At 36.0% G+C, this 144,179-nt stretch overlaps 6 protein-coding genes across 7 annotated transcripts; 3 read left to right on the top strand and 3 right to left on the bottom strand.

Moving 5' to 3' along the window:
• Positions 1-6,877: 6,877 nt before the first annotated feature.
• On the bottom strand, positions 6,878-13,529 carry spring1 (SREBF pathway regulator in golgi 1). Its single transcript, XM_084113360.1, has 5 exons — positions 12,885-13,529; positions 11,254-11,410; positions 8,629-8,780; positions 7,514-7,627; positions 6,878-7,409 (listed from the first exon to the last, which is right to left on the bottom strand). The coding sequence occupies exons 1-5, from the start codon at positions 12,975-12,977 to the stop codon at positions 7,326-7,328; spliced, it is 600 nt and encodes a 199-aa protein (XP_083969486.1). The 5' UTR covers positions 12,978-13,529; the 3' UTR covers positions 6,878-7,325.
• Positions 13,530-13,543: 14 nt separating this feature from the next.
• rnft2 (ring finger protein, transmembrane 2) lies at positions 13,544-34,050 on the top strand. Its single transcript, XM_084113359.1, has 11 exons — positions 13,544-13,682; positions 16,120-16,197; positions 17,548-17,924; positions 21,525-21,647; positions 21,873-21,949; positions 22,711-22,811; positions 23,321-23,474; positions 31,188-31,337; positions 31,614-31,679; positions 32,634-32,735; positions 33,572-34,050. The coding sequence occupies exons 2-11, from the start codon at positions 16,151-16,153 to the stop codon at positions 33,704-33,706; spliced, it is 1,332 nt and encodes a 443-aa protein (XP_083969485.1). The 5' UTR covers positions 13,544-13,682; positions 16,120-16,150; the 3' UTR covers positions 33,707-34,050.
• A 4,851-nt stretch (positions 34,051-38,901) lies between these two features.
• fbxw8 (F-box and WD repeat domain containing 8) lies at positions 38,902-63,195 on the top strand. Its single transcript, XM_084113492.1, has 11 exons — positions 38,902-39,388; positions 39,472-39,576; positions 40,411-40,575; positions 40,685-40,773; positions 40,873-41,024; positions 42,110-42,306; positions 42,502-42,726; positions 53,177-53,304; positions 60,248-60,421; positions 62,095-62,211; positions 62,296-63,195. The coding sequence occupies exons 1-11, from the start codon at positions 39,020-39,022 to the stop codon at positions 62,447-62,449; spliced, it is 1,875 nt and encodes a 624-aa protein (XP_083969618.1). The 5' UTR covers positions 38,902-39,019; the 3' UTR covers positions 62,450-63,195.
• A 286-nt stretch (positions 63,196-63,481) lies between these two features.
• On the bottom strand, positions 63,482-73,272 carry tesca (tescalcin a). The gene is made up of 8 exons (XM_084113493.1): positions 73,128-73,272; positions 70,677-70,746; positions 70,264-70,344; positions 65,821-65,960; positions 65,229-65,290; positions 65,042-65,149; positions 64,644-64,691; positions 63,482-64,328 (listed from the first exon to the last, which is right to left on the bottom strand). Exons 1-8 carry the CDS (start codon positions 73,186-73,188, stop codon positions 64,251-64,253), a joined length of 648 nt encoding a protein of 215 aa, XP_083969619.1. The 5' UTR covers positions 73,189-73,272; the 3' UTR covers positions 63,482-64,250.
• A 1,013-nt stretch (positions 73,273-74,285) lies between these two features.
• fbxo21 (F-box protein 21) lies at positions 74,286-89,347 on the bottom strand. Of its 2 annotated transcripts, none has more exons than XM_084113490.1 (12): positions 89,083-89,347; positions 88,237-88,372; positions 87,978-88,087; positions 87,753-87,874; positions 86,478-86,624; positions 86,089-86,225; positions 83,976-84,112; positions 83,657-83,836; positions 80,482-80,614; positions 78,435-78,625; positions 76,831-76,988; positions 74,286-75,146 (listed from the first exon to the last, which is right to left on the bottom strand). In XM_084113490.1, the coding sequence occupies exons 1-12, from the start codon at positions 89,304-89,306 to the stop codon at positions 74,908-74,910; spliced, it is 1,914 nt and encodes a 637-aa protein (XP_083969616.1). In that variant the 5' UTR covers positions 89,307-89,347; the 3' UTR covers positions 74,286-74,907. The 2 variants fall into 2 exon arrangements, with proteins under 2 accessions (XP_083969616.1, XP_083969617.1); XM_084113491.1 differs by having other exon boundaries at positions 87,978-88,072.
• A 696-nt stretch (positions 89,348-90,043) lies between these two features.
• On the top strand, positions 90,044-131,861 carry nf2a (NF2, moesin-ezrin-radixin like (MERLIN) tumor suppressor a). Its single transcript, XM_084115573.1, has 19 exons — positions 90,044-90,183; positions 90,538-90,606; positions 90,775-90,911; positions 94,612-94,737; positions 95,582-95,704; positions 101,755-101,838; positions 104,972-105,040; positions 106,258-106,340; positions 110,781-110,856; positions 111,199-111,333; positions 111,433-111,507; positions 111,879-111,992; positions 113,737-113,859; positions 115,053-115,169; positions 115,264-115,364; positions 117,342-117,447; positions 125,559-125,686; positions 126,305-126,464; positions 131,055-131,861. The coding sequence occupies exons 3-19, from the start codon at positions 90,798-90,800 to the stop codon at positions 131,103-131,105; spliced, it is 1,785 nt and encodes a 594-aa protein (XP_083971699.1). The 5' UTR covers positions 90,044-90,183; positions 90,538-90,606; positions 90,775-90,797; the 3' UTR covers positions 131,106-131,861.
• Positions 131,862-144,179: the final 12,318 nt, after the last annotated feature.

Here is a 144,179-nt window from a genome sequence, read left to right as displayed (position 1 = left end):
TAATACAATACTTACTGTATTGTACAGTGTGTCTCGTCTCAAGAGCATGGATGGAAATCTCCAATTAGCCATCTAACTTTGAATAGGAAGTGACTATATAAGGAATAGATACAAACTGTGTAGGCTATCTCCCACTTGATATTCACAGGAACAAATTCTTGTGACATCACATCTAGGTTATGACAAACACAGTCACAACAATTCAGCAGAAAGCATGTGACACTATGTATATTACATATACAGGCATATATATACCTGTATATTATGCCATAATATATGTATTTTAATGTGTACATATGCATGGGATGATAAAACGGACACAACATACTATGTTTGTAACAAATGACCCAAAGAGACCAAACTAGTTTGCAGCGACAAAGTCACAAAGCATCACATTACATTGACATTCGAGGCAGCGTATATGCAACACAACACTTAAATTTTCACAGACTCTCGTCTAAAAGTAAAATCAGGGATTTCTTAGGATTTAATCACACATCACATGATCAGAACATTGCATGAGATATGTTGTCATCAACAGTGATTATGAAGACTGGCATCCCAAACACTTCAGATTTACCTACAGCCAATTAAGAGTCTAAGCATGTATCACATGTTCATTCGAACTCAGGATAGCATCCCCAAGCATGACACGATGTCAGCCTTATCAGAGCATAATCACCCACAAAGAAGATAAGCATTTTACGTCTTTGGTTTAATTGAAAGTGTTTGTAGATTCGTGTGTAATAATCTTAGAAACATTTCCTTTCTCATGACTAAGCAGTCACAGGCGTATAAAAGATGGAAAGTTGACAGATTTGACATTGAAAACGTATCATACTCTGAAGACTTTGCTCTAGCACTGAGAGTTACTGTGAATACTGTGAATTTTCATCATGGAGCCAAAAACAGGTCAGTTAAATCTGTAATTCTTTTGTAAGAACTAGTTTACTTACATGACAGTTTAAGCCTGACATTAACCAATGTACTTTTCTTATTAGGATTTCTGATTTGGTGGATTTTAATGACAATCCCGGCGATTACAGGACAAGGGTGTCGTGTTGAAAAACGCATAAACCACACCAAGTTACTAATGGAAAAGATATTGTACGATTTTGTAAGTATCAATCTTTTCCTGTATTTAATGAAAAAATGAGATAGAAATGCTGATGAGTTTGCTTAAGAGATACTTTACATTAGAACACTGCATTTATGCCACACTTTACAATGTCTGAATGTCATTGCTTTGCGTATGCAATATCAAACCAAGAAATTATGCAAAAGTTTTGCTCAGTGACCTTTTACCAATTTTTACTGGATATGTATGAAGTTCTCACAGTGCGCAGAGATTGCAACTTGGGAATCTAATCATTTTAAGTCAAGTTAAAGTCAACTTCAGTGTTCAAATGCTTTATGGTGCCACTGTTATGTTTTACACATGCATTTGTATATTTGGTATTATTCATCTACACTGAAAACAAATTGGTGTAGGATTTACTTTGAAACCGTTTTCCCTCCGAAATTGCTAGTAGAAATTGAAATTGAAATAGAAAGCTTGACATACTCCAATAATCTTTGTTTTATTTACAACTTCGAAAACTCATTTTTTACAGTATATTATGACTGTTGAATTACAACCATATGGATTTAGATACTCTGTAATTCTTTTTAAAGTGATAAGACATTTTTATGTGATTAGTGATAACATATTTAAGTGATAAGACATTTATTTTTATGACACTTTATGTATTTACATTCCATCTACACTATGATGATGATGATAATGATAATGATGATGATGAACACCATGTAGCTGTCCGAAAGATTCTGAGAGATTTCTTTCTGGAGTTCAGAATTATTTCTCTATAATTACATTACATGACATTCAGTTTCATAAGATGGGTAACATTTTACAATAAGGTTTCATTTGTTAACATTATTTAATGTATTTGTTAATCGATCTATCTTTGTTAATGTTCGTTAATTAAAATCCATCTGTTCATTGTTTGTTCATGTTACTTCACAGTGCATTAACTAATGTTAACAAATACAACTTGATTTTAATAATGTATTAATTAATGTTAAAATTCACATTATAAAGATTAATAAATGCTGTAGAAGTGCAGTTTATTATTAGTTCATGTTAACCAATGAAACCTTATTGTAAAGTGTTGCCATACGATGGTTTAACAGGACACAGCAGAGTTTGTTAATGATAGTTCAAAGGCTTTTCTAACTATTTAAAACCATCTCTTTCTCTTTCTCTTCAGCGCTCAGTAAACGGAAATGACATTAAACTATTGCCAAAACCAATTTCAGAACTTGACTTGAAGAACTTGACCACTGAAGTGAAAAGGCACAGAGCTCAATGCGGACTTCACTATATGCAAGAGGCAGTTAAGTGGATACGTCAACACCAAAGAATCCTAAGTAGTAATAGTTCTGCGAATCCCGGACTTGAGAAAATCGATGATGAATTAAAGTATACCGATGACTGTGTTAACGAAACAATAGGTCCATGCACAAACAGGACAATGAATTTTGACTTCTTGCATACAAAGACATATAAAAAAAAACTGTGGGGACACACTGTTCTTAATAACTCTGTAGTCTTTCTGGATGAGTTGATGAGCTTCATCAATATTAACGCCAAAAAAACAACAACTCATGGCTAGTCCATATTATTTGTAAACTGCACTTATTAATTTATGAAAGATTGTATCACTTTTACAGTATGTCTCAGTATTGTAGCATCTTTTTAAGACCCTGTTATTAACAGAATTTCCAGATATGTTCTCATGATAACTTTTCCAACCATATTTATTTATAATATTTCTTTGCACTTTTCAATATTTTGTATTTTAAGTAAAAAATTTAAATATTTAAATTATTGTTACTTTATCTTTATTGTTTTGCATTATAATTCAATACAATGAATTGTTTATTTATATTTTTTTTGTTGCAATTTTCATTATTTTTGTTGTTGTTGTAACACATATTGTCACTATTTAACATAAAATATTTGTTATTGTTACTTCATCTATTTTGTTTTGCATCATAATTCAATACAATAAATTGTTATTTATTATATATTTTTGCACTTTTCAATATTTTGTATTTTGAGTAAAAAATATTGTCACTCTATTTAACTATTAACATATTCTTGTTGCTTCATATATTGTCAATACAATACGACAATAAACTTTTTGTTACAAATTCTGTGTGTTAAATCCTCAGAATGTTAATTGCACAAGCGGGAAGCAGGTGGTCGACTCAATCTTATTGCTAAGTCTGCAGTGCAATAATACTATAGTCTCAAGTGACCGTCATTAATCAAACTGTCATATGCGGCCATGAAAAACTTGAGCTTGTTAATTTTCTAATTTCACTGCAGATGTTTTTTTTTGGAATAATCAGGATGATTAATTGTTTAATAGTAGGCATGTATCCCCAAATGATTTCTTTATTTTGGCCGTTGGCAATTTTTGAAAACTGTATTTACTGAACAGTAGGCTACACCAGTATTTGGAGGTAAATATCCACATTATTTTAAGGTAAGAGCGGGTGCGGCCATTTGTAATTTGAATGTGTAAAGGCTTCTGGTCTCATTCGTTTCCAGTTATTTTACTTGTACAAAAACTGTTTGTTATGCGGCTTTATATTGCAGATTTCATATTATTTCAATTTATTACCGTAATCATAAACACACTGGCTTGTAGCGCAAATTATTTTACCATTAACAGCATTTTAATATTCTTCTGGTCGCACATTCATAGAAAATAGCTTACTTCTGAGTCGCAAAATAAGACAGATATAGGGGAGACCGGGGATGGTTGTTCCATTTGTCACATTTCTGTCTGTATCTTGGAGTTCTTTTAAGCCAGTGAATTCAAAATGTGATTAAAATTATTTACAAGTGTCAGCTATTAAATGGCAGCTGTAATATTTGCAGCACAAACACAGTGGTTTAGTTTCAAACACGAAGAGTGAAATGTTACAATTCACTCCGTTGTCCGGGTTAGTTGTAAGTAACATGCCCTGGGGTGAGATGTAACATTATGATATTCACCGGGGTGATATGTAACATTATGAAATAAGGATTATGACAAAAATTGATTTTGAAAGCTTTTTATTCAACGCGTTACAACTAACCCAAAGTCTTGTAGCCATGAACTAGCTCACCTTACAGCTAAAAGCCAAAACAACTTGCATGAAAAATATCTTCACAAAAACGCAATAAACAATTTAACTTGATAAGTTTAACTACAATGCAGGAATTGCCATAACAAAAAGTAAAAAAAAGTTACCTTCTTACATCAAAATTAGTTTTTCTGCTGTGTCTGCCACATGACTTTACTTTCTCACATGTGGAATAAGGACTAAACCGAGCATGTGTGAAGTGAATCAGGTGATTTGTAACTTGTTCCTGATTGGAGAAATTGAAAGTGTTAAAATTAACCCATGTTACAACCATCCCTGGTCTCCCTCAAATGATTTATTGACATTTTCTCACACATTGGCTTTTTGAAAAAAAGTAAAAGAAACTTAAACAGTGCTTATTCTTGTTCTGAAAGAAATTCAGTAGACATCTTATCCTTTAATCTAAACAAAGTTAAGCATAAAGCCAAATTTGGCAGCATTCAGGGACTAGAAACTGATTTTGATGTAATGTAAGCCAAAATATATTTAATTTTTATGCTCATAAGATGTCACAAAAGATCCCCCTCCACAAGTCATCTTTTAAATTATACGACTGAAACTTGACAAAGATACGTGAGCAATGGACCATATTCTAGCAGTGAATTTATACTTCCACTTTCACAATGAGTTAAAATTGCTCAGATTAGACCTTGACAATCATCAGCTACAAAAGGGAGTACAAATGACCTTAAGTAAATTTGAGGAAGAAGAAAGAAATGCTTGAGAAATTTTAGGTGGTTTAAAATGGAAATCCATGAATTACATGTTGAATTGCAGCATTTGTGGCATAATGTCAACTATCACAAATGGTGCAGAAAAGTTGTTAAAGTAATGCTTGATCTGTAAAGTAAATTGCGTGATGGGACTGCTGTTTTAAATAGATTTATCACCAGTAGCCTACATCTGTGTTTGGTGTTTGGATGTGAAACATCCTTCTTTGTATTCGTTTAATGAGTTTACATGGGGTGCGTCTCAATCAGCCCCCTAGTTCAATAGTTAGGGCACTGGTCAAAGAGTCGGACGATTTAAGGACTATCTCAACAGAGGTGGACGAAGTACACAACTTCCTTACTTGAGTGAAAGTATAGATACTACTGGTCAAATATTACTCCGTTACAAGTAAAAGTTGTAAAGACCTATTTTTACTTAAGTAAAAGTACAGAAGTACTTGATTTTAAAAGTACTTAAGTATCAAAAGTAAAAAGTAAATGTCAATGCATTGTTTTGTTGCATTGTTGTATGCAAGTAGGCTACCGTATGCCTCTGAATCTATGCCTGCATACCTACCCTCATATCAATATCAAATTTATTTCTAGAACACAGTTCCAGTAGTGGGATTAAATGTGAGATTGAATAAGTGCACTCAATAACGTCCACAATGGTTTCGGACACCCAAATGGCTGTTCCCTCAAATATTGCCCTATTTAAAGTTTTTTGGCTTTTAGTATGAATATGTTAGCTTTACTGTTATCTATAAGCAAGGGTGCTCCAAAAAAGTGACAAAATTCGCATTTAGAAGACCAAACCCAACGTTGAAAATGAAAATCAGGTTTATGTCAGAATCCAATGTCAGATTGACGTTGATCTCCAACGTTGGACAGACGTTGTATTGTGGTTGAAAATGAAAATCGGGTTGACGTCAGAAACCAACATCAGTCGGGTTCTGACGTCAACCCGACTTTTATTTTCAAACAATATCCAACGTCAATCTGACGTCGGGTTCTGATGTCAATCAGATGCAGGGTTCTGACGTCAACCCGACTTTTATTTCCAACCAAAATGCAACCCCTGCAACCAAAATCATCCACTGACTGATGTTACTTTCTACTCAAGGACCTTGACAGAATTGTAGTGGAGTAAAAAGTACGATATTTATCTTTCAAATGTAGTGAAGTTAAAGTAAAAAGTTTCCAGAAAAAATAATACTCAAGTAAATATACTCAAAAAGTGTACTTAAGTACAGTACTCAAGTAAATGTACTTTGTTACTGTCCACCTCTGTATCTCAATTGCAAAATCCTACCAGTGCACTGAAACGTTTACTCTCGGAAAAGTCCCACAATGCACACTGAAAACTAGGGAGCATCGATGCTCACTATGGCTGAATCTGAAATCGCCCCCTAAACCCTCAATCAATATTTTACGTTAGTTTACTACAGTTCACTTGAATGAGTGAATGAAAACCAGTACATCGGCTTGATATCATTCATCGGATTGAATGAGTGCACTCGATAATGTCCACTTTGGTTTCGGACACCACTGCAAATGGCTGTTCCCTAATAATGCCCTATTTGAGGGTAAAGGGAGCGATTTTGGATTCAGTCTATAAGTTTCCTTAGTGGAAGTTATGAAGCGCGAAACGTACGCCAACTCACTACACATAATGACACGTTTTTTTTAATAGTTTTTTTTTAAACAAACCATTATTTAATTACATTTCAGCATAAACATACATTGCTAGACAGGAAATTAACATAATCTAGCAAACATTTATAATTTATTTACGGCTGAAATGTTGCATGTATACGTAATGAGCAAAGTATTTATCATAATGCACTTTAAATAACATAAAAACAATACTGTCAGAAAGATAGCAGTTCTGATGTTGTTTTTAAATACCAGTAGTGATGTTGTACAATGAGGATGTTGTCATGTCGGCGGAAATAGAGTCATCAGTGTCCCAATCACATTTACTTTATTAAAGTAACATAGTAGTTCACATGCAAGTCATACACATAAATCTGAGCTCACACAGACCCTGGGTGTGAGGGGTGCTGTCGAATCATCTGAGGTGCTTTCACTGTTTCCATGAGTGTTTTAACATGAAGCAACAACACGATGACTCTTTCTGGAATCCCACTCAAAGATAAAATTAGCCAGGCTACCCATATGTGGCCTAATCTTAGCATAAAAGAGAAATGGGCGGACTCTTTGATGATATGTTCATCACTGATGAGGTAAACATAGATACTACGCACATATGCAGTGTAAAGTCTGTATTAAGTCTTTATGATTGTGCAGTCAGATTATTGTTCATTTTGGCCCATCGGGACCCCTGAGAAGACCTCCAAGAAATCTCCTTCATTATTCGAAGTTGGTTCGCTGGCAAACAATTCGAAAACAGAGTCATATTGGCAGAAGTTCTGGTGGACTCTCGCCGTAGCAGTATTTCGCCTGCGGGTTCCTGTAGGTGTTTTCATGTTGGACGCTCTGAAACAAGACAATAGCAGGGTATTTTCATGTATTCTGTTCTGGAACGCCACAAACATGCTTGAAGCCGCAATAAACCGACATAGATAGTGTGTGACGCTCACCAGTGAGGAAGTACGACACTTGGCAAGACACAACTCAAAATGATCTTCCACTGCAGTGAAGAGGTTCTGGAACCCTTCTGCGGCTCGGTTTAGAAAACGCTCCAAAAGAGGTTGCTGATGGGAAGAGAGCAGGAGACAGAGAGTTTTTGTCATAGGGGAGTTTCCAACGAAGGTGGCCTGATTTTCGTATTCCGGTTAGGTGACGCACATCTAGTGATCATGAACTTAAAATTGTTTTTAGATCTTACATGTTTTTCCAGGATAGTGTCATCAACATACCAATGCAACATTCATTAATAGCAGCAGAGTTGTCCACCATACATTTTTACAGACTGATTACAGATTTTTAGCTGCAACCAATGTTTCCAAAAAACAAACAAAAAACAAATTTGTTTATATATATATATAGCATTATGCAATGTATATTTTCTAGTAATTGCGTAATAATGCAATCATAATGAGCAAAAATGAGCAACTTCAGAACATGTTGCAACGCATTTCTGCTGTTGTGCTCACTAAATGGAAAATACAAACCACAATGTATCTCAATAATTTTTGAAGTGGCATTTTACAGTAAGACTGGATACTGTCTGACACTGCAAGTATGACACTGCAAGTGACCTAGTGGCGTGTGCTGTTTGCCACAAGTGTAAGATAGGAAAAAAAAATTAGTACCACTTTCACTGTGTATACACACACACACACACACACACACACACACACACACCATGAAATAAGTTATAAATAATAATAATTATAAATAAATACAAATAACGTCAGTCAATTTAAATATATAATAAATCAATAATATAATATCTAAATAATACTAATACATCATATACACTAAATCACATATTCGATATGTGATGAGAAAAGCCCCCTAAGATAACCCAAGTACATTATATTATTGTGGCAGATGAAAGCATTTAATAGACACAAAAAAATTCCTTATTATTACAAAATTAATGTACACTTTCTCGCTCGACATAAAGTTCATTTTGGACCCTGATTACAACCATTCAAGTCAAAAGATTTTCATCCATTACTGGACTGTTTAAAAGTAATTCAGACACTATGAATAAGTAATAAAAATGAAGATTTGTTGTTTGAAGTACCTTATCAGGCTGGAGGCAGCAGGAAACGCAGAACTCATAGATGCTACAGCATCCATTGGCCAGACAGCTTTTACAGACATACTGGCTTGAGCTGGGAGCATTAACGTTGCAACATCCATTCACCAGTAAATCCTTCCTCTCACACACATAACCTGAAGAGAAAGAAAAAGGAAAGTCAGTGTTAAACGGAACATTGGTCATACATGTGAATACACATAAGCCCAGAGACGTGTTAACAGTTTGAAAAAAGGAGACACATCAAACATGGCGTGGTTAGTGGATGTGAGTGTCATTATAAAGCCTGCATCAATTCACACTCTCCCCTCTCTGTCCCAATACTTTACAGTCACGCTCCTCATCTATTTTTAAATGCAATCCCATAAAAAAGCAAAATGCTCTCCAAAAGCAATAATAATCCAGTTAAAATTGCTACGACCCTGTATTTCCCTCAACTAATATTGTAAAAGTGCCACTCGGAAGTTCTACCTATTAACAAATGCAATGATGCGATCACCTTATAAAACTGTAGGCCAAAATCAGGTGAATCTCACAACTAAAGAACATGTCCAAATCATACCTCAACTCAAAACCAAACGAAAAACTCAATTAGCATGATTTTCTTTTCTTTTTTTACCATTAAGTTTTTAGAATTTTGACACAATTTTCATGACAATTAAAGGGATGGTTCGGAGTAAAATCAACCTAGGGTCCTTTGCACCATGACATCGAGCCAAACACTCCCCCCAGAAGCCTTTTTTTCCCTTGGTTGAACATTATTAAAGTTAGAGCTTATTTAGAGATATTAGCCGGATGGCTTAGTGCAGGCGCTAATGGCTCCAAATTTGTATCCTGTAAATGACCCCACTAATAATGCCCAGAATTGTACCAAACGTCTACAGTAGTACAAATAGGTTCTTTACTCATAAAATGAGGCATTGGAAAGTTTGTAAGTACATCAGGAGTTTATTTAAATAACACTTGCCTGACGGCTCATGCTACCGCTAACCCGGATGTCGACGTCACTTCACTGAGTTGAGAAAAGCACATAAAAGTCCTGACAGAAAGCGATGCATAAGGATGTAGTGTATGTTTTGGTGGGTGTTTGGCTCCATGTCATGGTGCGAAGGACCCTAGGTTGATTTTACTCCGAACCATCCCTTCAACCACATTTTCGGACAAATTTTAATTTCCCGCAGAATGGACAAATTATATATTTATTTATGTATTTAATACTGTACTATCTTAACACTGATTTGAAAAAATAAGGAGAAAAAATAAGGGGTGAAATATGACTCGGACGTTGCTTCTTGAGATTCACCCCAATATTTAACAATTTGCACAGCACAAGTTTCAAGGATGGAAACGACACCATTTATTACAACAGAGCACACTCTTTAAAAGGTAGGGTAGGCAATTTTGTGATACTGGTTGAAACTCTTTTCACATCCTGATAGCAATCAATAGAAGTGGTCTAAATATTAAAACATGTACTTATATCTTCTGTGTCCCAGGACCAAAAAAGTAGGGCTGGGACAATAAACTGATTCATCGCGATTCGTAGATCGATTCCAATTTTTCCCGAATGCATCGCGATTCTCTCTCGAATTGATTCTGAGCTTAGTTTTCAACAGCAGATGGCGCTCTAGGCTAGTTTTTAATGACACACTCAAATGCTCACGAAGAAGAGCGCTCGTGCGTTCCGTTGAGTCTGATAATATACTTGCACCTCAGAATGCTTTTATGACGTGAGATTAATCTAAACAGCCTACTGCAAACACCCTTGTAATTCGCTTTAACCTTTTTTAACTTTATGAATGATTATTTTATAGAAGGTTCAAGTGGTGTGTAAGGAACTGGAAGCCAGCAGATTACGGCTGTTTCCAAAGCACGCAGTGCCATCTGCTGTTAAAAAATAAGCTCAGAATCGATTCAAGAGAGAATCGCAATGCATTCGGAAAAAATTGGAATCGATCCAGAATCATTTCTCGATTCACAATGCATCAATTTATTGTCCCAGCCCTACAAAAAAGGTTCGTCCAATCATTGCATTCGGTCCGAATAATCCTAGCTGTCAACATATGTATTTCAATACCTCCATGCACCCTGCTCGCACAGACAGGGTTGTAGACAGTCACCGAGCGCCACAAACAAACAGCAGCCGCCTTTTACACTTCCTCCTGGACCAAAACAACGAGCTTATGCTGCGTTCACGCCATGTTGTAATCGTAATTACTAGATGGCAACCCGTGGCGTTCTACCCGGAGCTGTTCACGTCTTCGGATTATGCGTTTCTAGGTCAACTCTATCAGCGCTGAAATTAACTGCAGCAGTCAGGTGGTACAGCTAGAGCTCTGCAAGTTGTTTACGTTCAATATTATTGTAATGTTATGTTCCTTGAGACATGAGGTAATTTAATGACGTCTCTCGTGATGCTGTGCAGACTCTGCTGTGTGCGTTCATGTGTTTTGAAGGAGGCATGGCTTTGGATTGAAGGGAGGGTGGGATCTCATGCTTTCAAAGCTAGCTTGCTATTGCTCGCCTCTGCGAAATTGCCTACCCTACCTTTAATGCATATCGGCTTTGTTGTGAATATTTGGCCAAGGTGGTGAGGGGATGATCACTTACCCAGTTCATCAGTGAGAAGGCTCTTTCCCTGAATTGAGTTTCTGCACTGTGAGATCTGCCTGCTGCTGTTGCCCAGGATGAACTTGACCTTCCACTGGATGGGGTGATCTGAGTCCCTCGCCTCCAGGAGGGTCCGGTCCCGGATGGTTCGCTCCTCCTGTACACATCACGTCACACACAGAACATCATTCCTTTTCCAATACATGGTTCGTCTCCTCTCAGGTGTTGAGAAGAGCAAGGGCCTATTGCTCGTCAAGCTAGCTAAAAGACCCCCTGTAGTGAAAAATCAAGTTTTAAAAGTTGTTAATATGCTTTAAGACAAACCATGTGCAAATTCACCATTGCTAAATATTTTCTCCTTACAACTGCAGTGTACCAAAGACGGTCAAATAGGAAAATGTGGTTTCCTATCATCACAAACATGTAACCAATCCAATCCAATCCAATATATATATATATATATATATATATTCTTCAATTTTTTCCACCAAGCTGCTTGGCAATTTCCCCGTAGCCCTTTCCAGCCTTGTGGAGGTGTACAATTTTGTCTCTAGTGTCTTTAGACAGCTCTTTGGTCTTGGCCATGTTAGTAGTTGGATTCTTACTGATTGTATGGGGTGGACAGGTGTCTTTATGCAGCTAACGACCTCAAACAGGTGCATCTAATTTAGGATAATAAATGGAGTGGAGGTGGACATTTTAAAGGCAGACTAACAGGTCTTTGAGGGTCAGAATTCTAGCTGATAGACAGGTGTTTAAATACTTATTTGCAGCTGTATCATACAAATAAATAGTTAAAAAATCATACATTGTGATTTCTGGATTTTTTTTTTTTAGATTATGTCTCTCACAGTGGACATGCACCTACGATGACAATTTCAGACCCCTCCATGATTTCTCAGTGGGAGAACTTGCAAAATAGCAGGGTGTTCAAATACTTATTTTCCTCACTGTATATATATATATATATATATATATATATACACACACTGCATGCAGAATTATTAGGCACGTTGATTTTCTGATCAGGCTGGAAATGAAAAACGCCTTATATTCAGGTGTGCATAATTATTAGGCACGTTTTCCTTTACAGATAAAATAAGCCAAAAAAGAGATTTAACTCAGACTGAAAAGTCAAACATGATTAAATGCCCATGAGAAGGATGCAATACTAATGCAATTCTAGAAATTTCCATTAAGGCATAATCATTGGACAGTGAAATGCTCATTTTGGTCAGCAGGGTCAAATACAGGTGGAGAAGAAAAGACACATGTTAACTACAACAGAATTAAGAAGAATAATTAAGTGTGAAACCATCAGGAACCCTTTAGTTTCCAGCGCCACCAGTTTCCAGACCTGCAACCTACCTGGAGTCTCCAGAAGTGCAAGGTGTATATTAGGTATATTTTTAGTCATTCTCCTACCCTGAAGTACGTTTTGCAGAGATGGACTAAAAATTATTTATTTGACAGCATTATATAGGTTTTTATCACAAAAAAAAAAAAAAAAAAAAAAAAAAAAAAGGAATCGACTTTTGGTATCGGACATACTATCTATCTTGGTTCCTCCCTAGTGGGGACACAGCAACACAACAGCATCAACGACCCCACTACACTACAACACTACATACCTGTTTGAGGGTGCTGGTGAGAAAGTAGATGAGCGACAATCCGAACACGACACCCAGGACCCAACGCTTGCGCAAGAGCCGGCGGAACACCATGGAGGCGTTCTTCTGGATGTGCACCAGGTCCAGGTAGATGTGATGGAGCTAAATAAACAGCACTAGTGATCTCAGGCAGAGAGATCCAGCTGATTCATCTAACACATCTAATGCATCTCTGGCATCAAATACACTCACTGTCACTCTCAGCGATCGCCTGAAGAATATTATATGACACAGGCCGCCAGTAGAGATCGATTGCCGTCGTTAGTTGGACAAACAGTGAGTTTGTAGACATTTAACCCATTTTATGCATGAAATGTTCTGGACGGAGACTTATACATTGATATATCTCATTCTGAGAGATGTAACTTAGCTGCAAAATCACAAACAAAACCAGATTGTTGTCAACCCGATTGAAACGTGCGCGGCTTTAATCTAATCTTTAATCTAATCTAATATGCACGATCACAGGATTGTGATGAGATTATTTGTTTAGATCGTAAATTGTTTAAATACTTATAGTTGCAGAAATCAGGCTGTACAACAACAGCTCTCTCCGTGCGGAAATGCGGGGCAACCCGGCGTCGTGATTGGCTGCCCACCGTGTGTACTTCCGGAAACAAATCGTTTCACATCCGCTCTGCAGTCTACATCACTGACTGATGTTTTCACATTTTTAGGGTTTATGTTTAAAAAAAAAAAATCACGCAAAACAGTGGTTAAAGATTCATTTTGGCGTTTCTGTTGCAAGCTACGATGAAGGTAAGATAATTCTGCTCGTTTCTAAGACATTAGATGGGCGTTTAAACCGAATAAAATCAGTATTCATCACTGACAGGCTCATGTTCATTCATGGCTTGTTCCAAAGTGTAGAAATATTAGTTCGCCCTAAAATACTATAGTAACTATAGATATTACTACACAACTGTCATAAACAATTAACAACACAGAAAATGTAATCTATCTATCTATCTATCTATCTATCTATCTATCTATCTATCTATCTATCTATCTATCTATCTCAAATGTTTATCATAGTGTCTGTCTGTCACAAATGCTTACCATAGTATCTATCTATCTATCTATCTATCTATCTATCTATCTATCTATCTGTCTGTCTGTCTGTCTGTTACAATAAATGAGATCTATCTATCTACATACATCTGTTCATACACACACATACATTCATGTAATGTAATTCATGAAATGGTTTATCTTTCCTTCACCCAATAATGAAATTTCTGTCATTGTTTACTCACCCTTGTATTTTGCGAAATGCATATGACTTTCTTTGTTCTGTGGAACATAATAGGAGTTATTCATAGTTATATGTTTAAGCTGCATTCCATAAAATAAAAGTGAAAGGTTACTTTTGCTGTCAAGCAAGATTTTCAGCGAAAAATTAAATTTCAGCCTGTTCCTCGCATAACGATACATTGCTTATAGTGCGACGTAGGAATATAGTGCAAAACCTGCTACTGTTTTTTTTCTTAAAATGTCATTCATGGAGTATGGAGTTATTTATTTATTTATTTTGTATGGAAGAAAGCGGCTCATTATTAGCTGTTAAACTCAGTTTCCACAGTGTGAAGTTTCCACAGAAGAAATTACAGTTTTTCTCAGTCGCTTTGGTGCATTTCTCACATCACTATTTACATTTGCACAACAGTTGATGCAGTTCTCAAAACAATTAGTACAAACTGCAAAACCTAGTTGATAACCTGCAAAAGCGTGTCACTTGCTCAAAATGGATAGCTCATTCCTCAAAAGCAAGTATTCATGTCAATGAAAGTGTCAGTGTCATCAAGATGAAAAGTCCTGACACCATTGTTTATGAACAAGATAGTCAAATGGCTTTGTCATGTTTTCATTATGACAGTTTACTCTGTAAATGTTTTCCAATGCAAAAAAAGTCAGATCTTGGTGACACTACCTGAAAATGCTCAAGACAGCACTATATACTATTTGCACAGCCATTTGAAAAATACAGTAAAGTTACACATTACTGTATTTAGTAAGGTAACTGAGTACAAGACACTGAATATGTATGTTTCACATTTTTACTGCATATGCTCTTTGCAATTCTAATTTGTTCACAGCATTGTGCAAAAGAAAAAATACACCCTTATTTACAACAAACATAAAATCCCTTTGGGTAGAGCTGTGCACAACTGTAAACAATATTGCAGTACATATTGGAACTGAACATACAACATACATAGTACTGTAATCATTCATGCACATCCAGACGTTCCTCATCAGTGAAAGCTGAGATTCACCTGAGAGAAATTGTTCAATTTAGGAGACATTTTCAGGAAAAAAAAAAAGATTTAAAAAAAATGTGTAAAATTTGCTTGACAGATTTTGACAACTAGTTCAACATTTTTGTATGTAATGAATCAAGCAATGAAATGAGGACTATTAGTTTTATATGGAATGACTATTCAGCATTCACAAGTATAGTTAATTTTGACTGACATGACATAAGCAAATGATAATGTTATAAAACAGCAGATAGTTGTATGAAAGCAATTGATGCATGTCCAAAAGCATTTGCAATTTGTTGGAAGGAATGAGAAACTGCTACTATGATGTGCACAAATGACTAAATGTTGTGGAGGTTGAACTAACTGTTGTGCAAATGTAAATAGTGATGTGAGAAATGCACCAAAGCGACTGAGAAAAACTGTAAGTCCTCTCTGAACTGTCTCTTATATACAGTTGTAAACGAAATTATTCAAACCCCATTGCAAATCAGGTTAATTAGCAAAATTTACAGACTTTCCGCTGTTTGCAATAAACAAATCAAACAAAAGTAATCGAAATAGATCAACACAACTAATGTTTCAAGTGGTTTCCCCAAATTCAACTGAAAATGCAACTTTTAATGACTTCTGCAGTCTCAAAATTATTCAACCCCTTCATGGCAAGCATCTTTGGTGCTTTTTGCAAACCTGATTTGCAATGAGGGTTGAATAATTTCGATTACAACTGTATATCACAATTTAATCATCTACACATTTCCTATTCTATAGTGTGTATACTGTTCATGCTCTTATATGTCACAATATCATGTTATGTTCTGAATTATTCTATACAATGTCATTTTGCACAATTTTATTTTAATTGTTTTATGTACATTTTTCTTAAATCGTAACTTTGTGTTTCTTTTACAAACGTACTTTCTGTTTCACCCTAGTTTTGGAGCTCCTGGTGATAAAGCGGGTGCCATGCAGAGACGCCACAGCAGCAACACCGAGGGCATGCCACCAGAAAGGTTGGGTTTTACTCATATACTCTAAATATCTTTACAGTTTTAAGTATAATTTTAAAACATCATTTTATCAGGATACCAGCATTTGTGTTTGATGTTGGTTGTCCCTCCAGGGTTTCTAGCCTGAACCATCCTTAGTCAGCAAGCTTTACCTGTTAAGTCTCTGTAACTTGACAAGTAAGTTCAGGTATTGTTACTGAATTAAATCACTGAGCATTAATTTGACAACAATTGTTAACTGCATTAATTAAAGCTATAAAGCACATTTCTAAGGCCTCTAAATTAACATAATAAAAACTTTGCTGAAAAACCTGTTGTACACAATCTCCTACATCCCTTCTGTCATCTGATTGATAATCTATACTGTTTTAGCAAGGAAATGTCTGTTTAGAAGTATAATTGTAAATATGTCCACCTTGAGGTCTTTTTGCTGTGAATTTAGGAATAGCTTTAATGTTGTTAGTAATATTTGAAGATGAACACATGATGGACTGAATCAACTTAGGGTTACTTGATTATCCATACCTTGTTTTTTTCTAGGAAATATTTTTTTCTAAGAATTTAAAAATGATCTTACTAAGAAATATTATTGGCGGATATAGAGTGACAACTGATATTTATGTGTATTTTATGTAAGAAGTCTGCTATACTGTTATAAAAATCTTATTTATTTTCATGAGAAGCTATCAGATTTTCATCTTACTGTTTGGCCATATAAATATCAGCAACCGTACCAAATTGTATATTCTGCTCCGATTGGGCCTCTGAATTAACTTTTTTTTTTTTTTATTCATGTATATTCTCCTATATCATACTACATAAGCCATAAAAGCCAGATGTATCAAATATGTATCAAATATTTTGTCTAAAGGTTCAATGAACTGTTCCACTTAATTTTTTATTTTACTTTTTCATTATTTCATGTCAAGCTTTACAGAGTTAACATAAATTAACAATAAACAACACTTTTACAGCATTTATTATTCTCAGTTAATGTAAATTTCATCAATAATACACATTTAAAATTGTTGTATAAAAAGCTGTATCTGTTAACATCAGTTGATTCATTAATTAATTAATAAATGCTATAAAATAAATTGCCCATTGTTAGTTTTTGTTAGCTAATGCTTTATTTAACAACTATATATTAATATTTACATTTACATTTACACACAGTATAATTATCTATTACAATAACACTTCCATGTAACGACACTGAATTTTTTATGTAGTTGTGTTGAAGCCCATTAGCCCAGTGGCCAAAAAAACAAACAAACTCTGCTAATGATTTAGTCGAATACGTGCATTAGGTCTTTCAGTGCAAATGCAGTCTGCTTTCTTGTCTTGCTGCAGGAACAGGAGTCAAACTCTCGGTTCAGAGAGTAGTCTTGATGAAGGAGGAGTGTTTGACTGTCTGAAGCCAGACTCTCCTACATCGCCCCAGCAGCTTTTCTCTGGTCTGGTGGGCGTCTCTGCAGGGAACGTGTCCTCAGCTCCCTTCCAGTCTGCTGGAATGGTTCTGGGTTCTCCACCGGACGTCTTCATTCAGATGGCGTCCTCTTCACGGGACGAAAGCTCTCACCGGACAGAGAGCCCAACTTATCTTCCTCGCCCTCCTCCGCACCATCATCATCATCACCACCATCTTCATCATCACTCCGGCCAGCACCGCTCTTCTCTCCTGCATGCGGCCACCTCCGCTGAGAGGCACGGGAGCAGAGATGATGGAGGTGAGAGATGTGTTCACAACACCACAAATCACATGATCCATTGAACCAAACTGAATCAACACTGAACTGATTTCAACTGAATAATGTCTGTTTACTATTGTGTTTTTAGAGCTGCTTTACAGCAGAATTGAAATCTTTTTGCAACACTGAATCATATTTTTCCTATTTATCACTGTAAAGCTGCTTTGAAACCATCTGTATTGTATAAAGCACTATATATATAAAGGTGACTTGACTTGTCATGAACAATTATAGTGTAATATTACATACTCTACCGTTTTATTATTAGAATTTAAAATAACTGTTTTATATTTTAAAAGAAACTTTCAGCATCATTACTCCAGTTGTCAGCATCACATGATCTTATAGAAATCATTCTAATATCCTGATTTGCTGCTCAATAAGCATTTTGTATTATTATCAAAGTTGAAAACAGTTGTGCTGCTTAATATTTTTGTGAAAACCATGATACTTTTTTCATGATTCCTTGATTAATAGAAAGTTCTAAATAACAGCATTTATTTGACATTATGAATGTCAATTTAAAAGGATAGTTCACCCAAAAATAAAAATTCTGTCATCATTTACTCCCCCTCCACTTGTTCCAAACCGGTATAAATGTCTTTGTTCAGCTGAACACAAAGGAAGGTATTTAAAGGTGAACTAAGTAACTTTTTTTACCTTAAAGGCACACTGTGAAACTTTTCAACCTTCATAATATATTTCCAAGACCCTTGTGATGGTACATCGACTTACAATAGGTTGAATGACACGTCTGCCATAGCCTGACGGGGTCTGTATCGCTTTTACTGGCACTACGTAACTTCGGGGTTCGGGTAGTAACCCAAGCACAAAAAGAACTACAAAATTCGACTGCTTTACGGCATACGTCACTTCCCCCACCACTTCGTCAAATTTGGACGTGAGAGGCCAACCAGCGTTTGTTTTCGGCTTTCGTGCGTATGTTTTTGTCATGGGGCTGTTTACACCTGGTCACTTCATGCGTTTTCTCAGATCGGATAGCTATCTGATCGTGAAAAGACCAGGTGTAAATGCCCTCCGAAACGCATTCAAGACGGATTTGAATCCGATCGCTCAAACCACTTCAGGAGGAGGTCTGTGCCGCATTCCAGACGAAACTGGACAAGTGTAAATGCATCTGGTTGTTGAAACCACATGTAAATTATACTCCTCTCAAAAATGCTAAAAATAAAAACGTGTGAGAGCGTGTTATAGGCTATATGTTATAGACAGATATGACGACGTTACTGGAACACACATCACCGCAGATGAGCAACTGAGCATAGTCATAAAGAGAACGTGCAAACTATCGCAAATCAAAGTGAAAGTAAGTCGCAGACGCTTATCACACAATCATCATCATTAAAAGTAAAGACATGAAATGATCTTACCAGGGCTGTTACTGCTCTCTCTTATTGCAGTCTTTGATTTTGAAATTTTAGCTGATGATCAATAAAATGCTGTTCATATCTGTTGCTTTCGGTGACGTGCACTCCATTAAATCTGCATACAGCGCGGGAATTGAAGATCGGATTTAAATCCGTTTCGCAAAAACACATTTATGTGACCAGGTGTAAATAGAATCGTTTTGATAAATCTGATAGCTATCCGATCTGAGAAAAGGCACGAAGTGGCCAGTAAATAAATCTCTTATTTGTAAACTTGTTTGCATTCTATGTTGTATGTTGTTGCGCTTGCTTGTAGTATGTTTTTTTTATAAGCTGTTCATTCATTTATTGCTGATAATTAGACCAGTCCAATAATTTCCACATATGTCTAGCTAGCTTTCGATTATCAGAGCTGTTAACAGACGGGGGTATTTACGACAGTGCAAGTATTCCATAGCGACTCTAGGGGTCGCTGTTTGACAAAAACACAATTCCTTCACAGTGTGCCTTTAACCGAACAGCTTCGGAGTCATTGGAATAGTTATATGACTTTTTTCGGGTTGAATGGTGGTCGTCTCGCACCCCCCAAGTGCCTGTGAGCCGAAAAACCACCCTTGCAACTTTGAGCCGGTCAGGTCTCACGGTGTAACGAATTGCTTTACGTTATTTAGTCAGACTCTAATAAATATCGTTCTTGTTGATGGACTAGTAGACATCTTCAGAGGTTATCTGTGCCTGTTCGATGTCCAACGCTTTGTAACGCGTTGTGTCAGGAGGAGAAATAGGAATAGCTCACAGATGAAGTTATTACAGAGACCAGACAGACTCACGGAGGCGATTGGCATCTCACAACTTGCACTTTATTCCCCAATCGAACTCATGTAACTGTCTGTCACCCATTCTACCATCCACAGCTTTACTTGATAAACAAAAGTAGGATAAGAATGAGCATCAAACTGAAATAACCCGCATACATGGGGTGTTCGAGATGCACATACAATACAGACTGCCGACAGTTCAACAGGGCGCGCGCAGCTCTTAAAGGGGCCACACCTTATTTCCACTCATTACAGCTTCCATCCTACTGAACAGGTACCGGTATAGAGGCAGGGGGGTAATCGAGCACTCGATTTCCGTACCACCCCCGGGAGCCGCCATTGGCTAACAAGCCTTCACCTGCTGTTAGCATCCCATTGACTCCCATTCATTTCGTCGTCACTTTGACAGCGAAAAACTTTACATCTGAGGCGTTTAAAGACTCCATTTGTCCATTATTTCTAAAGAAACACGACAATGTATAAAAGGCTCCATTACCTTGTCTCTTACGTTATGGCCCCGTAGAAGCAGTTTTTGTAAAAGTAGGCTAACGATTGCGTCATAACCACGTGACTCTCTGGAAATTACCGTAGAGACAGGAAGAGAAGCTCGCAGTCAATCGGGGGGACGTGGAGGCATAAAGTCCGATAAAGAGAGAAGCCCATAGAGAGTCATGACGTTGCTCCTGCTCCTAGCTCATGGACAGCTCCTACTCACACTCTCCGTCTCTGCGGGATTTGGAAGAGAATGGTTCAGATTTCGCTTGGCACAGCTACTAGAAGACTTACAACTGTCAGACAGGTTGCTCACGTCACATCCACGTCGTCAAGCTCAGTTTGAGTCTGCGCAGTACGCTCAGCCATCAGGAAGTGAGGGCTTCTAATTTGCTTCACTTCTCTCCGTTGAAACCTATGGGGTCGCTGTGTCCAGTTTATATACTGTCTATGTATAGAGGGCGGAAGGGATCAGGCTGTGAGTGCAGAGACGGCTCTGCGCGAGTGGTATTTACGACAGTAATGTTAAATACAAGTACTCCACAGTGACTCTAGGGGTCGCTGTTTGACGAAAACGGAAAGCTGCATAGTGTGCCTTTAAAAAAAATGTTGGTAACCAAACAGATCTTGGGCCCCATTGACTACCATAGTAGGAAAAAAAATACTATGGTAGTCAGTGGGTTTCAAACATTCTCCCAAATATCATTATCATCCCAAGACATTCATACAGGTTTGTGGAACAACTTGAGGGGGAGTAAATGATGACAGTATTTTTATTTTTAGGTGAACTATCCGTTTAAGGCATCTTCACTGAATAAAAGTATTAATTTCTTACAACAATTACTGACCTCATAACTTCTCACATACCTGCCTGTTCGCAGGTGACGATGCCTCTACACCTTCTCCTGCTCTCTCTGAGCTCAAGGCCGTGGTCACGTGGCTTCAGAGAGGATTCCCTTTTATTCTCATTCTCCTTGCTAAAGTCTGCTTTCAGCACAAGCTCGGTAGGTTCAGTACACTATGAGCTGCCTTCGCTGTTGAATGCACGAGTCAAAATCACAGCTGTTATCACTGAGATTGTGATATGCAGTTCAGAGCAACTGATCACTGATGTTTTGTTGGACCAGAGATAATTAATATATAATATAAAATGTAATAACTACTGTGCATTGTTGTTCAGAAGATATGTAAAATGCAAGTTGAAACATGATTCTCTTTGTATTCCTCAGGAATTGCTATTTGCATTGGAATGATCAGCACATTTGCCTTTGCTAACTCAACGCTGAAGCATCAGGTGGCATTGCGGGTGAGATATGTTTGATTCATCGTTTTATGCTCTAGTTAAATTACTGGCTGTTCTGGTTTCTGCATTTGCTCATATACACTAGGAAACATTTGCATTTGCCCTCAAGCAAGACATATACAATACCGTTTAAAAGTTTGGGGTCAGTATGATTTTTTTAATGTTTTTTTGTGTGATGTCAAAACTGAATTTTCAGCATCATTACTCCAGTCTTCAGTGTCACATGATACTACAAAAACAGAAACATTTCTTATTATTAACAATGTTGAAAACAATTGTGCTGCTTAATATTTTTGTGGAATTCTTTGATGAATGGAAAGTTCATTAGAAGTGTTTATTTGAAATTTGTAACATTGCAAATGTCTTTACTGTCACTTTTGATATATTTAATGTATCCTTGCAGAATAAATGTATTAAATTCTATAAAAAAAATCAAACCGACCCCAAACTTTTGAACAGTAGTGTATACGTAGTCACTACAGTGGGGTTTTCCTGTAAGTTGCATTGGATAAAAGTTTCTACTAAATAACTGCTTTCATAAAGGTCCTGTGTGTGATATTATTTTTTTGTACAATTTTCTTATTATATCCAGTGTAATGTGCAACTAGCTCTCTGATGAGTGTAAACACAATGATCTTGTGCTTTCAACGTTACTCCTTTTTTAATTAGTTCCTAGCCAGAATGACACTGCTGCATTAATTCATATATGACCAGTTGTTCTGCTTGGTACGTGTCATTGTGATTGTGTCATTGTGTATTTTCAGGAGGAGAGATCTGTGTTTACCACTCTCTGGATTATGATCTTTCTCGCTGGCAACATTGTGTATGTGTATTACACCTTCAGTGTTGAGGAACTTCACAACAGGTACAGTCCAGAGTCACTATTGTAACTGATTATGTGTATCAAACATTCATCTATTTTATGTTATCCTGCATGTTCCAAGAATGTTATGTTTTTTTGCTTTATACGTTTGAAAAATTTCATTTACTTCATGTTGTCATTTTGCAGCGTGATCTCTCATTTTATGTTTGTGTATATCAGCATTTGTGAGTATTTAGCTTTCCATCATTTTTCATTATTCACATTTGAACCAGCTTTTAAATTAAAGCATTCACTGTTTTCATTTTTAGTAGTTTGTTTGTTATTATTTCTTATTTACTACCATTTAAAAGTTTTTTGATTAATTTAATGCTTTCTCTGCTGAATAAATGTATTAATTTCCTACTGACCCCACATTTTTGAATGGTAGTATATCCTAAATAAATATTCAAAATGTATATTATAAAATCACATTATTTGTAGTTAAATTATATTTTTTATAAATTACAATATTAAGAAACATTTAAAAAAATAAGTTTTTTTTTTCTCCCCAGCCTTATTTTTGCTAAGCCAAACATCAACAGCTTTGATTTCTTTGACCTGATCTGGGCTGTTGGAATAACAGATTTTGTGCTGAAATATTTCACCATCGAGCTCAAATGCCTCATACTGTTCCTCCCTAAAATGATCCTCGCATTCAAGTCCAGGGTAAGATGACAATTTTTCACGTTACACTTCTTCAATGTACTGTACCAAGTCGAATACTACAGTCCTACAGTATAAATGTCTTTAGAATATTGGTCAACCGATATGTCATTTTTACTAACTGATGACCATACTGGTATTTATAAAGCAGAATGGCATATAATATATCTTTCCACAATAGTCTGGTGCACACTGTAATGCACACTGCACACTGTAAACCACACTGTATGGTTAAACCACAATGCACATTGTAAACCCGAACAATGAAATTAACCAAATGAAATGAGTTTATTTCACTCAAATATTACTGAAAGTTCATTGCACTTAATAGAAAAAGGTTAAGTGAACTCAATAACTGATTTGAATAAGCTGAACTTAAACTGAATGAGTACAGCAGAGTTCTAGTTCCAAGAATGCTTTGCATCAGACTGCTTAAGGTGAGTAAATATTGAAATTAAGTGGTTTTTTTGTGTTTTTGCACATGATGAATATAGGGAGAGATGTGTTAGTGTTGTGAAGGGGTTTCTGTTATGTTGCAGTGTTGCAGGGGTTACCGTTATGGTGAAGAGTAGATCCTGTAGTTAGGTCAAGGATGGACTGCAAAAATATAGCTGGCCTCATGGGATAGTAATGTGCGTACTTCAGAATATCGGCGGAAGAAGTAGATCATCAGGGGACTTTTTGCCTACTGTTTTTTTTTTTTTTTTTTTGAATACTACTTTTTTGGCATACTATTTTTGGCATACTATATAATAGGGGGAAGTATTTGATTTCGGATGCAGTGTATGTATATGGGATGTTAAGCACATGCAGGTGATGGTCTCTTTGTTATATTATCACATGCATGTGTGCTATTGCTAGCTAGCAGCTAATTATAAATTATTTGAGTTAACATGATGTTTATGCAATCAAATTGTATGACTTTAGCTTAGTCAACATTTCAATTAATTTGCAGTTAACATGTTTGCGTAGTACAAAATCAAAATTTTAAAATCTACTTAATCTCAGAGTTTGTTCAATTAAAAAATTGAGGCAAAAGATTGCCTACATTTTATTTATTTTTTTAGCTCTGCCAACTGTACAGACTACTGCAAAAAGCAAACCTTGTTTAATGAATGTTTGATTCTTCCTCTGGCAAATAAAACATCCTCTGAAGTCTTCAAGGTTTAGAGTTTTAGCACGATGTAGAGCTACTGGATAAATGGATAATCAATTTTTTTTTCTTTTAAATAGAGATCACGATTCTCCCACGATTCTGAACAGACAAGAGACAACTAAACAAAATAACATGTAATTTACTAGAAGTCCTGACACAATGTTAATTGATGCAGTCAAGAAGCAATTTAGAAGCACCAAGTTACTTTCAAAAGGATTTGCTCTAATTTTGTTCACTCTCATAGACATCAGTGTTTATATCCAAGATATAAACTTTTATCCCAGTACTTCTGTGAAAATTAAAATATTTGTAACCGAAATAACGATGCTGTGTGGTTTTAAAGACTGTTTGTGAAGCTGTTTCATACTGCTTTCTCTAGGTCAGCAGCAGCGCCCATGCAGATTTGTATGTTCCCGTGTGATTTTGTCAAAGGTTTAATAGACATAGACGAATCGTTGTCATTTAGGAATGATATCGCATGGGTGTTTGAATCGAGATTGTGGTCTTTTAACGGTTAACCGTGCAGCTCTAGCGTGATGAGATTATGGTCAGGGAGGATTTCCCCGGTAGCTCCATTCAGTTTCAAAGTACCAGTTCAAACTGGGTGCAACTGGCAAGTTAAGGTGAAAAAAACAAAATAGTGTGCCGTGCCACCCTGCCTGTGTGGTTGGCTGCTATGAAGGCAGTGTGTGAGCTCATTGGCCCACTGGGGCTGGGATGAGGTCATCTCTCTGAGGAACACTCATGTACACAGACACGCACATACGCTCTTACACAATCACCCATTCATTGGAGTGACAGTACGAGTCTATTACAGCAAGAACCGCTCTGTAAACACATCACACTCTCTATAACATAGAATAATCAAACGTGCATTTGTTGGACTCAAACACACACTTTGCATCCACATCTGCTAAAATAATCTGATTTGCACATTTTCTGTTCCTCTGAAGCTCTGTTCCAGGAACTTACCGTTGTTCCTGCCCATATTACACTTCCAGCTATTAACTCCAACTCCCAGTCATCTCCATACCCACCCGCTGAAACCAAACACACACTTTCCACCTCTTGTATCAAGCCCAGGTGGCACTCTTTCAGGCAATGATGTCATGGTCAATGTGTCAGGCTTTCCGCTGACTTTCCATGCCCAGCATCACCACAACTACAAAGACACAACACATACACATGCATCCATACATGTCAGTATAACCTCTCACATAATTGCTTCAGCAAGCCTGTGCATGTCGGTATGAACTCACACCGTCCATAACACTTCAGTGCACACGTATATGAGGACTGAGGAATCAATAATCCTGTTTCAAAACCTATCGTGTGGCTTTGTTGTCTACTACCAACATAGGCACATAGAAAAAGATTGTTTGTTTTATTTTAAATTACTATTGGCAGAATAGTGCAATTGTAATACTATTTTAATAATTTGATACTCCTAATTGATATGTAAGCATTACCAAAAGCGACAGTAAAGACATTAAAATAATATAAATATTTATATTTCAAATAAATGCTTTTTTTAAAACTTTCTATTCAGAAAGATTCCTGAAAAAACTGCATCACGGTTTCAGCAAAAATATAAAACGGTTTTCAACATTGATAATAATAGGAAATGTTTCTTGAGCAGCTTTTCTTGATGTTTCTTTTTACCGGCCAGTTGCTTGCGATGTCACTTTGTAAAGAAACACTGTGCGTCTATAGACTTAACACTTAAAGGGTTAGTTCACCCGAAAATGTAAATTCTCTCATTAATTAGTCACCCTCATGTCGTTTCAAACCCGTAGTCTTACTTTGTTCATCATGGAACACAAATGAAGATCTTTTTGATGAAATCTAAGAGCTTCCTGTCCCTCCATTGACAGCAACGTCATTGCAACTTTCAAGGCCCAGAAAGGTGGTAAAGACATAGTGAAAATAGTCCATGTCTCTACAGTAGTTCAACCTTAATGTTATGAAGCGATGAGAATAATTTTTGTGCACAAAAAAACTAAAAGAATGACTTTATTCAACAATCTCTTCTCTTCCACATCATTCTCCATCGTTGACGTAGTGTAAACAATGCAGCGCTTCTGGGTTCTACGTCAGAACGCAGGCTCACTAGTGCTTCACTAACCAACCAATTGAGTATTATTTTCTTCCAAGCTTGAAGAAAATACAACCTAATTGAACTGTCAACATTGACAATTAACACTTGATTATGACCGAAATCAATTATTTCTTTAATTGTATTTCTCTAAATTTGCAGCTAAAAGAAAATCTTAAACATCATTTAACATGACTTGAATACAGCATTTTGTTTATTGAAATTGATGGAAATGGGGGTCAGATTCAAACCCTTGCCTCCCATATGAGAAAAAAGTTTTTTTTTAAAGAAAAAATCTGATGTTGCCCTTAAATAAATTAAGCCATTTCCCACCCTGAGGACCTCCACCTGTGTTTGATAATTGTTTCTTTACTGTTGTTTTGAAGTCACTGACACGGCTGTTAAGACTAAGAGGAAATGAGCTGCTCCCCCATGATGCAGTTGGACCAACTTTTCAGTAGTTGGATGAATTCCAGCTCCAGTTTGTCTAATAGTGTGAGCGAATACAGGGCTGCAGGGACTCTGGCTAAGATGAATTGCTTGCGTGCGGAGGTTACAGATCTCCGTCAGTCAGCTAGCAAGCTCCCCAACAGGGTGATTAATCGCTGTCAGGTGGAGTCCAACAAGTCATTATGCATCTTGTGTTGTGACTAGTGTCAGGCAGTCAGCACTTGATGTGGGTGATTATGACTTCAGACATTAATCTGGAATTGCAATATGCGATACAATAAACAAATGGTTTCATGAGTCAACTTGCTTGGTTCTCAAGGAAAATGCACACACAAATTAGTATTAATGCTGAAATGTGTATTGCTCAACTCAAACTAGCAACAACAACTAAATGCACAGTGTTTTCAAATTAAAATAATATTTTTTACTAAATTAAATAATGCTGTAAACATACAGAGAGCCCTGCCATCTGGTATTATTATTAAAGGTTAAAAATAACAACTCAAATGAAATATAATGTGATTTTTACTAGGCTATAATAACAACATGATCATTTATCATTTTAATGATAAATACAAATATAATAAATATTTAATATAGTGCACATATTTAGCAAAATACTCCCCTCTCTAGCCAACTAACGTGCAATCGAACGGCTTTCCTGGGGTAAATGTAACGTTATGTGACATTGTTCTCCAGCTGTTTTATTGACCTTTCCCCAGTTGAAAAAAAACCCCCACTGATTGATCGATATTAAGTATGAGGCATAAACATTTTGGTAAGTTGTACTGTATCTTTAAACACCTATATTGTTCATTCGATATATGCATTCGATATATGCTTACAACTACCGTTTGTTGAGGATGTCAAGTAGGAGACAATAACTTTATTAACCGTGCACTTTGATCTTTAAAACTTTGCAGACCTTTTACATTCACAAACAGCTATATTACAAACTGCATGAAAGGTAATATTTGAAAAAGCATAATATGGGTTCTGTAAACAAGTTATCACTATATACAATTATAGATGTTGATTTAATTTTATAATTTACATCCATTATTGTTTATATTGCCGAATTATTTCAGTTACAAAAGTATCTATAAATATCATAACACAATAAATATTCTGCCTGAACAGTTTTTTAATAATTGTGTCTTGTCCCTGTGTTGGATTATACAGCTTTTTACCATCTACCATCACAGTAGATGTTGGTGTAATCACCATTTCAAGTTTTATTTTTGTTGGTTCCTTCATGTTCAGTGTTTTCAGACTTGATTTTAGGCTTTTTGATCAAAAACCACTTCTACACATTCAGCCACACTCGACTATAATCTGACAGTTATAGGTCACTACGGTGTCTGCAGAGGCTCTAAACCCAACTAAAAAAGCCTAGAATAGAAAATTATGAAATATAATGAATTTTATACAATGGATAAAAAAGAGAATTCACAATGGGGGCATGTTTGCAAAGCATTTTAAATATCTGGTGTATTTTTGTAATTTTCTTGGGCTGTTTTTGTCTTGATAAGCAATAAAGCTGTCTATGCTTTAAGCAAGAGGCTTTGTTAGGTATATTTGAAGCATTCTGTCCTGTTGTTCTCTATCAGTTTAGACGCAGAGGCTTCACTGCATAACGTAGCTCAGCGTGAAAGTGTTGCCCTTTGACACTGAAGTTAGATGAGATTTACTGTTATCCCGCGACTTTGAAAATGTTATGATTAGGGATTGAGATGGGTGGGCTTGTTATATTTTATGTGGGTAGCAGGTGTACTGCGTTTCTGCCAGTTTTGTTTGCTGCGCAGTAAATTGGCAAGAGAGCACAGAGCGCTGGACTGTGGCCATTTTTCGGTAGAAGAACACCCCCCCCCCCCCCCCCACAGCACCTTTAAAGCTTGAGGATAAGATGTTCACAGTTAATGAACGAACAGATGAGATAAGACTGGGATCATGTTCAAATTCAGCTAGAGGAAGGATGTGTGGTTTTTTAGTGTTGTCAACCTATGCCGGTGCTTGAGTGTCGCTCAGTTTGTAAAGGTGTTGTTTAACAGTTGGCCGGCATAGCTGGAAGTCTTACAAGCATCATTGTGAAATGAGCCTGTTTGGGTTTATAAACATTTAGTGGATAATAATAATAATATTATACACATTATTATTATTATTATTATTATTATTAATATGCTAGCTGTTTTATATAATGAACAAAACATTTATTTATCCTGCAAGCCTCATGAATATGTATAAGTATATATCATCTCGGATGATTAATTTTTAATTATGTTAAGACTTTATGATTTATTGAAAATTTAAATAAATAAATTTAAATTATTATTATTATTATTATTATTATTATGCTATGTGTTTTATCCATAAGTATATTGTTTCATATGACTAATTTGTAACTACGATGAGCCTGTATGATTAAATAAACGTTCAGCGGAATTTATTATTATTATTATTATTATTATGCTAGCTGCTTTATCTGATAAACATTTAGTGGAAAGTAAGAAATAATAATAGTAGTAGTAATAATAATAATAATAATAATTATAAATTTGTCCACTAAAGGTTTATTTAATCATACAGGCTCCTCATAATAAACAATGTATCATTATTGTTATTATTATTATTAATATGCTAGCTGTTTTATCTAATGAACAAAACATTTATTTATCCTGCAAGCCTCATGAATATGTATAAGTATATATCATCTCAGATGATTAATTTTTAATTATGTTAAGACTTTATGATTTATTGAAAATTTAAATAAATAAATTTAAATTATTATTATTATTATTATTATTATGCTATCTGTTTTATCCATAAGTATATTGTTTCATATGACTAATTTGTAACTACGATGAGCCTGTATGATTAAATAAACGTTCAGCGGAATTTATTATTATTATTATTATTATGCTAGCTGCTTTATCTGATAAACATTTAGTGGAAAGTAAGAAATAATAATAGTAGTAGTAATAATAATAATAATAATAATAATTATAAATTTGTCCACTAAAGGTTTATTTAATCATACAGGCTCCTCATAATAAACAATGTATCATTATTGTTATTATTATTAATTTTATGCTAGGTGTTTTATCCAATGAAAAAACATATATTTATCCCAATAGCTTCATGAATATGATGTAAATAAATATTTATCCCAATAGCTTCATGAATATGATGTAAATAAATCATTTTGTAAGTACGTAAATTTTTTCATATGACTACTTTTTAATTATGATTAGCCTGTAATATATATTATGGTGTGTGTGTATATATATATATATATATATATATATATATATATATATATGAAGAGTTCAGATGCAAAAACCTCTAAGTGCCATCTGAAATTTTCTTCTAGAATGATCATTTTTATGAAGCTTGTATATTTAAGTTCAGTAATTTCACTTAAATGGCAATTAATAGGAAATTTCCATTGCAATTTAAGTGAAATTACTGAACTTAAATATACAAGCTTCATAAAAATGATCATTCTAGAAGAAAATTTCAGGTGGCACTTAGAGGTTTTTGCATCTGAACTCTTCATATATATATATATATATATATATATATATATATATATATATATATATATATATATATATATATGAGAGAGAGAGAAATATGTTACACATTATGTATAAAACCCATTACATTTATGAGGCTTGTGGGATAAATGATACTGAAAGTATATTGTTTCAGATGATTGATTTTTAATTATTGAACTGATAGTCCTGGTCATGGATCAATCCAATGTTATCGGTTTGCTAAATTACACAGTCTAGCATTTCACACCAGTTACCACAATGATTAGAGATCTGAATAGTAGACTTACTAATATGAATCTTTTCTTTGATTTAAATCCTTGGTGGGCACGTCTGACATCTGACCTGCTCCACCACTTCAGAAGAATTCGTTCATATCTGGACAGAGACTCTGAGTCTATATCAAGGGTTTAGTTTGAGAGGTTTGAATCTAGATCTGTATCTTGTGTTTGACCTTTCAGGGGAAGTTTTATCTGCTCATAGAGGAGCTGAGTCAACTTTTCAGAGCTTTGGTTCCCATACAGCTGTGGTACAAGTACATCATGGGTGAAGATCCATCTAGCAGCTACTTCCTGGGGGCAACGCTGATTATCATTTACAGTCTTTGCAAGGTAGTCTATCTGATCTTGCCTTTTCCATGTAACGTTAATGCTGATGTCATTCTCCTTTTGTGTTTTTTTTTAATTTTATTAATTTTGATTCTTTTGTTGCAGTGTTATATTTTTCAAACCTTTTAAAAAAGACCTTAATGTGCACAAGATAAATTTCATGTGGTGTTGCACTTCAGAGCCTTTCAAAATGTCTTTTTCAGAGCTCATTATTCAGGCGATCTTTTCTGTACGTGTGTGTGTGTGTGGCGTTAAATTTGCATTTTTGTTCCGTTTCAGTCATTTGATTTGTGTGGAAGAATATCTGGCATTCGAAAAGCATTCGCCATTCTCTGTAGCTCACAGGTGAGTGCTTTGTCCTCTGTCTAGGCATTTATTAAAGTGAACAATAAACAAATATGTATAACAATTGTATATGTATAACAATAAATAACAGTAGTTTGACTTGGAAATGTCACTGAAGATGCTCCAGAAATGTTTCGGCTTCTGGTTCTTTGGGTGTCACTTTGTATGTGCATCATCGTTATAATAAATGGCATGTACTCTTTATGAAACATTCAAAAATATTAAAAAACATAGACATAAAATTACTAAAAGTACTAAGTACTAATGTACTACAGTGATATTAACAACAAAGTTTTATTGAAAGCCCATTTTGCCAGCGGTGAAGTACCACTTTAAATAACATCTATGGGAACAGATCTGCACACTCTCAACTTCATGAGATGCTCTTTAAACAGTATTGAAGGAGTATCTGGTACCAAATTCAACATGCAACTTATTGATGATGCAAACCATGTACAGGCAAGCAGATGAACCCAGAATATAAACATAATGCACAGTTTCTCGTTAAGCATTTCTCCAAAGAAAACCATTATAAAGAAGACGCTTAACCATTTAGCACATTGCGTTCATATTCAGGGCTCATCTGCCCGCCTGTATATGCATCATCAATAAGGTGTATACTGAATTTGATCTTTTAATATCACTGTTTTAGTACTCCAAGGCACTTAAAGTGTTTTTCACCTTGAGCGTTTTAGAATGTCCCGCTGTTTTTAGTGATTGAAATACTGCATATGGATCACAAGTGCCCAAACATTGATAACAATAGGATATATTTCTTGAGCATCAAATCATCATATTAGAATGATTTCTGAAGGATCATGTGACACTAAAGACTGGAGTCATGATGCTGAAAATTTAGAAATAATCATTTTAAATAGTGATAATATTTCACAATATTACTATTTTTACTGTATTTTATTTATTTATATAAATGGCTGTGCATGTGTTTCACAGAGTTACGGTACGAGAGCCAGTTCTCAGCAGTGCAGTGAGGCTGGGGATGTGTGTGCAATCTGCCAGGCTGAATTCAGAGAGCCAATCGCACTGCTCTGTCAGGTAACAGACAATGACTCACTAATTCCAATAATATTACACATATTACAGGGTCAGTACAGTGACCAAGGAAACTATTAAAGTGTAACTTCGCCGATTTTCAACCCGCTTTGTTTTGTTGCAGTTACAATGTCTGTTGCATATGAACAATGTTCACTCATTCTCCGTGTTACCTGGACTGAGAAATTCACGTTTATTTGTCATCTGAAGTCCACTTTTGACAGCTAATTTTTCCCTCCTCTCTGTTTGGCCTAAAACTAGTTTGAAATGATGACTACAAACACAGAGGTTTTTTAGATTTTCCGTCATTGCGTTCTGTCCATATTTTCAATTCTTTGCAGCCTTTAGTCACTGCCTACAACACGCTGGATCCTTCACTGGAAATCAATAGTAACTCACTCCTGCTAAACGTTTACTCTTTGAATTCTTGCACCCAGGAACAATACAAGTTGACATCATTAGGACTAAAAGTTTGCTAAGAAGTATTTCCTACTAAAGCAAGGCGCTATTTAACTGTAATCATAGCAGACTGGGAGTAACCTTGGACAGTAACATGCCCAGTGCATTATGGGTGTTGAATTTTTTCTACCTATTTGACAAACGAGAAGACGGCAGCCTTTTTTCTCCATTTTCTAGTCAGGTAGCCCCGATTAAATAATTTTTTTTGCCTTTCTACTGTATAGGCAGCCAAGTTTTATTGAAAGCCCATTTTGCCAGCGGTGAAGTACCACTTTAAAAAACATTTATGGGAACAGATCTGCACACTCTCAACTTCATGAGATGCTCTTTAAACCGTATTGAAGGAGTTCCTGTGTGGTAAATGTGTTGTCTTTCTGCAGCATGTGTTCTGTGAGGAGTGTTTATGCCTGTGGTTTGACCGTGAGAGAACGTGTCCGCTGTGCCGGTCTGCAGTGGTCGAAAGTCTGCGTAACTGGAAGGATGGGACAACGTCCGCACACTTTCAGATCTACTGAACGGAGACCCAGCTGAATGACAAAGGTTTTCTGGTCCAGTTGAATCAGATGAAACATGTTCACCATGCATAAAACGTTGCTGTTCGTAATGTCATATGATGAAACATGGCCGTGTACTGTAGGGAAGTGGGACAAGATGTTACATTGTTGAATGTACAATAGCATTACATTATGTCTGATAGCAGAGTTGAAAAAGTGTGTTTCGTCGTCTTATACATGCTTTTCAACAAGTAAAACTTGTTGAATTTTTAATATTATCATTATTAAGCATGATAATCAACTGTTATTTAACACCTTTTTTTTGTTTTATCCAAGCTATTAAACTTAATCCAGAGTCAACTGTTTTTTGCAATGGTCTAAATTGTTTATTAAAATGAAAATTCACAAGACATAATGCTTTAGAGCAAGTTAACCATGGGAAATTTCACTGTGGTAAAAGCATTGTCGTCTCATTGGTTTATTTATTTAAAATCATGACAACAGTAATATGATAAAAAACAGTGATGGTGAATTAATAATTACATTTATTAATAATACTGAATAAGTTATTTTTCAGCCCAGTTAATTTGCCTAAATGTCTAGAGTTGTCTGTGTCAGGGTTATTATCCTTAAATAAATCTAAAACTATTAAATAAATTGCTGTTCATTGAAATAAAACTGAAATAAAATAAAACATAAATATTAGGTGAAAAACTAAAACTTAAAATTAGAAATGTTGCCTTGTCAATAAACTGAAATAAATTTAAGTTGAAGCACTAAAGTTATTAACTGGAAATAAATAAAAACTGAAATCAAAATAAATTAAACCTAAAATTAACATGAAAACTAAATATATAAAAGTAAAAACTAATTCAGAATATTCATAAAACTTAAATAACACTGCTGTGTATATTTAAAGCCTTTTTATTTTCATAAATGACAAAACTCACAATATCAAAATAGCAGAGGTAAAACATGTTTAAAACACATGGTAGTAACGTAAACTATAAAAGATCGTAGCTTATGTAAACATCAGTAGCATGCCCTTTGATTCACATTTCGCATGAAATCTCATTCATGTCACATTTCTATATTAACACTGACACAAACAATCAAGCCAGAAGCCCTTTATAAAAAGTCCTAAAAAAAGATTTGTCTTCATCTGTAAACAACATCAAGTTCAAATACACTTAAAATCATTCTACGGTATAAATATGCTTTCCATTGAGAAGAGTACAGTGTTAAGGACAATCAAAGTAATAAATATCTCATAAAAACCACAAAGAAACAAAATCACAGCTCAGATATCGAATGGCATAGTCACTTACAGTAGCTTATAACTAAATGTTACAGTGCATTATGCAGAGGAGAGGTTTTGGTAGTAGTGTTTTTTTCGTAGCTCTCCTCTGAAGATTGACCGTGATTGATCGTGTTTTAATCATTTACAGCTTTTGCATATCCAAAGCACCCTCTCAACTTTTACCAGCAACAAGAAAAACTCAACTGCAAGGTCATCAAAGTTGAGGCAAGGCTCATATTGCCATAAGTGGTAGAAAAGATTTCCTCGCAAACGCCGAGGGACAATGACATCAGCCTTTTATTTAGAAAGATTTCCCAGGAGACACCGCTGGGTTTGACTGCACTGACCTTAAGACTTCTAACCAAACAAACGCGTACCAAATGACATCGGCTTGCCATGCTTCGGTAATCGAGAAGACTTCGGGATGAAGTATTGGTTGTTATGAAAGTGATCAGCACGCTTGTAATGTACAGCACAGATGCGTCTGCTGTTTGCATGTTTCCATTACTGCAACACTACTGCAAAAGTTGTGAGATATACATGGATGAGAAAACATTGACCCACTGTTTGCATGGCAAGTTTCTACAGTGCGCAGACGTGACCGGCACCTTCTCCTCTCCGATAAATCTGGAGCGGATCGTCCCAAGAGAATCTGAAGATTCATCTAATGGGGGGAAAATTGGGAATTAAGCTGATTTAGCACTATGTATCAATGCACAGAAGTTGCAATCAATGCAAAAAGCTAATTAAATGACATGAATTCAATATAAATCTCTACACTATTTTGTTAAAGATTACTAACTACTTGTTGGATCTGACTTTTGATGTAATACACAAAATGGTGTATATTTTGCGTTTAATTAATAAGTCGGGTTCCAATAGAAAACAATATATTTTTAATATAGCAAAGTTGCATTTTAAGTTTTAGACTTACTTTTTACTTCTAGCATCTTCCATTTACTTGAGCAAATCAATAATGACTTTGACATTTCTACTTTCCATGATAGTATTTTGCATGTACCTTCAATTATCAAACTGTTGAAAGCATAAATCATAAATACTTTATTTACATTTCACTGATGTTTAAAGCCGTTTTTAGTCACATTAGTCTGCAAACTGAATATAAAGTCTAAATTGTCAATCTTAAAAGTTTAATTTCAAAAATATTTTAGCCTATAATCTGTAGTACCTCCTCTTTATAAGCAATTTGCCAAAGTGTACATTATTATTGCTATTAATACAAGAATGCAATATAACGTGTAACATGTAAACAAAGTATTTCCAAGAAAGCCACTACGCATGTCACTAAAGTCCAACACTCCTGTATCCTCTCGGTCATTCTTACCTGTTGCTGTAGACCAGCAGAGCCTCGTCTCACCTACAGGTGTCGCTTTTTGACTAAAAACACCAGAAGCGTTACTTGAATGACCGTGCACACTATTTGAAAGCTTTTGATGATGTTTTCCCCGCCGCTTCGTTGTCCACCGCCGGAGCTTTTGTCGTTTGCAGCCCATCTCTTCTCCAGCTGGTCTCCGATCCAGCGCAGTCGGTGCGCAAACGGCAGCGGAGCGCGCCCGTGACACACGGAGTCTCCGCGCGCGCCTAAAGTCTGCTCCTCCACCGGCAGACAGCACATCCTTCCGCGCGCGCTCGGTCTAGGCTTCTTTTCCCGCTGCACTCTTTGAATCAGACGTGGAGAATGGTGTTTTGTTCGCCTGTCGATGGAACAGTGTGTGTTTGTTTCTGTCGGCGCTATGATTTATTAAAGTGTCACATGGTTTAGGGGTTTACATCACCATCTCCCCAAAGACAGCGGTAATGGTTAACTCTTCCCTGTCCTGTTCTCTGCGTCACGCGCTTTGTCTTTCCTGCAACAAGGGGGTGGGTGGGTGGGTGGTCGCGCAAATTATTCAGGCTACAGACATTACTGATTATGAATTGTATCTGCGATGTGTTGTATCGGTTGTGCTCATTCAAAGGTGAGCTGTTACTCTATTGATGAGATTTTGAATGCATGTAAACATTAAAAACATCGGCTGCGTCTCAAACCCTATTAAGCTGCCTGCCTAGTGCACATTATAGATTCCAATAAAGTAGAAACATGTTAAATGTTTAGTACAATAGAACATTTTTATATGTAATTTGTGGGAATTTTTGTATCATACATGTACAGTTTTGCAGAAAAGTTGAATGAGTGCATAACTGCTTGTTCTATTACTCTATTTTACTCTATCCTTTTGTATATTGTTCTCACTGGCATTGGAATAACAGGACATTTTAAAACTGATATTAAAATGTTTATATTTTTTAAAGAAAAAGGTGTTAAAAAGCTTTTTTAAAAGCACAGAATAAAAAAGCTCATAAAAATAAATAGACTAAACACAATTAAAAAGCTCACAAAAAGCATAGAAATCACGGTTTTAAAATTCCCCGATATTCCAAATAAACAAATAAAACCAATAACTACATAAGACAATTCCATTATATTCCATAGCCTATATAAAACTGAATTATATCTTTTGTAGTTTATTTGTCTGATCAATTTTATTGATGCTAATAAAACATGTCCCTACAACTTCAACTGTCCTTATATCATGAGGTATTTATGAAAACCTTTATTAACTCAGGCAGAATTAAAGTCATTTTTCATCATGAAGGTCCTTTATTTATATTTCACCTGCTACAAGTTCAGCAACATTGCATTTTTTCATTCAAATAATTGTGATCATATTTTCTGTCACACTCACAACCCACACTCACAACCATGTCAACTTTGCTCACACAAATAGTAAAACTACTTGGGATTTAATACCCAATTTCATAAATCCTATTAGCTGCAGAAGCAACAAAACAAAATAGGGTAATATGTTATTTTACAGGGTCCTTGTTACATATGTTACATGTACTTATAGTAATAACAGTAAATGATTCATAATTACATGCAACTACCCTCAACCAAACCCTAATCCTACCCTAACCCTATAGTAACATGTTGTTAATTAATATTACTCAGTGCTTAAATATTGTTAGTGGATCTTACACCTTTAACCCTATGATTATTCAGGTAGGGTAAAGGATAGTCAAATCAAATACAAAGCAGTTAATGCAAAATAAAAGTTCTCTTAATCTCTAAACAGCAATATTAGAGATTGCTGTTGCAGCAAGCTCTCTTCACCCCTGTGTACCCTCTTGTTAACCTTTGTGGTTGGTTACAAAAGTATCAAACTCAGGAACTTTCACAACTGTTGCTTATTCATCCTATCTTATAATAGTTAAAGGAAGTACTGCAGGCACTTTCCAATTTCACAATCATTCAAGCAAATGGCATTAACTTAAAAGCAAGCAAATAACATAACATTGAAATGGGTAAATGGCAATATCAATATCCAAAACAAAATGTAATTACACTGTAACAAGGACACCTTAAATGTAACAAAATATGAATTCAATATAAGGATCTAGTAACCTGTAGCCCTAATTCATTCTTTCATTGACATGAATTATATGTGTCAATAGTTCTAAATTACACATTTTTGTATAGCCTATCGGATGGTGCTGACCCATATTGAGTGATAAACACACATCCGACAGAATCTGATGCCTTTATTGTTTCTGTTTTGAAGCCTTTGTCTCAGACCACAGTAATCAGTGATGTAATATATTTGGGCATCAGACAAACATATAGAATAGAATATAAATTTTGTCTCAAACATCTCTATACATTTAGTAAATGTTTGTCACATGTGAAGTTTTATTCATTATAAGCGAGTATTTTTTTTGCAGCTCCCTTGATGATGCTCGAAATGATTTATTAGTCTCTGAGACACAGTCATTGTCTTGTGTTGTAAATAATTGTTATTTTGGTTGGGTCACGTGAGGAATATGCGCCATGCGGAACACTTTACCTGAACATGATGTTCCAGCCGAGGGCATTTCGCGGTCGGATCACTGTTTGTTTTGATGGCAACAGCGGTATTCCATAATACGTGTGTGAATGACATTTATAAATATGAATGAAGAAACAACTTAATTAAATGGGGATGGAAGAGGATGAGCTTTTGGCCTTTCGAGAGCGCTGGAAGCAGGAGTTAGAGAAAAACACAGACAAAGAGAGATATTTTGGTCATCTCAGTGACAGTTCATCTGTTCACCAAAGCACTAGCTTTTGGGAGAAGCAGAGCAATGTGTCCCAGCAAACTCAGCCCGCATCAAAAGAGCAGCCGGAGTATGTGTCTATCGCCGAGGGTTTGTTAGACGGGAGAAGTAGTCCACTGCTAGACAGAATCGAGCAAGAGAGAACGCGCAGGAAACGCGCTCCCTGCAGCGACGCGCTCAACACGCACGCGCCCCCCCCAAAAGAAAACAAGCGCCAGAAACTGCTTGAGCAGTTCCTTCAGGACCTGGTAACGCTCCTGTTATGTAGCTGTTCATGATATTAACTGTGCTTGTCTTAATAATAAACCCGGATATTATGTGTTTACTTTAGAATGAAGTGAATGACATCCCATTCTTTGACGTGGAGTTGCCCTATGAGCTAGCGCTAAAGATTTTCCACTTCCTGGGCAGAACTGATCTAGGACGATGTGCTCAGGTAAATATAAATCAGTGCATAAATGTCCATTCTATTCTATTCTATTCTATTCTATTCTATTCTATTCTATTCTATTCTATTCTACATGATTTCCACTGACAGGAATAGCAGCGACACAACACAACCACAACCAAAATAGTTCACCCTCAGGTTGTTCCAAACCTGCAAGAATTTCTTTTTTCTGCTGAACACAAAAGAAGATATTTTAAAGTATGTTGGTAACCAGACAGTTGACTTCCATAGTAGGAAATTAATACTATGGAAGTGCAGGATGTGGGTGCTGTCATTTGTCTGGTTACCATTTTCATTTTTGGGTGAACTATCCCTTTAAAGGATTAGTTCACTTCAGAATTAAAAGTTCCTGATAATTTACTCACCCCCGTGTCATCCAAGATGTTCACGTCTTTCTTTCTTCAGTCGAAAAGGAATTAAGGTTTTTGAGGAAACATTCCAGGATTTCTCTACATATAGTGGACTTCAACGGGAACCAATAGGTTGAAGGTCCAAATTGCAGTTTAAATACAGCTTCAAAAGTCGAGGAATAAGGGTCTTATCTAGCGAAACAATCTGTAATTTTGTAAAAAAAAAAAATATCTAAATGTATATACTTTTTAACCACGAATGCTCATCTTGCATGTCCATGACTTCACACATTACGTAATCACGTTTGGAAAGTACTGGAAAATTATATTATATTCAGAGAATATTTGGTTTCTCACTGCCACAAAGCAACACATTTGCTGTAATTGTCATCCAAATACTTTATGGATGTCTTGTGACATTTATTTTATAGAAGTAAAGTGGTTAATATTCTTTTCTCTGCTTTTGTTTCAGGTGAGTAAATCCTGGAAGGTGCTGGCTGAGGATGAGGTCCTGTGGCGTAGATTGTGTCTGGATGAAGGTTTTCACAATGGGGCAAGTATCTCTGACTCCCCCTGCTGGAAGAGCACGCTCAGAGACTGCCGCAACACAGAGAACGGGGTGAAGTCAAACTGGAAGGTAGGCACCATGCCATTACGGTCCCAGAATACATGTTACATAATGAATTTATAACTATAGTTATAGAAGTAATTTAATTTGTCGTAAAAAAAACACTTTAAATGAACAGAATCGTGTTGGATCCATTCGTCACCTGCAGTACGAGTTAGGAAAGGTGTTGTGTGACGTCAGTTCCTGTGCTGGTCTTGTTATCGCTGGGTGTGTATTACTAAGGCGCATATAATTAATAAGCTGTATGTTTTCAATTATCCAAACACTACTGATCCTATAATCATTGTGTGCATCCGTTCTATACAGTTACACCTCTGGTGATGTCCGTCTGTGGGACACGCTTCACTGGGACAAATCATACCTGCACCCCACACATTCCATCAGAGATGAAACCCCTGCCCCTTATGTTAGTCACGTACGCGTCAATAAGACTGTAGCCACAGCTGCTTATGAGAATGGTAAGAGATTTTTACTTTTTTTTTTTTTTTACCACCTTCTTTTTGCTGAAAGGATAACACATTTCCTTTAAAAAAAATAAAAAAAATATCGATTACACATCTTACACTTCTTTGTTACCATTAGTAAACTACATTAGTTAGCAAGAACTAGCAATGAAAAAATACTTCTAAAGCATTTATTAATCTTAGTTAATGTTAGTATTTTTAAGACACACCAAGTGAATAATGTAACAAATGTAATTAAAATATATATCACCATACATCCCCAGTTCCCCCTGATTACATTAAGTATTGCTAAAGTTTTTTGTGTTCTAAAATGTTATGTTTGTAATTATATATGCTAATTCGGCATGATATAATTAAATATGCACTAATTTGTATACATTTCCACAACAGAAATTTGAACACGTTGAACAGATTCTAATTCTTGTTTAATTTTTTTTTGACATATTAGATTTATACAGAGCGGATTGTGGATATCTTCATTTTATTGCTCCCTTGATTGATTATCACTCTCTGCTAATTGAACTCATTTCGTAATTTGCGTAGTCATTTAACTGAACTGAATCAATACTGAATTAACTTCAGTTGAATAATGGCACTATTGTCTTTTTTAGAGCTGCTTTACAGCAGAATTAAATCATTAAATTATAATTTTCCTGTTTATCACTGTAAAGCTGCTTTGAGACAATCCGTATGGTATAAAGCACTATATAAATAATGTGACGACTCCATAAATCACCATGTTTTTAGGAAGAACATTTTGTATACAACTAGGCGAAGCAGACCCTTCTGTAAAAACCTTTAGAATGAATAGGATTTGGTGTATGTAAGTACTGTTAAAGTGGAACTTTCTGAGAAATCTACAGACACAAATAGATAAATAGATAAATAAACACTTAAAAGTGTATTTTGTATGTTTTCTTTTCACTAGTCTGAATTTATTTTATATGTTAATAAAGATTAATACTGCAACAAATGTATTGCTCACTGTTAGTTAATAATGGTTAATGCATGAACTACCTTTAACAAGACTTTTAACTGAAATTGTAATTCTGATAATACATGTTGTTGTGTATGTTTAGGGTGTGTAGATGTGTGGAGCACTGAAACCGGTCTTGAGCCCATTCACCGGTACCAGCACCTCCGTAGGGTTCATGCACTGGATCTAAGTCCTGACAGTCCTGCTTTGGCCTCTGCATCAGGACCAGAAGTGCGGGTGGACGCACCAGATGAGAAGGGCTACTGGAAATCACGATGTCTCGTTCAGTTACCAAAGCCTGTAAGTCTAATCTGAGACGTGCAGAGCAGATGCCAACCATAGTAACAGTTGATAAAATGAGTCATGAATGTGGGTGATTTTAGCACCAGCAAGGCATTCCATAGAATTAAGTTGTTTGATGCATCCACAACTCACACAGAATAGTGCATAAGCACTACCCAGTCATGTATTCATCAGAGAAACTGTGTTTTTCAGGTAGATGGGGTATTGGTGGTGCCAGGGAGACGGGACTTCCCTTTGGTCACAGCATGGGCAGGAGAGAGCGTTTACCTGCTGGATTCCAGATGGAAGGAAGAACAGGAGCCAAGAGTTCTTCACTTTGTGTACGACCATCCAGTGACCTGTGTGGACGTGTCATCCTGCAGAGCCGTCCTGGGGATCAAGAGCTGCGGATGGGGGATGAATGACGGAGGCAACAAGGTATCTGTGTCCAGAATCCTGAAAAAAATGTCAAAAAATAGAACTGTTTTCAACATTGATAATTATAAGAAATGCTTCTTGAGCAGTAAATCGGCATATTAGAATAATTTCTGAAGAATCATGTGATACTGAAGACTGGTACCCTGGTAATCCAGAGTTCTCACAAGAGCACAAGTTGAATTTGCTCAGTGAGTTACTCTGGTGTCGTGTAATGATGCTCATTAAATATGCCCCTCTATCTGAGCTGCACCAATCACATCGGGTTATCTGATATAGGCGGGCCAGAGGCGAGATGACGACAGCGCTGCGACGTCGAAGTCATTAGTAAACATTGCAAGATGGCTATGGATGAACACCATTTGTTTGAAACGGCTTTGGCCGCTACAATGAAAGATTTAGACTTTTTATCTAAAAGAGGAACAGAAGACGGCGCTCGAATCATTCCTTTGCAAGAAGGGCGTTTTTGCTGTTTTGCCGACTGGATACGGTAAGAGTCTAATCTACCAGTTAGCTCCGCTGGTAGCTATTAGCTAAGCGATAACTTGTTGTGATTGGTCATAGTGTTATCCAATTGCGTGCAGTGAGATTTTCAAATGCATGCTTGGTGCCGCCCTTCGAGCTTGCCGATTTTCGTTAGTCGACGCCAGATCATTAATCTTTTAGATTTAGGTCTGGATTTCCAGGCTAGAAGACTGGAGTAATGATTCTAAAAATTCAGCTTTACATCACAGGAATAAATTGCATTTAAAATTACTAATTCTAATAATATTTCACAATATTACTTTTTTTGGCTATTTTTGTTCAGATAAATACAGCTGTAGTGTGCATAAGAAGCTTCGTTAACACTTTTCAATAAGGTTTCATTAGTTAACATTAGTTTACTACATTAATTAACGTTAACTAATAATGAACTGCACTTCTACAGCATTTATTCTTCAGTTAATTTAATGTTTAATTTAATGTTTAATTTAACCTTTGTTAATGTTAATTTCAACATTTACTAATACATTATTAAAATCACAAGTTGTATTTGTTTACATTAGTTAATGCCCTGTGAACTAACATGAACAAATAATTAGACTAATGTTAACAAAGGTTAATGAATACAGTAACAGATGTTTTGCTCCTGTTAGTTCATGATAGTTAATACATTAACTAATGTTAACAAATGAAACCTTATTGTAAACTGTTACCGAAACATCTTTCAGAAACACACAAAAAAAATATAATCGACCCCAACCTTTATGGTAGAGTGTAAATATATATATATATATATATATATATATATATATATATATATATATATATATATATATATATATATATATATATATATGTATATATTAATTTATATATAAATAAATGCGCGATTAATCACACAACAAAAGTGATTAATCCGATAAAATAAAATAAAAATCGATTGACAGCACTATATATATATATATATCATTCCTTTGCAAGAAGGGCGTTTTTGCTGTTTTGCCGACTGGATACGGTAAGAGTCTAATCTACCAGTTAGCTCCGCTGGTAGCTATTAGCTAAGCGATAACTTGTTGTGATTGGTCATAGTGTTATCCAATTGCGTGCAGTGAGATTTTCAAATGCATGCTTGGTGCCGCCCTTCGAGCTTGCCGATTTTCGTTAGTCGACGCCAGATCATTAATCTTTTAGATTTAGGTCTGGATTTCCAGGCTAGAAGACTGGAGTAATGATTCTAAAAATTCAGCTTTACATCACAGGAATAAATTGCATTTAAAATTACTAATTCTAATAATATTTCACAATATTACTTTTTTTGGCTATTTTTGTTCAGATAAATACAGCTGTAGTGTGCATAAGAAGCTTCGTTAACACTTTTCAATAAGGTTTCATTAGTTAACATTAGTTTACTACATTAATTAACGTTAACTAATAATGAACTGCACTTCTACAGCATTTATTCTTCAGTTAATTTAATGTTTAATTTAATCTTTAATTTAACCTTTGTTAATGTTAATTTCAACATTTACTAATACATTATTAAAATCACAAGTTGTATTTGTTTACATTAGTTAATGCCCTGTGAACTAACATGAACAAATAATTAGACTAATGTTAACAAAGGTTAATGAATACAGTAACAGATGTTTTGCTCCTGTTAGTTCATGATAGTTAATACATTAACTAATGTTAACAAATGAAACCTTATTGTAAACTGTTACCGAAACATCTTTCAGAAACAAAAAAAATATATATAATCGACCCCAACCTTTATGGTAGAGTGTAAATATATATATATATATATATATTAATTTATATATAAATAAATGCGCGATTAATCACACAACAAAAGTGATTAATCCGATAAAATAAAATAAAAATCGATTGACAGCACTATATATATATATATATATATATATATATATATATATATATATATATAGTGCTGTCAATCGATTTTTATTTTATTTTATCGGATTAATCACTTTTGTTGTGTGATTAATCGCGATTAATTGCACAATTATCGTGAAATTAAGCATACTCCATTTATCTTGTTTAACGCATTCATTTGCCTTAACACATTGTTTTTGCCTTTATTGCAATACGATAGTATAGAGTTGACAGAAAGCAAAGTGGGAGATAGAGTGGGGGCGGGATCGGGACTCAAACTTGTGTCGCCGATGCTTAATCGCGCTATATGTCAGAGCACTGCCCGTGAGGCTATCGGCTCCGACAGAACGACCTTCTTTTGTTGCCTGACCTCACCAAGCACTCTTATTTTTCAATACCATTCTGTTATGCAATGCCACTTTTCATAATCAAATCAATTTATAAAAAATGTAATCAAGTCCCACCATACATTTTTTCCGTTGAATATCTTATTGTCAATGTAGGAAACTAATGGGGCAAATCTTGCTGTGCCATATACAGGTTTGAGAGGCCACTTCTGATAAATGATTGTCTATTTTTACAGATGGAGGCAAATTTCATTTCTTTCTCCATTTCCCATTTTAAGCAGCCTTTTATTTGCATATCCATTCTGATTGGTTAATTTATGCATGAGAGGAGACATTAGGTTTTCGAGATTTGATTCTTTTAAGCAGTGTCTTACCAGAGTAATCTCTTGCTAAAACAAAATTTAATTAGATTATTTTTTGTGTTGTTAGTTTTATCTAAAATATATACAGTTTTTTTTTTGGCTTACATGCTTTGACCACTAAGTCACACCACCACATGATGTCAACAAGTGCGGTCTGGTGATCTCATGTGGCCGATCCCTGTTGTTTACATAATTTGAGCCCACTAGTGAAGTGCATTGTGACCGTATTCCCAAAGTCGCAATGAATAAAAAGTTGCTCTGCGCTCATGTTATTATCTTAGGAATAGACCAGTTACTTTAATTAACACAAAATTGGGTCCCAATGCTTCTCCCAAGAGTCCCTAGTTTGTTTCTAACTCTAGCGTGCCGTATATGGTGCAAAGCAGTGTTATTTTAGTATCACAAATCACTCTTATAAATAAAGGTTCCAAAAGGGGATTTTCACAGCGATGCCATAGAACAGGGATGGGCAACTTCGGTCCTGGAGGGCCACTGTCCTACAGAGTTTAGCTCCAACCGTGAAAAAATCACCTGCCTGTAATTTTCTAGTAATCCTGAGGACCTTGATTAGCTTGTTCAGGTGTGTTTGATTAGGGTTGAAGCTAAACTCTGTAGGACAGTGGCCCTCCAGGACCGAAGTTGCCCATCCCTGCCATAGAAGAACCATTTTTGTTCCCCATAGAACCTTAAAAGAACTATTACTTAAAAAATCTAAAGAACCTTTTGTTGAATTGAAAGGTTCCATGGATGTTAAAGTAATATGTTGAGTAATAAAAAGTCATCTCTGCGACACTTTTTTACATTTAAAATCCCTCAATTCTCGCCATCTCTGAAAAGCCAAGCCAATGTTGATTCTTGTTTTATTACGAGCTCTGTTCGTTTTTTGTGCTAGCAGACGTTAGATCCTCTGCGTCCCCGGAGGTTGGAGATTTAGCGCTTCATGTCAACCTTTCTTGCTCGTTGTGACAACTAACCTGTGCCACCCAACATGCATCAAAGTAGCCGGAGCAACTTTTCTCCAGTTTACGGATATATGACGAGATGCACATGGACGAGTGACGCAAGTACGCAATTTCGCATGTAAAGCATTCCATTCATCAAAAATATAAACACTTATAATAGGCTTACCGTTACCATAGTGAATCAGGGTAAGACAAAAACACGTTTTGGAAGAAGGATTGATGGTGTATTGACAAGAAAGTTATATAGTGCACCTTTAATATTGTTTTATTAGATTTTATTTTTATATTTTCTCTTTTAATTTCAGTATAAATTAGTTTTAATAATTTTGTTGTGTTTTGTTTTTGTTTAAAAAAAAGTATATAGTTTTTATTAAGTTTTAGTTTGTTTATTTTATTTTATTTCTTCAACTTAAACTAAACAAAAATGAGAAATGTTGTCTTGGCAACTAGCTAGAATAGAAATACAGATAAATGGCTAGAATTAAGCCTATCTTTATACAGTTTATTTTATTTCAGTTAATGTTTTATTTACAGTAATGAACATAGTTTTTATTGTTTCAGTTAACGATGATAATAACCCTGGTGCAAAGTTCCTCCAGAGCTTTGAGTTTGAGCCCGTGCAGTCTTGTACTCGTACTCTCCTGATTAAAAGCCCAAACATCATGTGAAAATAGACCTTAAAATAAACCTCTCCAAATCACAATAGCCCCCCCTGCAAGTCCCCAGCGTATTAATGCAACCGTTTAAATAGACAGCATTCATGTCTAGGGGGGAGATCAGTGCTCGAGGGGGAGGGATGGGTTTTCTCAGGGGGAACTGGTAGTTTTTCAGTGAAGCGAAAGGCGTACATGTTGACAGTAATCAGATGAGTGCTTGATAGATGGATGCAGATGGTGTCCTGTTGTATCACACAATGCTTTGGCTCTCTTTCTCCACTGACATCACCCCCATTTAAACACTCTCATTAACCAAGCGGGCACCGGGGCGGCCATTTAGAGTGAGCCGAGAGTTTGAACGACAGGACAGTTTGTCAAAGTCAGCCTCTAGTGGACTGTCTTGTTTCACTCTTTAATGGAAGCTAATTTTTTGACAAACACATTTTTGCATCCCCTAACAAAGAAGTGTGCACTGTAAAAAAAAAAATAAAAAAAAATGCAAGTATAAACACCTTGGATGTTTAAGTCATTTCAACTTAAATTACGTTAAACTAACTTAAATTAGTTGAATCTTGCATAACTTATAAAAACTTGATGAGTTAAAGCAATGTGAAACATGTTTTCCACCTTTAGTTTTTACAGAGTGGTGGAATCAAAGTCTTTATTTGTTGCATACTTATACGCCCAGTAAAAAGGCAGTGCAATGCTTGTGATGTATAAACGTAAAGAAAATTAGTTATAAGAATATAGGAAAAAGTTATGAATCATGTGACACTGAAGACTGGAGTAAATGATTTTCCAATAGAAAACAGTTATTTTAAATTGTAATAATATTTTACAATATTACTGTATTTTTGATCAAATAAATGCAGTCTTTGTGAGCACAAGATACTTTTTTTAAAAACATTTTTGTGTACGTTAAGGATTATATGTTCTCAAACCACTTGACTAACAAGGCTAATGTGTTGTTTTCCCACAGACATTTACCATCATTCTACTAAGATGTGGAAATTTTTCTTTAGACTGTCTAGAATCTCAGGACTTTATCTGGCACTAGCACATTTAGCAGGAATCATACTCATTTGTTTCATGTTGTGTCACTCCTCTGTGAATACTCTACAAGTTTCCATTCGATTCATGATTAGCACCCTTCGCATCCGTGTGTAATGTCATGTCTGTCAGCCGTGTCGCATGTTGACAGGATTTTCCGACTGCGAGAGGGAAGTCAGACGTGCCAGAACTGACGCTGGTGAATCCAAGGTGTTTGTGTGTTATTAAATGAGAAGACATATGCCTCATTAAAACTTGTCAAAAACAAAGGAGGCAAATGGAGTAACAGAGTGAGTCATACATCATGTTTTGGTGTTTATTTCTGAACTTGAGCACTATTTGGACTTTTAAATTACTATTATTACCACTGCACGTCTATGATTACATGTAATGATTAGGATGAGATTGGGATCGTAGCATTTTTTACCGAGATGTCTAGAGATGACACTTTTGCATGTTTCAATCTGTATTGGTTTGCTTTTCTCTAGCTGCTATATTTAGTGTATGTGCTAGTCAAGTGTGTTATTTTAGTTTTCTGTTGTAATCATCTTTGTTTTTAAGCTGGAAGACTGGAAGCTCTGGGCATCTGTTGTGCAGTGTGTGTTTGAAGCACTGACCCAGACACACACACACACACGCGCAGATCATGCTGGCAAACCCTGAGGCGCCACTTTCATGTTTAACAGCCAGATAGGCTGGTGAAAATGTGGCACACTGTTGCACCTCCAGGTGCTGAAAATCAGAGACATGCAGTGTCTCGTGAGATCAGTATGAATCTGATTAACATCTCCACTCTGATCGAATTTCTGGAGGATAAAAGAGCTAGAAAATGTATAATTATACCAAATATCAGGGGGCGCATTACAAATGTAAATGATTTGATGATTTTTTTAGATGTATTTAACAGTTTTATTGTCTACCTAGAAACATTTCTAATTACTACCAAACTTTCAGAAAACATCCAAGGATTATAATAACCAATCAATTTTATTTTTATTTGATTTTAATTATTTTTATTAGATTTTTATATCTCTTTCATCCAGTAAACAAAGTGCTATATATGCTTCATTGTAGGTACCAAGGCTTAATTTTAGATTTTGACTTTTATTTAAACATATTGTAGAAATAACATTTTTGTTAAAGGAACACTCCACCATTTTTTCATATTAAACTGTTATTCCCTTAACTAAGACGAGTTGATACATACCTCTCTCGCTCTGGCGCGCAGCGACACTTTGATAGCACTTAGCTTAGCCCAGTTCATTCATTAGGGACCAAACAGAGATGAAGTTAGAAGCGACCAAACACCTCTACGTTTTCCCTATTTAAATACAGTTACACGAGTAGTTACACGACCAAGTATGGTGACACAAAATAAAACGTGGCGCTTTTCTAAGCGGGTAAAAAGGATAACTATAATGTATGGCGGACTAGCACTTGGGACTCGCGAGCACTTCAACTCGGCGTAGTAATATCATCACTCCTTAAAAATCCTCTCCCCTCTCCCTCTCACTTCTGTCATTAGAACCAACGTGACTTTTTACTGCGCCGAGTCGAAGTGCTCCAAGTGCTATTCCGCCATACATTATAGTTATCCTTTTTACCCGCTTAGAAAAGCGCCACGTTTTATTTTGTGTCACCATACTTGGTCGTGTAACTACTCGTGTAACTGTATTTAAATAGGGAAAATGTGAAAATGTATTTTTTATATATATTTTTTTAAATAGATAAACAAACAATTACCAACCGCTAAGTTATGGATCACAAAAAGAAAAGAAAGTGAAATTTTCAGTGGATATAACAACAAATATATATATATGTGTGTCAATTTTGTTGTTATAATAAAATCTTATAACATTTCATAAGATTGCGAAAAAAATTTATTTCGGTAACAATTTAGTTAAGGGTCCAATTCTCACTATTAACTTGTTGCTTCTTATCATGCATATTACTAGGATATTGGCACATATCAATGCCTTATTGTGCATGACCATATTCTACATCCCTTAAAGGGATAGTTCACCCAAAAATGAAAATTAGCCCATGATTTACTCACCCTCAAGCCATCATAGGTGTACAGTATATGACATTCTTCTTTCAGACGAATACAATCTGAGTTTTAAAAAATGTCCTGGCTCTTCCAAGCTTTATAATGGCAGTGAATGGCCGTTTAAGTTTTGAAATCCATAAAAGTGCATCTGTCCATGATAAAAGTGCTCCACACGGCTCCGGGGGGTTAAAGGCCTTCTGAAGTGAAGTGATTTCGTGTTGAAAAATATCCATATTTAAAACTTTATCGACTAAAATAGCTAGCTTCCGGCATATGGCCGTACGCATCGATTTTGATAATATTTGTTCAATAATACAGTAAAACAGTAATATTGTGAAATATTATTACAATTTAAAATAATAATTTTGTCTTTTAATATATTTTAAAAATGTATTACTGTGGTGGCAAAGCTGAATTTTCAGCATCACCACTCAAGTCTTCAGGCACGTGATCCTTCAGAAATTCTAATATTTCTTAATATTATCAATGTTGAAAACAGTTGTGCTGCGTAATGTTTTTGTGGAAACCGTGATAAAAAAATTTCAGGATTCTGTGATGAATAGAAAGAACTGGCATTTACATGAAAAACAAAGTTTTTGTAACTTTAAAAATACCTTCACTCCGTCCTTGCTGAATAAAATTATGAATTTATTTATTACAACCTGACCCGAAACTTTTGAACAGTAGTGCACATTTTAATAAATTGAAAATTGTATATTTTCACATGGCAAAATTGAATTTTGATGCATGTAAAGTGATGTGTTTATGAAAATGCTATTTGTGAAATGTACTCAACCCCAACGCAGCAGCTAAATCATTGTTTACTTGTGTAAACGTCTCCATAACCTCCTGAATCCTGTAATGATGAATAAATCCCCGACATAATCCCAGTAGTCTGTCTTCCCGCCTGTGACATATGCACTCATCGCGGATTCATTCTAATCAGCTTTCCCCCTCAAGTCTTTACATATTGTAGCTTTACACATTGGAAGCTTTACTCGTGTCTTGATGACAAACTCCTATTGGCTGTAATTTTTGGGTCCTCTCAAGGATTTTGGCTGGCAGCACGGTGGCTTGCAATTAAGTGTGTCTGGCCCAAACTGAAGGCACTAAACAGCTGGCATGAGCTCAAATCTGACATCATGCAGTTCTTCTCTTCTCCCTCTTTTGTTTAACATCTCTATCTGTTGCCTCAAAGTTTGCGTCCAATTTGGCCCGTGCCGTTGTCTGTCCTTTGCTCACTGTTTAAATGGCAGCTGATGCAATCAGTTAACCAGTCTCTTTTTTAGGATTGAATTACCTCAGAGACAGTTTAATGTGAGCGGATTAGTTGAAAGCTTCAGATGTTTTAAAGCACCTGCAGGAGACTCACGGTACAATGGTTCATAATCGATCATTGAACACTTTTTTGTTTCTCTGTGGTCTTCACAAGAAGTGAGTGTCAGAGTTTGAAGTTTAAAAGACCTGCTTCCTGTAGGAAATATATAAATGCACACATAAATGAAAGTATGCTTTAAAGTATCAATGCGCTATTGTGAGAATTGCATATTAATACCTGATTGCATTTGCACTACCCTATTTACTCTTTGCTTTTAATGCTTTTAATCTTATTTCTATTTATGCACCCATAAACATGTGGTTGGTCACATTGCATGTTTAAAGACAGCTTATTATAACATCACAAAATGACAGATGCTTAGCTCATGAATATCTGTAAAAATGTATTTGTGCATTTTCAAGGCAAAACTAAATGGAAACCAATTACATTCACTTTCAATTGCACAATGATTTTCTGTTTTGGTCATGGCAAAAAGTAAATGACTCACTTTAAATGACACCTTTGACTAAAGTAGAAGTACACTAATGCTTAAAAGTTTGGGGTTGGTAAGACCTTTTAATGCTTTTGAAAGAAATATCTTATGCTCACTAAATAAGACTGCATTTGTTTGATCAAAAACACAGTAATATTGCAGTTTATAACAATAATAATAAAAAAAAATCTATTTTCTATTTGAATATATTTTTTCAATTAATTTATTCCTGTGATCAAAGCTGAATTTTAAGCGTCATTACTCCAGTCTTCAGTGTCACATGATCCTTCAGAAATCATTCTGATCATAATATGATGATTTTCTGCTCAAGAAACATTTATTATTATTATAAATGTTGAAAACAGTTGTGCCACTTAATATGATTATTGAAACTGATATATTTTCTTTTTTCATGATTTTTTTTAAAGAGTAGAAAGTTAAAATGAACAGCATTTATTTAATTTGTTAAATAAATGTATTATTTTCTTATTAAAAAATTGCTTAGTGACACCAAAATTCTGAACGGTATAGTGTACTGTTCAATTCAGTGGAACATCAATTCTCTTTAGATAAAAGCATCTGCATAAGTGAGAATCTTAAAAAAGCTAAAATGCCAGTTAAACAGGTTGGTTCTGTTGGTTTATACTGATTGTGTACCTGAAGTGTTAAAAGTGTGTTAGAAGTTCAGAAAGGCATGCAAGACTTCAGAAATGTGTTATCTGGCATCTGTGGATGCAAGCTGTGGGCCTGACATTTGAACCTTAGCAGGTGTTACTGCACAATCCTGCCAGTTTTACAATCTATCTTCCATCTCACCAGGAGCAATCGTCCTCTCTCCTCAGATTCAGGTGTACAGCCTGGAGACCAGCCAGTGTGAGCTGACCGTGGGGAACTCGGCGGGAGACTTCACCTGCGTCAACCTGAGAGACAGCCCTCCTCACCTGCTGGTGTGTGGGAACAAAGACAGGCGGTACGACACACTCGCAAACATGTGTACCTCATCTATCACTGTTACATTCACACACACACATGCACTTCTGTCTTCTGTCTGGCAAATTAAAGCCTCCTGTGGCTTGAGTTTCTTAAACACTGAGAGTTTGATGAGTTCCGACGGAATAGTAGCATTTCTCATTTACACCTGCAACTGGTGTGAATTCAGGTTTTTTTTTTTAGGTTGTATTGCCTTTTTCTAATGCAACTAGTTTTATTTTTTTAGGGTTAGGGGGAACATTTTGAATGGCTGTATATAATGAAGCCTGTTGACACATTGAGCCTTGTGTTCGTGTGAGAGAGGTTTGATGTGTGTTTATCTCATTCCCAACTCTCATCCCTCTGTAGGAGCATGTTTTGCATAATTACAATGATGCCTATTTTTATGACCATTATAGGGATAGTTCACCCCAAAATTTTAATTTTGTCATCATTTACTCACCCTCAAGTTGTTCCAAACCTGTTTGAGTTTCTTCTCTTGAACACAAAAGAAGATATTTTGAAGAATGTTGATAATCAAACAGTTGACGGAAGCCATTGACTTCCATTGTAGGAAAAAAAAATACTATGGAAGTTCCGTCAACTTTCTGGTTACCAACATTCTTCAAAATATCTTCTTTTTTAATCAATAACTTACATTCAGTACAACACATTTACTATAAAGTAGAAATGTTACAGACCAAAATCGTTTAATACTTGACAAATGACAAAAGTTGCCAAGTTTCGTACCGTTAAATAATGTACTTAGCCTGGCAAGCCAGACCTACATCAAGATGTTAGGTCTGGCAACTCACCATAGACACAGCTCAATCCGAGGGGCGGGATCAACGGCTGTCTTTCAAATTCCCTCTGCACGCAATAGGACAGCGCTTCAACCAACCAGAGCGTTTTCCCAACAGGGGAGCTAGTTGATAGATTCAACTTTTGCCGTATCTGGCCGGCAAAACTACAAACACATCTTCCTTCTTTTAAGAATGACTTAAGTGCCGTTCTTTGCTCTTTTCTCAAAGAAAAACTTAACTCCAAGTCCTCCAGAGTCGCGGCCAAAGCCGATTCGAAAGACTGTTCTCCAGGAGCCATTCTTTGTTTTCAAGTAGCAGCCAGGGAACCGTCGCAACTCTGTCGTCATTATGTTAAGCCCGCCCCGCCTACTCTATACACGACGTGATTGGCCTGAACCAATTTAGGTTTTTGCAGCTCGAAAGTCAATGGAGAGTTGCTAGACTACCCTGGCGCTAGGGTGCGTCTAGATTTCTAGGCTATAATGTACTAACACAAATAAATAATTTTCTTTTGATTCTAACAAATCTAACGTTTAACCCCAAAAAACTATAATTTAATATTGTAATAAAAGGAATATGCTGAATTTTTATTGACACTTTAGAAATTTTTGCTAAAAATGAATCTACCTGGGCGCTGCCATGTTTGCATGCATGCAATTTTTTTTAACGTTCTATAGCAATTTATTCACATTCTATTCACTTTTCCGAGAAGGTAATTGGAAATTCCTATTAAAAGGCTAATTAAAAGGCAATTTTAGACTCATCTAGAGAGTATAAACGAAATGATGTGATTAAGGGGGCAAAAGAAATCAGGCTTCGAAACTCCCACATATGCACCACAGCTCAATGTATCTGGAACACGTGCGCTAACCACTAGGCCACAGCTCTGGGAAATACTTTTTTTATTTTTTTTTATTATGTGTTGGTTCATTGTCTACTGGCCACATACAGCAGATTTGGATAGTTTAATAAATTTGCATTATATATACAAGATTAAAGCACTTAGAATAAAACACTCCTAATTTTTTCCAAAGTGGAAAAACTTTTTCCCCCACAGCTGTGGTCCTTTCAAAGCACGACAAGCGCTCTGTCTTGCTCTCAACTATTTTTGGCTTACCTTGAAAATCATTTTACGGAAAAGCATCTGAAAAGCTCAGGCACTTATAGAAGTGGGAATGGGAATAATGAAAGCTCTCGGTTTGAAAGGATGGTGTTATTGTCAGCGGTGCATCACCGAGGGCTATTGATTTAGTGGACAAAGAGATGTTGGAGACGAGGAGAGATGCGGTACATCTGGCCAGCGGACTCAATACAGAACCACGAACGCGGTCCACATCTGATGCTTGTGTCTCAATTAGTCTTTGCCGAATAAAGAGCCATTTCATTGACACTTGTGACAGCGGGAGCGCTACTTTGGCAGGTGGAGATGCTTGGCAGGTCTTTGTAAATAAATTCCAACTGCATCTTCGCTCAGACACTATATAGAGTGCCAAGAGGGAGGGCATGATGTCTCTCTGGCCAGCTGCGGTGTCTTTTAAAACATCCCTTTTTTGTGTCTTTCTCTGTCTGTCTTTCCACGGTTCCGACAAAGCAAAAGCTCTCACCTTTTGTTCATCTTTGATGAATGAACGAAGCGAAACACTCCTTGGAGTGTCATTTTGGCTGTAATGATTTGACCCCATCTGATTCATCTGCGGGCAAAACACCAAACAGCTCAGAGGGAATGAGGGCTCGGGTCCTGCCCTTTATTAGCGTGGCCAAAGGCCAGGACCTAATGCATCAGTTCTGCTTTCCAATTTGTTCAGCCTCAGTGCTGCGGAGAGAGAGGAATCTCTGTTTGTATTGTTGTGCCTGATTGGATCTGCCTGGACAGACATCTGAACAGGAAGTGTACACAGATAGGAGCCATAAGTGATTGGTATGTTCAGCTCCACGCATGGAAATTGCGAACAGAATGATGATGGCTGTTGCTTTTTTTTTAGAAACAGAAACAATGAAAAATCCACATGCTAATTTATATAGTGCATTAGTGTCAACCAAGCGGCAACCTTCATCAACTGGCCGCTAGAGTCGGGCTCCAAAAGAGAGTCAATCCCATAAACCCCAGGTTAAAATGCCCAACTTTAGAGCAGAAAAAAAAAAAATGTTTACAGCCTGGTACAAAAAGTGGTTTTGGTCTATATAGCTAATTTTGCCCTTCATGACAACTGTGAGGAGCGTGATTTTTTTTTTATAACTCATCCGTTTAAATGATATTAAGCCTTAAAGTTCTGCATAATTAAGGGCGTGGCCACTTGAGTGACAGGTGGATTGCCGCTGTTGTCACTACTAGCCGTTTGTCTGCTGTCTGTTAGCCGTCTCGTCACCTCAGCTAATCCCACCTCTTTGCCCATTTTCGGTCATCCGAGAGTGACGTGCTGCCAAGATGGCGACTGTCGGCTCCACCCACTTTGGGCTTCAAAAAATTGCTCTTCAGAAACCTGCGGGTGACGTCATGGACACTATGTCCATATTTTTTTTTACAGTCTATGGTGTCGACCCACATTTTCAGTTGCATTGGTTCCAGATCTATGAACCAACATAACCAGCTACAAAGTAAATCGCAACATTACAAACTTTTATTTGAAGCAAAAACGTATTTGAAAATCGGAAAAAAACTTAATGGCTATAAGGAGGTTAAGAACTACAATCCCATGAAGCATTGCGAATGACATTATCACTGTGTTGAAATATTAAACTATCATTTAAAGTTGTTAAGTTGGATGGTCTCACTTTACAATAAGGTTTCATTAGTTTACATTAGTTAACTACTTTAGTTAACATGAAATAAGAATTAATAATACTTCTACAGCATTTATTAGTCTTAGTTAATGTTAATTTTACAATACATTAAAATCAAATGTTGTATATGTTGTATGTCAAATGTTGTATTTGTTAACATTAGTTAATGCACTGTGAACTAACATGAACAAACAATGAACAGCTGTATTTTTATTAACTAACATTAACAAAGATGAATAAATACTGTAACAAATGTATTGCTCATTGTTAGTTTATGCAAGTTAATACAATAAGATCTTATTTTAAAGTGTTACCCCAAAAGCATAACCCATCAATCAACAACCTTGGAACTCACAGTAGGTCTGTCTTTAAAGGTTTATTAAAGGTTTAAAGTTGGTATGAAATCAAAATAGACCCTTTTTATTTTGTTAGCAAACATTACTAGTCTTATGGTTAACAATTAATCCATGCAAGTCTTTTTAATCAAAATCTGAAAATGTACTTCCCCTCTGGAATGTATGGAAGCTTGTTTTCGCCACGGAATAAAACAATTTAAAAGATAATTGTTACTTTTTTTTTTTTTTTTTTTCAGAATTGTTAGATATAAGCAGGTTTATATCTTGCAATTCTAACTATAACACACAATTGCGACTTTATATTACGCAATTCTGACTTTATAACTCACAATAGCTACTTTATATCAAGCAATTATAAGAAGTCAGAATTGCGACATTGATTTTTTTATTATTTTTTATTCTGTGGTGGAAATAAGCTTTTAAGCTCTATAACTTCAATCAAATATCCAAAAGTTTCACTAGCTAAATCTTTTATCAATGACCCTTTCTCTCTCTTTTTTCACTTTTTTTCTTTTATTTATTTTCTACATATATTTTTTCTCTTTCAATACATTCTACTTGGATTTACTGTGTTTGTTTTTAACCATGAAAATGCCTGTTTGTTATTTGAAGGTTTAAAAAAGAAAGTGTTAAGAAAAAAAGAAAAATATTTTTTTGGATTCTATTGTTATGTTGAAGCTACAATTGAAGCTAAACAGCTGAGATTTTGTTTCATTGCTTATAAATGTGGTTCAGTTAATTATAATGAAGATGATGATGATGATGATGATGGTGAGGCAGCCCTTGTGTGTTATGTTTGTACATATGCTTGTCATGGCCGTGAGTGTCCTGTTGTGTTTTGATCACGGTTGGTGGCATTGGATGTGGCTGAGGATAATATTCTTGATTAATTGAACGAAGCCTGTCTGCTGACAGCTCAGTGAAACTAGATCTTGTTTTAGCTTTAGATTTATGGCCACTGCAACCTTCCAGTAAATATATTACAGCCTCATACAACAATAAATGCTTCGATGAAATTAAAACAGTTCAGTAGATAGGCACATCCACATAATTACTCACAGCATTAAATCCTGCTTGGCTATGCATTAACGATTCATTGTGACTAATATCTTTTGTCCTCCAAGTGTTTTTTTTTTTTTGGTACAGGCAAAATTTAATTTTGTCGATTATCTTTTGGAAAGCACCAGCATGGAGTCATTCTTTGGCTGCCTTCGGTACCATTAAAGAGGACAGATGGAATTGAGCTCCTTTGGGCCTGTAAAAGTAATTTCTTTATACCAGCTACTAATGTCATCTCACAGTGGTGCTCTGTTAGAGGGAGAGAGCTGTCATATTGCAATTTCTCCAACACATTAGTCTTGCCTAGTCAGACTTTGACTAAAGTATGGTGCACTTTGCAGTTTATTCTGGCCAATATCCGACCATTTTGAGACTGTGGGACACATAATGCTTACCATAGTTCATTTTCTTTTCAGTTTAGGGATGGGTTTTTCTAAAATAGGTTATTACAATAGTTAATATATTATATATATAATATAATATAATATAATATACAATAATAGGACAATGTGTGGGAAAAATCATTCAAATAATTGCACAGCACGTAACAGCCAACAAAGCTTAAAGGGTTAGTTCACCCCAAAATGAAAATTCTGTCATTATTTACTCATGGCTTGGCTTGCTTAGTTGGGGACATTAAATGTAACATTTAATTTAATATTCAATAATAATATTGATCTGCCTGCATTGACTCTATTATACAAGAACTGAACTGAGGAGGACAATGACATCATGGTTTACTTCAGAGCGGCTATATATATATATATATAAAAATGAAACATCACTGAACAAACTTAAGCTGGACTGTGATGCTATTTTCTTCTTTCTTCTGAACACAAAAGAAGATATTTTGATGAAAATGGGTAACCAAACAGCAGTTAATGGGCCCCATTGACTTTCATAGTATGGAAGAAAAAAAAAAAAGGGGTCCCATCAACTGTTTGGTTACTGACATTCCTCAAAATATCTTCTTTTGTGTTCAACAGAAGAAAGAAATTCATTCAAGTTTGAAGGTAACAACTTGAGGGTAAGTAAATGATTGTAACATAGTTAGAGGTTGTGGGAAGGAGGAGGCGGGAACCGGCGAACATTCAACAACTTTTAATAAAATAAATAAACACATACAAAAACAAAAGTAAAGACGGCAGCCCCTCACGGACGACTGCTGCCACACATAATAAAACAGAAACATAAATCCAGGCCTGGCCTCTCTCATCCTTCACTGTCGCCGCTCCTCCGTGAGAGATACAAACCGGTGCGTCACGCAGGCGTAATATCTGCTTAATATCTGTTAACTTTTTATTGTGATGGACATTCTACTAACTATAAGTAACTTTGCAACTACATGTCAACTTATTCTAACCCTAACCCTACCAGTCTACTAATACTATACTAAACTCTAATGAGAGTTAGTAAACATGTAGGTGCAATATTACTTATAGTCAACAGAATGTGTAAAAGGGACCATCAAATAAAGTGAAACAAAAAAATTATAATCCAAAATAGTTGTATTTCTGATATCAAATATGAAATTTAATCAGTGTGATACGAGAGACATGAAAGAAGCGCCACCCTCAAATACCAGGATGAGCGGTCAGCGTTGCCATTGATGACAGCCATTATCAGGGAACAACTGACCTCGGAAAGTCACGACTGACTGATCAGAATCAAGTATTTCAGAGAGCCATGTAATGCATCACATGTATTGGCGCATAAAATCTCATCATTTGCACTTTTTTTATAATCGTACTGAACCCTATCGCAATTTTGTTTTAATTTCGATTAATCATGCACCCCTATCAAACGGTCTGTGCATGGACTACTCTCACTTATTAAAGTGGAGATCAGTTTACTAAATAATGTAAACTTGACTGACTGCTTCATTTCCACTTTAAGTGTAATGTTTTTGAAGCTGTAATGACATCCAGTTGTTTCTCTTTTCCAGAGTGAGAGTGTTTGACTTGCGTACTGGCTCGTCTGTCGTCTCTTTGTATGCCCATCACATGGGCGTGACCACCGTCCAGGCAGATGATTGGAAGGTTGTGAGCGGAGGCGGCGAGGGATTGGTCAGTGTGTGGGAGATGAGGATAGGAGCCAAACTCTGGGAAATGCACAACAGGTGAGAATGTTTGAACGCTTCAGATAAAAGCCTCTGCCAAATGCATAAATGGAAATAATAATTTATGTGGATGAGAATCATTTAATCCAATAAAGCCTGATTATCCATACAGATACCCAAAATAAATGATCAACATGATAAAAACTTTGCAGAAAAACCTGTGGTATACAATCTATGCCTTCGGTCATCTGATTGATTTTAGCAAGTACTTTTAGTATTATTGTAAAGAAAAGTCCACCATCAGGTCGTGGTTCACGTGTCTTTTTGCTGTGAAATCTTTACAGATTTGTATAAAGTAAACATAAGAATAACTTTTCTATTGCTAGTAATATTTCAAGATAAACACTTTTTTTTTTGTGCCTGATTATCCATACCTCATTTTTTAAAAAAGTCATTAAAATGTAAGAATCAAATATGACACATCAGGCTTTTAAAGGAATGTTTGTTTGTACATCTCTCAATCATCATTACGTTTTACCCGCCACAATAAAAACTACAGAGCTTTTGATCATAAAACTAAGCATTTAAAAATCATCTTGCTAAGACATATTATTTGGAGATATAGTGACAGCTGATATTTATATGCATTTTAGTAGACACTCTGCTGTACTGTTATTAAGAACTATTAGAATTAATCTTACATTTTGGCCACAAAAATATCAGCAATATTGCATATTTTTGCTTAGTTTGGGCCTCTGAATAAAATAGTTTTTTTCCTCATTAAGTATGAGCTCCATTTTCTCCTATATCATACTATATGAGCCATAATAGCCTGATGTATCAAATATGATACATATGCAAACTTCTTTTTAAATAAACTGTTCCATTAAAAAAAAGAAAAGATTTGGTAACACTTTAGTTTAGGTTTTTCCAATTCTTACAATTAACTAGTTGCTTATTAGCATGCATATTTCTAGGATATTGGCTGTTTGTTAGTACTTATAAAGTACATATTAATGCCTTATTTTGCATGACCATATTCTACATCCCTTAATCCTACCCAATACCTAAACTTAACAACTACCTTCCCAACTATTAAAGGAGCTGTATGTAAGAAATGTATTTCAATTAATCATAAAATGGCCCTGATATGTCACTAGACATTAAGAAATCATGTTCATTTCAAATACTTATATCACTGACAATAGTAGTACGGCCAGGATATTGTCATTTAAAAAGTGAAGTTGCAGCCCTCAACTGATGTTGTTGTTGTCATCTTGTGTTTTGGCCTGAAGCGCCACCCTCCACCTATCTACCAATCACGAAGTCAGTAGGGTTTCGGCATCCGGGTTGCCAGCTCTGCTCTAGTTAGCACAGCTGCAGCTCCTTGTAGCAGCCTACATTCCTGCTGGATCCTGCAGCATATCTGGCAACCTCGAGTCAGGGGGGAGGGGGAGGGGATACACCGCTCTACAAGTAATTTGAAAGTAATTGCAGTACCAGTTTTGGCCACAATCTTACATACAGCTCCTTTAATAAGCAATAATTAATTTATTGAGGCAAAAGTCGTAGTTAATATTTAGTTAATAGTGAGAATTGGACCCTAATCTAAAGTGTGACCAAAGATTTTTCTGACTATTATTTCCTATGTCAGGCTTTACATGGTTAAGATCATCATTGTTTTCAAAAGCAGAAGTGCATTGCGGCCACATAATTGTTCTGTCTGTAAACAGGCACCCGGTTCGCCACATACGGTTCAACAGCAGCACTCTGGTGACGGCCAACATCCCTGATGAGAAGAGCCCTCGCGGGGCTTGTATCACAGACGATGACCTCACCGCTCACCGCAGGTAAACACAGATATCACATTCTGTTGTGTTATCTTTGCTATTGTTTTTCCATCTGTTTATTTTGCTCTTTTATTACTTCTTTAGATACAGAGGGCTGATCTGTCACTACGACTTCTCAATGGACTCATCTACACAGGACCACATTCTGCCCATCTGTAGGTCCAACTACATCGAGTCCTCGGGCTACAGCTATAACATCGGCTTGGCGGTGCCTTATGACATACTGAGTGGCCCTTAGATTGGCATCTGATACGCTGTGCTTTTGAGGCAAGTTGGACTGGGAAGATTGCCATTGAATTTACTATTTTAAGATAATCTAGGCTCATATTCCTTAAAACTATTTCTTTCTTTAATCATACTTTGTGTTTGAATGACACATTAAGATGTGTTTGAGGACTAGTATTAATTAATTCTAGGTCTTTTTATATATCTATTGTATCATGTTCTGTCCTTGCACAGTTTAGTATACAATACTATTAAATCATCATCTGAGAAGATGAAATTCAAATCGTACAAAATTACGTTCCAGTGGTTTTAATGCTCTCTAATTCAACACACAAAATACACAATCCTTCAAATGTTTGAGACTCTTATGCTCACCTAGACAACATTTATTTGATCGAAAGTAAAATACAGTATTCTAATATTTTTTTAATATTGTAATATATTTAAAAATGTAATTTATTCCTGTGATGCAAAGCTGAATTTTCAGCATCATTATTCCAGTCTTCAGTGTTACATGATCCTCAGAAATCATTGTAATTTGCTGATTTCTTATTATCAGTGTTGAAAACAGTTGTGCTGCTTGATATTTTTGTGGAAACTGGGATACATTATATTTCCAGGATTCTTTGATGAATAGAAAGTTCAAAACAGCGGCATTTATTGGAAATACTTTTTTTTGTAACATTTGAAATATCTTTACTGCCACTTTGGATCAGTTTAATGTGTCCTTGTTGAATAAAAGTGTTCATTTCTTTTGAACAGTAGAGTACATAGTCGACAAACAAACCATGTTTACCAATTGCAAACGAACCCATATTTAATCTGGTTTATTTCACTGTAGTTTTGTTTTTCGAGCATGTCATGTTGTCATTTGCCTAATTTGGCTATTGCTTCAACCATGTAAAAGATGAATTTGCTCCAAAATACCACTGAGTTTGACTGAACGCACAACCTCTAAATATAGTATGGGAAGCATTTTATAACCTTGCATAGATTAATGATTTCAGACAGAATGCATATACAAAATGCACAATAGGAATAAATGCAACTTTTAAAAGAATGGTTATTTTATTCTCTTCAATATAAAGAAATGGTTCAGTGATAGTTGTGAGGATTTCAAATGACAATAATGTACAAAAATATTGCACTGTAATATCCTACAGGAAATGCTGTTGCTGTAAAAACTTTACACACCCTGTATTATTTATTAATATATAACCTTGTTGGAAGGAAGCCAGATGGATTACATTTTAAGGGCAACAAAACAATTGCTCCCTGTTGTTTTTGAGGAAAATGATAAGATTTGTGGAGTCATTAACTTAGGGTGTGGAGTGTTTTAGCACTGGTTTGTTAAGGAAGACTTCCTCCATTACAAAACAAGCATTTTGCTCAAAAGGGAAATTCGCAATCACAAGGTTCAGTTTTGCAGTCTCAACAACCCTGCTAAAAATACAGTATACATAGTGTATCTGAAAGTATGTATGAATCAAAATGTTTGCGACCATGTCAGAGTAGAGTAGAGTTGAGATGAGAAGCCATAAAAACAGCTGGGCCTCAAGGGGTTGTTAAATATCTTCCAAATATGTATAAACACACTGTATGTTCGCTTTGCCTCAGAGGTCTGGACTCTGAAGTGTATCCCCCAGAGCATGTTGTGGTCACTTCCATCATATCTCCATCATTGGAGATATTTCAGAGAAAGAAACCCAAATAAGCTGAATACTAAGGGTTGAATCCGTGGGACAAACTTTTGATGTTTCGATCTAAAATAAAGACTGTGCTGAAAAAGTGCTGTTCAGAAGCGGAAATTACTCTCACTTCCCACAATGCATGGTTTCCAAGTTCCAGAAGTGAACATTCATCTTGGTCTCGATCTCGATGTCTTTCAATATCTGTTGGCGAGACGTTGAAAGTTGAGGTATGAATAGCATGCATGTAATTTTATTACATGCATAAAAGTATACTTTGAAGTATATACCACGGACGGTGTGCAGCCTAATTTTTGTGTCCATGTGGACAGTGCACGTACAACAGCACATGTATGAGTGATGAGTGCTTGAAAACAAAGTTCACTAGATAGTATGCACACGCCGAATGTGGCTTTCCGTGCTCACGGCCAAAGGACTATAATTTAAAAGGTTTTAAAAGATGGAGCAGAAAATTAAGTATACCCAGTCCCAGGCCTTAAAATGTTATAGAGTGCAAACCTGCATGAACTGTTCAAAGGTGATTCCCTCATAAAATTCATCAGGACCCTAAAAACAAAAAGGTCACATCAGAATTTGACATTGCAGTGGAAATCAGATGAATTTACAATTAAGAGAAGCATCATGGACAGTGTTGCTAGATTAGCGACTGGTTTACATGTAGTCAGTCACTATATCATACTCTTTCCGTTGTCTGGCAGAAAATATGTAAATGAGAACAGCTTATTGGATATTGGTTATTAAAATACAGTATGTGTGCATGGCTTAGGAGAGAAAACAGATGTAAAGTTCCAACAAAGTGAGGACATTACGTCATCTAGTGACATATTTTTTGAGCAGGATTTAGCTACTCTCCATTGAAAGTAGTTGGCAACACTGATCATGGAAAGTCACCGTACCATCTGACCCACTGTCTCACTGGCGACTTCCAGCATGGCAGCATCTGAAATGGCTTTGGCTGTTTCTGCTCCTATGGTTTCAGTGCTAGACAGCAGCTCCTCTACCACCTGCAATCACAATTACAATCAGTATCAAATCGTGCTACTGTGTTTGTAGCCATAAAAGTAGAAGTCAAATGATTCTTACACGTCTATATTCATCCAGAGTGATGACGCCATCATTGTCAGTGTCGTGCATGTTGAACAGAACTACAGAGAAGGGAATATGCTTTTACCAAGTAGTTGTGCGGTGCGCATAAAATAAAAATGTAAATCAGCAAAACTGTATAAATACTGAGAGAAATTCAAATAGCATCTCAAATGTTAAAATGGGCATTTATAGTGACGCTTAACCATAGTTTAGATGTTTTCACACACAGGATAATTCTATGTAACACCTCAAAGTATTATAAAGGGGTAGTTCACCCAGAAATTAAAGTCATTTACTCACCATGTTCTTCCAAACCTGTACGAGTTTCTTTCTTATTGGGAGTCAATGGCTTCCATCAACTGTCTGGTTACCAACATTCTTCAAAATATCTTCTTTTATTTTCAACAGAAGACAGAAACTCATACAGGTTTGGAATAACATAAGGGTGAGTAAAAGATAACAGAATTTTCATTTTTGGGTGAACTATCCCTTTAAAGTTACATTGCAGTGTGAGATCTGCAAAACTTGTTTTGATCAAAACTGCAATTGAGAGAACATCTATATGCGGTCTTTATTTCTTTATTCTCACAGCGTAGTTTCTCCTTCTTGATGGTTTTTCTCTCCTCCTCAGCAATGTGTGGTTTGGGTGGTTTGAAAAAGGCCAGGATGGTAACGAATTCCTCAAAACCGATCTCCTGCAAACAGCCCTTCTCCTTTTGACCCAAGTTCCTTGATGACAACACACAGACATTATCCACTGAGTATATATAGAAGTATTACTGTATAATCTTTTTATTTCATTGCAAAATGTAAACTTTTACAGCCTAACTCATAAAAATAAAGTTGGATATACACTCACCTAAAGGATTATTAGGAACACCATACTAATACTGTGTTTGACCCCCTTTCGCCTTCAGAACTGCCTTAATTCTATGTGGCATTGATTCAACAAGGTGCTGAAAGCATTCTTTAGAAATGTTGGCCCATATTGATAGGATAGCATCTTGCAGTTGATGGAGATTTGTGGGATGCACATCCAGGGCACGAAGCTCCCGTTCCACCACATCCCAAAGATGCTGTATTGGGTTGAGATCTGGTGACTGTGGGGGCCATTTTAGTACAGTGAACTCATTGTCATGTTCAAGAAACCAATTTGAAATGATTCGAGCTTTGTGACATGGTGCATTATCCTGCTGGAAGTAGCCATCAGAGGATGGGTACATGGTGGTCATAAAGGGATGGACATGGTCAGAAACAATGCTCAGGTAGGCCGTGGCATTTAAACGATGCCCAATTGGCACTAAGGGGCCTAAAGTGTGCCAAGAAAACATCCCCCACACCATTACACCACCACCACCAGCCTGCACAGTGGTAACAAGGCATGATGGATCCATGTTCTCATTCTGTTTACGCCAAATTCTGACTCTACCATCTGAATGTCTCAACAGAAATCGAGACTCATCAGACCAGGCAACATTTTTCCAGTCTTCAACTGTCCAATTTTGGTGAGCTCGTGCAAATTGTAGCCTCTTTTTCCTATTTGTAGTGGAGATGAGTGGTACCCGGTGGGGTCTTCTGCTGTTGTAGCCCATCCGCCTCAAGGTTGTGCGTGTTGTGGCTTCACAAATGCTTTGCTGCATACCTCGGTTGTAACGAGTGGTTATTTCAGTCAAAGTTGCTCTTCTATCAGCTTGAATCAGTCGGCCCATTCTCCTCTGACCTCTAGCATCAACAAGGCATTTTCGCCCACAGGACTGCCGCATACTGGATGTTTTTCCCTTTTCACACCATTCTTTGTAAACCCTAGAAATGGTTGTGCGTGAAAATCCCAGTAACTGAGCAGATTGTGAAATACTCAGACCGGCCCGTCTGGCACCAACAACCATGCCACACTCAAAATTGCTTAAATCACCTTTCTTTCCCATTCTGACATTCAGTTTGGAGTTCAGGAAATTGTCTTGACCAGGACCACACCCCTAAATGCATTGAAGCAACTGCCATGTGATTGGTTGATTAGATAATTGCATTAATGAGAAATTGAACAGGTGTTCCTAATAATCCTTTAGGTGAGTGTGTATATATATATATATATATATATATATATATATATATATATATATATATATATTGGCTGTACACATTTTTAAGTGCCATTCACACGACACTGTTTTCAACTATTGTTTTATGCTTTTTTTGCCGTTTTGGGGGCTTGAAAACACACTTTTTAAACCGGTTTCAAAGTGCACGTTTTTGAAAATGATACTGTTATCGTCTCCATGTAAACTACAGAAAGGCAAATTTGTGAAAACAGTGACATCATGTTGCATGCACGTTATGTGTTCAGTCTATAAGCAAGTATAGTGTTTCTTTACAAAGTGTCATCGCCAACTACTGGCCTGGCAGCGGAATACAGCGTTTTTAGTCATTTTCACAGATTCTTGTGAACTGGGATCATTTTGACAATGTTCTCGACTTTACTCAAAAACGCAAAGGAAAATTGCAAAACAATTCATGAAACTACAAAAATAGAAAAACATCAAACCACATCTAGATAAAAAAGCTGTGGACTTTCCTTTTAAATCTGAGATACCTGCAACCAACACCTGCATTCCCCCCTCCTGCCATCCACCAGGCCCAGATGATGTTTCACCTGCCTGTTTAAAAGTCTGCGCTGGCCAACTGGCCCCCATTTCACACAGATCTTCAACAGATCACTGGAGGAGTGTGAAGTTCCCTACTGCATCAAAAGCTCCACTATCATTCCGGTCCCCAAAACCCCCCCAAAATCACTGGATTTAATGACAACAGACCTGTCGCTCTCACATCTGTGGTCATGAAGTCGTTTGAGAGACTGGTGTTGGCCCACCTGAAGGACATCACTGGACCCTTGCTGGATCCTCTTCAGTTTGCATACAGAGCGAACAGGTCTGTGGACGATGCAGTCAGCATGGGACTGCATTACATCCTGCAACATCTCGACAGACCTGGCCTTCAATACCATCATGCCTGATCGTCTCACAGCCAAACTGATCAAGCTCTCCATGCCCACCCCAATCTGTCAGTGGATCACCAGCTTTCTTACAGATAGGCAGCAGCTAGTGAGACTGGGGAAAGTCGCATCCAGGACCATCAGCACTGGCGCTCCTCAGGGTTACGTCCTCTCCCCACAACTCTTCTCAATGTACACAAATGACTACACTTTAAAAAAAACCTCTGTTAAGCTCCTCAAGTTTGCAGACGACACCACTGTCATCGGCCTCATCCACAATGGTGACAAGTCTGCATACAGACAGGAGGTCATACAACTGGCTGCCTGGTGCAGTCATACCAACCAGGAGCTGAACACGCTCAAAACAGTGGAGAGATGATAGTGGACTTCAGGAGGAACACCTCACTCTCCATCATGAACAGTGGAGTCATTCAGGTTCCTGGTCACCACCATCTCTCAGGACCTGAAGAGGGACACTCACATAGACTCTGTTGTGAAAAAGGCCCAGAAGTAGTTGCGCTTCCTTCGCCAGCAACCTTCCATGGGAACTGCTGACACAATTCTACTCAGCCGTCTGAGTCTGCTCTATGTGCTTCTTTAACCGTCTGGTTTGGTTCAGAAGATTACAACGGACAGTGCGGACTGCTGAGAGGATTATTGGTGATCCCCTGACCTGTACTCCTCCAGAGTGAGGAAAAGGGCAGGTAAAATCATCACACTCCACTCACCCTGTTGCCTCAGATCACTGGGCACTAGCACATATAGGCACAGGAACAGCTTTTTTTCTACAGGACATTTCACTCTTAAAGAGTTGAATGCCTCCCTAAGCATTTGCCTGTAAGCAATCCAGGCAATATCTTTGTAAATTCAGTTGATATTTATTCATTATCTGTAAATATGTTTATTGTGACTAAACCTAACTGTGTCTTTATACTTTTAGATTTTAGGTGACATGTGAAGGCCAAGTATGGTAACCCATAGGGGTGTAACAATACCCTCAAGTCACGATTCAATATATATCACGATAACGACACGATAACTTGAACTCTTACGATACGATATTATTGCGATACTCCAAGACATATGGTAAAAGGTTAACAAAAAATGTACTATTGATTAAAATGCAAAATTCGGTATAGAGACAGAGCGCATTTAGGCCATTTAGGACTCTAGTGTCCTTAAACGCTCGTTTTTTTGGGGTCGACAGCTTATAAAAACTTAGTTCTGGGTTTTTTAGCTTTTACACCCTGTCACATAGCAGCATTTAGACATTGTTTAGTTTTTTTGTTCTAAGTCAAAAATGACAAGGAGACAGCTTCAGGCAATACAAAGTCAATGGAGACGGTTGGATTGTCCCCCGCCCCCGGAGGGCGTGGTTTTCAGATTATGACGCATGTCGCTATGTCTCTATTACATTGGGTCTGGAAATGAATAGGCTTAGACTTGGTGTTGGTAACCCAATGCACAGGACAACAATGGTGACACCAGAATGATTCTGAAGCTTTAAATACAGAATTATTTTAGACGAATATGCTTGCACTCTTTCATTGACTAGATATTTAAAATAATGTAGGCCACACATTTGGCATTATCAGGACCCATAAATATTCCCCCATTACATTATTATACATTATATTCAACAATATATAGTAGTTTAATGTAGTACTGACACTAAAACTCTGTAAACTTGAATTTTTTCTCACACAGTAATTTTCGTTTTGGGTGAACTATACACAATACATATTGTCAGTCACTATCCACGATACATATTGTTGCATTTTTGTATTGCGATATATTGTGACACCCCAACCCATACTCACACATTTGTCCTCTGCATTTAACCCATCCAAGTTAGTGAACACACATTTAGAGCAGTGTGTAGTAAACACACACACACACACACACACACACACACACCTTATCTTCGAGATTATATACCTTCGGGATACCAGTCTGACTCTCTAACTATTAGGCATTGATTATTAACTGATTCTAATTCTGATATGGACCCATATGTTTGAGTCTTTCCTTTTCGGTACACACCTTGTATCAAAGAAGGCCTCAATGATCTGTCTTCGGATTGGGTTGAGGGCCAAATCGCTCATATTCTCAAGGTGTTCACGTCTGAAATTTAGAAGAAATGGTTCTTTTTACACTACATTTCATTATAAAGGAAAATGAGTGTTTCAAAACACACATTTCAATAATACACGCTGTGTCATATGATATTAAGCAGAACTTACATCAAAATTAGAAAAGCTAACTGGTAAAAACAACATATTGCAACAACAGATTTTGTTTAACTGTAACTCAAATCTGCATCCATAATTTGCAGACCAATGGGTCTGCCCTAACACAGGCATTAATATAAAGTGTGTGATAGATGACCGTTATGACAGTATTTGTTTACAGTCAATATAGTCTAAATGAGTGGCATCAGGTCATTTGTACAGTACCTTAAAGTGTCTTCATCTTGAGTCAGGTACGTAAATCTGTTATGGAGGTTTTTTAGCTGCTCTATGGAAACTAAAGTGAGAAAAAGACAGCAAATTTAGGAAGATTTCAAATAACTTTGCAAGTCAATGCAGTGACAGTCAAAGCTGTTATGAAGGAGTGATGGAGTCTGAAATCGCATACTCTCTTGAGTAGGTGCTTATTTTGAATCACTAAAATAGTATGTTCTATATAGTATGAGTGTGTGTAGTATTTGAATGTAATCCAGACATACTACAATCCCCATGTTGTCATTATCATGTGACCCTACCAGCGTCAGTTGCGTTGCTTCACTTCCATTTAAAAATCCTCTCCTGTGGCCTCATGGGATAGTGAGGTGTCCATCGTATCAATCAATCAATCAATCAATCAATCAATTTATTTATATATAGCACACTTAAAACAACCATGGTTGACCAAGGTGCTTCACAGGTTAAAACAACAACAATTACTACTCATACATTTATACAACAATAAAACATGTGTAATATACAGTATACGAGGTATAGTGAAAATTAAAATAAAAATTTAAAATTACCAAGAAATTAACAAACCTAACTCGAAGGAAAAGCCAAAGAAAAATAATGAGTTTTTAACAATGATTTAAAGCATTCCAGAGTTTGGCAGGTTCTGATATGGACTGGCAAGTTGTTCCACAATTGAGGGGCAGCTACACTGAATGCTCGATCACCTCTGGTTTTTAGTCTGCTTCTCGGTACATTCAAGAGGAGGAGATTAGCGGATCTTAGCGCTCTAGCCGGTATGCACTCTTCAGAATCTCATCAGAAGTAGTTGGTCATCTGGGTACCTTTTTGCCTTTTATGATACTTTGAATAAGGACATGCTTCTTTTCTCACATCCTGTTTTTCTCCTATTATATAGTGAAGTATGCGATTTCGGATGCAGCCGATATGTGTTTGTGGGTGGGGTGCAAGATGAATTGATAATGAATCATATCATCAAACTGAGTTGTTAAACAATGCATGTTTTATAAGGTAACCATAATAAACTCTCAGATTACAACAAGAGGGAGGTGATGGACTCAATGTACAACACTGTCAACATGTCACAGTGCAAATTGTATTTATAGATATTTAGTCAACCAAAATGGAATGTGCAATCAATCCCTGATCTTATGACAGCTGACACCAAATCAAAACACTCACTATTATTATTGCTCATACAATATGCATTTGAGATTTCTAGTATGTGCTAACTGTACACTATATATATATATATATATATATATATATATATATATATATATATATATATATATATATATAATGTATAACTAACATAAAGGCTAATAAATGCTGTAAAAATATATTGTTCATTGTTAGTTCATGTTAATGCATGTTTACTTACTGTAAACAAATATTATTGGAGTACGTTTTACAAGAAAATACTGTTTCAGTGTTTGTACTTCAAAATTTCACCATTTCTTTGTAATTTCTTTGTGAAATTTACTAGCAATTTCTGTGTGAAAATTATTTTAGAGTGACATAGAAAATAAAATATTGAATCTTTTTAGTAAGGTTTTTATTTTGATTTTTGAATTATTGATTTTAATTTGTACATTTTTATGATTTAATGAATTGATTATTACGAACACCCTGCAGTTCCTTTTACAAAACCATGATGGCTATTATTTTCTGCTGTTAACTGAGACACTTCTCTTTAATGGTGGAAATGACAAGAAGAAGTAAATTATAGGCTATAGTTGAACAAATACATGCTCACAAGAAACTAAAACCAGTAATACCAGAAAAACTAATATGTAAAGAAGAATAGTGTAAAGGAAGCAATATCTATTCTATTCTATCACAATTGAGTTTATTATAATCTATTCATACAGTTGTACAGCAAATAACTGTCCTTTCCTCAATAATGATCTATTCGCACAGTTATATTCACAGTTATGAGAGGGATTACTTGTGATTCTCCAAAAGTCCTTCTACTTCTACATTTAAACCGAGTGAAATTCGGGGTTGGTTAGATTTAGGTAGTTGTGTGTGTTGACAGTTCATTACTTTATTGCATTGCATCACTAGAATGCACTGAGAATTTAGACAGGCTATATGCACTAAGCATTTTAATATGCATATATTTGTTGTACAGTCATCGAAAGATCAAGGGTCATTAACAAACATAATATAATGCTAAACATATCACTAATAATGATCATTTTGAATTTGTGTGAATGTGTGTGCTTTTTTTAACCATGCATGGTACTATTCTATTCTTTGAAGTACATTGGGGTATTGTGTATATGAATACCATAGTACCATACTACCTTCAGGTACTATCACTGTACCATAGTACTTTTTTGTAAGTGTCTAACGTTAGGTCTATCGTTTAAGCACACCTGGAAAAATGTAGCCGTCTATATATTTAGAAAGTTAGATACTCACAGCCAGTTTTATCAGTCAGATCTTGAAACTCAGGCAATCGTCCTGACTGAGAAGCTCCCATGTTAACGTCCGGAAGAGACAATCACAACTTTTGCAATGTGCGTTGCGTTCGCTCACACTTTGACAGCAAAGCTCCGCCCCTCTCATGAAATATGCAAATAAGCAGCAGCGACACACACACATATGGCTCGACCGGTTTTTACTGGGTTTGCGATCCGAACATTATTTTGAGACCCAGACATTTACATATGATAATCTCCAAACTACATAAAAGACATCCTGGCGTTTCTGTCATAGCAATATTTGGGGTCGTGGTCAATAAGATTTAGTGAATATATAAAATATAAATTATTAAATAATACGAATCCAAGTAAATTAATTGAGTTCAGCTTATATAATTAAACTGAAGTTTCTTAAAGATATTGTTTTTAAAACAACACTGCAAATAATGTGTTTGTGATATTTACCCAATCCATCTTCTGCAGCCGAGAAAGGTAGGCCTATGGTGTGGCAGATGCTTGCATTATAAATATTTGAGGTTGTGTGACTTTGGATGAGTGTTAAAGTTAATGCAAACACACTCTGCTTTGGATACAAGAGGGACATCGCCCTGACTTGTTTGTCGCTTGATAAAACAGTGCTGTCGATATATTGTCATATACAGTGGGAAACAATAGACTGAGACTACTAGTGAAAATATAAAATAATCAGCATAACAATTTAAGTAAAGATATTAATTGACTAATTAACATGAATTTCAGAATGTTTTAATATTTGATTTGTATCTCAACTCGAAAAAAAACAAAAAACCTGACGGTCATGTTCTCCAGAATATTGAAGAATATTCTAAAGAGCATCATAGGGAAATCTTACCATCTGTACAAGAGTTCACGTGGTCAATGTCTCAAATTTGCATACATTTGTTTGGTGACGTCAAAATGTTTTGCTTGAGAGAAACTTGAAAATGGAATCTCAATTATCTACCAAGATATTTAACATTTTTATTTTTTTCTTAATAAACCAAATTAATATTTGATTATTTGAATAATAAAATACTGAAAAGGAATCTTAAAATCTCCCTAAACTTACAAAGCTATAGATAAGCCATAAAAATAAAATAAACAACCAAAAATAAATAAATAACTGAACCACTAGAAATGGGGATTCTTTTTTTTTTATTGAGATTCATTCTTATATTCTCAATGCTTTACAACCATGAGCCAAGAATTCCTTAAGCCCTTGTTCTCTAGGTCTTTTTTTTAAATAACTTTGAAGTAAACATTACAAAATAGTTCAAGGTGACAGTGTTAAGACATTTTACTTCATGTCAAGTGCATGTTTGTTAACATATTAACATATATGAAATTAGTGCATTAGTAACGACATAATGGACGGGCCTGAAGCTGATCATCAACACATATACTGTACAGAAGTTCAGACCCTCCTGTAGTGTAGGTTCATATAATCTCTATATATATTATAATACTGTAACTCAACCACATCATTTGTACTCAACCACTCAAATTCTACAATTATTTCTTTCAGACTACATTTGCAGCTCTGGGGTCAAAGTTGCCCGTAAAACTGATCTAGGACAAGGATGTTGTACAAAGGAAATGAATTAAATAAAAACTACTGGTTTTGGCCTTAACAAGAACTCCAAACATCAAATTCGGTCCATTGTCAGTTGTATTGAGCAACTTCCTGTAATAGTACAGGACAAATTGAGTGACTTTTCGCATTTAAAATGAGGAGGGAGGGAAAGAGGTGGCATTCTGGTCTATGGATCTAATAAATCATGGTCCTGGAAGTTGGCGGTTGGCTCGGATGGTTGGCCTGAGTTTGGGTTGAGGCCGTGGTAAAGCTCCTCTACAGTCCTGTGGGTCTTGCACATGTCCTCTGGGTAACGCGCCTGGAGCTCTTCATTAGCGATGTAGTGTGTGTCAGAAAACTCAGCGAAGTAGCGGCCGACCTCGGGGTGAGCGATCTCCAGCGGGGCAGAGTGAGGCTCCAGATTCTCTGCAAATGAAAAGAGAAAGTGAGGGTTTCTTAGATTTGATTTTGTTTTTTTGGGCTCTACCAGGATAGGTTTTCATGCTTGAATGTTCAAAGACACTTTCACATATTTTACAATGGCAGCTCCTCTCTTCCCAGTCTGTCAGTAACGCTCTGTTTAGCTCCTGTTTCTATAAAGCCCCTCCTTCTGAAAAGGGCTCTGATTGGTCGGCTGGACCAGTGTGTAGTTATTGGTCAACCGCTTGTCCACTTCGAGCGTGCTTCGGAAATGTCATGCCCCTTACCATAACCGTGAGTTTCAACCATAGACTGTAAAAAAATATGGAAGTAGTGTCCGTGACGTCACCCGTAGGTTTCTGAAGAGCATTTTTGAAGCCCAAAGTGGGCAGCGCGTCACTCTCGGATAACCGAAAATGGGCAAAGAGGTGGGATTAGCTGAGGTGACGTGACGGCTAACAGACAGCAGACAAACGGCTAGTAGTGACAGCAGCGGCAATCCACCTGTCACTCAAGTGGCCACGCCCTTAATTATGCAGAACAGAGTTCAAAAATTATTATTATTTTTTTTAATCACAGAATAAGTGGTTATAAAGGGTAAAATTAGCTATATAGATCAAAACTACTTTTTATAACAGGTTGTAAAAAAAAAAAAAAAATCTGCTGTAAAGTTGGGTATATTAACATGGGGGCTCTATGGAGTTGACTCTTTTGGAGCCTGTCTCTAGCGGCCAGTTGATGAACTGCAGTTTAAATCACTTCCGTGTTGGATTCAAGAGAGAGACCGGAAGGGTGCAGCTTGGTTTCAACACACTACTAACGCTACTCAACCAGGCGTCGGCCCCTTTTTCGCATTTGCCTTGGGCGGGAATTATTCAAAATCCTTTTGTACCGGGTAGTTCTTTGAACTTTGTTAGGGGAACTAACAACCAGGGTGGTTCCCTGAGAACTGAATGTTCCCCTAAGGCCATCTGGTTGCATTCGCACCGCCAGTAGGAACTCTGAAGTGACGCAAGTCATTGTGACTTTTATTTTGACGGCGCTGAGAATGCCAGAGCACACATTCTCCATGTTCATTAGTTTACGATCTGTCTAACAGTCAAGTCTTATACGTTATTATATAGAACTGTTACACAAAGAAAGTAGACAGTATTTGAAAAGGTATTAGCGTTTGCCGTGTGGTTGATGTCCAGTGTTGCTCAGCAGAAATACATAATCAAGTTTCTCTTGGTCCCCTCAAAGTTGCGTTGGATTTTCTCCTTAGCGTAAAGGTCGAGAGGTCCACCTATCACTGTTTTCCATGTTCGTAGAGTTAGTTCATGGAGTAAACATAAAGGCTATAATCTGTGTGTACACGGCTTTTGGACGGGTGCTGGTGTTTCACGTGCGTTCGGCCAATCAGTGTACACTTACGCCACTGGTACGTCACTCCTATAGTGCTGGTTTAGACCCTACTCTGAAGTAGAAGCTAAATTAGTTCCTCCAAAAGGAACCTGACCCATTTGCCCCCAAAGAAATGATTCACTGCTGCTAATGAAATTGAGAGCAATTAGGATAAAGACCCAGTTTTCAGATACCAGTCTCCAAAAGTATATGCACAACCTATAAAATAAAATAAATAAAAAAAATGAATCAAATAATTTCCATTGCTAAAATGATCCCACTGATCTTGACTCACGGAAAGTCTCACCTTGCGCAGCGTATCTACAGGTCCCGTCCTGCACTAGGACGTTGTAAAATGGCTGATCAGCCCCCTTAGACAGTTGATGGACCCTCATGGTGTTAATCCACTCCTGACTCATGGTGCATTTAGGGTCCCATCCATAGATAACGCAGTTGTAGCCTGACCTGTGAGGACATTGGACAGTTTGAGAACATTCTTAACCAAATATTCCTATTGTAAATTAGCCTCTTTTCACATTGTATTATTTGGCATCATACAAACACACAAGTATGACCTTGAGCACTGACGGCAGCTGCTTATCACACTAGCTAACACTGTTTGCTGCTCTTTTTACTCCTGTCCTATGTTTTTCTAGCTAAACTTGTGTGTTTCTGTTTCAGATGCATTGGAAGAGATTCACTTTTTACTGGAAAAGTAAGTTTTCCATTCATATTGAAAGAGTCTAATTATTTGTGGAAGCAATCACTTCCACAAATTATGTCTTCTCTCATACAAAAAAAAGCTATATAAATGTTTTACTGACCCTAAGCTTTTGAATGTAAAATATAAATGTAAAATTTAAATAAATAATAAAAATAGGAAAAGTAGGAACAGGATTTAGTAGGAAGGATTTTTTGTCTCTTCTAAGTCTCTTCTGCTCACCAAGGCTGCATTTATTTGATTAAATATACATTAAAACAGTAATATTGCGGAATATTATAGCAAATTAAAAGAACTGTTTACGCTTTTAGTGTCACATGATCCTTCAGAAATCATTCTAATTTGCTGATTTGGTGTGCAAGAAATATTTATTTTTATTATCAATTTTGAAAACACAAAATCTTTTGCTCCTTAATATTTTTGTGGATACCGTGATACACTATCATTCAAAAGTGTGGGTTAAGTAAGATTTAAAAACAAGAAAATAAATTAATAATTTTATTCATAAAGTACACATTAAACAGATCAAAAGTGACAGTAAAGATATTTATGATATTAATAGATATTAGATGTAACAAATCGATATTGGAACAAATTATTTATATTTGAAAAATTCTGTTCAATGAACTTTCTATGAAAAAATTAATCATGGTTTCCACAAAAATATTAAGCAGCAAAAACTGTTTTCAACATTGATAATATTAAAAACCATTATTAATAATTGAGAACCAATAACAATTGATGATAACCGAGCAGCAAATCAACATATCAGAATGATTTCTGAAGGATCATGTGACACTGAAGACTGGAGTATTGATGTAGAAAATTCAGATTTGCATCACAGGAATAAATTATATTTTAAAATATATTCAAATAGAAAACAGGTGAATTTTAATCATATTTCACAAAGTTACTGTTTTTACTGTATATTTTAAATCAAATAAAATGCAGCATCAGTGAACATAAGAACATTTTATTTATTTCAAACTTTTGACTTGTAGTGCTTAGGGAATATTTCACCCGAAACTGAGGCAAAATATAAAACTTTGCAGTATTATATAGTATAGCCATGTTGGTTAGTTAAAAAAAAGAGAACACTGTAGTTTTCAAGATAGAAGCTTATGTTGCTGTTCTAAAATTTCAGATTAAATGGAGTTTCAGGTGTGCAGCTCACACAGACAGGAACCCACCTCTTATGTTTCATGACGAGGCCTACAGAGTACTGTACGTCCCTGTGCTCCGGCGCGCTGCGTCTCTTCACCTCCGGCTCTTCCGGATGTCTCTTATGCTGGATGTGCTCGAGCGTATGCTGCACCAGATACCCGACCGCTCCGTGCTGGGACGGGTCCAGAGCCTGAATGTGCTGCAGAATGTCCAACACCTGAGACAGAGACAATCACATCAAACAAACCTGCGTATTACACACACACTGCTTACACTTTTCTCCCATTCAAATATTAATATAGACAATGATGAAATTCAATTATTATCCTTAATCATAAAAAGATGATGAGTACTTTGTGGTTTAATCGCAATATTCACCATCACAAATTCCCAATGCAAGTGCAACATATACATTCCCTTTTAAGTTGTGTGTTAGGTACCGTGTGAAAAACATCTATTAGAAATGTAAAAGTGATGCTTAATATTCCCATTGTGCAAATAGCTAATCTTTTTGGCAGACTGCACAGATAATATACCCTTAGTAAAATAGCATATTACTTTTGTTTACACACTTTGAGAATAGCATGTCACTATTTGCACTTAGTGTAACCAGGGGTGCTATTTAGTGCTATTTATACTTGGTGCAAACAGTATCCACCTTCAAAACAGCAATTACCCTCTTTAAAGGGATAGTTCACCCAAACATGAAAATTCTGTCATCAATTACTCACCCTCGTGCAATTCCAAAACCATATACTTTCATTCATCTTTGAAACAAATGAAGATATTTTTAATGAAATCTCAGAGATTTCTGTCGCCCTACTGAAAGTCTATTCACTCAAAACCCTTACTGTTCAAAAACGTTCATAAAGAGATCATAAAATAAATCATATGAAACAAGGGGCTTAATCCCAGTCTTCTGAAGTGACCTAAACATTGTTGCAGACCAGGTGCACCTCATGACAATCCGGACGTCGATGTCATTTCCATGATTTGGGAAAAGCACGTAAAAGTCCTGGCAGAAAGCGATGCATAAGGATGTAGTGTAACGACGCCCAGTTCCAGGAATGCACTAATATTTTGTTGGTAGTACCAGTTTGCAACAATTATTAGTTAACACGAAGTTGTCAACACTTCGGAAAAAATAACAATTCGTTGTTACACTACATCCTTATGCATCGCTTTCTGCCAGGACTTTTACGTGCTTTTCCCAAATCACGGAAGTGACGTCGACGTCCGGGTTAGCGGTAGCATGATTGTTATTTAAATAAACTCCTGATGTACTTACAAACTTTCCAATGCCTCATTTTATGAGTAAAGAACCTATTTGTACTACTGTAGACGTTTGGACCATTCTGGGCATTATTAGTGGGGTAATTTACGAGATACATCATAGGATCCATTAGCGCCTGCACTAAGCCATCCGGCTGATATCTCTAAATAAGCTCTAACTTTAATAATGTTCGACCAAGGGAAAAAAGGTTTCTGGGGGGGGCAGTGTTTGGCTCGAGGTCATGGTTCAAAGGACCCTAGGGTTGATTTTACTCTGAACCATCCCTTTAAAGCTACACTGTGTAATTTTTTAAGTTGATTCTTAGCAAAAAACACTTTGTTCTTCAAAATGATATGTGCTCATTAATGTGTAATTACTTCTACCAACTAATCAAGTATTCTCGTAAGCGTAGAATCTGCCATTCAGAATACATACGAGCAAGTCGCTCGAATGGCGGCAGCCATGTTGCGCCTCCATCTTGAAAATATATTAGCCAAAGAGGGACATACCTGGAAATTCAAGCTTCGCCTTTCGCGTTTTTACACTCAGTGGCACCGTGACGAATGTGAGGGGGAGATTACTCGCGACTGCCGGCAGATTTGAAATAATACGGCCACCGTAGGAATTAAAACGCCCTCGGAATGGGAGGGGCTAGAAAGTAATATTCAGTTGGTAGTCATAAGCAATTTCACCGCTAGATGGGAGAAAATCCTACACAGTGTAGCTTTAAGCATAGGTTTTCTACTGTGAATTGTGGATTGTTACTGACATTCAAGTCTCATCTGTGAGACTGAACTCACTTTCTCAGGCCAGATGCCCAGATGGAAGTAGAGGCGGGCCTGCAGCAGAAGATACTGCACGTTATCAGGGTTAATAGTGAGATAGAGATCCAGAGAGTCCCGCAGGAGCTGATATGATTTCTCATTCCCTTCCCTAGACAAAAAGCAAAAGCAAGCACATTTTGTAACAAACATGGGTCTGACTAATTCACAAGTTTAGCTGACAGCCAAGAAAACTAATTTCATTTACATAAAACAGTCTAAACTGCAGAATCGCCTGACTGGATTACTAATGAGTACACATGCAGCATGAAATAGGTTTTATATTCTGACAATAAGACTGTTCATGATGCATAAAAGCACAAGTACAGTAATGAAAGCATGAGGGCACGTTTACAAAACAACGAAGTACTAAAAACAGTTTTTCCGTCATGTTTTTCATGCACAGACAACAACATTGTCAAAACGATCTCCATTCACACTAATCTGAAAAAACGACTAAAAACGCTGTATTCTGCTGCCAGGCCAGTTGTTGGCGATATCATTTTGTAAAGAAACGCTACTTTCTTGAACACGTAATACGCATGCGCATGAAATTACCGTTTCATTACAATGGTTCACGTTTTTTGTAAACCGAGACAATAACAGTAGTGGTCCACCGATATATCGCCAAGGCCGATATTTGCCATTTTTAAAATATCGGCATTGGTCAATACGTTTTTCTGATTGGCCGATGTGTTGGAAGCAGGAGTTTTATTTTTACGTCGCTCCGGACTTTTATTTTGACGGGTTGCGCTGAGAACACCAGCGCCTGAGAAGAGAACGGCAGCGCCTGATCACACAGCGCTCACTCACATTCTCCGTCTTCATTAGTTTACGATCTCTGTCAGTCATATCTAATACTTTGTTAGACAGAACTGGTAAACAAAGAAAGTAAATGGTATGTGAAAAAGTAAAGCGTTTGCTTTTATATTATTTGTAACAGAAAAGGCAAACAATCTGGCTAAAATACTTTCTCATTTACCGTCAACATTCAGCAAATGCGCACCAGATTACTGAGTGCCGTTACAGTGTTTACTTCCTTTTTATTCACATATTCATATATTTTTAAACAATTACTTTATTTGTGAAAAAAACTGTAATAGGATTGCAGATTCAAAAAGTTGCCATCTAAAGTTATAAGCATGTTTATTTTAAAGATTTATTTTCTAATTTATTTCTAATTTATTAAATATTGATTAAAATTAATATAAAGTATATATATATATATATATATATATATATATATATATATATATATATATATATATATACAGTGAGGAAAATAAGTATTTGAACACCCTGCTATTTTGCAAGTTCTCCCACTTCATGGAGGGGTCTGAAATTGTCATCGTAGGTGCATGTCCACTGTGAGAGACATAATCTAAATAAAAAAAAATCCAGAAATCACAATGTATGATATTTTAACTATTTATTTGTATGATACAGCTGCAAATAAGTATTTGAACACCTGAGAAAATCAATGTTAATATTTGGTACAGTAGCCTTTGTTTGCAATTACAGAGGTCAAACGTTTCCTGTAGTTTTTCACCAGGTTTGCACACACTGCAGGAGGGATTTTGGCCCACTCCTCCACACAGATCTTCTCTAGATCAGTCAGGTTTCTGGGCTGTCGCTGAGAAACACGGAGTTTGAGCTCCCTCCAAAGATTCTCTATTGGGTTTAGGTCTGGAGACTGGCTAGGCCACACCAGAACCTTGATATGCTTCTTACAGAGCCACTCCTTGGTTATCCTGGCTGTGTGCTTTGGGTCATTGTCATGTTGGAAGACCCAGCCTCGACCCATCTTCAATGCTCTAACTGAGGGAAGGAGGTTGTTCCCCAAAATCTCGCAATACTTGGCCCCGGTCATCCTCTCCTTAATACAGTGCAGTCGCCCTGTCCCATGTGCAGAAAAACACCCCCAAAGCATGATGCTACCACCCCCATGCTTCACAGTAGGGATGGTGTTCTTGGGATGGTACTCATCATTCTTCTTCCTCCAAACACATTTAGTGGAATTATGACCAAAAAGTTATATTTTGGTCTCATCTGACCACATGACTTTCTCCCATGACTCCTCTGGATCATCAAAATGGTCATTGGCAAACTTAAGACGGGCCTTGACATGTGCTGGTTTAAGCAGGGGAACCTTCCGTGCCATGCATGATTTCAAACCATGACGTCTTAGTGTATTACCAACAGTAACCTTGGAAACGGTGGTCCCAGCTCTTTTCAGGTCATTGACCAGCTCCTCCCGTGTAGTTCTGGGCTGATTTCTCACCTTTCTTAGGATCATTGAGACCCCACGAGGTGAGATCTTGCATGGAGCCCCAGTCCGAGGGAGATTGACAGTCATGTTTAGCTTCTTCCATTTTCTAATGATTGCTCCAACAGTGGACCTTTTTTCACCAAGCTGCTTGGCAATTTCCCCGTAGCCCTTTCCAGCCTTGTGGAGGTGTACAATTTTGTCTCTAGTGTCTTTGGACAGCTCTTTGGTCTTGGCCTTGTTAGTAGTTGGATTCTTACTGATTGTATGGGGTGGACAGGTGTCTTTATGCAGCTAACGACCTCAAACAGGTGCATCTAATTTAGGATAATAAATGGAGTGGAGGTGGACATTTTAAAGGCAGACTAACAGGTCTTTGAGGGTCAGAATTCTAGCTGATAGACAGGTGTTCAAATACTTATTTGCAGCTGTATCATACAAATAAATAGTTAAAAAATCATATATTGTGATTTCTGGATTTTTTTTTTAGATTATGTCTCTCACAGTGGACATGCACCTACGATGACAATTTCAGACCCCTCCATGATTTCCAAGTGGGAGAACTTGCAAAATAGCAGGGTGTTCAAATACTTATTTTCCTCACTGTATATATATAAGCAAAAGAAATATATATTTATATATATAAAAATATCAGCTTTTTATCGGCCACCCTGCTCTCTAAGATATCCACATCGGCCATCAAAAAAACAATATTGGTCGACCACTAAATAACAGTATCGTTTTCAAAAAAATTTAAACCCATTTTCAAAAGTTTGCATCTTCAGGCCCCCAAAACGATGTTATCAGGTAAATGAACAACCAAAACGCATAAAAAGTTTTCCGTTTTTAGTTGAAAATGGTGTGGTGTAAACGGCCCCTGAGTCTCACCCTCTCTTGCCAATGTTAAGCAGGTTTCCCACCATCCTCAGCAGCAGCTCGCTGGTGCTTATAGCGCTGTAGTAATCTGCTGTCACCTGGTGTCGGATCAGATACTCACACTCTTTAGCAGCCAGCTGCTTTCCATTTCCAAACGCGTCAATGTATACATAGTCGTAGATGTCACCATTCCTGCAAAACACATCACAAGTCAACTTATGTTGTCGTTTAACTTTTAAGCATATTTTAATTAAAGCAATGAACTGAATGGTGTTTGCTATGTGATTTCATTTTGACAGATTGCAATAGGTGGAAAGTGGAAAACACCCACCTGCTTTGATTCTGGCACCAGCGGAGCAGGAAATGGTTGGGGAAGTTGACAGGCTCCAGAGGAACTCCTAACTTCCTAGCCAGAGTCATGTAGAGCACAGAGAGGCTGATGGGAATGCCTGTACGACGGACCAGCACCTGACCACAAAGGGGCCAACACTGTGAGAAATAAACTACATTTCTGTCTACACTTACACATTACAATACAATGTATACAATACAATGCTTTAATGTAAATATGATGTTTTTACTTCCAGCACAATTAGATGGAAGGTAACATTATGTTCCTTTAGTGTTTTGTCAATTACAGGTATTTATTTTACTTTGGAAGTGTTTTTATTTCTTTTGCTGTGGATGAGTGTTTATCACCCCAACATACTGTACTCTTCAAAAGTTTGGGGTCAGTAGATTAAAAAAATAAAAAATGAATACTTTTATTTAGCAAGGATGCATTAGATTAATCACAGGTGACAGTTAATACTTTTATAAAGTAGTTTTAATACTATTTCAAATAAACACTGTTCTTCTAATATTTATATTCATCAAACAATCCTGACAATCCTGATTTTTTTATCAGTTTAAATAAATGTAAAATTAAATAACATATTGAAATATATTGTAATAATACTGTATTGTTACTGTATTTTTTATCAAATAAATTCAGCCTTGGTGAGCAGAAGAGACTTCTTTCAAACACATAAAAAAAATCGTACCCACTGCAAACTTTTAAACAGTATCTTAGTTTAAATACAATAACATGTCGGCACAAAGATGTTGTCAGGATAATGACATAATGAATTGGCAACGGTACCTGCTCTGTTGCATCACTCAAATTCTGTTCTGCTATATTGTCTGGAGATAATAAGTACAGGTTTTTTAATTTGCTAGCAGAATTATGATAATTTTTACAAAATAAACCTCAGAGTGGACAAAATTTTTGCTGATAAACATAAACACCTCCTGGAACTCACACATACTATAAAAACTCATAAAATGCTTGCAGCCTTTTGTATTCATTGAATAAATTATATATACTTTATATAATTTATATAAACTAAATTATATATACAGTATATATATATATATATATATATATATATATATATATATATATATATATATATATATATATATATATATATATATATATATATATATACAGTGCAATGCATAAGTGAATACACCCATGCTAAAGTTGACTAAAAAGAGGAATAAAAAATCATATTTTGGAAATTGAACTTAATGCCTTAATTTAAAAAATTAGGAAAAATCCAACCTTTAAGGACACCAATTTTCTTTGTGAATGAATAATGTATCGTAAATAAATAAATGTTCTTCCTTAAAATACATGGTGCATAAGTGAGTACACCCCTATGTTAAATTCCCATAGAGGCAGGCAGATTTTTATTTTTAAGTATTTTTTTTAATTTTTTTTTAGGATACTATGCATCCTGATAAAGTTCCCTTGGCCTTTGGAATTAAAATAGCCCCACATCATCACATAGCCTTCACCATACCTAGAGATTGGCATGATTTTATTTCAGTTAGCCTAAAAGCTAGTTTGATTTGCATTGAGAGATGATCTTATGGAAAGTACCCCATGCCAATCTCTAGGTATGGTGAAGGCTATGTGATGATGTGGGGCTATTTTAATTCCAAAGGCCAAGGGAACTTTATCAGGATTTTTTTTTTAAAAATACTTAAAAATAAAAATCTGCCTGCCTCTATGGGAATTTAACATAGGGGTGTACTCACTTATGCACCATGTATTTTAAGGAAGAACATTTATTTATTTACGATACATTATTCATTCACAAAGAAAATTGGTGTCCTTAAAGGTTGGATTTTTCCTAATATTTTTAATTAAGGCATTAAGTTCAATTTCCAAAATATGATTTTTTATTCCTCTTTTTAGTCAACTTTAGCATGGGTGTATTCACTTATGCATTGCACTGTATATATATATATATATATATATGTAAATGATATAGTACTATGTAAATGTACATGTTACTCAAAGTTATTTGTTCATGTAATGCACATTGTATACGTGCATATGTGTATGCTTGTAAAGTATTTTGGAAACGAGTATTATATCCATGTGACTCCAGTACCTGATGTATGTATGAGTTCAGTGGATTGTAGTAGTCCCGCTCATTGCCCTTGTACTGTAGCTGGTCATATAGAACAGCGTTCAGAGCGCATATGACTTGCCTTTGTAACTCCAAGTCTTCCAGAACGAAGCAGTCACCTGAAGACAGATATAGGACGCTACAGCTTTAAGATCAACAATGCTATTGTGGTTTCCCAGTGCAGTCCAAAATAAATTAAAAAAATGTTGAAAATTAAGCTAAGAGACAAACAAGACATTTATGTCATCGACATCGAGCTGAAAGCTTTTATCGGACGACGGGGAGAACATAAGCCCGGCTACACGGGTCTGACTAATAGACCTCATGAGAACAGTAAATTGAATTTTCCGGATCTCTCTTTGCGGACTGACCTTGACTGGCTCGTAGAATTGGGTGTGTGGCGTTTTTTACTCGCAGATGCTTCTTCACCTTGTCAGTGATTTCTTCTATCTGTGCAGAAATGCTCTCAAGGGTAAAATCAGTCAGAGGGTTGCAATACTGGTCGACCAAAACAGCACCTGGAATTAAACAAACAGACGTGTTGTTTGACTCAAATCTTTGATTTAAACTATAATTCCATGTTCAACCTCAATCATCCATAATAATGAAGTGAGTAAACTTTGGTGAGATAGGGTCATCCTAAATCACATTGTGAATGATATGCTGTGCATGACTTTGGTAAGCCTGTATACGAAACAATAATTTAAAAAAGCCTACTATGTGGCCGCACATTTAATTTTATTTGAGCTATGATTATTATCTATGATAACCATTATAGTATGACAGATATTTTTCGATTAACCTGGCCTTTATGTGGTCTCATCCCTGGTATTATGAAGCATAGTAGCATTTTCAGATATTACCTTTCATGCAGTGTGTAATATACCTGTTTGTGAATGTATAAGGTCTGCAAAGTTTCATAGATCGAAGTGTACAGTAAAATGAGTTATTGTCTCGCAAAAGAAAGAACCAATTCTGAATTGCCTGAAACGAGTTGTCAGCAATTCCAGTTTTACTTCCTTCCTGCACAAACCTGTGTAGGTTTGTAGCAAATTTGCATAATGCCAGCCTATAGTCTTCATTGGCTATTCAAGAACAACGTCATTTTGACTCGCCCTCAAACACTGAAGTTGTAGCTGAGGCCTGGAAGAGTTTGGTTTGTGTTCATGTCGAGAAGACGTTGTATTCTGCGCTACCAAAGCAAATACACTTTGCACGCACTTCCAGAATATGAGTATGAGGTTTGAATTGATACAGTAAAACTGACGCCATCATTACTGTTGGTATCAGTGTGTGTATCAAGTGCTGAGGAAGCCCCCGGAGCTGAACTTCAGATATGCTAATGGCCGTTTGGTTTCCGACACATACTGTAAACAGTAGACCAATAACAACAGACAAGGCCATCTGACCAATCAGAGCAGAGTAGCTCACAGAAAGGAGGGGCTTAGAGAGACTGATTCCTTTACAGAATCATTACAGACACTGTGAGAAAAGAAGTGATGCTGCAATGTATATTATGTGAAAATGAAAGTATTTTTGACCTTGAAACAAAATTAAGAACCTTTAAAATAGCCAAATATGGGCACTTCATTTTCCATTAATAAGAAATAAAACATTACTTTCTGTTAGTCTTTTTGTGAGCTTACCTTCCAGGGCGGATTGCTGTTCTGGTAGTCGCTCAAAGAAAACCTTCAAATTCCTCAAAATGTTCTGCTGTCGGAGGAAGTACAGGATTTTCTTTGCATAGTACTTAAGTGTCAAACTTTTCCTGAAGGCATCATTGGAAAAGAGGACATTCATAAATTCAGTTAAACCATTTAGTGCTCAGAAAAAATATATATATATATCATAAGCGTGAGCTCATCTCTAACCTTTTCTCTGAGTTCAAAATACCAAGCAGCTCATCCTCACAGAAGTGTTCTGGGGCACCAAGAGACTCGATTTCGGCAAAGCTGTCTCCAAGAACCTGACCAACGCAAGGCTGAGTTACAGAAATAATAGATTAAATCCAACTTACCTTACAAATATACCTGTGTCCAAAGCATTGCGTAATTGTCATGCCATAAATATTATGATATTTTCGGCACATTGTGACAGCTTTGTAAGTCAGTCTCTTGTAGAGTCACTTACAACTTCTGTGAAGAACCTTTTGGAAATAGACTCTACTGTTCTTCTTATCTGTTGACCAACCATGTCCCGGCTCTTGAATTCCTTTAGCCAATCGTACGACTCATTATGCCGATAAAATCTCTGCAGCCTGGGCCACCTAAAACATTAATGATACATCAGTAATGTTTGACCCCAAACATATATATATATATATAGAATGCAAGGTATTACACATATATTAAACCTATTCCTTAAATGTGGCTAGGATAATGTTGTGTGTCATATTCTAAAGCATATTTTTTTGTGTGCTTATATATCACCTAGATTACAAAGAAATTATTGTTAATTGTGGCAGAGGGTGCAATTAAATTTCATGCTAAATGTAATTTGCATGTATCTGCCAAAACATAACTAACTATAGTATACACTAAAACACAATAGTTACTAGTTATTGTTATATAACACCTATACATTTAATAAACTTAAAATTATAGTTCTATTTAAAGACGTTTTTTTTTTTTTTTTTTCATGTAGGCCTATGTTGATTTATTATTAGCAGAATTTCATGCATTTATGTGTTTAATGTCGCTAAACGTTGTAAACAATCATAAGTGCATTTCGTTATTTCAACGTATAGGAGGTGAGTCCGTAATAGTTACATATTACATGTTATGCATCTCTCTGCATGTGCACACAGGACCGAATTTGGTGCATCAGCAGAATGAGAACACGACCTGACAGCTCTCAAGTCACGCATTGAATGCACACCTTAAACCACCTATCAGGGATCAAACACATTTCTTATGGTTTGAAAACTCGAGGTTGATGGAGGTACAAAGCTTTAGAAATGTGTTTAATTTATGCCACCTGAGTTTGTACTGATGCGCCCAGACCTTTCCTCTGCCATGGCACACGTCATGCAGCCTCTTGCACGTGCAGGAAACGTTGCTAATGTCGATATGGTTTAGAACGGGAAAGCACAATATATGCTCTAATAATTCGGCTGGTAAATCGGTTAACTGCTTAGCGAAACTCTCTGAAATATCCGTATTTGTCCCTAAAACTCGATCTCCCGTGTATGGCGTCGCCATCTTTTCTGTTTACTCCGATGACCTCATCGAAGCCCCGCCCAGTTGTCAACGAAAGCACGCCCCTTTCTGGTGCAAAGGGCTGAACTTTGAGAATATCGTGAAATAAGGAAATAAGCCGAATATACCCATTTATATTTGAATGAAACACGTAAATTTAACATTTACTATAAATATTAATTAATAATATATTACAGTGTATATAATTTAGAATTGTATATATTTTAAAATAAAAATACAATTCAAGCATAAATTAGTAAAGGATTCAAAGATTCAAAGTAGTTAACCGATCTGTTTTATTTTATTTTTATTTATTTTCCGTTCATTTGAATTTAACATTTAAAACAAAAACTAAACATAGATTTCGCATTTAATCTGGAAATCTAGAATCTTAGTAGCATATATTATATTTGATTTAAATAATTAATTCGAATTACATATTTATAAATAACAATTAAAAAGTAATAATTGTATAAATTAGTAAACAATTTGAAGGTGATTAATTATCGTTTTATGTTAAGAATTTACTCTAAATGTACAGTGCAATATTCTTAGCATTTACAGCATGTCCAAAATAATATCTTAGTTTTACTTTTTGGAAATAAATGACTGGAAGTGCTTTAATTGTTTAATAATTGGGGTATTGTGCGATGTATTATCTCCTGACAAAAAAAAGAAATGAAAAAAAGGCTTTTAACTAGCTCAATGAAGCGCACTTTTGCGCATGTCCTTCCTCCTCGTGCACGCGCACGCGAAGTTTCAGCTGCAGTTTTGGCCCGAAAGAGTCAAACCAGCAGCGGTATTTGTGTGTCAGGTGTTTAAACGGGCTTGAATCACACACACACACCGCAGGAATTCAGCTGTGTTTACGGCTCGACAGGTGAGTTAGCAACTGGTTTACGAGCTGTCAGTCCAATTCTGTCAAAAACACTCATAACAAAACAAAACAATGAGGCATGAAACCGTAGATTAGCATAAACAAGCGTTTATGAGTAACTTACGTCAATTGTTGTGAAGTATTGTAAAAGTTAGTATTTTGCTACACGAATGTATAGTTAAGTGTCATATAATAGGTTACTGTTTGTTCTCAGTTATCTGTCAGATTATATCACGCTTATAGTAGTTTAAAATTTGCTTCTTTTGTCTGTTGTTATTGCTCTGCAGTATATTACTAGCGAATAAGTTATTCATCAGTAAACTTATGCTATTCTCTTTTCCTTTTATCTTCTTGCAGGCTTAATGGCGCTTTAGAGGAAGTAAAAGGGATAGTATGTGCCCAGCTGCTAGTAAACAGTTAATGCAGGTGGTTTGTCAACATCCTGCCTTTAGATATGCACTTTAATTACATTTATTGTTACATTTGCCAGTAATGCTAGGTTGAAGCTTTTAACAAGAAGTCAACCCTTAATGTGTTTCATCATAAGCTATGCTTCAGATATAGTTAGTCAACAGGTTTATGTTGTTTCTAAAGAGGTGGAAAGTTAAGCAGCTATTATGGCAAGTGTCCTTGCATCAAAAATGGGACTCAATTCCCTCTGGAGGAAACAAGCCAAAAACTTCAGCGTCACAATTGTTACAATGGATGCTGACTTGGAGTTTAGCTGCGAGGTAAGTGGCTCGGAGCATTTTGCGTGAATGTGATGTTTGTATAAATGCATTGTTTTTATGTGGTGGTGAAGCTCCTTGAATTATGACGGAATTAAGTTTAAGCTGTCTATGTAGGAGTGCGTATCACATTCATGCTATATTATGGTTGTAAATCTATTGTAGCCTACAACCAAACCTGTGCTGTCAGTGATCAATGCTTCTAATCAGCAACCAGAGGGCATGTAAGCACAGTTTAGGGAAGACACCAGGCTGTCGACATTTTAACGGCCCGGCTCACTGTTGTGCCCTTGAGCAAGTCACTCAACCTGGCCTGTTTCTCCAGCGGAGCTGCATCAAGACATTCCTGTCTGCTTTTTGTTTGAATGGAGAAACGGTTCAGCTCTTCCCAAAACGGATTTACTCCCCTCATGTCATTCCAATCCTGTATTCATTTCTTTTTTTCTGTGAATACATGAGAATGTATACAAGCTAGAGCTTGCGTACAGCAAACGTGGGATGATGATTTATATCACCAAGCTATTGAAAAAGCACCATAAAAGTAAATCACCTTTTGAAAATAAATTTGTTTGTTTTTCTTCACACAACGCTACCAGAAGGCTAGAAATACAGTGCACACGTAATATAGACCGTTTTTAGTGTCCTTTTTGGAGCTTGGCTATATAAAACACCATTCACTTTTCTTGTGTGGAAAACAGAAGCTTGAACATTCTGCCTAACATCTCCTTTTGTGTTTGTGAAAATAATATTTCTTTAAAAATAAACTCAAAAACTTTTCAAAAAACAGCTTGAATGGAAAAAAAAACTAAAACAAACATACAAATCTACAAAGCAAGCAGCATCATGTATCGCAGTAATCCTCATTCCCACATATAAAGGTGTTTTCTACAAACTGTGAATCCGGTGGGAGTTCTGCAGGCATATAGAGGGTTTCTCTGTGGAGCGGCACTTCATTTGCACATAGCATCCACTGAGTTTCTTGCAGGAAGATGCCCTATTTTTACACACAACATCACAAGAGAGTGTTTTTGAATTAAGGGGAAACAGATGGTGGTAAGAGAACTGCGTGACAGACGGGTACCACGAGTTAATGTCCCATGAGGCACGATGGTCCCACTCCACAAGGCCCTGTGCCTGTGTTTGCCTGTCTCTCACTCTTTTTTGATCTTTCACACTCATTAACAGTATTTCCCTTGGTGGCAGTGAGGTTCTGAGGGATCATGGTGCGGTTGTCATATACCGATAAGGGGGCATATATATGAACTACAAAGTGGCTTTAGACACAAAACTAAATGTATAGTTAGAATTAAGTGAGCAGATGTAGCTGTTCTGGTTGATGTATTCATTAGACACATTATTTTTTTTTTTTTCATATTGATAGAGAAATATTACAGGTTCGAGTTCATACTATCGATTACCACAAACAGTAACAGTATTTTATCTTAATTATTTTGAACAAAAATGGCATTTGAGTGAAATTGTTTAAATCCTTTTAGCAGTAGAAATACTGTTTTATACAGATTAACATTGATATTTGTTACAGATGTCATTCATGTGAGTGGAATTTGCTTTGTGTAAACAATTTTATAGGATTGTTTGGTGGTTTTGTGACAGCTTTTACTAAATCATGACGTTAAATATTGGATTTAACTTGCTTGCTATACTTTCAAAAACTGTTAAAACATTTAGCTCCATAGACTTCCATTATAAGTGCAATACTGAACATGTATTTTTATAAACTAAGGGATGTATTTAAATTATTTTCTTTGGTAATCATCAGCATTTAGAGCAAATTCAGAGCTTAAGTAGTAATATTTAACCCAGAATATTAATTTTAAAGGTCAACATCTGATTTCAGCATAATTAAGATTCTATTTTGGTGCATCTTTGTATTTCATAAACAACACCACTTGGTGGCAGCATGGATTTAGAAAACAAAATCCATTTCTCTTATAGTCTCGCTTTTTCTCTCTCCTCACAGACATTGAGATTTTATTGCTTATCATTCATAGCTGATGATAGCCCAGCACTGAAGTCAATTACAGGGTTTGCTAAACCACAATTTTTTTTTAAACCTTTGTGTATATAGTAATGGATATTATTTCACAGTGACAGAAAAAGGTCCCCAAACAGTTAGGAATGAAATCCTGAAACTAGAGGAAAAACCATAAAGTCAGGTTTATTTAGCATGCTATTTAAAGTGAAAATGAAATGTCAGAATGCACAACAGATTCCACACAGATTGTCACCTGAAATAAGGCATTTCAAATATTTTCATCATGGGTTTCAGTTTAAGCATTGTCATGCAACTTATTAGAAGTACAGAATGCCTGCATATTTTCTATTCGAAATTCAAAACACTTCATCTGCATTTTTATTTGTGCTGTAGGCTAATATTTATTTTAATTCATCTCTGTGTGATACCGGACTGGTATTACGTGTGCTGATGTCATCTAATCTTGTGCCGTATAACAAGAAAGACAGTCCTGGGGTCTAGTTCAGTCAGTGAAATCTGATTTGAGGGTAATAGCGTGGGGCTCAATATTGGATAAAGACAGAATTTGACTTTGAGGTTTCTGCTTTTGTTCTTTCTTGTGCTGTTACTCTGTCAAGTTTTCAGTACTTTTTTCACCCTAAAAAGCCACATAACTTCTCTGCTGAATATTTAGGGCCGTGAGTGAACCCCTCATTTCTCCGTGAATGCTTGCACCAGCTGACGGTCGTCCTTGAAGGCAGCCCGTCAGCTTCCTAGAGGAGAAGCCTCAGCATATTTAATTGCTTGGACTCTGGATGGCGGCATATTGTCATATGTTCTCATACATAAACATTAGGCAAGATGAAACCGCACTTTGAAAAGCACCTGTCCCTGTTATGCTAATACAGTTTGCAGTGTTGATGATGTTTGCAAGACTGTGGAGGTTGTCAGTACTTATAACAGCAAGTTTCTGTCCTCTGTCATAACTCTAATCATTCAAGGTGGCAAAAGTGGCAAGTGTATTGTTCTCAAGACACTAACATCTAGCTCAGCTGCGTCCAGATGATGCTGAATCCCACTAATGACAAGGCTAATCGAGCACAGATGCTTACACAAGAGAATTATTCTCACAGGATGAGTTTTTGAATTGTTATTCTGCTAATACTCCTGCAGATTGCATTCTGATATCCGAAGTTATTAAATGGACAGCTATTTCCAATGTCAGTTTCTTTTCTCTGTCCAATCCATCTAACCAATAAAATGAATGACAAACATGCAGCCGCCTTATGCAGGCTTCTTTTTTTTTTTTTTTTCTGGCCTCCTGACAGTAGTCCTGATAAAAGATGAACTGGTATGTCCGAAAGCGAGTGAATGCGCTTGCTGACAGCAGAGACTTTGTAATGATGCCCAGACTCATTTCTCTGCCTTGTGTCCACATGGTTTGTGGAAATGAGGTTATTCAGGGAATGCCATTGTTCATTATATTGGAGCTGTTCAGATTTGTGGTCAGTCTGAATTCGATTAGTCCGTTGCAATCCTTAAGAGAGTTAAAGTGTTTCCTGTTAGGCTTTTTAAAATGTAACATTTGGGATTAAATTATTTTCTATGTATATGTCCCAGCTCAACCTCTTGTTTCAAGAGGGTCTTAAAAATAGTTGAAAAAAATCACCCTGTAGTTTAACATTCTTCACTTCTTACTGACCCTTTTTTGTAATCTTGTTTGTGCAGCTGAAGTGGAAAGGAAAGGATCTGTTTGAACTTGTGTGCCGGACACTGGGACTCAGGGAGACATGGTTTTTTGGTCTGCGTTATGACGTCAAAGACACTGTGGCATGGCTGAAAATGGACAAGAAGGTAAAACACTCATGTTGAACTGGCTTTACTTAATTTAGGCTTTTAAAAGTATTTTTGACAGTTCTGAATTGTACTGTGCAATGATATACACTACCGTTCAAAAGTTTGTGGTAAGTAAGATCATAAAGACTTTTACATTGTTACAAACATTTCTATTTCAAATAAATGCTGTTCTTTTAAACTTTCTGTTCATCAAAGAAACTAAAAAAAAAAAAAAAAAAAACACTTATCACAGTTTTCTTACAAATATTGAGCAGTACAACTGTTTTCAACATTGATAATAATAAGAAATGTTTCTTGAGCAGCAAACCAGCCTATCAGAATGATTTCTGAAGAATCATGTGACTGGAGTAATGATGCTTTGCCATTACAGGAATAAATTGCATATTAAATTATATAAAATAGAAAATAGGAGATTTTTTTTTTTTTTTTTTTTTTACAGTATTTTTGATCAAATAAATTCAGCCTTGGTGAGCATAATAGACAAATAATAATAATAAAAAATGTTGCTGACCCCAAACTTTTGAACTGTAGTCTACATTAAAACAAACTCTCATGAAAACCAAACCAACACAAAACAAGTATGATTGCATTACAATGGCACAGTGAGGATTTTAGATGGTATATTATAGTACTAAAGGCTTGACATATGCATGTACCATGGTCTTGTCAAGGTACTTCAAAGAATACTATAGTACTATTTTGGCACATGTCCAAAAAGGACATGACATTATCATTTAAATCATGATGTCCAAACTGATGGTAGTATCATGTTACTATTGGCAGTGGATATAAAGTATGCAATGCACAGCAGAATATTGGTCATGGCTTATCTTTGTTATAGGTTTTGGATCATGATATGCCCAAAGAGGAGCCAATAGTGTTTCATTTCCTGGCCAAGTTTTACCCAGAGAACGTTGAGGAAGAGCTGCTGCAAGATATGACGCAACATCTCTTCTTCCTGCAGGTGAGTCATTGGCTCAGATGGGTTTAGCCGGAATACAGATCAAATTAATTGGATTTTTTTTTTGGGCATGTTGCCACTTTTATTGATAGGAGGATAGAGAGAGGACAGGATATGATGGAAAAAGAGGTGACTCAACTCGCATGCGTGTTTACTGCTAGGTCATGGCTTCAGCAAATTTCCTTGAATTAAAGGGTTAGTTTACTCAAAAATGAAAGTTCTGTCGTTAATTACTCACCTTCAAAGTGGGAGTTGTGTAGCTGTCAATGGAGGGACAGAAATCTCTCAGATTTCATAAAGAATTATCTTCATTTGTGTTCCGAAGATGAACGAAACTCTCCTTTAACATTCATTCTTAATTACATACAACAGAGCAGTTTCTTTATAGCCAAAATCTATAACTATAAAGATAACTATAACTATATTAGCGTTCAAATCAGTGGACAATATTGCTCTGTTCTGTTAAATGCTCAAGCTCTTTAAAGCAGGATGGATTCTGATTGGCTTTTCAATGTTTTTAATGTTAAAAGAAAAAACGTTCTTCTCTGGGATGTTATCTTTATAGTTTTTGGTGTGGACTCTGCTATTCTTTTATAACTATATCTTTATCGTTATCGTTATAGTTATCGTTCTTGGTGTGAACAACGCGCCATAACTTCCTTCATGCTCCAAACGCAAGAGCAGAAAATTGATGTATTGTTAATTTGATTTCTGCATAGTGTTGTGCATAAGTAACCTAGTTGGACTGCAAGTATTGTTTGTACACAACAGCAGGTAATGATGTGTCATTGACCCACACTCAGCCATTTCATTTCAATAGGCTTGGCAGCAGAATTGAGCTCCTGTATTTGGTTTCTCGTGCAGTTCTCCGTGAGAGAGGCTTGTGGGCTGCTGTCTGCGGGTTCAGTGCGCTCTTTCATTGTTTGGTGTGATTGTGTTCAGCCATGTGGAATCGGTGTGCTCCACATCAGGGCCCCTGTCTCTGATTCTATAAGCCCAGGGGAACACCTCCCACCGTAATTCGGCTTCCTGCCAAGATTCCTTCTCGGCGATCAGAAAACATTAAGCAATAACTCTTTGATTATGAGCACATTATCAATCATTTTCATTGAGCTGGTTGGTTGCTCAGCATGGGAGGTAAATAAGCACCTGTTTTGCATGCATTAAAACTCTGTTCATTTTTACCATCAGTATTGCGACTTGTGATCGAATGTTAAGTTGTGGCAATTTGCCCTTCAATTTGCAGTGCTTGTATCAATCCAGTGGATTTAATGCATAGCAAAGGGCACAAGGAGAAGATATGAACATTCTGAGAAAACTTAAGTAGCTTATCTTCACATGTAATGGGAGGTTGAGCTGCACCGCTTCAGGATGGCAGTGCACTCTGAAAACCAATGTAATGAATTCTCAAAAGATGCTAATGAATTCTGGGAAGAGATTGGAGAACGGTGAGTCTGTTCTCTTTTAGCCTCTGCTCATATGTAGGCTGGGATAGAGCCGCGTGTTTGGATGTGCAGATCCTGTTTAAATGTGCTCGTCTGCATGGGCTCTTATCAGGAACGGCCACCCTTCCCAGACTGCGCTCTTAAAGTGCTGTCACATTTGTAAAGCAGATTGAAAGGACGACCATAATAGCCAGAACCTTTTTGACCAGTCACTGACACGCTGCATGCTACTTTTGTGACTGTTTTCAGACTGATAGTCAGGGGACGGATAAAACAGCATGCATGATTATTATTATTATATATTTTTTTTGGAAGCAAGTCTTAAAGGGATAGTTTACCTTGAAACGAATATTCTGTCGTTATTTACTCATGTCGTTCCACACCCATATTACTTTCCTGCTTCTGTGGAACACAAAAGAAGAATTTTTGAAGAAAATCCTTGCTACTCTTTTCAATACAACAAAGGTGAATGAGGATTGGGGCTGTCAAACTACAAAATGACAAGAATAGTATATCATATTATAGAATGTTATGAATTATGGAATATTATTACAATCTTATTAATAGAAGATTTTTTTTTAGAAGAAAGTTCTTGTTTTTGAAAGAAGTCTCTTATGTTCACCAAGGCTGGATTTATTTGATCAAAAATACTGTAAAAACAGTTATATTGTGAAATATTATTACAGTTAAAAATAGTTTTAATATATTTTAAAATAACATTTCTGCATTATTACTCCAGTCTTTGTCATTGTAATCATGTAATGTATCATGTAATCATGTTGTCATTTTAATATTACAAATCATTGTAATATTCTGATTTGATGCTCTAGAAACCTCTTATTATTATCAATGTTGAAAACAGCTGTACTGCTACTTAATATTTTTGTTGAATTCGTGAATTGGAAACCTTTTGTAAAATTATTAACCGGCGTCACTTATTCTGCAAGGATGCATTCAATTGATCGAGTATAAATTTCTTTAAAAAAAAAATTGGCTTTATTTGGCTGCAAGTAATAAGTAGTGAATAATATGGTAACACTTTACAATAAGGTTTCATTTGTTAACTTTAATGTATTAACTAACCATGAACAATACATTTGTTACTGTAATTGTTAATCTTTGTTCACATTATAAAAATCCAGCTGTTCGTTGTTTGTTAATGTTAGTTTTCAGTGCATTAACTAATGTTAACAAATATACCTTTTGATGTTAATAATGTATTAGTAAATGTTGAAATTAACATTTAATAAATTAATGCTGTAGAAGTGCAGACTGTGCAGTTCATTATTAGTTCTTGTTAACTTATGAAACCTTATTTTAAAGTGTTTCTAATAAAGATTAAAATAAATTATGTTCCTCACTCAACATACGACGTAATAAAGTGTGTGTGACTTTTATGGCACTTTTGCATACTTTTTCCAACCACAAAACAGCAACCAGGATATTTTTGTAATGATCGTCATACAGGTTCAAAACATGTAAATAATGACAGTTTTTGTTTTTGAGCAAACTGTTCATTTATAGATAGGCATTTGGTTGTTTTATTGTTGGTTTTTAATGAGTTTGACCTTGTGCTAATTGTGGCCCTGTTGTTAAACTTAGTTTTTTGGCATCTGTTTTCTTGTTATGATTAAATTTTGCCAAGCAGCTAATGGTCGGCACCGTGATCAGCCATCTCCCGTTTGGCAAGGCTGCAGTATTTTACTCGGAATTTGGCACTGGTTCATTGTTGAAAATGAAATAGTAACCTTTTGGTGTGAACACACATTTATGCATTTATAAACTGTGTACATAACCTTTTGTTCTGTTACCCACTTCTTTTGTTCTTAAAGGTCAGTGGTCTATTCCTCCATTCCTTATTAATTTTCTCTTTTGATGAAGCATGAAGTCAGGAATTAATTTGATACTTTGATTCATTCAGTAGTCTATCAATTAGTCGTTACAGTGCTAGCAAGGCAACACTGCATTGAAACTTTCTTTTTCTTTTCCACAGGTTTCTTGAATTAATTCAGTATGTACTTATTTTATTTGATTTAGTATTTTTTTGTTTCTAATTAGCAAAATATTAATTTTTCTAATTTATTTATTTTACTGTTTCAGTATTTTGTTTTATTTTATTTTAAAAAAATCTACACATTCAGAGCAGCTCGGATGCAGAAAATCTAAACCTATTACTGAAATCTTGAACTTTTATTTTTTGGAATTGCAACTCTGATAGATCCTATTTATTCATTCAGTCTAAATGATCGATACTCAAATTATGACCAGGATTAGGAGTCTGCACTAGGACTCTGAGCAGTCCTATCCCAGGTCACCTATTTTCTCCTAGTCTCGCGTAGCTAGACCTTCAGACGGACAGCAGAAGGTCTGGACTCACTCCATCGCGGCTTTCATTGGCCAAGGATCGCATTTTTTTTTCCGCATCATGTTTAGGGGATTAAAAATGTAAAGTCGGTGGCCCATACCGGTAACATAACGGCATGCATCTAATAAATTATCCATTCAAGAACGTTGGCAAGTATACTGCAACAATGGTGCCGCAAACTTCACACACTTTTGAAAGTCCAGCATTTAGTTGATCCTGATAAGTGCTCACAGTTGTACACACGACGGCTTTCTTCTTCCATGAGGGGGTTTGACGTCACGGCATCTTTGTTTCCAGGCAGACGGATAAGGTACGCGACATAAACGTCTCTCAGAAATCCTGTAGAATTCAACCAATCAGACGACGACTTGAAACCTTCTGAAGTGTTTACCATTTTGTGTGCCATGTGAATCAGCCAGCGGTCTGTGGGCATGACGTCTGAGGCGGAGAGTAGTTTTCTCCCTACAACCCCACTTAGAATTCAACTCAGCAGCCCTGCGGCAGTGAATGTGTAACCTGTGAGGTATCTGCTGCTTCTAGAGTTCCTAAAACTGACCCTGAAATATCCTGCTTTTGCTTTGTATTTGCAGCCTTAAATGACGTCTGGGCTTTGCAGTCCATAGAGCCTGAAGGAGACAACCTCTGCCGGCTTACTAATGGATAGTTGAGAGGATAGCTGAAAAACAGTGTTGTTTGTTCAGTGTATTCAGAAAGTACCTGCCAAAATATCTAGTTTTCTATAAGGCATTAAAGTTCCCTAGACTTTGACTATGGAAGTTTAACTATTTGGGGATCTGTTTCTGACATTGTGGTTCAGTTTGTAGTTACTTTACGTACTTTACGTAGCATCTAGCTAAATTATTTAGTATTGCTTAGTATTATTTTAAATTTAAATGAAATTTTATACTTGGATGCATACTTTGACCACCATACTTTGCTGTATTCAACATACTACTTACAAACTGTTTGTGTCTTAAGTTTTTAAATTAAAAATGAATGTTTATTCAGCAAGGATACATTTAATTGTTCAAAGTGACCGTAAAGATATTTATAATGTTACAAAAGATTTCTATTTCAAATAATTGCTGTTCTTTTGAACTTTCCATTCATCACAATTTCCACAAAAATATAAAGCAGCACAAGGTTTTCATCGTTTATATTAATAAAAGAAATGTTTCTTGAGTACTAAATCAGCATATTAGAATGATTTCTGAAGGATCATGTGACACTGAAGGCTGGAGTAATGATGCTGAAAATCCAGCTTTGCATCACAGGAATAAATTACATTTTAAATATATTAAAACAGAAAACAGTTTCACAATTTTCACAATATTTAACAATATTACTGTTGTTTACTGTATTTTTATCAAATAAATGCAATGTTGGAGAGCATAGACTTTAAAAACATAAAACAACTTACCAACCTGCACAGTTGTAAACTTACCGACCTGTATGCTTCCAACGGTGTCTCTAGGAACATTTAGTTCCTTCACTATCTTTTTATATCCTGTTCCTTGTTTGTGAAGGGCGATGATATCTTCTCTTAACTTTTTAGACCAAACTTCTGACTTACCCATATTTCTAACATGCAGTCAAAAGTGACACTCAACAAACCTAGCCAGTTCAGATATTTCATGTGTTCTAGCTCAAGCACACCTGGTGCAACTAATGAAGCCCTTGGTTAGTTGCATCAGGTGTGCTTGAGACAACACTTTTTTTGCAGATTTGTTGATCTGTTGTGAGGGATTCTATTCAAGGGGGTTGAATAATTTTGAGACTGTGGAAGTCATTAAAAGTTGCATTTTCAGTTGAATTTGGGGAAAACATTTGTTGTGAGCTATTTCAGTTACTGTTGTTTGATTTGTTCATTGCAAACAGTTGAAAGTTTTTATTTTGCCAATAAACCTGATTTGCAATGGGGGTTGAATCATTTTGATTACAACTGAATATATCATTTTTTTGCAAAACATACTTTGTCTCTAATGTTGTTCTATAATACGTACTAGCAGTAGCATTAGTGGTGAAAGGTCTGGGCAAACACTGCAAAGAGATGATCCTTGAAAATCCCCTGTTGTGCCCTTTAGCAAGATCCTAAACATTAAGTGGTTCTAGGGTGATTGTCACCGTAATTTATCATGATGGCATTGCATGAAATTCTTGGTAACAAATTCCCCAAAAAGTATAGAGATAAATAATAATAAAATGCTATTCATCTTACTCTCCTCTGTTCTGAAATCCTGCAGGTAAAGAAGAACATTTTAGAGGAGGAGATATACTGTCCTCCCGAGGCTTCGGTGCTGTTAGCCTCTTACGCCGTCCACGCTAAGGTCAGTGCTCTTTCTAACACACTTGTGTTTTTCTTTTTCTTTTTCTTTTTAAAAAAACGTTCTTTCTTTGATAGACACGCAGAAAGGTGTCAGAGCTTAACCGTAACCTCCTGTGGACGTCCCTTCAAGGTCGGCATCTAACCCATTACACTTCCCACAGAAAGAAGTGCATTTTATTAAGCAGGTGTCAGTTTGATTGACAGCTCAGGGGTAACAAGAGCATTTGATTTATCCAAAAGCTTCCAATTTAGAAAGCACTCTCTGTTTCTCTCTGACTCATGTCAGACACAGAGGGAACGCTAGATGGCTCTAAAAACTGGACGGGAATCTACTAAAGCTTTTGTTTGCTTTGTTAAAGCAGTTTGTAAGCTTCACATGGTTTAGCTGGTTTTTGAGCCTTGTGCTGGTGTGCTTAAGTATTTTGATGGTTTTTCAAAGCATTTTACAGTGCTGCGAACTTGCCCGTTTTTATTTGGAATTTTTTTGTCATGTATGTGATTTGTGGACAACTGATCAGTTTTTTTATTTTTTATTTGATATTATAGATTTATCAAAAAACAGAACAGCGTAATGTTATTTAATCTGTTTTATTATATTAGTTTTACTATTTGAGTTTTTAACTCAACTTTTGTTGCGTAATCTGTTTTAGCATTTATTCCAGATCAAACAATTAATCAGGGCCGTGTTTCCCAAAAGCATCGTAAGATTAAGTTGATTGTTGAACAATTACCACCAATGGTCTCCACGATCAACTTAGGCTTATGATGCTTTTGGGAAACGCATCCCAGGTGTTTTGGTTTGAGTCCAAGTTTTGAATAAAAGAAAATGATAATTAAATTAGATGGTAAATTAGTATACATTTATTCAAAAGTTTGGGGACCGTAATTAATTATTATTAATTCTAAGTATATATAATAGTAATAATATATATAAATGTATTTAATTATTTATATACATACACACACATACATACATACAAGGATTTTTTTTTAAAGAAATTAATAATTTTATTCAGCAAGGATGCATTAAATTGATCAAAAGTGACAGTAAAGATATTTGTTACAGTAAAGACATAATGTTACAAAAATGATTCTTTGATGAATTTAATCACGCTTTCCCAAAAAGATTTAAGCAGCAAAACCGTTTTTGACGCTGACAATAATAATTGATAATAATAATTTCCTAATTATCATGTGGCACTGAAGACTGGAGAAATGATGCTGAAAATTCAGCTTTGTGTCACAGGAATAAATTACATTTTAAGATGTATTATAATAGAAAACACGTATTTGGAATAATATTTCACAATATTAGTTTTACTGAATTTTTTTATCAAACATTGATGAACAATATGATAATTATTTCAAAAAGTAGTCTGTTTAATGTATTAATGCATTCAATTTATCTGATTTATGTATTTCATGTAATTCAATGAATTATCTAAAAACGTCACTACCATTTTTATTAACAATTTTTTCATTGTATAATGCAAAAATGTACTGTTACTAGTACAGTACATAAAATTACTTGAACTGAATTTTTGAATTCTACATCTGCTAGTAATCTGCTACTTATGGCATTATTATAATTTTAATGAATGTGCAGTCACAGATGTGCATTAATTGGCTTTGAATGTGGCTCAGCCAATCAGATTGATCTGTTTTAGAAATGTGAGAAGCTGCGTGACAGATTTCTGTCTCTGTTTTAAACCATCAGGTGCAGGTTTGGAGTTATTCAAAGAGACTGGAAGGTAAAGAAGGCAAGAGCAGAGAGAAAGAGGAGCTGTAAAGGGAGTAAGAATCAAAAAAGAGGCATAGGCAGAAAAATCAAGTAAGAAATAAAAAAGTGGGAGAGACTGAGATGGCAACAGTTTCTCCCTTACAGAGAAAGCTTGTTCTTAATGCAGGAGTGAAGCTTAGACAGCAACCATTTACACCGACTCTTTCAAATGGGGATGCTTTCACATGCCAGTCTCATCGTAGCTGAGCAGCATGAATCTGTCCGTAGCAAAATAACAAGCCAGCGTGACACTGAGGAATTTTATTGTCTTGCCTTTTCTGTTTCTGTTTCTGCATATCTGCTTGTTCCTCAGTTTATGCACAGCAGTTCACAATCTGTAATGTGTCTTCGCTGTTTATTTTGGACGATTTCATATGCCTTGTCAAACACGAGTTTTCTGAGAGATTTTTATGTACTGCATCTGTGCCATGGTGTTGATTACCACACACAGTTTCCTCAGTGTTTATAAACAAACCAAACATATAGACAATAAATGCACTTAACACTTTCACACGGTACCGAAAGTAGAACCATAACAATTCATTCATGTGTTTGGATAAGACTGCAGGACCAGCAAAAAAAAAAAGAAAGAAAGAAGGAAACTTGTTTTTTATTTACTTGTTTTTTTTTGGTAAGTTTGTGAGGGTAACAGAAAAGGAATGTGGATGTACACGTTTTTTATTTTTTAATAAAAAAAAACAACAACTTTTAAGCAAGGGAACATTAAATTGATCAAAAGTGACAGTAAAGATGTTTACATTGTTACAAAATATTTCTATTTCAAATAAATGCTGTTCTTTTGAACTTTCTATTCATCAAAGAAACCTGAAAAAAATTCTTTCCACAAAAATATTGATTATAATAAACAAATATGAATACAATATAATGTTATTTTAAATTGTAATAATATTTCACAATATTACTGTTTTTACAGAATTTTTGATCAAATAAATTCAGCCTTGGTGAGCATAAGAGAAACCTTCTGACCCCAAACTTTTAAATGGTAGTGTGATAAAGATTATTTTATTTTTTTTAAATAACCTGAAAATATTTGTCGTCATTTAAGTCCACTAATCAATGTAGTTGTAACATCTGTGTAAAATGTGATTGTGCAATTTTCTTTTTCTCTCAGCAGTACCTCTCTACTGATCTTACCCATAATTCCTCATAAAAAATCACAGCTGAATTTCATCTTATTTTGATTTGAAAGTGCTTTTATGTTTTAGGCAACTACGTATTACTCAATTCACTTTAAGTGAGAGCAGGTGGGTATAATGGCTGTTTTTGTGACTGCATGAGTTCATGTTTTTCCTCATAATTGAGCTTATTTTGATTTGTCATCTTGCTTCTGCAGTACGGTGATTACGACCCTAATGTCCACAAGCCGGGCTTCCTGTCCCAAGAGGAGCTGCTACCAAAGAGAGTGAGTGTGATGTTGAGATGGGCGTCACTCCATGCTAATTACGCTGATTATGTTCGCAGAGCTCGTAACGAGCCCGTAAGGCTTCAGCGGGCTTCCCGTAGGGCGTTAGATGTAGTGAAAGCTCTCGGCTGGAAACATCCGCTCGCATGTCAGTAAGAACTGAGAAAGAGCGTTTGTTTACTCCACTGGCATTCAGAATCGTCTGAAGGATTTAAATAGTCACACTTAATTAGAAAATGTCCTTCAGCTCTATTAGCCATTGTGTTTGGCTCTGTTAACTCTCTTTACACTATTATTTTCCACACTGTGGTGTTTGGCACAAAAACATGCTATATTTGTAAAATCAACACGTTTTCCACCATACATATTAGTGGCAGCCTTTTACCACTGAAGCTAGAATGACTCATGTTTTAGTCTCTTTGTTTTTAACAACCATTCCAGAACTTACTGTAACACCATACTATCTGCCCCAGAAACATTGCAAACGATGCAAAGAATGTGAACTATTTTACTTTGGTAATTTACATAATACATTATAATTATGTGCCACTGCTGTTCAAAATTTGGGGTTGGTAAGATTTTTTTAAAAATGTTTTTTAAAGAAGTCTCTTTTGCTCTCCAAGGCGGCATTTATTTGATCATAATATTGTGAAATATTATTACAATTTAAAATACATTTTCTATTTAAATAAATTTTAAAATATAATTAATTCCTGTGAAGCAAAGCTGTATTTTCAGCATCATTACTCCAGTCTTCAGTGTCACATGATCTTTCAGAAATCATTCTAATATGATGATTTGCTGCTCAAAAAACATTTCTTATTAGTATCAGTGTTGAAAATAGTTTCTGTGGAAACCGTGATACATTTTTTCAGGTTTCTTTGATGAATAGAAAATTCATAAGAACAGTGTTAATTTGAAATAGAAATCTTTTGTAACATTATAAACATTTACTATCACTTTTAGATAAATTTTCTTCCAAAAAACAAAAATCTTACCATGCCCAAACTTTTAAATGGTAGTGTATGTCTTCAATAATTGTTCACTTCCCTCTTTTCAAGTGGAAATCTGCTTTCATTCCAACAAACAAAATGAATACTGATGTCAAACAGAGTCTGATGTGCACCAAGAGCTCTGTTGTGAAAATCCCATTATGAGAGAGTTAAAGTCTTTGTTCAAGTTGATGACTGATCTTTGTGTGTCTTTCTCTTGTGCAGGTTATTAATCTGTACCAGATGACTGCAGAGATGTGGGAGGAGAGAATCACGGTCTGCTACGCTGAGCACAGGGGCAGAACCAGGTATTGTACACCATATTCTCAGTCCTGCACAGCTTGCCCACATACTGTTCATTGGTAATAGCCAACAGTATGGCTTTGCGTTGCTATAAACCCACATCGTCACACGTGTGGCTTAAAGTCAGCATGAAATCAAAATTGACCCTATTTACTTTGTTAGCGCATATTACTAATCTTGTGGTGAACAATTAATCCGTGCAAGTTAATGCACAGAAAAAAATTGTTTGCCGTGGTAATCTTTAAATTAAAATCTGAAAAGTTACTACAGTTGCCAACTGTCCCGAATTAGCCGGGACATCCCGTATTTTGGGTCTAATTTATTTGTCCCGTACGGGACCTCCCTTGTCCCGATTAAATGGACTGCTACGCTGATCTAACCACTGACTGATACAACAGCAACACGACACTTGAGAATGATCACGACACCGCATCATCCAATCACAGCCCACACTCACGCGCATCAGACCATACGAATAACAAACTCTAAATTGAGAATTAATTATTCTTTTGGGACAAATTATTGTTTGATTTGCGAACAGAATCCTCTGCTGTCTGGTCGCTCCCGGTTCGATCCGGAGATTCCGGACTCGCGCTAACGGCAAATCCCTTTCACTGTCCGGCCGGGTTTTGATTTCAACAAATCAGTTTTGGTGAATTCAAACAATGTGATTATTGTTCATGAGTCCAACATCCAGCCACGCAAGAAAACATGAAATCTTCCTGAGGGAAAAGTATGCTATTACTTTCTTTATTTTCTTTAAAATGTAGTGTATAATGTTACAAAAGCTTTCTATTTCAGATAAATGCTATTATTTTGAACTATGGTTTGTGTGTAATGTGACTTTTTTGTGTGACCTTAAAATTCGTTTTAGGATTAAATTGTACATAAATAAGTTAAGCAAAACAAATGTGTTTATATCTGAGAAAATTTTAAACGCATACGGACCTGAAATGACATATACTGTGTGATACAGTACAAATATTTTGAGTGTCCCTTATTTTCCTGTAAAGAACCACGATTGTCCCGCATTTTTCTTTTCTGAAGTTGGCAACCCTACTTCCGGTCTGGAATGGCGTTCCTTCTCTGATGACATTGACGGCTTGGGTTGAAAACGCTTAACCACTCCCCTCAAACCGTTAGTCTGCTATTGAGAAGAGATGGAGAGGAGGAGCGCTAAAGTAAAACCCTGCCCTCTGTTCAATATTCCCTTTCACTTGGAATTACGTCACAACACTGGAGAAAAGTCATTTGCAACTTTGCAAGTTTCACGGGGACTTTAACTCTGTGTGATGTGCACCTTGGGAAGTCAAGGCTCTCAAAAGATGAAAAACTGGCCTGCTTCTTGCAGAACTAGGTATAGCCTTGCTCTGCAAAAATAAATAAAATGAACCCCTAATTGGTCTACTTAATGAAGAAACCGGCTTCCTGTGTTGCTTCAGAGCCCATTTAGATGCATGTAGGGCACTTTCTTATTCCAGACCTTATCATTGCATGTGACAGCACTCCAGTGTATTCTTGACACACTCACAACAAATACACATTCTGCACTTCTCGTTTTATCTCTCTCGTTCACACATACACCCAGCTTAAAGGCACAATATGTAACTTTTTTGCTTTAAAAATAGCAAAAATCATGTTATATATATTTTTTAGTTGTGTACTTACATTATCCCGACTGTTTCCAACAACTTTTAAACCAGGAGAAATTTGTAATTTAATTCGAGAAACGTCCCGTTTCTTTATTTCCGTTGTGACGCCGCCAATGCCGTCATATCCGCATTGTCCCTGGTTTCCGCTCGTGCTGCCATGGCAACCAGAGCCGTCTGATAGTAACCAAAGCGACTGACGCGGACAACTTTGTAGTTTGCAATGTCTATTTGCACGCTGTTGTTGTTTCTTTCAAACATTATGGACCATGACAAGCAGACTTTGGATAAAAAAAGGAGAACTAAAACGAGAATCAATATCAGCGCGGTGTTTTCGAGATGCCTAGAGCTCCCATAGACAGTATATAAACGAGAGCTCCACGTCCGAGTCTTCGACCGCTCCTACATGTACTTTATTAAACAGGTGAGCACATTTACATAAAACTAATCAATGTTTTATAGTTCAACAATGATAAAATGTCAGAATATGATCTGTATGTTATTCTAATGTTGATCTAGTTTACTGCTAGTCTCATACAGACAGACTAACATATAACGTTATTAACATATAGACTAACATGTAACTAATAACGTTACATTTCAACACATTCAAATGCAGTTTAGTGTGCTAGTGTAATGTTAGACCAAGTGAAACAGCGCTGCGTTACCTCACAAGTTTAATTTGTCTAATAAACTGACCTGTGAGTTGTAATTCTGCACTTGCGTGTAGTTCGGTAGAATGAAATGTCCATATTCCTTTTATATCCGCGGGACTCGCGTCGCGTTTGGAGCTGATAGCTGTCTCTTAGCAATCCCGAACTGCTTCATATCACAGTCATGATAAAAACATTGATGTATTCAGTCATCCATAAACATTATTAGATCGGTCGGCTTGACGTTGACGACAAGATCCATAATTCTTAGCAAATGTTGCGTCATCAATCTACTCCTTTGTTATTGTAAATAGGTTAGCGACCCCTAGTGGCGAAAAATGCCATACTGTGCCTTTAATTTGACTTTTATAGCTTATTATTTTTTCCCCTGAAGTCCAACGTTAGTCAGGGTTTCTTGTAGTAAAACAGTTGTTATAGTTTCATGTCATTTTCAGGCCTCTGAGCCATTTTGTTATTGTATCATTAGGACTTGTAAATTATAATATAAATATGTAAATAATATACAATATGTAAATGATCTCCCATATGATTGGCTAGCTTTTTCACATGATAAGAGTAAAAAGAGTACACAAAAACCCAGAACTATCCTAGCAACTACCTTAGCAACACCCTGACAACCTCTTATAGAAACCCTAGCATTTTGGCAGAGAATTTTCTTTATTTTATCATTTATCATTTGTTTATTCATTTATTTTAATTTATTTTATTTTTTATTTATTTAAAAAATATATATTTTTATTTTACTTTGTAGTTTATTCAATTGTTTTTATTTGATTTTTATAGATTTTATTGATTTATTTATTTATTGTCCAAGGTTATATTGCCATTCACATATATTACCATATTATTTTCATCTGTTCATTTTTTTTTTTTTTTTTTTTTAATAAAATATATTTATTTACTTAGTATTTTTTCAGTTGTTTATTTAATTTATTATGTTTAATTATTATTATGTTTAATTGTAGGTCTATGTACACATGCACATGGTCGTTCCAAACCCATAAGACTTTTGTTTATCTTTGGAACACAAATGAAGATATTTTAATGAGTTTAATCTGTGTGATTTCTGTCCCTCCATTGACAGCCATGCAACTACCACTTTGATGCTTCAAAAAGTTCATAAAGAGTTCATAAAACTAATCCAAATGAATTGAGGTGGTTTAGTCCAAATTTTCTGAAGAGACTAGAACACTTTATATGATGAACAAATTTAATTAAGGCTTTTATTCACATTTAAACATTCATCAACTCACACATCAGTTATAGTAAACAGAACCAATGAGTGAACCAATGAGGTTCATTCTCGTGTTACGCAGCATGTTTGAGCTTCAGCAAGAACCAATGAGCTTCTGTTTGTTCGCTGATCAATGTTTAAATGTGATTAGAAACCTAAATTCAATCTGTTCATCATGTAAAGCGATTGAGTCTCTTCATTTTGGACTAAACCGCTCAATTCATATGGATTAGTTTTACAATCTCTTTGTGAACTTCTTGAAGCGTCAAACTAAGTGTCAGTTGTGTAGCTGTCAATGGAGGGACAGAAAGCTCTCAGATCGACATGAGGGGTGAGTATGATGAGAATTTTAAAATTTTTGGGTGAACCAACCCTTTAAGATCTGACCCATCTTAAAAACAAGTTTAAAAGTAGATCATTTTAAGACCCTTGCTTACGTCTGGCTGTTTTTGAACGCACAAACTCATTCTATGTGAGTGGCTCCTCACTCATCCTTGTGCTTCTTGCTCTTGGTAAGTGTGGTTTGATGAGGCATGTTCCCTGCAGACTTGCAAGAACATGAAGGTGGTACTAAACATCTAGTTATTTTTAGTACTAAAAAATAAGATTTTTAGAGTGATATTTAGTATAAAATTTAATTGGTGTGTTTATGGTGAGTGTGTGTGTGTGTGTGTGTGTGTGTGTGTGTGTGTTTGTGTTTATTGCCATTATCAGTTACTGTAAGTAGGACATACTGCGTGACCTCTAGTTTCTGCACTCCAAGTTAGTTGAGTCTCATTAAAGCCCTGCGGTGGAATATTCTATTTTGTGTCTAATTTATTCTCTCTCCCTTTCTCCTTTTCTTTCTCTCTCCCTCCCACGTATTTTGTATGTTATTGTGTGCTGCAGAGATGAAGCCGAGATGGAGTATTTAAAAATAGCTCAGGATCTGGAGATGTATGGGGTCAATTACTTTTCCATTAGGGTAAGAAATGCCTTCGCTGCTGTACGACATCAACAATCTGAGCTGATTTCCGACGGCTAAAGCCTTTACAGCCAAACACTTTTATTATTTTATACCTTTATTATTGTTTGTTATAAACAAACCTTTTATTATTGTTGACCTTATCGCCTTTAACTTGCATCATCTCCCACTTCATTTGGTGTCTACCATGCTTGAAACTTACAGTAGAATAATCATTTCTGCCTTTTTGTTTGAAATATTACTTTGGCTATCCATTTTACTCTGTAAAGCTGTGACGGTGAGATCATGATGGTAAAATAAATGTATGTCTTTTTAATGTCTTTTTAATATCTTCTCTTTAAGAATAAAAAGGGTACTAGCTTACTGCTGGGTGTTGACGCTTTGGGCCTCCACATTTATGACCCGGATAACAGACTGACGCCCAAAATTTCTTTTCCCTGGAATGAGATCAGAAACATCTCCTACAGCGACAAAGAGGTACTTATTTTATGAACAATTCATGCTTTAACCAACCTGCTCTACGCTAAGTGTCGTTTATTGCTGTTGGTGCACTCATTTCTGTAACTGTCTCTTCAGTTTGCCATTAAGCCCTTGGATAAGAGGGCAGATGTTTTCAAATTCAACTCCTCAAAACTCAAAGTCAATAAACTGGTGAGTATTTCATGATGTGAATGCAGAGATAAGTTGTTTGATCTTCACAAATCCACTGTGGTGTGGCATGGTGGTTAAAGATCTCAGCTGGAAGGCAACAGATTTAATGTTTAATAAATGTATATGTCATTAATCCTATGTTACATTGACCATATAAAACCATAAAAACATAATTAAATGGTCTTTGAAACTTATAACTGATATGGCTTGAAGACATGCAATGTATGTGATGGCATTTGTGAGACATGGGCTGAAATTGTATTTGCTAAAGAAAGTCATACAGGTTTGGAATGACATGAGGGTAAAATATAACAGAATTTACTTTAATTAAAAGTAGTAAATTTAATAAGGCAATTTTTATGTGTTTAAAGATTCTTCAGCTGTGCATCGGAAATCATGATCTCTTCATAAGGAGACGCAGAGTTGATTCGTTGGAAGTCCAGCAGATGAAGATGCAGGCTAGAGAAGAGAAAGCCCGCAAACAGGTTGGGAATGTTTTCCGCAACACGTAGAGAATATTGTTTGTTTTTATGGTAAACAAATAAATGAAAGCAAGCTGTTTTCTGGGCTCTGATTTTTAATGAGTTCCAGTCTTAAAGGATAAAAAGAGAGAAGCAAAATAAGAAAGTTGAAAGGAAAGAAAATGAAAAAAACAAATAGAGAATAGAAAAAAAAAAAAAAAAAAAAAAAAAAATATATATATATATATATATATATATATATAGTAATAAAGATGAGTAATGTGTTAATAATGTGTCAAAAAGTTAATGTGTACACTGATTAAATATTTCTTTCTCCAGCAATGTAGCTAGTTGCAGATGAAAAAGAATTTCAGTATATTAGAGAAACCAGCATACATGTACATTTTTCATAGCCTTGATGGCCTTATTTACATTACTGCCATTCAAAAATTTGGGGTTGGAAAGAATTAATATTGTTTTTGTACAGTCTGTTTTGCTCAACAAGGCTGCATTTATTTGATCAAAAGTACAGTAAAACAAGTAATATTGTGAAATATTATTACAATTTAAAATGACTCTTTTCTATTTGAATACATTTTAAAATGTAATTTATTCCTGTGATGCAAAGCTGAATTTTCAGCATCATTGCTCCAGTCTTCAGTGTCACATGATCCTTCAGAAATCATTCTAATATGCTGGTTTCGTATTTCGTATTATCAATTTTGAAAACAGTTGTCTAATATTGTTCTGGAAACCGTGATGCATTTTCTTTCAGTCTGGCTATGAAGGTCCCACAAAATTATATTCAAACTCACATTAGATGCTTTTAAGATTAAATAAGGCACATAAACAGTCCCTGAGATTATCATGGGCATACTTTGTATGCTGTTGTTCCAGCCTGATGCCACAGAAATAGAAACCACTTATAAAATAGAATAGTCACAGTTGCAGTTGATTTAAACTGTGGTGTAAAGGTCTATACTGTCACTTTTGATCAATTTATTTCATACTTGCTGAATAAAAGTAATTTATTATAAAAAGTGTCTTAACCTCTTATATAGTGAACTCTTACCAGCCGCAACGATTCTATTTTAGAAACGGTTTCTATTTCTGCAAAATCATGTCTGGAACAACAACATACAGTAGAAAATATGACACTGATAATCTCAGGTACTGATAATCTCAGACGTTGCACTTTGGGGGTGCTATATAAATAAAGAAAATGTGCTATATAAATAGAGTTGCATGCTTGCTTGCTTTATTTTAATGTTAAAAGCGTCTAATGTAAGTTTGAATATTTTGTGCTCTTTATATATATAACAATGGATAATTCACATTTATGAACTTGCAGAGAGAGCCCACCAACATGCTCTTCTGATTGGCTGTGATTTATGATGGATTTTGTCGCGTCACATGTCATTGGGTGTGGACAGACAAATTGGTTGTCGCCAGAATCTTATCGTATCTTCTGGTTAGGGCACGGTGTTACTGATCCCAAACTTTTGAACGGCAATGTATGAGGATAAATATTCCTAGTTATTGTAAGTTATTACAATTTTGGAAAACAGTCATCTTGCTTTAGAGAGCTTGGCAAGTGTCAGCCAAATCCCTCCCTCCCTCGCTAGTTAATCTTAAGACTTCATGGTCACCATGTGCATTGCACCTTCAGGCACCTTTAACCAGGTGCTGGATTTGCGATCCACTAGACCCATTTAGCAACGCTGCAATCCTGGTGAAATATGGATGAGCTTTTTGCACCTCTCTGTAGATGGAACGGCAGAGGCTGGAGAGAGAGAAACAATTGCGTGAGGAGGCAGAAAGAGCTCGTGATGAACTGGAGAGGAGACTGATTCAGTTACAGGACGAAGCTCACATGGCCAATGAAGCACTGGTGAGAAACTAAAACATCACCCACACTAAATATACTTTCCTTAATCATTTCAGTGCTTGCTAGAGCACTTCAGTATCTATACTTGTACTCAACCCATGTGCGTGAGCCTCATACTGTTTTTTTTTTGTTTGTTTTTTTAATAGTGATGTTTTTAATAGTGATGTAATACATTACTTTTCCCAAAATTCTGTTGCAGGTGTTTTTTCTGTCTTAGTAGTGACATATTTGATTATCAATGATCAACTAATTATAATTATCCTAAGTACCATAAGTACTTTGTACACTAAGTACCAGTACTACAACAACAATAATGATAGTTATTATTATTAAATAATAAATAAAAAAAAATATTTTTATTATTTAAATAATAATAATTATGATGATTATAAAATGTATATCAAAATTCATAACAATCAGTTATAATCTAAACAGAAGTCTGAACATTTACAGATGTTTACCTTTTTTTGGCCACTTTAAAGTCTAAGCCCAATTTTCAGTTTGCATTCATTTGAGTTTTTTGGGACCCATCCGACCTAAATATTAGTACATTTAATTTATTATTGCGTATAATTATATTTCTAAGGCTATATTTCTTTATCTTTTCACGTGGTATTTTAAGACTCAATGTTCAGTGCACACTCTCAGGGTATTTTGGCTTTGTTGCTTTTAAACTGATATCAGTGTGAGTAACACTGATATGTGCATTTCTCTTAATAGATCACTATGCATGCTCAGCATAACGCTAATTCAAATTATAGAGAGCTCAGAATAGCACAGGTCTTATTATTTTTAATCAGAGAGTTTCATATCCTTGCCAGTCCTGAGTTTTCTTTCTCTCGCTCTCTCAAATATTGATGAGGTTTTTTCACTTTCCTTGCCAAAAGTAGATCTGTTTTGAGAGATATATTTAGGGAAGAAAAGACTAACCTAGTGACACGATTTCTGTGAAGCAAATGACGTAAATGTGTTAGACTGAGCCTTATGTAACAGTTTTTTGTGAGTTTTTTCACATAAATTGTGTGGAATTGTGTAAAACAGCAAAAGTTACATTTATATAGAATAATTCAGATTGCTTTTTTAATAATAATGCTGCATTGGAGTAAAATGCTGAACTTTACTGTCTAATGCCGTTAATCAACAAGGGAATCAAATGAAGAAAAATGACCTATGTGCATCTGTCTCTCTGTTTTCAGTTATGTTCGGAGGAGACAGCAGATCTGTTGGCAGAGAAGGCACAAATCGCTGAGGAGGAGGCCAAGCTGTTGGCTCAGAAAGCTGCCGAGGCTGAACAGGAGATGCAGCGGATTAAGGTTAGTGGGCATGTACATCAACACATCAGCTGCACATAGAAGATCCTTTTGCACCATTGATGACTGATCATGCTCTGAATAATTCTCTATAAAGGTGACAGCTATTCGCTCTGAGGAGGAGAAGAGACTCATGGAACAGAAGATGCTAGAAGCTGAAATGCTTGCACTCAAGATGGCAGAAGAGTCCGAAAGGAGGTAATATCACACACGCATGTTCAGCATAAATATTTGGATATTCTTAGAGATGCACCGATTACAATTTTCTGGGCCGATTTCCGATTTTTCCTTGAGTTTGACCTGCCGATACCGATTTTAGCCGATTCCGATTTCATTTTTTCTAACCACTTTACAGCACACAAATATTTATTTTATATCTTTTCTGTAATAGAACATTTTACAATTTGCATAGTACATATTTTTTTAACAGATAAACGCTATAAAATAGAACTATATAAATTACTCCAGGTGTGGGTAATTCACACACATCTAAAGTGCAGTGTTATGGAAGAACCATTTCCTTTTCACATTCAATATCCAATAATTTTTTTATATATGTATTTAGCAAACTAAACGTCTGTATGAAAACAGGGAATGGCAATAAAAGAATATATAAATAAAAAATAAAATAAATATAGCCTTGCAGTATAAAGATATTTCTCAAAGCACACACACACAGGCCTATTGCAATCACTTGTACAAACTGAATAATAAAACAAGTTTAAATGGGTACATTCTATAAATATTAGTCTTCGTTTTCTTTTCTGACATGGCCTACTCCAGTTCTTGTTAAAATATGCAAATTCTGTGCATTTTGGGCACTTTTTTTGTGAAACCCTATTTAGGCTATTTTGTCCATCAAAAGTGTGCTTTCCCTTTAATTGAGCGCGAGCAGTGAAGCGAATAGCCTCGGCGCCGAAACACGTGCTTCACTGCTCGCGACGCAGTGCATTTGCATTTGTCAGACTGACCGGCCGGTCGCCGGTCACGGCCGATCACGTGAAAATCGGCGAATTCCGGTCACCAACCGATCAATCGGTGCATCTCTAGATATTCTTTCATCAGATGACTGCTTTTCATGGTGTTATTTTAACACACATTTAGTGGTGTACCAATGGTTAAACGATAAGAGCTTTTAATTGAGTTTTAAAAGCTATTATTTTTAAAATGTCACGTTTTTTAAATTCTTTTGAATAGCCGAGTACCATTTTTCTTATTCTTTTCTGAAAATATAAAATTATATATAAAATTGTAAACTATTGAAAAATGTTTTAGTTAATTGAAATAAAGCTGAAATAAATAACATGAATATTAGATGGAAAAACGTAGACTAAAATGATAAGTGTTGAGTGAAAGTACAAAAATTACTAAACTGAAATAAATGAAAAATTTAACAAAGTATTAAAAATAACAAAAGCACAAAACAAAATAAAACATTTGTTCAATGATTTTTTTTTTTTTTATAAAAAAGAATGAATAAAGCTAGAATATATTTTTTATTTTATTATATATATTGACTGTTTACACATTCATTAAACAAAATATTGTTGGGGAAAAACATGAAAGTTTTGTGAATATGATCAAAAATGGTAGCGTTGGCTGGCAACTGAAAAATAAAAAGCAGACAGGGAAAGAGTTAATAAATACTACAATACTATATAGATATTACTTTAAAAATATTGCACAGAAAGAGCATATATAATATAAATATTAATATTATTTTATTTATTTATTTTGCCTAAAGTCTGTTTATTACACTAAAGTCTATTAAAAATCAGTGTGGATTAGAAGCATTGGCTAAAAGCAAGTTACACACAAATATTATATACTGTATATATATATAATCTATCATCTGCTGTTATATAGTCACTCAGAACTCAGTATGCGAACATGCACTATTATAGACCACCCAGATCTTCCTCTCACAGCTTGATCTATGCTGATGGCCCATCTCAAAGCCATCTACTGGGCCTTTACTCAGTATGTGGCACTCTGTTGGTGTGCATGCTTTGATAGCGGTTTTATTCTGTGCCTGTGAAAGTCTCAATTTACTGCTGATCTGAGCATCCATTTTTCAATTTCCAGCTGAATTTGTGCTTTGGAGATCCCAGTACTGTGTCCACTTCAAAGGGTTGAAACCTTGAGTGACTAACCCAATGTATTTATTCTCCGCAGGGCGAAGGAGTCCGACCAGCTGAAACAGGACCTGCAGGAGGCTAGAGAATCGGAGCGCAAAGCAAAAAACAAACTACTGGAGATCACCAGCAAATCGCCATACTTGGTAATCACCCATTCCTTACCACCTATCTCCACCGACGACGTTACATCAACGCTTGTCATTCTTAATCAGCCTGGTGTCCGAAGCCAGTTCGATTTTTATCTCTAAGAGAAAAAGAGTTTAAACTCTGCACAGTTTTTACGCTAGTCTGATTTAGCCTCTTGGCCATTTGTCAGTGTCAAGATAATTTGTTTAAATAAAAGTTGCACCAGACAGCCATTCCATTACTTGCAGGAAAACTTTCCCTTCTCATCCAGGGAAACATTCGAGAGTCTTTTAGCCTCGCAATAACCACCCTAATGCAATCAAGAATGAATATTTATATTCATATTAAGCTGTCCAGCTTAAAAAATGGTTAGGTAGCCATATAGGGTCCCGGGAATAGTGCAGCACGGTTGTAATGCTTTTCAGAATTGGATTACAAATGGGTTTAAATGTCTGGCTATTTTAAGGGAAACTGAAAGCGAGAGACTGCAGTTAACTTGAATAGCTCCATTAAATGCATTGTGAATATCCACCTGGTTCAAATACACATGATGACTGAGTGCACTTCATATCTGATTCAAATGCAGGACAAATGAGGGATTGTCCTAAGCCTTGAATGTAAGTAATGGATATAATTGAGGTCAGAAAATTAGTTGTTTTTTTTTTCTACATAAATGTTCCCAGAAAGGACGTTTTTCTACCTGGAAACTGCATTTCAGGGCTATTACAATGAGTTTCCTAATTATTGGTCTAAGCACTTGGGAACTGAGCTCTTCTGCTCTTTCAGAGCTTTGTGGATACTCTTGAAAATCCCACAGGCGGCTCATTTCTGCACATTTTAAATGCACAGTGAGTTAAGGGGTGACTGGAGGTCAGCGTATCATTTGAAACATTAGCTCTTTCTATGGGTGGCTAATGTTAGCTGTATCTGTTAGACCACTTAAAAATTCAGTAGGCATTTTAGAGCATTGCTGCTATCTCCGGGTCATGATGTCTTAACTGAGAATTTTGTAGTGTATTTTTCTTTTACCCTGAAGCGTCCTTCAGTCTTTTGACAAAATCCAACTATAGGTACAGTAGCTAAGGCAAACCTGAGCTTGACTTTGCTTAGGTACGCCATCCTGCCTGAGGCAAATGAAGGCAGTTTTTTGAAGCTCGTACTACAGTAGGTGCTTGATTTCCTAGTCGCCACACTGATCATTTAATTGACCAGTCAAAACATTGACCCTTATTTCAATATGAAACTTCTGTCTTTCATATGCTGCAGGGCCTCTCTCTCTCTCTCTCTCTCTCTCTCTCTCTCTCTCTCTCTCTCTCTCTCTCTCTCTCTCTCTCTCTCTCTCTCTCTATCTATCTCTCTCTCTCTATCTCTCTCTCTCTCTATCTCTCTCTCTCAATTTTCAATTTCATGTTGCTTTATTGGCATGACAAAAAAAATGCATCTGTGTTGCCAAAGCATAAGAACAAACATATATAAACAACAACAAGGAGTTAATACATCTGATATAGTAATATAAGTAAACAGGATAATTATGATATAGATGCAGATACTAAACACATTCTGTGCATGTCCCTCAAAGGGTACATTGAAACAATAATATATATATATATATATATATATATATATATATATATATATATATATATATATATATATATATATATATATATATATATATATATATATATATATATATATATATATATTTTTTTTTTAAAAAAAAAAAAAAAAAAGAGAATACAGACAAACAAAATAATAATAAATATATATATATATATATATATATATATATATATATATATATATATATATATATATATATATATATATATATATATATATATTTATTATTATTTTGTTTGTCTGTATTCTCTTTTTTTTTTTTAAAAAAAAAAAATATATATATATATATATATATGTATATGTATGTATATATAAAATATATAACTTGTATAAATACCTCTTATACAATTTTCTATTTATTTAGCCTTGTATTGTGGCAGGAGAAGACATTATTTAGCTGCTAGCCATGCTGTGCTTTTATCTTCCCCTAATAAAAAAAGGAAGCTTTTTGTCCTCAGTGTAGGTAGTGAAGCCTGGTATATGTTTTTCAAATTTTTGTAAATATTTGTTTCTTAAGACTTCATATTTGGGACATGTACAGTGAGGAAAATAAGTATTTGAACACCCTGCTATTTTGCAAGTTCTCCCACTTGGAAATCATGGAGGGGTCTGAAATTGTCATCGTAGGTGCATGTCCACTGTGAGAGACATAATCTAAAAAAAAAAATCCAGAAATCACAATGTATGATTTTTTAACTATTTATTTGTATGATGCAGCTGCAAATAAGTATTTGAACACCTGAGAAAATCAATGTTAATATTTGGTACAGTAGCCTTTGTTTGCAATTACAGAGGTCAAACGTTTCCTGTAGTTTTTCACCAGGTTTGCACACACCGCAGGAGGGATTTTGGCCCACTCCTCCACACAGATCTTCTCTAGATCAGTCAGGTTTCTGGGCTGTTGCTGAGAAACACGGAGTTTGAGCTCCCTCCAAAGATTCTCTATTGGGTTTAGGTCTGGAGACTGGCTAGGCCACGCCAGAACCTTGATATGCTTCTTACAGAGCCACTCCTTGGTTATCCTGGCTGTGTGCTTCGGGTCATTGTCATGTTGGAAGACCCAGCCTCGACCCATCTTCAATGCTCTAACTGAGGGAAGGAGGTTGTTCCCCAAAATCTCGCAATACATGGCCCCGGTCATCCTCTCCTTAATACAGTGCAGTCGCCCTGTCCCATGTGCAGAAAAACACCCCCAAAGCATGATGCTACCACCCCCATGCTTCACAGTAGGGATGGTGTTCTTGGGATGGTACTCATCATTCTTCTTCCTCCAAACACGTTTAGTGGAATTATGACCAAAAAGTTCTATTTTGGTCTCATCTGACCACATGACTTTCTCCCATGACTCCTCTGGATCATCCAAATGGTCATTGGCAAACTTAAGACGGGCCTTGACATGTGCTGGTTTAAGCAGGGGAACCTTCCGTGCCATGCATGATTTCAAACCATGACGTCTTAGTGTATTACCAACAGTAACCTTGGAAACGGTGGTCCCAGCTCTTTTCAGGTCATTGACCAGCTCCTCCCGTGTAGTTCTGGGCTGATTTCTCACCTTTCTTAGGATCATTGAGACCCCACGAGGTGAGATCTTGCATGGAGCCCCAGTCCGAGGGAGATTGACAGTCATGTTTAGCTTCTTCCATTTTCTAATGATTGCTCCAACAGTGGACCTTTTTTCACCAAGCTGCTTGGCAATTTCCCCGTAGCCCTTTCCAGCCTTGTGGAGGTGTACAATTTTGTCTCTAGTGTCTTTGGACAGCTCTTTGGTCTTGGCCATGTTAGTAGTTGGATTCTTACTGATTGTATGGGGTGGACAGGTGTCTTTATGCAGCTAACGACCTCAAACAGGTGCATCTAATTTAGGATAATAAATGGAGTGGAGGTGGACATTTTAAAGGCAGACTAACAGGTCTTTGAGGGTCAGAATTCTAGCTGATAGACAGGTTTTCAAATACTTATTTGCAGCTGTATCATACAAATAAATAGATAAAAAATCATACATTGTGATTTCTGGATTTTTTTTTTTTAGATTATGTCTCTCACAGTGGACATGCACCTACGATGACAATTTCAGACCCCTCCATGATTTCCAAGTGGGAGAACTTGCAAAATAGCAGGGTGTTCAAATACTTATTTTCCTCACTGTACATAGGAAATGTAATTCTGTTTCGATATCCTGGTGGCAGTGTGTACAGACTCGTTCCTCTCTTGGTCTCCACACTTTTAAATGTCTACCTCTTTCAATTTCCAGCTCATGGTCACTGACTCTGTATTTTGTTAAAATTCGTATTTCTTTTGGATTTTTTGTTTTGAGATATTCGGCCAATTGGATATCTCTGTTCAGGGATTGATAACAGAGTTTGTGTTGTATTTTATTTTCATTTTGCCATTGTTCTGTATACTCGTCTTTTAATTTAGTTTCAAATCTTTTGATTGAAGACTGAGGATTGTGTCTGTGGCGACTCTGATGCTCAGTGTACCTGTCTCTCTCTCTACCTGTCTGTCCACTACTGACTGTGTTTATCTCCGTGTACCTCTGAGCCAGCTGGTCCAGGGGGTGGACATCTGAACCCCGCTGGTTGCTCAGGAGAGCTTTGTATGCAATGGAATTTTTATCAGCTTGATTTAAATGCTGCCAAAATTTAATTGACCTTTTTTGGATTTGAATTTTCAGAGGGAATATACCGAGTTCTGCTCTGCATGCATTGTTTGGGGTGTTTGAGCGAACTTTTAGAATAATTTTACAGAATTCCAGTTGCAGTTTTTCAGTGGGAGTTTTATCCCAGTTTTTAAATTCTGGTTTCGAAATCGGGCCCCAAACTTCGCTTCCGTAAAGCATTATTGGTTTTATCAGAAAATTGTAGATTTTTAGCCAAATTCTTGCGGGGATATTTGTTTTTCCAAATTTGCATTTGATTGCATACAAAGCTCTCCGAGCTTTATTACATAGTGTGTTTATGGCCAGGTTGAAACTCCCTGATGCACTAATTTCAACCCCTAAGTAATTATATGAACCCTTTTGTTCTAGTCTGGTGTTGCCCAGAGTGAAGTTGTAACTCTGTCTATTTCCCAGAGATCTGGCTCTCCTCTGAAATACCATAACACTGGTCTTTTTCAGATTGACTGTCAGTGCCCATTTCTAACAGTACTGCTCTAGGACGGACAGGCCCTGTTGTAAACCTTCTTCTGTTGGGGACAACAGAACCAGATCATCGGCATAGAGCAGGAACTTGATGTTGGTATCATGAAGTGTGAGACCTGGGGCTGCAGATTGTTCCAACATGGTTGCTAGTTCATTGATGTAAATGTTAAACAGTGTTGGACTCAAACTGCATCCCTGTCTCACGCCACGCCTTTGTTTGAAGAATTCTGTTCTTTTGGAGCCAATTTTTACTGCACATTTATTTTCTGTGTACAGTGATTTAATAGTGTCATAGACTTTACCCCCTATCCCGCTTTCGATAAGTTTATAAAAAAGCCCATCATGCCATATTGTGTCAAAAGCTTTTTTGAAGTCTATAAAACATGCAAATATTTTCCCATTTTTAATTTTGGTGTAGTTTTTAATAAGGGTGTGGAGAGTATAAATGTGGTCTGATGTACGATATTTTGGTAAAAAGCCAATTTGATTTTTACTTAAGACATTGTGCTTGGTGAGAAAGGACAGTATTCTGGCGTTAATAATACTGCAGAAAACCTTCCCCAGACTACTGTTCACACTAATGCCTCTGTAGTTGTTAGGGTCCAATCTGTCGCCATTTTTGAAGATAGGGGTGATGAGTCCATGGTTCCAGATCTCAGGGAAATAACCAGACTCCAGAACGAGGTTGAACAGCTTGTGGAGAGCTGCCTGCAGTGTAGGGCTACTGTGCTTTAGCATCTCAGGGCAGATGCTGTCCACTCCACAAGTCTTTCCAGCCTTCAGAGCCTTCAGTTGGCTCTGTATTTCTGTTAGTGTTATTACTGTAGCTAGGGGGTTTTGGTAGTCTTTCACCTTTTCCTCTAAGTGGTGAAGTTTTTCAACTACTGAGTGTTGTTGGGGGGTGATTGCACTATAATCAATATTCTTATACAAAAATTCAAAGTGATTTTTCCAGATCAAACCATTCTGTATTGTTAATTTATCTTTAGTTTGTCTTGGACTGAATTTATTCCACAAATTCCAAAAGACGTTTTGGTCAATGGCTTCTTCTATTTTGTTAAGTTCTTCAGATCTGTAAAGCTCTTTTTTCTTATTGATTAGTATTTTGTAGTTTTTTAGTGCCTGATGGTATTGGACCCGTATCTGACTCTCATGGGGTTCTCTGTGTTTTTGGTTTGATAATAGTCTTAGTTGTTTTCTAGCATAAACGCATTCATTATCATACCATTTTTCTTTTGAGGGTTTGTGTTTTGTTATTTTGTTATTTTGTTACCGTATTTTCCGGACTATAAGTCGCACTTTTTTTCATAGTTTGGCTGGTCCTGCGACTTATATTCAGGTGCGACTTATATATCAAAATTAATACAGACTGAGATGAACCAAGAGAAAACATTACCGTCTACAGCCGCGAGAGGGCGCTCTAGTTGGCGGAGTTATTCAGAAGCGACACCATATGAAGAAAATTCAATGGATTCAGTGATGTGGAATGAGATCGCGGGAGCTTGGTTAACTTGTTTACTGGTAACTTGCTTGTTGGACTCCCTGGCTTATGTTAATTTAGCCTATTCAGCCTCCCAGGTATATGTTCTTTATGCTATTGTGTAAGTTAGCTGAATAACTGTTAATGTGTTGCATTAACATACCGGACACCTAATCAGCCTGTTGTTCTGTGTGCTACTGTGTAGTTAAATAACTTGCCTTTCCAGATTAAATGTCTGTTCTTGGTCTTGGATTTTGTGAAATAAATTTCTAAATAAATGCGACTTATACTCCAGTGCGACTTATATATGTTTTTTTCCTCTTCATGACGCATTTTTTGACTGATGCGACTTATACTCCGGAGCGACTTATAGTCCGGAAAATACGGTACTATAGTTAATTATTTTGAGATTTGATTTTTGTAGCTAATTCATCAAATATATTGTTTAAATGCTGTGTAGCCAAATTTACTCCATCTTTTGTGCATGGGAATTTAATAAGTCTGAAGAGATTAAGTTTTGATTTGATTTCTGTACTCTCAAGTGCAGTTAAATAATTCTCTATGTTGCTGCATTTTGGTGGAGGTCATACATTTTGCTGGTTTCTGATTCTTGTACAAAGCTATACTTTGTAGACTTATTTAAATAAAGAGTTGTTTGGCAGTGATCTGAAAAGGGAAGTTGTGGTGAAACTACAAATGCATTGATATCCTCTGGGTCGATATCAGTTATCGTATAGTCCACCACACTGTTACCTAACACAGAGGAATAGGTCATTCTACCTAGAGAGTCACCACGGGTCCTTCCATTAACTATGTATAAGCCTAGGCTTTTGCATATCTGGAGAACTTGTCTTCCGTTTTTGTTTATAATATTGTCAAAACTTTGTCTTTGTGGTATTGCGTGAGCTGGGACTGGGGAGATTTGACCGAAAATGTGTTTGTTTCCATCTACTTCGATGTAGTCTTTCTTTTTTCCAGTTCTTGCATTGAGATCTCCACATATTAAGATGTGACCCAATGACTGGAAATGAATTATCTCCTTTTGAAGTTCTTGAAAAATCTCCTCAGTGTAATAGGGGGAGTTTGAAGGTGGGATATAGATTGCACATAAATATATATCTCTGGTGCTATTAACTATACCTCTGTTGATTTTTATCCAAAGGTGAGTTTTTCCTTTTTTCACTGGTGAGATATCATTTTTGTATTGTGCTTTATGCCAAATTAATGTTCCCCCTGAATCTCTTCCATTTTTAACATTTTTCTTTTTTACAGAAGGTACCGAAAATTCAATGTAATTATTAGGACAATTAGATAGTAAATCTGAATAGTTCCATGTTTCATGTATAATGATGATATCTAAATTATTTACACTTTTTACAAATTCAGGATCTGAAGTTTTATCCCCAAAAGTTGTGGAGTACAAACCCTGGATATTCCAACTACTAATTGAGAATGACATTTGTCCAGATATAGGATCTGTGTTTCACGTAGAAATGTACAATTAAACCAAAAAAACAAACAAAATTTAAAAAAATAAATAAATAAATAATAATAATAATCCAACTCCAACGATATTAAGTATTATAAATGCTATGTACCTGTTATATATGTTATAGATGATATATAGGTTTATATATAAACCTCTCTCTCTCTCTTTTTTATTTATTTATTTAAAACAATATTTTTTTTTGTTTTGAATGTCCTGTTCCGCTTTTGGAAAGCTGTTAAAAGCATTAGTATTTTAATACTGATATGTTTGGTACAGCACTCCTGCTTGTGTGATATTGCTTAACTATTATGTGTACATTTTGTTCTTTTATATAGCCACTCAGCTCATTTGAATGTGTTTTTCTTTCTTCCTCTTTCTCTCGTTCACTGCTTAGCCTGTGCCGTTGTCTGCCAATGCTCTTCCTCCTGATGGCACTAACTTCAACTTCAGCATGGAGAACCTGAGTTTTGACTTCAAAGACACTGACATGAAACGTCTGTCCATGGAGATCGAAAAGGAGAAGTGAGTGCAGCCCATTTCAGGCAGCAGTCCATCCTGATCACAGTCTTTCTGCTGGTGTCACATCTGTCCACATCTTTTGAACCAGTTACATCAACTGTACCAGAGTTTGTCCTCTCTGCTGATGCTCAACTGAGTAGTGGATTAGTTTTTATGTGATAAAATTCCCTACTCCCTTGTTTGTTTAGATAATTCAACTAGAATGACCAATGACTTTCAGGTTGGCAGTCAATAAGAAGGTGATTTATGAGAATATGGTGCTGTTATTCTTAAAAAATATTGATTGTCATGATCTGAAAGATCGTCTTCTCAAAAGACTATGCCTGTTCAAAAGTAACATTCAAAAGTTTGGGAGCGGTAAATTAATACTTTCATTCAGCAAGGATGCACAATAAAGACATTTAAAATGTTACAAAAGATGTCTACCTAAATAAATGCTGTTATTTTGAGCTTTCTATTCATCAAAGAATCTTGAAAAACGTATTTCCTCAAAATAAATCCGGTTTCCTCAAAATAGCCTCCAAATGCACATCATCTCAGTATGATATTTAAACTGAACATTAAACTGATGAAAACCAGGAGATCAGCTTTGTTTCATTATATGTCTGTCCTCTTTGGCAGGGTCGAATATTTGGAGAAGAGCAAACACCTTCAGGAGCAGCTGAATGAACTGAAGACCGAGATTGAGTCATTAAAGCTAAAGGACCGAGAAACCCCTCTAGACATCCTACATAATGAGAATGCTGAGAAAGGCACCAGCAAGCAGAGCAACTTTAAAAAGGTTGGTTAAATGCATCCTTCACAAAGACAGACGTATTGTGATACAAGGTTTGAGACCAGAGGTGTCTAATCCTGCTCCTGGAGGGCTAATTTCTTGCAGATTTTAGCTCCAACACTCTTGCTTGGAAGTTTCTAGTGAGTCTGAAGACCTTGATTAGCTGGTTTTAGGTGTTTAATGAGGGCTGGAGCTAAACTGCAGGACAGTGGCCCTCCAGGAGCAGGTGTGGACAGCCCTGTTTGAAACAAATACATGCAAATAAATAGTAGATCTAATATAATAGTTGACAATAATAGTTGAGAGATGACAGGAAAGTAATGGGGAATAGTATAGAGAATTGTTGCAAGCTGAATTTGAACCTTCTTCGCCCACTTGACAACAACAGCTGCTGGCTCCAAAGTCCCTGAGCTGTATTAAGACTCCATCTTTTTTCATATCTGTTATCTGCATGTATGGTAGAGTAGTGGTTATACATCTGGGGTCAGAAGTTAAGAAATTTCTAAAGATAATTTCTAAGAAGTTATTCTAAAGTGCAGTTCAGATTACCGTAATAATAATACTAGGAGCGCACACCATTTTTGTCGCAACTGACTTGATTATTTTTGTTGTAATGCTTAGTATTTGAAACAACCCAATACATTTATTAAAGATCTTTCCTTTGGGGGATTTAAGATAAGTTGGATAACTTTTTTACCTACGAAATAAAAGGTAAACATTTATTTTAAGAGGTTAGTTACGATGATTTTAAGAACATTCTTATCAGGAATTCAATTTATTCTTAAGTTTTGTTTTTAGAACATTTTTAAGTAAAAAAAAAAAGAACATTTTTAAATGTTTTTGGGAATATAAAATACTCTTAGCTTTATTCTTAAGTTGGAAAATGAGATGAAATTTGCAGTTAATACGAATTTCATTCTTAAGAATGTTTCATGAATTTGGTAACTGGTAACTGAAATGCATTCATTTCAATCTCTGGAAGAGAAACTGAACTGGAGAGTTAAAGAGTTGAATAAGTTGATTTGGAGAAAAATATGGCACTTAAAAATGAAATCTAATTTCTTAAAATCATCATATAGCAGCACAAACACTTTGAAGTATTACCCCTTCTTGAGATTTTAATTCTTAAAAAAGTTGTCGTCCAACACTCAAATAATTTAAACTTCAGCTTTTTACGACCTACAGAAGTGCTTATTGCAGCAAGTAAATCTATCATGTTAGAATTATTAAAACTTTGAAACTTTGGAGCTTGTGTTTGAGATGGGAATAATTTTGAAAATGGAAGTGCAGGTTCACTAAACTCTTCTGAAAAGCCTGTGTTGTAATACCATTTCCCAGAAGGGCTAGTTCCTATGAAATATGATCCTAATCACACTGTTAGTCATGCCACGAGCACCGATAATCCAAAATTAATTTATTCATAATCTTTCTGAAAGGTTCAGCTACGTTTTCATCAAGTCTTATGAAACGGTAGATTAAAAGCCCCATTTTAGTCATAGAATCCTTTCCTGCTGTGTGTGTGAAATTGTCTCGTTTGCTCTACGCTAATTGATTCCTGTGTTGTGATCGGTTGTTTGGACGGGTGGATTGCCCTCTGTGTGTTCAGTCATTCTGCGTTGATGTGATTGTCTAATTGAAGCAGAGCTTGAGCAAATCAAGCCGGACACTTTGGGGGAACAGCTTTACAGCTCTCATGCGAAGAGCAGCAAGAAAATCCAACTCTGTTTTAAACACTCTGACAGCTGTTGTTTTCTTAGCCGATGTTGAGCCCACATTGGAAGCCTGTATCGGGACACTGTCCAACTCATTGTAAATCACTGTTGCTCAGGTAGCTTGAGCACTGGACCTTGGAGCAAGTAACAAGGGTCGCTGGCTTTCCAGGTCACGCTGTGGAATGATTAATGGCCGTGGCGGTGTTTTCTCCATAGCCTGGTGTGTCCTGCTGCTAGCTATAGCCTGAGGGAGTGAGAGTGTCTTAATGTACTGACAGTCTCACCTGTTCTCTGAATGTGTTGATGCGGTAATCCATCAAAATCCCCATTGAAGCGGTGGCTCACAAGTGTCCAAGCATTCCTTTCTTAATTGTTAATAGTTAAAAGTTAAAAGTCGATTAACCTCCATTGATGTTGATCTATTTTTTTTCTCCTTGTCTGTGTTTTATTGGGAAGCCATTGATTTTTACATGTTTACTTGTGTGAAGGTTGCAAAATTTCATGATCATACACTACCATTCAAAAGTTTGGCGGCAGTACTTTAAAAAAAGAAGAAGAAGAAATGATTACTTTTATTTATCAAAGATGCATGAAATTGATCAAAAGTGACAATAAATACATTTATAATGTTACAAAAGATTTGTATTTCAAATAAATGCTGGTTTTTTTAACTTTCTATTCAAGGAATTATAAAAAAAATTATCAGTTTCCACAAAAATATTAAACATCACAACTGTTTTCAACATTGATAATAATCAAAATTGAAAGAAATTGTTTCTTGAGCATCAAATAAGCATGTTTAAACGATTTCTGAAGGATCATGTGACTCTGAAGACTGGAGTAATGATGCTGAAAATTCAGCTTTGCCATTAGAAATAAATTAAATTACTTAAAATATATACAAAATGTCAAACCAAAATGGCATCTGCAAAATGATATGTTAATCCTAAAGTCTTAGATTTAAACTCTGGTCGAGAAGCTCTATGAATTGGAGAGTTGGCCAGTTTCTCTAACAGTGAAAAACAAAAAAAAGACACTAAAAATAGTTTCTCCTAAATATCAAATAAGAAATGTAATTCCTCAAAGTCATCAGAGTGTTCATACTGACAGTAATTAAATTGCTGGAGGCCGCAAAGGTTCTGTACTTTCGCTTTCCGGTAGACGTTCCCACTCGACTGCAGTATCCGGTCGTTGTCGGTGGCGGATAACATGAATTTTTGCACTTTTCTGAGGCATTTTTGCAATTACTTCAACCATCTGGTCTCAAGGTGATCTTTAGTGGATGTTTGAACTTTGAAGTCAGTTCTCCTCAAGTTCACACAGTTGTACTAGCAGAGGAACCAGACTTTTGTTGTGTATTTCTAGTGACATTTATATCTCAAGATGTCTGGAGCATGTGTGGAAACCACTGAGCAGATTGGGGTATTTCAGGGTGAAAGTACTTGTGCCTGATATCCCTGCAAATAGTTCAATAATGAAGCAGAAATGTACCATCTTTATATAGCATTAATTTCATCATTTTCCCATCTCTGTATCTCTCTTCCGTCTCTTCTTGTTTGTTTACGCCAGTGTTTCATGAGGGATTCTGTCTTGAAGTGTCTTTAAACATCACCATCAGTGGACTCACACACACTAGTGACAGCTGATCAGAGACACACACACACTGCTCTCTATCTCTCTCTCACTCTCTCTCGCTATGAATTCTGCATGACTCTGAGGTATTGAACGTGTCATACATGTCTAATGTTTCTCATGGCATGAACATAAATAATTAAAAATTACGCCTGCCAAAGTTAAAACAATAATTTATAGAATTTACCGCATTAAACTTAACATGGTATAATGCACAAACCTTATATTACACACACATTAGTTATCAGTTAACTGCAGTTAACTATTATTTGTTAATGTTTTAAATTTTATAATAAATGTATTAATAAATATACTGTTTTTGTTTTTAATCCATGTTTGTTACGGAAGTTTGTTTTCACCAAAACATAAAATACTTTATCTTTTTGCCCCACAATTGCAAGTTTACATCTTACAATTTGGACTTTATAACTCGCAATTGCAAGGAAAAATGTCCAAATTGTGTGAGAGTCACAATTACCATTTTTAATTGCGTGTTTAAATCTCACAATTCACAATACCATTTTTTCTTGCAATTCCAAGTTTATATTTCACAACTCAAAATTTACCTTTATTTTTTTTTATCCTTGATGGAAATAAGCTTTCATAGTTTGTTCATAATACATTATAATACACCATACACGTATATTAGTATATGTAAATTAACATTAAACAATGCTGTAAAAGTATTGTTCATTGTTTTTCACAACTGAGGAGGATATTGAACATTATTATTATTATTATAAAGTGTTACTGACTAATTTTAGCAAATAAAAAATGTGACATTTAATCTTCTGCAGTAGTTGTGAGATTTATCAAGCTAATTTTAATATATTGGCAACCCTAATTAAAACACATTTCATATAGATCCATAAGAAAATATTCTAATATCCTGATTTAGTGCTGCTTCTTATTATCTTTTATTATTATTAATGTTTAAAACAGTTGTGCTGCTTAATATTTTTGTGGAAACTGATGCATTTCTTGTGAGGATTCTTTGATGAATAGAATGTTCAAAAGGACAACATTTATTCGAAATTGAAAAATGTTGTAACATTGCAAATGTCTTTTGAGCAATTTAATGCAGAATAAAAGTATTAAAAGTACATTTTTAAAGTAATGTGTGTATTTTATTTATATATTTATCTCTTTTTTTTTTTATCTTACTTGTCACTTCATAAGAAACGAAGAGCATCAGTTTGGAACTTAGCACTTTTCTGTACACCTCTCAATGCTCTTCAATCTGTCTCCACAGCTCACTCTCCAGAGCACCAAATCCAGAGTGGCCTTCTTCCAGGAGCTATAGCCATCCAGGCGGACTGGACTATAGTGTCTGAATAATGTCTCGCTGTGTCGTTGTCACATTCCTGACAGGCTGTGACCCATTCCTATATGATCCTAGCACATTCCGGTGATGAAGAATGTATATGTGGTTAAAGTTTACATGCATTACTCTAAGAGGACCAGGATCTCAAGTAAACAGAACTACAGAGGGAGAATTTTTTTTTAAAGGGACACACACTCACTAACATAAACTCATTCACATACAGAGTCTCACTACACATTGTTTCCCAATATCCCTCTGTCTGCAGGAGGTCAAAAACCCATTGTAAAGACACTACAAATAGCAGTGTACACACACTGACTACATATATCTCTGCAGTGCATCTTAAATTCATCTCTCCAGTTGCACAACAGATATCTCTTTCGATCAATATGTGTCCGAATAATTGGCTAAGCAGTGGTATTGCACCCTTGTGCCGTATTAAGTTAGGTGTATATATTTGTGGTCCACTATGGAGCCGTCTAGTCATTCATAAAGGCTGAATTAAACTTTATTGTGTTACAGTTTAGAAGAGTTTACTTTCTCTCAGAGGATAGGTTAGTACAGGATATTTTTAGAGGAGAAAATGCATTTGTGAGAACACCATGTGGAACACCATTTTTAAATATGAAATATTTGGGATTTTTTTAAACCGTTTACTTGGCCTGAAATGTTTTACAATGTTAAAATATATTTTTGAAAATGTTTTCGTGCAGATAAATAAATGAATAGAAATTATCTTAAATATTCTTTGGCTGTTCTTTTAAAAAAAATAATTGATGAAACACTTTGCTTTGCACATCCCCCAAGCACTGAGTTTTACACTTTAGTGTGTAACTTGACCCACACGGATTGTGCCACAGGCATGAGTGAAATCATGTGCTTATTATTTTTCAGTGATCAGATGTACAATTTTCACCTGGTGGGCAGTAAAACCCTGCATTTTGTCCATAAGCATGGCTCAGTATAGAGCATACATCTACTGCCCACTTTATCACTTTATTAAATATTTAAATATTTCCCCCCATTCATATTCCTCATAGGGATTTCAAAAGTATATATTAAATATTATTGTTTTTAAAAATTAAGCAAAAAAAAAAAAAGACATTTACTTTTGTCTTGATGAAATGAATGGCACAGCCCATGAAGAATTGTGAATGATCTCAGTAAAAACAGTGGTTCATTTCAAAGCAACTTATGAATTATAATATAATTGAATATGTAGACTTCAGAATTTCAGCTGTTTTAAAAATGAAATTGAGATCTGAAGTGGCTTCAACAGATGCATATATCATCACTTAACAACTCCAGAGTGCATGGTAGGTCATTCTTGAAGGGTTTACAAGTTACTGTTAAAAATCAATTTCTCAGTGGAGAACGTGCCTGAGATTTTTAGAACCCGACTGTTAAGCTCCATTGTGTTTTGGAATGTTTTGTGTTTTTGTGTGAATGTTTGAAAGGACAGCGATGTATTGAGAACAGCAACAGCAGTCTGTTGGGATTTCGTCTTCCTGAAGAATCAATATAATCAGCCTAAAATTAACAATTTGTATGTTACATGAAAACTGCAACCGTCTCAATTATAGCATGAAGGTAGACTGTGAATTAGAATTTAGTATCACGGTTACTTTAATAGCTCATTAAACTCAAAGCACTTTGCAATAAATATACTGTGGTTTCATCAGTGAAAATCAGTGCAGTTTAAGCTATTGTAGTTTTTCCCAATGGCTTTACAATATTTGTCACCAATCAAGATGGTAAACACAATTTTGCTGGGCAGTTGTCTAAGCTTTTTGCTTCATGTATCACACTTCCCATAATCCTGGTTATTATTACAGCCTGAGACAAATACCCACCATCACTCATCAGTTTCTGCCCTTCCTCAACACATTGTCTGCATGTCTGGACAGATGACAGCTTTGATTGATGGCTGGTTCCAGGCATATTGACAGGCTGTCACAATCAAGAGAGGGATGTGCCTTAGGAGGTGACCATGTCACTATGCGTCCCATCAGTCCTTGGGGTGGCAGATGGAGGCCTTGGGAGATAATACCAGTATACTGGTACCAAGGTGAACAGAAGAAAAGCTACTTTACTGAAGGTGAGAAAATCAGAGGGAGTGATAATCAATGACATTTTTTTGCCTTGGGAATTTATTATAGTTTGATTGCAGCTTACTTGGATTACACAGTTCGCATGCAATTTGATTGCCCAGGCTGTTCTCTGAGGGCAAGCTTTGTTTCAGATCTCTGGAAACCTTGGGTTTAAAGCTGAAATGTGTCTTTTTTATATTAAAATGCTTTCTCCTATTGTGGTTTTACATGCTGTGACATAAATAAGCCAGTCGTAGGTTGACAACACTGCACCTGACCTGCAGAGGACAGAACCCAGTCTGAACTCGCATACTCTCTTCAGTAGGTACTTATTTTGAATCAGTAATTATGTTGCTACTGCTAAAAAGGATGTTCTATATATGAATGTAATTCGGTCATGTTGTCAATATCATGTGACTTACTGTTGCGTCGCTTCACTGTCATTCACATTCTCCTGTGGCCTCATGGGATAGTAAAGTGTCCATCGTATTCACACTTCAGAATCTCACCAGAAGTAGTAGGTAATTTTTGCCTACTCTTTTATCAGTACTGTGAATTACATGCAGTTTTTTCGCCTACTATATAGTAGGGAAGTATGTGATTTCGGATGCAGCCGATATCTTCAGACCTCCACGCACATCCGGTATTATAGTTTCCACCTTTATCTTCTTTTGTTTTATTGGCATTTTCTATCTTCTTTGACTAGTTCTTAAAGGAATAATCTGGGTGTAATACCAATTATAAAAATTAAGCTAAATTGACCGTTTCTATAGTGTAATATTGATTAGTACAAAATAAATTGGTCCCATACCATGTTGTCTTTCAAAAAAGTGTTGTAACCCTAACCCTACTGTTGTATTTATTAATTTGAAATAGCTTTTATTTATAGTCTTAATTTTAGTTTTAGTAACTTTGTGCTTTTGTCATTCTTTTTTTTAATATATATAATAAAATGTCATACTTCAACAAACTTTGTTTCATTTAAAGTAATTTTAAGTAATTTTCATTTAAATTTAAGTTAAAATGTTTCACCTAATATGAATATTATTTTATCTTTATTTCAATTAACGATTTTTAGTTGTAGTTTAACAACACTGCTTAAAAATCACTTTTATTAATTTTGTTACAAAACTGTGTATTATTTGAGCTGTAATGTTTTTCTCATTCTCGTCAAATCATGTTAGCACACATTTTCCATGTCTTGTTACACTGTTAAAACATTATTTTTTTTATGTGTACAAAGTGTCTTACTGTAAAAGATTTTTGCTTCTTTTTTTTCTTTTCTTTTTTCCCCTCTTTCTTTCTTTTTTTAAAGGACAAGTGTATATTACCTTTTTAATTACTCTTATGCAGTAAGTTGATTGAGCTTAACTTGAACTTGCACTTTGAGCTTTAGTAACCACCTAGTAAACTCACGGCACCTCAGGCTCAGCATATAAAAGGCATATATTAATAAACTCAAGGCTTATATAACCTTGAAACTTTTAAACTTCAGGAACACTCCAACTTTACTTCTAATAATTATTTTTGGTACTGCTAGGGGTGCAGAAATTACACACTTCACTTTTAATCTTCATAAAACGTTATAGAAAATACACTTCACCCTTCATTGTTGAGATACTGTAGGCTGACTGGATTGCTGATTGGATGTCAGCGCTTGTTTTCACGGATCTGGTTCCCCACGTTACCTGAGACACTAATAAATGACATTGAGTTCAGTGATTCATTTCTCTGCTTAAATTGCTTGAATAGGCTTCAGGTGACTTACAAATACCCCTTGACAGGATGGAAGAAAGCCGTGTGTGTGTGTGTGTGTAATTATGCTTTGCCCTCACGTCCATGCAACGCCTGCTTTGTTTTGTATTTGCGTCATTGGATATAACGGTAGGACATAACTGTTATCTGGCTGCAAAAATCACTACAAGCCTTTTAGATGATCAATGGGACGCACCAAGCCTGGGCGCATACACTCACACACTTCATAAATTTATGCAAATCATATCCATGTGACAGAATATGTTTGAATGTGGCATGTGTTGAAATGTCAAGGGGTGTATAATCAGTTTAGCTCTTTTGTCCTCGCTCGCATCCTGTTTATTGTACCATTTATACCAACTATGGTTGAATGCTTGATTCTGATTGGCTGACAGATGTTTCAGAGTCTTGATTAATGTTCTGTAACCGCACTGCTATAACTTTGTTGACCACATTATGGTTCTAGATCACATCGCTGAATTATTTCAAAATTGTTGCAGTTTATATAAATAACAAGACTTCCTATAATTTATAACTTATAATTTCTTCTGTGGAACAAAAAAATATTTTTTGGGGTTTTTTTTGTTTGTTTGTCCAAAATATATAACATTGTTCTAGTGGATTTTGGATATTTTAATCTACATATCTTATATATTGTGCCTTTAAAATCCAAGCTACGGTTTCCACCTAGTAATAGCAACTTGGGCTGTTTCTAAGCAGGCATTTTGTCTGTGGTGTAAGTAGTTTTAGGGACATGAAAAATGATTTGAAATGAACAATTGCACTCATGGTATGCGGTAACCGTAATATATAAGCAGAATTACTGATTCCAGACCTGGATTATTGAAAATGAATGCACTCTTGAGGTGTGACTGCATAACATAGTGTTCATATTACCACCTCGGGGTGTGCATTAATTTTCAATATTTCAATTCATCAGTTTATTTATTTCTTATGTTGCAGGTCCTCTTGTTTCTGCAGTGTCATAAGACAAATGAGACACCTGTATGTGATTCTGGTGACCTGTTGTTCACCTGGAACTTGTGATCATTGGTCACGTGGTCAGAATTATTGGCACCCTTGGTAAATATGAACAAAGAAGCCTTTGTTAATCCTTTTGTTATTTTATCCAAAAGAATCACAAAAATCCCTTGCGTTGAAGTAAAATAATTGAAAATGGACTGAAAACCTCTTTATGAAATAAATGTTTTTCTTCAAATGTTTTTTCTTTTTATTCAATACTTTTTGCAACCTCCTTTTTCCAAGATAATAGCTCTGAGTCTTCTCCTAGAATGCCTGATGAGTTTGGAGATCAGAGACCATTCCTCCATACAGAATCTCTCCAGATCCTTCAGATTCCCTGCTCAATGTTGGCGCTGCTTCTCTTCTCTTCAGTTCAGCCCACTCATCTTCTGTAGGGTTCAGGTCAGGGGACTGGGACAGTCATGGCAGAAGCTTCGTTTTGTATTTAGTGACCCATTTTTGTGTTGATTTTGATGTTTGTTTTGGATCGTTGTCCTGATGGAAGATCCAACCACGGCACATTATAAGATTTCTATCAGAGGCTGTCAGTTTTTGATTTATCTGTTGGTCTTAATCCATGATACTATGTATCTGAACAAGATGTCCAGGACCTCCGGCAGAAAAAGAGACCCACAATCCAGCAGTATAATAAACCTTTGGCAAGGGGTACTTTTTATCCCTGTTTGCACCAAACCTATATCTAAACATAAGATATACCCCCCCCCCCCCCCCCCCCCCCCCCCCCCAATTCAATTGTTTTACTTCAATGAATGGTTCGATCTTTGCAAAAAAAATAAAATAATGAAAGATCAAAAGGGTAAACAATGCAAATTTATTTTCACAGCCATCTTTGATCATATTTACCAAGGGTGCCAGTAATTCTGACCATGACATTATTTGCATGACATTATTCGCATGACATTTATTTGCAGAGGATTCTATAACCGATTTCTTTCTTGTATCATTGTAATGTTTATGCAGTACATTTATGGCACATAGTTTATTATATAATAATTTAATAGAATCATGAAATGCTAGGTTTTAATGTTAAATACATCATTAATGGAAGAAATAATAACTGATTAGGTATTTGGTTTACTGTAACTATGCTTTGATTTAAAAAAAAAAAAAAGAGAAATAAATGAATACTTTTTTACAGCAAGGACACATTAAATCAATAAATAGTGACAATAAAGAAGACATTTATAATATTACGGGTTAATAATATATAATAATTATAATTATAAAATAGGGTTTCTATATCAAATAAATGCTGAACTTTTTCATTTTCTATTCATCAAAGAAAGAAATGGAATGGAATCCTGGAAAACACTCAAAAATCACGGTTTCCACAAAAAAAGTTAAGCAGTACAACCGTTTTCAACATTGATAATCATAAGAAATGTTTCTTGAGCAGCAAATCAGCATATTTAGAATGATTTCATGTGACACTGAAGACTGGAGTAATGATGCTGAAAATTCAACTTTACCATCACAGGAATAAATTACATTTTAAAACATATTAAATTGGAAAAGAGTTATTTTAAATTGTAATAATATTTCACAATATTGCTATTTATATATATGCACACACACAATGAGTGCTGTACTTGTGAACGGATATTTGTGGGTGTGCTGTAGGTTAATATGATGTGCTTATTGTGCTTGAATGTAAGATGAATTGCAATTTTATAAAGTGAAATGAATTTAGAAAATTCTTCTTTAAAATAGAAATAAATAAATTGTTCAGATGTTAAAACTGCACTCATTCGAATCTTATAGGATAAAAATGAACTCTTATTAATTTCATGGGTGGCTGATTGGATCTAAGCCAGGACTGCTGTACGTTTAAACGAGTATGAGAGTGAATTAGTGAGTACTTGAAACAATGACAGACTCAAATCATTCATGCAGTGACTCAAGCGGAGCATTTTATAATGGTCTCTTTGTTCCCATATCATATTTGATTCTATCCCCCATCCTCACGTCTCTCCAGTCTAGTGTATGGGTGGTGGACCAGGGGAAGTGTTACCTGAGCACAATCACTCTGCACTCATTAGGCTGTCCAATCACAGCAGGGGGGCCAATCCGCCTATTTTTAGACCACCATTTTGCATTCCAGACCATCAATCAAACTCTGACATGGTCCACGCAGGCGCTTTTGCTTTAAGCTCTGAAGTGTCACATGTCAGAAAAGCCCAGTAAAACCAACTGAAACTTCTATTAATCTGTCAGTTTATCAGAAGGGAGAATTAATTCATGAGATTTTCATGAGATTTAATATGCAGCCTGGTATTTAGCACAGTAAGACTCCTTCAGAGTTTTGAAATATTTATATAAACTCCCAACACACAGAGAAGTCTTTCTGAATTTTAATTTGTATTTTTTTTTTTTTTACTTTTTAGTTATCATGTCCATTTATGTACCATGTCCATTTGCGCATTTCGAAATTTACTAAAGGCACACTTCGTTAAATTGTTACAAACCTGGTTTAGTTAAACTTTCAGAGTCATCTGTATGACAGATACAAATAATTGTATTTGCTGCATTCTCATTTTCTGCAGTGTTTTAGCAAAAGTATCTATTTTTCTACTCACCGTGTTTCTGTTACTGTTGTTAAAGGGATAGTTCACCCAAAAATGAAAATTAGCCCATGATTTACTCACCCTCAAGTCATCCTAGGTGTATATGACATTCTTCTTTCAGACGAATACAATCTGAGTTTTATTAAAAATATGTCCTGGCTCTTCCAAGCTTTATAATGGGAGTGAATGGGTATATTTTTTTGGAAGTTCATCAAAATCCATCCATGATAAAAGTGCTCCACACTGCTCTGGGGGGTTAATAAAGGCCTTCTGAAGCGTAGTTATGCGTTCGTGTAAGAAAAATATCCATATTTAAAACTTTATCGACTAAAATAACAAGCTTCCGACAGACGCCTACGCAAGTCGACTTACGCCACAAGAGCAACACTTGAAGATGTATGACGGAGGATGTAGGAGTAGCGTAAGCTTTGACGCCTCTCGCGGTTCAAACAAACAGGGCTGGACAACAAACTCAAGCTTCTCCAACATTTCTCTTTAAAAATTCTCGTTTTAGACTTCTGATTCGTGACTGGTGTTTTGTTTTGCTCTATCCTCTGCGCTTCTGCATTCGTCATTTCGTTGTGCGTCAAGTTCAAGTGTTACTCTTTCGCCGTAAATCAATGCGTACGGCCGTCTGCCGGAAGCTAGTTATTTTAGTCGATAAAATATGGATATTTTTCTTACACAAACACATCGCTTCGCTTCAGAAGGCCTTTATTAATTCCTCTGAACGTGTGAAGCACTTTTATCATGGATAGATGCACTTTTATGGACTTCAAAACAGAAACGGCCATTCATAAAGCTTGGAAGAGCCAGGACATTTTTTTTTTTATATAACTAAAATTGTGTTCGTCTGAAAGAAGAATGTCATATACACCTAGGATGGCTTGAGGGTGAGTAAATCATGAGCTAATTTTCACTTTTGGGTTTTAAAGAACCGCGTCATCTGCAGCTCTTAAAGGGATAGTCCACCCAAAAATGTATATTCTGTCATCATTTACTCATGTTGTTCCAAACAACCAGAGTTTCTTTCTTCTGTTGAACACAAAAAAAGATATTAACCAAACAGATCTCGGGCCCCATTGGCTAGTAGAAAAAAAAAATACTATGGTAGTCAATGGGGCCCGTTACGTTACGTCTTTAGCGGGAGAGAGAAGCAACGCACACGGAGCAGAAAGGGCTTGAAATAAGGCACGCTTGGCTCTAGATAAAAGAAATATTAGATAGATATTTTAGAGGATAAAGCACCATTACCGTAAACGACCCTGACCCTGTGGTGTGAACCACTCCGTTGTTGTAGGCTCTTAGCTGGATTTGAACTGGTGTTTCTGGCATGGGAGGCTGGCACGCTAACAAGGACGCTAAAGACTACTGACTGGAAGTAATACAATATAGCCATCTGATCCATGTCTTTGTCCAGTCGTGTGTGTGTGTGTGTGTGTGTCTGTATGTATGTATGTATGTATGTATGTATGTCTTTTTTCATTACAGTGGTAGCTAATACCAACTCACCGTATAGCTTTATTTTTATATGCACAGTATTTGAGGAGAAACTAAGGGTTCTCTAACATTTAATTTTGGAATTCTATTGTTTTTTTTTTTACTGCTCTGGCCCTGTTCTGCAGTCGATTAGTGTATTACTGAAAAACTCTCCATTCAGTTACGTGTGTGTGTGATAAATATATTATCCTTTGTGCCATTAGATGCCACTAAATGAACAGAGAGGTCTGCATCATTATTATTACACTGCTCTCATTATAACACGAGTTTCAGTTATTAAATTTAACCATGAGCAATTCTCTCTGTTAGACTGTGTGCTCTGAAACACCTTTTTTAATTGGTTTGAGATCCGCATAACCATCTAATTTTTTTATTTTTACAGAAACAACATGAACGAAAGCACCGAGTCATGGATCACTGTAAAGGTCAGCTAGTTATTAATATATACAGAGCTGATTTAAAAACATTTTCAGATGCTGAAACTGTCGGTCAGGCTTTTGTAAAGTTCCTGCTTGTGTGCTTATGGGATTATGTATTTTATAGACACACATACAGTTTGGATCAGTAACATTTATTTTTTGGAATGAAATTAATACTTCTATTCAGCAAGGATTAATTAAGTATTATCAATAGTCACAGTAAAAATCTGTTTCTAATAAATCGAAACATATAAATTGAACTTTCTATTAATCAAAGAATCCTAAAAAATGAGTCAGTTTCCACAAAAAAATGTTTAGCAGCACAATTGTTTTCAACAGTGATAATAAGATAAGAAAATTAAAAATTCTTCTTGTCTGTCATTCTATCGTTTGCAATATTGTTCTATCCATCCGTTGTTCTATTGTTCTGTCTGTTGTTCTATCGTTCTTCTTGAGCAGCAAATCATCATATTAGAATGATTTCTGAAGGATCATGTGACACTGAAGACTGGAGTAATGATGCTGAAAATTCAGCTTTGCATCACAGGAATAGATACAATTTTTAAATAATACATAATACATTACTTTTTTAATCAAATAAATGCAGCTTGGACTTCATAAAATTACACAATCTTACCAACCCCAAACTTTTGAACAATAGCGTATATAATTAGTGTAAATAGTGTATATAATAGTATAGTTTATATAATAATAATTACTATTTCCTTTAATTTTATTTTAGCTAAACAATATAAAAAAAAAGGTGTTCAAAAGGTTGGGAAACACTGATCCAAACACAAACTTTTTTTGTTTTGTTTGATTTTCTGTCAGTTCATTGTCTTCTTTTTGACTTTCAGAATTCACATGCATGTTCTGTCACAAATTCACAGCTACCACTAAGATCAATAGCACAGAGAGAAGATGGGTAATCAGAACTGCAAGCGTTCTGCTCAATCCTACAAAAACAGATTTCCTTTCTCTCTTTTTAACCCCAACACAGCGGTTTTCCCGGCACATATGCACTTGTCCCATCAATGCGGGAAACGACGCTCAATGTGTCACTGCTTGTCAGTATTCTCACCTCTCTACGGATGACATATCAAAACAACTGATAGCCGCTCTTGCTTTTTTGATGGCCTTGCTTTCTTCAAAAGCCTCTCTCTCTCTCTCTCTCTCTCTCTCTCTCTCTCTCTCTCTCTCTCTCTCTCTCTCTCTCTCTCTCTCTCTCAGTCCTCCTCTTCTCATCCTCTAATTCTTTCAACCTCAGCTAACTTGCTATTCTGTCACACTGTCTACCTTTCATCCCTTGTGTTCCCTCTCTCTTCTCTCACCTCCTTTTGTCTGTCTGTGTGCAGCATGACTCCTTGACTTCTTCAGACTGTGTTGTTGCAGTCATGTCATTGTTTTCTTGACAAGAACAACATACTGTTATTGTACATGCCTCAGTTAAGGGTCTTAATCCCTTAATTCAAATATATATCTGTATCTGTCTGTCTGTCGTTCTATCGTTCGAAATATTGTTCCATCCGTTATTCTATTGTTCTGTCTGTCTGTCGTTCTATCATTTGAAATATTGTTCCATCCGTTGTTCTATTGTTCTGTCTGTCTGTCTGTCTGTCGTTCTATCGTTCGAAATATTGTTCCATCCTGCCCTACAAAGGCAAAAGACCTTAACTCGCTAGAGTGTGGAACTGAGAAAAATGACTTTTAGTTGTCCCGCCAAATTAATTATAGGTAGGACACTGGAAATCTGGCAAATAGATGTTTTAGTAATGAAAATTATATACATAAAAAAATCTTGAGCTCAAACTTGACTTTTGACCACTATTTTAAAGTTACTGTATACTCTGCCTTTGTATTGTCAGCAAAAAGTGAGAAGTAATGCCAAGACAAAGTACACAGGCTACACCGTAATTTTAATTTTAATGGACAGTAAAACAAAGGCAGATAACCGTACAATCATTATTTGATAGAACACCGGCACAGTAACTTGATATTGACGCGCGGCTAAACGTAACTCAATTTGAGCGTTCCAAAACAAAGCCAAAGAGCGGTAACTGGTGTTACGGTGTTCTGCCTTGGTTTCTCATGGGCTTTTGGAAGTTACTGTTAAGACAACTCATTATTTTCTCAAAAAAAACAACGGAATTGATTCAAGATACTCATCCACATGATAAAGGAGGTCTTGAATGTGCCAAAAATATAAATAACTCATTTTCGACCAAAAACGAAGTTACGGTCTTTTGCCTTTGCACGGCAGTATTGTTCTGTCTGTCTGTCGTTCTATCGTTCGAAATATTGTTCCATCCATTGTTCTGTCTGTCTGTCGTTCTATGGTTCGAAATATTGTTCCATCCATTGTTCTGTCTGTCTGTCGTTCAAAATATTGTTCCATCCATCCGTTGTTCTATTGTTCTGGCTGTTATTCTATCATTTAATATATTGTTCTATCGTTCTGTCTGTCTGTCATTCTATCGTTTAATATATTGTTCTGTGCATCCGAGACAGGGCTTACCTTCCAGTGCCCTATCAAAAAGTAGAACACCCCTGCAAATGCCTAGAAACGCCCTAGCAACCACACAGCGCTGCCCTGGTATGAATTTTATATGGTTATTTTGTCATTCAACATTGGAGCCTGATAGCCCCTCCGTTACATAATTAAAGCTGCGACCGTTGAGTGCATTAAGTGCCCAACATTCCACGAATTGAGACGCATCTACTATCTTTCTGTAAGGCCTATAGTATTTAATCTGTAACATTAAAAAAGTTTCAATCTTTTTCCAGTTCTTTCATTCCTCTTACATTCATCATTTATTCCATCTTTCCCTGCTTTACTTCCTTCTCTCATTAATGTGTTTTTCTTCGCTTCCTTCCCTCCGCCTTGTTTCGGTATGATGGCTGGTGATGTTTTTGTGAGGGAGTGTGTCATACTGCTTACTCACTGGAAAAGGAGGGGGGAAAGTTTGAGTTTGCCCCACTTTTCTGTGCGCCAGCCGGGGAACTCTGCCGCTTTGACCTGGATTCTGCACAAGAGCGATCCACGAGGCTTTCACAATTCAAAGAATCATTAGACAGAGTCTCTCTCTCTCTCTCTCTCTATTATGTCTGTGTCTGTCTGGACTCTTGTTTTATTAACTGTGCCATATCCATTGAGAAAACGAAAAACCTCAGCAATTAATATTAAATAAACACATGAAAGGCAAAGGATTTCATAATTCACCTACATTCACAGAACATCCTCCGCAGAGACTCCCGAGGCCAAGAACGGTGAGCCAAAGCACAGAATATGCATAAGTGTGCTGTTATTAGTACCTCTCCTCATCATGTATTAAGGCCTAATTAGACGATCACAGAGTAGACGCGTATCGCAGGGGATTATTATGTCTGTTTTGATTCAGCATCTTGTTTATCTGGATTTTAAAGAGAGTTTATGAGATGCTTTTCTAACCCATCAATGCAGCTTTTCTCTTGCTGTGTGGGGAGGACACACTGTACAGTGTAAAAATTTGACTCATGAATATTAATTAGCTGATTTGGTAATTGGCATGTAACAGCCAAGGAGGTCCACTAGCATTCCCATTTGTTAGCATTCCCATTCAGTGTGATGCATTTCATCCTTCATATCAGGCTTTAAATGTCATAACGGTTAGTCAGTATATTGCCAAAACAGTGATCCAACTG

The sequence above is a fragment of the Abramis brama genome (assembly GCF_963993115.1).
Source record: "Abramis brama genome assembly, chromosome: 5".
NCBI classification, from domain to species: domain Eukaryota; kingdom Metazoa; phylum Chordata; class Actinopteri; order Cypriniformes; family Leuciscidae; genus Abramis; species Abramis brama.
The sequence above is the reverse complement of the archived record's forward strand: the minus strand, read 5'-3'. Positions and strand labels throughout refer to the sequence as shown.

Coding starts and splice junctions, on each gene's coding strand:
- spring1 (XM_084113360.1), bottom strand. CDS start 12,977: ATGGTGTTCCGCCGGCTCTTGCGCAAGCGTTGGGTCCTGGGTGTCGTG. Junction 8,781..11,253: donor CCTTCTCACTGATGAACTGG/GTAAGTGATCAT, acceptor CTTTCTCTTCAG/GTTATGTGTGTGAGAGGAAG. Junction 7,628..8,628: donor GCTGCCTCCAGCCTGATAAG/GTACTTCAAACA, acceptor TCTTCCCATCAG/CAACCTCTTTTGGAGCGTTT.
- rnft2 (XM_084113359.1), top strand. CDS start 16,151: ATGCAGAGACGCCACAGCAGCAACACCGAGGGCATGCCACCAGAAAG. Junction 22,812..23,320: donor GTTGAGGAACTTCACAACAG/GTACAGTCCAGA, acceptor TTTTCTCCCCAG/CCTTATTTTTGCTAAGCCAA. Junction 23,475..31,187: donor TCCTCGCATTCAAGTCCAGG/GTAAGATGACAA, acceptor TTGACCTTTCAG/GGGAAGTTTTATCTGCTCAT.
- fbxw8 (XM_084113492.1), top strand. CDS start 39,020: ATGGGGATGGAAGAGGATGAGCTTTTGGCCTTTCGAGAGCGCTGGAAG. Junction 40,576..40,684: donor GGGTGAAGTCAAACTGGAAG/GTAGGCACCATG, acceptor TTAAATGAACAG/AATCGTGTTGGATCCATTCG. Junction 40,774..40,872: donor GCTGGTCTTGTTATCGCTGG/GTGTGTATTACT, acceptor CGTTCTATACAG/TTACACCTCTGGTGATGTCC.
- tesca (XM_084113493.1), bottom strand. CDS start 73,188: ATGGGAGCTTCTCAGTCAGGACGATTGCCTGAGTTTCAAGATCTGACT. Junction 70,345..70,676: donor CAAGATGAAGACACTTTAAG/GTACTGTACAAA, acceptor TCTAAATTTCAG/ACGTGAACACCTTGAGAATA. Junction 64,692..65,041: donor GTGAGACAGTGGGTCAGATG/GTACGGTGACTT, acceptor TTTTGTTTTTAG/GGTCCTGATGAATTTTATGA.
- fbxo21 (XM_084113490.1), bottom strand. CDS start 89,306: ATGGCGACGCCATACACGGGAGATCGAGTTTTAGGGACAAATACGGAT. Junction 88,373..89,082: donor GCGCATCAGTACAAACTCAG/GTGGCATAAATT, acceptor TTAATGTTTTAG/GTGGCCCAGGCTGCAGAGAT. Junction 75,147..76,830: donor CTGTAGATACGCTGCGCAAG/GTGAGACTTTCC, acceptor TTTCATTTGCAG/AGAATCTGGAGCCTCACTCT.
- nf2a (XM_084115573.1), top strand. CDS start 90,798: ATGGCAAGTGTCCTTGCATCAAAAATGGGACTCAATTCCCTCTGGAGG. Junction 105,041..106,257: donor AGGAGCTGCTACCAAAGAGA/GTGAGTGTGATG, acceptor TCTCTTGTGCAG/GTTATTAATCTGTACCAGAT. Junction 125,687..126,304: donor ATGGAGATCGAAAAGGAGAA/GTGAGTGCAGCC, acceptor CCTCTTTGGCAG/GGTCGAATATTTGGAGAAGA.